The sequence below is a fragment of the Crotalus tigris genome, unplaced genomic scaffold (assembly GCF_016545835.1).
Source record: "Crotalus tigris isolate CLP2741 ecotype Arizona unplaced genomic scaffold, ASM1654583v1 scf7180000017668.6805642782:7212621, whole genome shotgun sequence".
In the NCBI taxonomy this organism is placed as follows: Eukaryota; Metazoa; Chordata; class Lepidosauria; order Squamata; family Viperidae; genus Crotalus; species Crotalus tigris.
Genome location: NW_024096554.1, coordinates 3,769,384 through 3,913,562, shown reverse-complemented (window position 1 = coordinate 3,913,562; position 144,179 = coordinate 3,769,384). Strand labels below are relative to the sequence as shown.

The following is a 144,179-nucleotide window of genomic DNA, read 5'->3' as shown; positions in this document are numbered from 1 at the left end:
ATCTTATGTTATTGAAATGGCTGGTTTATATTATTTTGTAAAAGTAAAAAGTTGAGGTTTGGAGTTGATACTCTATTGCACCAAAGGAAGTCGGAAGTCAATGGCATTTTTTTTCTTTTTTTCTCCCTTACCTCATTTCTCTACTCCCTTTTTCCTTCCCCATCTTTTCCGATATTTACTTTGTATTTTGATTGTATTGTATATTATAAACTAATAAAACTTTGTATATAAAAAAATAAAAGAAAAATAACACCCCCCCACAAACCATCGTATCACATAGCAAAACATTAGTGCTCACAGACAGATAACAGTATGTTATCAACAAGTAAATAATCTACTAACATCACTTGCAAAACAATATTCACCTACAAGCCTATCCCACCCAAGCTTATATAAAAAAGGCAGGATATGAGGATATTGTATATCAGGGGTCCCTAACCCCCGGGCATTGGACCTGTACTGGGCCACGGCATACCAGCAACCAGGCCACACAAACAAGCAAAGCCCCATCCGCAGGATGCAGGCAGCACACAAAATCACGCTGCCTCTGGTCCACAGAAAAACCTTTCTCCATGGAACCAGTCCCTGGTGCCCAAAAGGTTGGGGTCCACTGCCTTAGAGGAGCAAGTGCTCCAAACTGAGCTGTCTTTTGGTGTGCTGCACTGAAGGAAAATGCTAGAATTCAACCCATGCCAAAAATGATTTGCAATGTCTAGAGTCTAGACATTATCTGGGCAATCATCTCTAAAATACGTCATGCAATTTATGCAGATCAGCACCAAACCCTCTTGTGACGTTTCCAATTTTTCTAGTTACAAACATTATAGCTTTGTTATTAGGTGACAGTTATTCATTTTGTTCCCCACTACCATCTTATACTTAAGGAACCGAGTCTCGTATGGGGGGGCGCTATTCACTAAAATAAATACAATTAATGGCGCCTTGATCTTGAGGGGAAGAAATCTATATTACCCCGTGTATTTCAATCAGATGCCCAATGCAGAGGGAAAGAGGTGGCGCCCGCATTTTCTAAACAACCAAAACGGAGGTCTAAAACGGCTGAGATTCATCCCGTGACACACGGCAGGCCAGGGAAAAGAAAACAAGAATGCTCTGCAGCTCCAATTTCCAAGGTTTCTTTTAAAATGTTTGTCACCCTCTTTCCCACCACTGGGATGCTCCAAGGGTTCAAGAGCCCTTCCGAACAGGCGGCGCGCTCCGCTTCTGCCCACCCTTCGCCCCTCGCGGAAGCTTCACGTCCACGCCTTCCCAACATCCCGGCTGAGCGCAGCTTACGGGCAGGAGACTGGCGGGAAGGGAGGGGAAAGGAAGGGAAGGGGCTGCCCGCGCTTCTCGATTGTCTGGGTGTTGAACGCTTTTCTTCGCATGCAGCGCCGCAGAGGGGAGGGGAGACACGTGTGTTTGCGGTGTGCGCATTTCCAAGTCTCCTCAACGCGTGTCCGTCCTGTTGCGGAGGCGGGATCGCGCTTGACTCTGCTGGATGTTGCTTGACGACAAATCGGAGCCCCTAAGGGGACAAGCACGGTCCTCGTGCAGATTTATACACGTGTGTGTCCATGTGGGAAAATCAAGCCTTTTTTGTTTATGCTGTAGCCTGCGATGAAGGGGAGAGCCGCTTTTACCTCTTTGGGGAACGGGTGGAGAAGGTCAGCGGCCGTTTATCAAAAGCGTTTCCACATGGCCTGCTTTTTAAAAATAAATAAGAGGTCAGGCGGCAAGAAAAAGGAAAGCAAAAGAAAGCATCCACGTAAGCCACAATTTACATGGGTTTAATAGCGGCAATGAGCAATAACAAACAGTACATTTGCCCATGGACGTCTGTGCTGCAAAGGCTAAGGTTTTTCATGTTTCTTAATCTTTCCTGAGGCTTCCTGGAAAAACACAGACCTATAAGACCTTCCTCTAATCAGAAGCCAAGGATGGGGGGTAGGGGCATTGCCTCAAATTTAAGAAAGTAGTTACTTCCTTATATAATTATTAAGTTATAATTATTTTTTATTTTGCATAGGTGTTTTTGGAATTGTGGCATAGACCTCCCTAAACTTTAATGAAATCTAACTGATTCCCTCTAGGTAGGTTGGTATATAACAGTGATGGCAAACCTTTTAGAGACTGAGTGCCTAAAACCCACCCCCCACCCCTGTTCCTGCTCCACCGTGCTTGCTGGACCACCCACCGCCTCCATGACCCGCCACTGATCACCCAGGCAGCCCAGCAGCGCCATGGTGACCACGCCCTCCGCCTGTGCCCTGCAGTAGCATCTGCACGCGATAGGTTGTTATGGTTTGTCCCCACTGCCTGGCTACCATGTCCTTTGCTGTGCAGCATTATGTGGCCCATGCCCAGGGGCGACTCTCCTCTGGAGGGCTGCTGGTGAGGAGGGGGCTATGGGAGGAGGCGGGGCTGGGGTGATGGTGTGTGTGCCCACAGAGAGGGCTCTGAGTGCTGCCTCTGGCACGCCTGCCATAGGTTCGCCATGACTGGTATATAATATCCAGAAAAGTATTTGGGAATGTGCAAAAATTCTCCAAAAAGTGTAATTGTGGCTTTAGCATAAATAAATGTCTTAGGCTTAGGGCTAACATTTCTCAATGAATTACAGTATTTCAGAACCAGCAGTAGAATGATTACATGCCCTTTTCTGATTGTGGCATTATAATGTCACTGACATTGGTGATTTTGGGCAGGATAAGAAGGAACACAATAGTCCAGCTTTCTCCCATGTAATTCAGAAACAGAACAAAATGTTTTCTTTATATTGGCTTGCAGAGAAGCTGTCAAATTCACTGGACAGGAAATTATTTTTACCTCCTACCTACCCCCAGATCACAATGAAACTAAATTAATTTTTTCCCTGCTGCCACAGATCTTTCCTTCTTTTTTTTTTTTTCCAAAAGGGAGAACCTGTATTTATGTTTGAGCATGCACATAAACAGTATTATATGGCAGTTTTCTATAACATTCTATATTTGGGTAAAATGGGATAAAATACCTGGTAGTTCATCTGGTTGAGAGAACAAAGCTGTTGTCTTAACCTATATAAAAGAGACCATTACACATCTCTCTTACATGTACAGGTAATCCTCATCATAACAGCCCAAAATTTATGCTGCTAAATGAGAGAGTTAATTTTGCCACGTGGCCATTGAAATGCTGCAAAGAAGTGTGAAAAATTGTCATATGTCACTTTTTTCAGTGCCATTGTAACTTCATACAGTCACTAAACGAACTGTTGTAAATCAAGGACTACCTGTATTAGATTATATCTTTTTCTGCCAGCTCCACTAGGTCAATCAGCCCAAAAAATCAGCTTCACAGAAAAGCTAAAACTACTTCTGTTTAGATTGGCAGTAATAGAATCTTGCAAGTCTGATGGTGCTGTACTTCCCCTTCCTTCTTAATACAGGTAGTCCTTGTTCAGTGACCACTCATTCTGTGACCAAAGTTAGAAAGGCAGTGAATGAGATTTACCTCACAACTGCCACTGTCATAGTGTCTCTGCAGTTATGTGATTGCGCCTCTGGTGCTTGGTAACCAGCTCACAATTGTGACATCCTATAATCACATCATTGACATTTGTGACTTTCACTGCTGGCTTCTGACGAGTCAATTGGGAAATTGCCAATGGCAGTCATGTGACATTGTGCCTAATGGCCCTGCAGGATTCATCAACTGGAACTGCCAGAACTGCCATCATAAGTTGGCATGGGCACATAACATTGTGCTTTACATCCACATGGCTTAGCAATGAAGTTGATGGTCCCAATTACTGTTAACAAAAACTACCTATAGTTCAGTTAATTAGGGAGATGTCTGTCTGATTTGCTTCCAAATATTATCTGCCTCTTGTGGACTTAAAATATGTTTCACTCCACCACCACCAATCTGGCACCAGATCTTTCATACCTTTATCAAAATATTTTTCCTTACTCCCTCCCCTTCCTATCATGATGCCACTTCCTTTTAATTCTCAATGTTGGGCTTTTTTGGGTGGCAGGCCTGGAGTATTTAGAAACCGGTGCTTTATTTTTCAGTGACTGATATACAGTTACAGAGAAAGGAGACTTATCAAATTCTTAATATGCTGAGAAAAGCTCTGAATTTTACTCCACCAAACAGAGGATAAAATTAGACAAACCCCCCCCCCCCGTCCCACAGACACTCTCTCCCAGCATGCTTCAATTTTAAAAACCCATTTCTTGATTGCTAGTCATGTCACATGGAGTTGGTCCCTGGCTGACACTCAGCCACTTGAATCCTTAGAGGGAATTATAACAATAACTTTTCACAGAAGGTCCTCCTCCAATGTGCCTTGCTGTTTGTATTTTTCTGCCTGAGGAAAAATCAAGGGCTAAACAAATGCCTCCAGCAAAAGCAAAACATGCCATATCCTACACAAGCAGGTGATTTTGTTGATACAAAACACAGAATAGCAGAGTTGGAAGGGACCTTGGAGGTCCAACCCCTTGCTTAGGCAGGTAACTCTATACATCTCAGTCAAATGATTGTCCAATCTCGTCTTAAAAACGTCCGTGTTGGAGCATTCACAACTTCTGGAGGCACGTTGTAACACTGGTTAATTGTTCTAACTGTCAGGAAATTTCTTCTTAGTTCTAGGTTGTTTCTCTCCTTGATTAGTTTCCATCTGTTGCTTCTTGTCTTGCCTTGAGGTGCTTTGGGGAATAGCTTGACTCCCTCTTCTTTGTGGCAACCCCTCAGACATTGGAACACCGCTATCATGTCACCCCTAGAGCTTCTTTTCATATGGAGAGTGATTCATCCCTCATACCTGATGTGGAACACAGGACATCACAGCACATTAAAGATAAAGATGCGGTACCCAGCTTAAGGCTAGATATTGGAGAGGTGGAGGTATCATAAGAGCCTTCTAACTATTTAGTAAATTAATTCCTTGGGACAGAAATGTATCTGATCCAGCAGTCACCTGTACCATTTCCAAGTTGTCCAAGTTCTCTCTATAAAAAAAACAGTACATTAATTAACATAAAATTATTTCTACACAAATGCAAGTTGAACCAAACACAGCAGATGCAGCAGATAAAGCAGAAATGGCCTGTGGAAACTTGACATCCAGGTTTCTAGAGCTACCAGTTCTGGCTGCAAAAGTCTGGATAACAAGATGGCAGCCAAGATGGTAGATAGCAATAAAGAGCCCAGATCTTTTAGTCCTACTGCGATAGAGCCATCCACTTTTTGCCATTCAAACATTAAAACTTAATACTGTTTTCAAACATCATCTGATTCTTGCAAATGGATCAAACGTTGGAATCGTTTAGCAATATGCCTACTGCAAGAAATGGCTACTGAGGGGAATGCAGAATGGAAAATAAGGCCCTTGAGATATATAATATCTTCTGACTTAGTAGGGCCAGATGTCAAGATCACTTTACAGTTTCAATACATAAAGGGCAAATTCTTACGAATACTCTTAAGATGCTTCTAAACTCTGCCTTTTTTGGACAGATGCGCAATGCTGAAAGTCTTGCTGTTATTGCCAGCCCTCAAGGCATCCTGTTCTCTGAAGCCTGTTCCACTGCAATAGCTGGCTCTGCAAGGAAGTAAGTTATGGATCGTAACTCCCAAGTTTCCATGATCACACAGGTCTCTCCTGAATGAGATTGCTTCTTGTTTTTTGTTTTTTTTAAAATTTCAGAACAACTGACATGGAAATGTAGATGCCAAAACAAGACTCTGTATGCAGTAGATATTAATAGTTCTCTGCATTCTCAAAAGCAGTAATCTGTAAAACATAGAATTATAAGTAGTTTGAATTAAAAATACTCTTGTTTCTGAGAATCCAATATTTCAAATGTTGGGAAGTTGAACATATGTGTTATTTGCTATTACGAGTTCAGATTTTCTGCCCTATCTTAAGCTTAAACAATGTATTACAGTGGAAAGCTACCAGATTTTTCTTCTGATCACGGAATCTGCAGCTGGTTTATGATTGCTGCTGCCTTTCATGCACAAGTAAGTGCACGATAACAGTCTTCCCTAGTTGGCAGTTACAAACAGTTAATATTTAGCAAGGAATAGTCAGCATCCATATACAGTTATGATGCCCGGGATCCTTACAGAAGTATCTAGAAACATAGAAATAAACCACATTTATACACCATTCAAAGGAGGTAATTAAAAACCTAGGAAGGAAACAAAAAAATAGAATATATCCCTTCCAGCAGCCAACATTTAGATAAGCCAGGATCAACAGGCAGAAAACAATACCCAATCAAAGAAAGAAGGAAACTACCCCTACCAAAATTTCAGAGCAAACTACTGTATATAAACAGGCAGCGAACCCCACATTCACCTGCACTGATGATATTATTTAGTTAGGTCAGGGGTAGGCAACCCAAAACACTTAAAGAGCCACTTGGACCCGTTTCCCACCAAAAACAAAACACTGGGAGCCGCAAAACCATTTTGATATCTAAAATGAAGATAATACTGCATATATCCTTTTTTACCTTTATTATAGGTGTGTGTGTGTGTGTGTGTGTTTGTGTGTATGTATGTATGTGTGTGTGTGTGTATATATGTATATGTATGTATGTATACACACACACACACACACACAGGTAAAAAAAGGATATATGCAGTGTTATCTTCATTTTAGATGTCAAAAGGGTCTCTCTCTCTCTCCCTCTCTATCTGCCCTTGGTCTGCCATTCCTCTTCCCCCGCTCTCTTTCTTTCTCTCTCTCTCTTTCCTCTCTTTCTCTCTCCCCCTCTCTCTCTCTCTCTTTCTCTCTCTCTCTCTCTCTCTCTCTCTCCCCCCCTCCTATCTGCTGCTCACCTGACAAGCTTCAGGCTGTTGTCCAACAAGATCAGGGGTAGTCAACCTCGTCTCTTTTATGACTCATGGACTTCAACTCCCAGAATTCCTGAGTCAGCCTAGCTGGGCAAGCTAGCTCTCTCCTGCCCTTCCTGCTTCCTGCAGAGATGCAGCAAAGGGAAGAGTTCTGCCCATTAAGCTTTTCAGCTCCTCGGAGAACACTGTGAGTGCACTCTCTTTTTTTTATACACACACACACACACACATATAAAAAAACACACACAAAAACACACACACACAAAAACACAGAGAGAGAGAGAGAGAGAGAGAAGCAGGGAAGCGCAATTCCTCTCTCTGTCTCTGTCTCTCTCTGCAAAGGCAGAGGAGGCTGGGAGCCGCAGGGGAAGGCTCAAAGAGCCGCATGCGGCTCTGGAGCCGCAGGTTGCCGACCTGTGAGTTAGGTAATAAAATGTCTGCAAGCAAACAACCAAACTCAGACAGCACAGAAGGGACTAAATTGTTAATTCAAAATGATCGCTTTTTATAACACTTTAGCAGACAAGACTGTCAAAAAATAAAAGTCTTGAGAATTGTAACTTTTGAAGGGTGCTAAAAATCCTTTGCGAGAGACTCTCAATTTCTTTCAAGTTCCACATTTGAAACTGTCCTTTGGGACTTTTCTTCACTTATGGGGCAAACATGCCCAGGCAAATTCTTTTTTCTCCCCAAGTTCACATGATGCTGCCTTAATTTTGTCTCTTGGCAATAAGAGAGGCAAGCATAGGTTATCCTTAACTTTCTGGCTTTAAAGTTTATATATTTTCCTGGCTATCATGGTGCACAGGTAGCCTCTAGGTGTATTAAAGATTATTTGTCACTATTATCTTAGAGGGAAATCCAATGACTGGAAGTGACTGGAAACATGACAAAAAACAAAGAGCAGAAATTAGTAATGGAGTTGGCATATGGGGGATAGTTTTTCTGTCAATTCAAGGAGAGGAGAGGAGCATTTCAAATCAGTGGTGGGGAAAGTCCATAAATTGTCCTTTTGCTGGTCGGTTATTACAAAGCTGCAAAATAAGAGGTTTCTTATGGAATGAAACTTGTTCATTCATCACTTGATTTATATCATTTTTGTTCTGCTTGAGAGAGGCCTTGATCTAGATCCAGTTGTTTTATGGTTTTTTTTTAAATGGAAAAATCCATGTGAAAATATTTTAGAATGGAATGCAGAAGCACAAGGCCCAGATCATGTAGAATATGATGGATCAGTCTGTGACTACAACATCTATTTTTCTTTTTTGTGGGACTTTTTAATTATTTTTAACTTCCTGAATTCCTACATTGATTTATCTTTCCCTGCAGTGAATGTTTCTTGCCACACAGAAAAGCAGATTTCCTAAATGAAATCAGACCACGTTCTTAGCAGTTCACTAGGTAATATTTTCACATGAATTCCTGAGCCAGCCATGCTGAGGGGAAAGGGAGAGGTTTCCAAGCTGAGCCACGCTGGCTCAGGAATTCTGGGAGTTGAAGTCCACGAGTCATAAAAGAGCCAAGGTTGCCTACCCCTGGGTTAGACTCTCATGTACAAGAGTCTAATTAAAAAAAATTGAGTTGATTCTAAGATCTTGGCTAATCAAGGAATACATTTCTGCAAAAGCTGCTGCTATCATCTTGGTTCTCACTTGGCAAAGAACTAGCTGATTTTGGGATGGGCTTAGTTGATTCTTAAGTGTCAGGCCCTGAAGTGTGAGGGCATCAAGACTCCCCACTATAAGGCAAGGAACTTTAAGGCACTCTTTTACATTCATTAATTCCTTACTTGCTATGCTGTACTGTATGGCTGCCTTCTATCAATGAATCTCTGAAAAAGATTCGAAGATTGAAAACTGAAACAGGGTTAGTTACAAAGCTGAGAATAAAAGAACAGGCTAAAATAATGCTTTAATTGGTCCAGTATAGAAAAATCATATCTGGCAAAGTGAAACTGATTTGTGGCATAGCTAAAGACCATAAAAATTGCTTTAGGAGCAGTAAGATGGTGACATTAATTAAGCCAAATGCTTGATTTTATGCAGCTCTTCCTGAAAGGTTGCAATATATAATTCAATAGCTCTAGCATAAATGATGAAAAAAATATGCTACGGTTTTAAATGCGGAAACTTAGCAGCTCTCATAGCAGGTACCCAGCTTCTGGGTATCCAAACCCTATATCCTTGTATACAAGGATTGTGACCAGCAATTACGTTCTGAATCTTATATATAGGGCTGTTAGACCCATGCTGCAGATCTGTTACATAGGAATGAGAGTTTTTTTTTAAAAAAAAATCTCACTTTCCTGACACCTAGAGGTTGTCCGGATTTTGCAGCTGAGATTGACTGGATTTGTCAGATGTCTCAAGGAAGTATACAAGGAAAATTTAAAATTCAGTATAACAATAAAAGAAGAACCCAGGTATCAAAGAACAGCCCAGAGAGCTAGATCTTTGTGGTGTTCCTAAAGGACTACATTGTTGGAGTCATGCCGACCTTGGGAGTAATCTCATTCCAAACAATAGGAATAACAGAATAGATGCATTTCTAGACTCCCATAAGGGGAAAGCCTTTAACTGAGTAGGACTTGCAGTGTGCTGACCTTGTCAGATCTTATAGGATGACCAGAGACAATTGGAGAGAAGAAATCCTGCAAATAATCAGGCTTAAGGCACAAAAGGTATTAATGGTGACCATCAATACCTTGAACTGTACTTGGGAACCAACTGGTATCCAGTGCAGCTCATATGTAGAGGTGTCAAAACAGGCAAGATTAAGAGGCAGGAGTAGAAGAAGTCTCAGGAATCTCTTTGTTTTAGATATAGTAATGAAATCTTGAACGCCTGTCAGACTTTCTTTTCCATGCCCTCTTCTTTCCCAGGATTAAATAATATTTTTTTGAAACACCTAGCTTAACAGCTTGTTCATCCTTCCCCCATTTTCAGGGCCAGGTATACATTCCATCACATTCATTGACATATCAAAGTGCATCCATAACTTCTCATATTGTCACATTCTGAATTAGTTGTCACTCTCAAGTGGTCTTCCAAGTAGAGCCACATTGTAATAATCCAAACAACAGGTTACTAAGGCAGAGGAGCCAAGAAAATGTGCAACTGATGCCAGAGATGGGTCTGCCAACTGCTCTTCAAGCAGAAGTTGTAAATATAGGAAAAATTCCAAATTGTGCACCAGTTCTATCTGAGAAACTGCTCCATCCAAAACTAAACCTGAACAAACTGCTTGTTATCTGAACATCTGGTTGGTTTGTAGTTGCTTTATGATCATATTAGAATTTTATAAGATTTAGTCAATCATATTTGTGGTGATGTCACAGCTGTCTACTTAACCTTGCCATCCTTGAAGATTATCTGACTCCACTGAGATTATTCATCCGTGGCATAATCTAGTGGCTAATTCTTAGGAAAAGTGAAGCAGCACTCATTCATAATTGGCAAACCCAGCTTTCTATCCCAGAAGTGTTTATGGGGGGGGGGCGAGTTGTCATTGTTCAGTGCTGAGAAAGCTACTTTGGCAGGCAAGAGTAGTGTGTGTGTGTTTGTGTGTGTGTGTGTTTATCAAGCATTAATTTAATAATGGAAAATCTGGGAACCTGATGTACTCTTACGGGATCCATAGACTTTAACTAAGCTAGGATCCTGTTTTCAGTGAGCCTGAAAGTAATGCTGCCAGATGACTCTAAGTATATTCAAAAAAATCAGAAGTCTCATAGCACCATTTGCAAATGTTTTATGGTATAAATTTTTAAAAGCTACAGCTCCATATTTCAAAACAAAATGTATTAATTGGGAAAAGATACTACCAGATTCCTTTGGATTTTTTGCTGCTGTAGATTAACACAACTCTCCTCTTCCAATGTCTAAGTGTGTTCAGGGTCCCTTGCTAAAAATACTGTGGTTACAACCATCCAACTCCCTTTCCATGGCATCATGTATATGGTGAAAAGAACAATTCATTTTCATGTGTCTTTCATTTAAAGGTGCAGCCATCTAATTTCCTTATGTTGGAAAAAAGATGCAGATAAATATGAGTATGATTTGGGAGTGATTTGAGAGGGAAAAACCATTGTAGTGGTTAATGTGCTAGCCTAGAAACCAGGAGACTGTCAGTTCTAGGTCTCACTTAGGCATGAAAATCAGCTGGATGACTTTGGGCCAGTTACTGTCTCTCAGCCTAACCCATCTAACAGGATTGTTGTTGTGAGGGAAATTGCAGGAGTATTAGATATGTTTGCTACCTTGAGTTTACCATTTTTTATAAAAATTAATAATAATAATAATAATAATAACAACAACAACAACAATAGGCACTACTTTAACCTATCACATCTCTTTTACCCGGGCAGTTGGAAGCTGTGTGGAAAAACATCATCTGAAAAAAACTGCTGCCCAACACTCTGTGTGTGTGTGTGTGTGTGTGTGTGTGTGTATTTTCGTAGATTTTCACGGGTACAGGTATGCAGGTCTTGGCGTATTCGGGTCTTTTCCCGTGTAAGATTGAGAGTATCTTGGCGACTTTTCAACAAGGTCCCACTCATCATCTTCAGGCTGGGGACTTCAGCTTCGTGCTTGTGCGAGCAAAGTGTGATCAGAGCTGCTGTCTCTCTATAAATATTGGTGAGGGTGTGTGGAGTGCTAGCTTAGTTGCTGTAGGTGGGTTGGTTGGCTGTGTTGGAGTTATTGTTTGCGGATTGTTCAGCTGTTTTGTAACATCTTGAGTAGCTGGCTGTGTGCCCATTAGTCTTTTGTGTTGTAACAGCACAAACAGGTCATTACAAAAATCAGGTAACAGGTCATTACAAAAATCAGGAGTATGGATGAAGACGAACTCTACAAATACCTGGGCGTCCATCAAGCTGACAACATCCAGCACATTGGAAGTCAAGAAGTAGGTTGAAGTGAATACATCATGAGAGTGAAAAAGAACTTAAAGTCCAAACTCAGTGGTGGAAATACCATCAATGTAATTAACAGGTGTACAATTCCAGACATTAGATGTAGAGCTGAAATAGTGAATTTGGACTCAGCAAAACCAAAAGCCCTGAATAGGAAAACTAGAAAAATAATGACAGTGAAGCATACCCTTCATCTACACAATGAAGTTGACATACTCTATTTACCAAGGAGCAAGAAGGTGGCGTGGAGTGTTGCAAGTACATCACAAAGATGAAGAAGAAAAAAGGGCATCGGAAGAATATCTGAAAGTGAGTGAAAGTTAGTATACCATGAAAGCTAATTGAGTACTGGAGAGACCAAATTGGCCTACAAGAAAAAAGATTAGAAAATAGACATGCCAAGGAAAAGTATTACATGATTAGTACATTTTAAAAATAGCAAACAGAACAGATAATAACAAGATCTGACAATGGCAAAGAGCAAGAAATTTGAAGAAAGAAACAGAGGAGCTAATTCTGATTGCAGAAGACCAAGCCTTAATGCAGTAGTGGCAACCTATGGCACGAGTGCCAGAGGTGGCACTCGGAGCCCTCTCTGTGGGCACACATGCCATTGCCCCAGCCCCGCCTCTCCCCACTGCCCCCTCCACACCAGCAGCCCCTCCCAGTGGAGAGTCGCCCCCAGGCATGGCCCACCTGGAGCAGCGCAGCCAAGGACATGACAGCCGGGCAGTGGGGACAAGACTCCGCCCTTGTGCCCCATCGCAAACAGATGATGCTGCAGGGGCATGGGTGGAGGGCGTGGCCACCATGGCGTTGCTGGGCCGTCTGGGCGATCTGCGGTGGGCCATGGAGATGGTGGGTGGCCCTGCGGGTAGAGTGGGGGTGGAGCGGGGGCATGAGGTGGAGCAGGGGTGGAGTGGGGGCATTGTGGTACGGGGTGGGGCAGTTTTTGGGCACTCGGTCTCTAAAAGGTTCGCCATCACTGCCTTAATGCATTCAAAACCAGAATTGAGAAGACAGCAACAGAAAGCAAAAGCCACCTTTACAAAGACCATTTAGTTAGCTATTGCAAGATCACAGACTGACTATAAACAACAGCATGGCAAATGGTATCAATAATAGCGAATTGGAATATTACCATTTGCCTCCAAGCCAGAGCTGATGAGACCACAATTAGACAAAGTATTAGAAATTGCAAAAGGTAAAATATTTTGGGACTTTAGAATTGAAACAGACAAGCACCTGCCACAGACTTAACAATTGTTGATATCTAGATAAAGCTAGAGAGTGGATGTTGTAGTACAGGGGTGTCAAACTGGTGGCCCACAGGCTGGATACATCATGTGCAGACCACGCCCACCCCAGCTCCGTAAAGGCAAAAAATATTTTGATACATCATGATACATCACATGACACGATCGAGTTTGACACCTGTGTTGAAGTACCTGGAGACAGGAGAAGAGAAGAGAAAGAATGGGAGAAATCACAAAATATAAATAAAATGCAAACAGAAATAGAATGATTGTGGCAAAAGAAAGCAAAGATAGGACCAATAGAGATAGGTATCTTGGATGCAATTTCAAAACATCTTGAACACATTTGCAAAATCACTATCAGTCAATTGAAAACGGCAGCTTTACTTAGAACAGCTTACTTCCTCTGATGATATATTTTTACACCATCAAACAATATCTGCCAATCCCTAGTTTTTTTGGGAAGAACTCAGGAGGTGGATAAAAACACCAAATTGAGCCTTTAATATTTGGCTGACTATGCAACCACCCATAATAGAGAAGAAAAGCTTTGCCCTAATATTTCAATGAGGACTTGCCAGTGGAAGATTCTTCTCCAAAACATTCCCAGTTCAGATCTTGCCAGAACAAAGGGAAGTAAATCAGAAAAATACTGAAACCCTTTCAGTGGTTTATAGACATTTTTATATTGTCTTTGAAGATTTGTTTTCAGGTATACATAGTTACATTTTTCTACAAAATGCAGTTGCAACACCCTATCCAGAACATGAGGTCCAGGACTTTTTAGATCAAAAGGTCTTGGCTGGAGATGTTAAAAGCTGTGGTCTAATGCATATGGAGGATACCAGATTTGGGAAGACTGATTTAAGTCTTAAAAATAGCTACTTATTCTGCTGAAAAGTTTTAATCCATTTTAGTTATTTACCTTTTCCAGCATTGCTGGAGGGTGTGAACTGAACTGACTAATTTTATTTTGCTAGCTTTTATTCTTTTTGTAGGGAGATGGGTCTAAAATTACATGTCTTCTTCTGTCTCTTGTTCCTTTTATAAATAATGGAAATAAATCAGTACTGTAATGCATGCATGCACACAAGTTTAAATCTAGTTAAGTGCCTGATAATAGTACCTAAAACCCACACTTATACTACCACATGTGAATACTTCAATACTTTTATACCCAAAGCTCTTTCTATCTTACAATTTGTTTAATATAACTGAGCCCTATCCTAATTTTTGCACAACTTTCTTCCAAACATTCTAATTTTAATACAACCTTGCGGAAAGCAGGGCTTTTTCTTTTTAGCCTGGAGTAATGGATGCCAGCTGATTCCATTTACTAATGCTGTTCTCTGGCAGATTGTGATAAAATTCTTGGCATTGTTTCTTTAGAAATTAAATAGTACTTAAAGGCAAACCCAATGCCCACGTTGTGTGAACAGGTGCTAGGAAAGCTGCAACCTGCTTGTGGACATAATACAATTATACCAAGAACTGCTTTAATCCTGTGTTCTGACATTAAAAGCAGACCCAGCATTTTTAAAGCCATTGTTCCCTGCAGTGTGACCTATATTTGAGGACCTCTTTTTCAATTATAACTCTGTTATCAGCTTTGCCTGTTGTGTATCCTGCCCTTTTTGTGCAACTTTAGATGTTATTTCTTAGATACCTGTTTAGTGCACTGTTGTGCTAGTAGGCAAATCGCCCACCCACTTAGCAGCTTCATCTATTATTGATAACCAGTTGGGAACATCGTGGTTGTTTTGCATTTGAGATTGTTTTTTTTCCCCCAGTGTTTCCTTAAATATCCTTGACTGCACTAAGCTAACTTATCTCCTATAAATACAGACCAAGAAAAGATTCATGTTCTGAAATGTGTATATGTTCATGGATCAAACAGCTGTATGTTGCGCTCTCTATCATCACCAGGTCAAAAATAAAAGATCTTTTTAAATTGTTTGTGCTACTTTTTCCAGTGGATACCTTTTAAAACTTTGTAAAAGATTTTTAACCTTTTAAATGTTGTTTTTCCCCTAATCTTATTTTCTAAGTGTATAAAGTAGAGATGTTTCACAAAGGGAAAAGCATATCTGTTAACAAAACAGAGATACAGTATTAGAAAATTTAGAAAAAAACTCCTTTTCATAAACGTACCAATTTAATTTATTTAGGGTAAGAAAGCCTTCTATATCAGAGACAAAGTCAGAGATCTTCATTTAGTATAATTGTAGCACTCTGGCAAAAGAGCATCAATATACAGAGATAGGAAACTGAAGGATATGTTTAAGTCATCTTAACTTTACTTTGTTTTCAAGTACAATGTGACTGGATCATATTTTGGCCTGGTAACATTCCAAGTCACATTGTGGGAAAATAATGGATGGGTGTTGTTTTTTTCTTAACTTGTTTAATATAAGAGAACCAGTTTCATGTAAGTGGTTTAAACTTTAAAGGCACAGGATTACAGGCTGGTGCCTCTGAGCCAGTCATTCCTTCTCAGCCCTAGGAAGAAGGCATAGTAAATCACTTATGAAAGTATTGTCAAAAAATTGCAGGGACTTTCTAAGTCAGTGGTGGCGAACCTATGGCACATGTGCCAGAGGTGGCACTCAGAGCCCTCTCTGTGGGCACACGCGCCATGCCCCGGAGATGGCAACCGTCCCTCTTCAACCAGCCGCCCACTAAGTCGCCGAGGTCCCACATAGCCGGATGCATCCCAGCACCCATGCTCTTGCTGGCCTCTGTGTGCAGGGGCCAATGATGTCAGGCAGCAGCCGTCCCGGCCCCTGCCTCACCTTTCCCTGTGACAATGGCACCCCCGCCCTGCCTCACCTTGCCTCACCTCACCCTGCAGGACGAGCCTCCTGCCCACCGCACCACCTGCCAGAGACCCCCTGGATCTCCCCCAACCCTGCCCGGCCCCGACAGGTGTCCCTCCCCACAAGCAACATCAAGGTGATTATGCCCATCTTGGCCACTCCCACCCAATCTGCCATGACCACCACAGCCACCCCCACCCAGTGAGCCACGCCCACCTGGCACCCAGCAATAAATAAGTGGGTTTTGGGTTGCAGTTTGGGCATTCAGTCTCTAAAAGGTTCGCCATCACTGTTCTAAGTAGTCATTAGGAGTCAAAAATTATTTGAAAGCCCCCTCCCCTCATAAAGTTAGTATGAGCAACACCTAATAACTTTCATGTCATGCTGGTTTCATATCATTCAAACCTTCAAGAATTACTGGAGCAGCCAGTTAGGTCTAGTGGTTAAGGCACCAGGCTAGAAATTGGGAGACTGAGTTCTAGTCCAGTCTTGGCCAGGAAAGCCAGCTGAGTGACCTGGGCCCTGACATACACTTGCAGCCCTACTCACCTCACAGGGTTCCCCACCTCTTGTGAGGAAAATAGGAAGAGGAAAGTGGATATGTTCACTGCCTTGAGTTATTTGTAAAATAAATAAATCCATCCATCCAATTAAAGAGAAGTAACCATTCCTCATTAAGGATTTCTTTGAATCCTTTGAATCTTAGATGAAACTACCTCATCTGAGAGTAGATTAGATCAAGTTCAAGTTTAAACAGAAGCATCCACAGAATCCCTGTTATCATCAGAATGAGAAAGTGACATGACATAAGCTCCACCCCTTTTGTACCTGCCTGTGAGACAGTAATGGGAGGACACTGCTTTCTTCACCCTTCACCCCAGGGATCCTGCTGTTCGAGAGGGCCTTTTCTTCAGTGACCACACAGCTTATGGAAGAGAGATTCAGATCTTCTGTCTGTTTTCACTTAGCAATGGTTTTAAAATTATTCTGTTTAAAAGAGCTCTTGAATTAGGATGGAACTAAGTGTCTTTAACTGGATGTTCTGGTGTCCAAATTAATAAGTCATATATTTTTTAAATGAAAATCCTTTAACTGTATTTTTGCCCATTTTGTGATTATGGAGTTTGTGGTTCTTTAGTATTTTCAGATGCTGGATGGCACCATAGTAGCAAAAAAATTACAAGTCATAGAACAACTTTTTCAAGAGCTGTTATTTCTTCAATACTTTTCTCCCTCCCTCCAAAAAAGAACCATTTTGGTGAAAGAACTAAAGAAAGCTCTGAGTAAGAGTTCCCGAGGGATATTTTTCCCTTACATTAATTGTTGGTATTTACATTAATTACATATCTTCACCACACCCCTGTTTCTCCTTTCCTCTGGATTCGACTTGCTGATGGGAAGTATGTTTTCACTGATTATTTTTCACCCTCAATGTGTTTTTACTCTGCTGTTCCTTGTACATTTTATTATGTTGATTTAATATTGCTGTATGGTTTTTGCAGCCTTTTTTATAATCGTATTTTTTGCTTTATGTGCTTTTGCAGTTATTCTGCACAGACAGGCTTGCAATATTGTAGCTGAATAAATAAAAATTGCACTTCTGAGACCAAAGTAAGATAGTTTGTTTCTTGGACAAGTTCCAAGCATGCCGAGTTTCAAAATCTGTATTTGCCTCTATTATTTTTTTCTTCCATATTTTAGTATGAGAAGAACCTACTCAGAAATATCATTGAATTCTATGGGGTTTTTTTAACTAAGACACCTGAGTCATCTTCCTCCCTTCTTATGGTTTTGTAGCTTAACTGCTACAAATTGGATGATATCAAACTTATTTGTCTAGACTATTCCACAGTCTTACAAATCTTGAATTCAAAACAACTACAAGTAAGTTTGAATTTTGGAAGCTGTAGTCTTTTGATGCAGAACTTAATTCATTTACCAAAAAAAAAAAAAAGTTTAAAAACCCACCAGCCACATTTTATTTATAAAATTGGAGAAGGAGGAGAAAAGAGACAGTCTGTGGGCTTGAGAAGGGGGGGGGAAGTGAGCACAGATGGTGAAGAAAAAAAAATGATGAAAGTTAGATGGCTAATCAGGTAGATGGGTGATGGAAAGTGTTAAAAACAACAAGAGGAAAAACTTTGTGCAAGAAGACATGTACAGGGCTGTGATTTATATAACACATTTCTGGAAATAAAGCATTTAGGACTTTTTTTTTTCTTTTACTGACATGAAAATAGAGATAGTTGACTGCTTACAAGGCTTCCTTCACTTTTAAAAGAGATGGCACACATCTCCCTTCCCTGTGACAAATCCATGGTCCTACAAATTCTCTGTCATCTTGACTTTCACAAGCCAAGAAGGTGAAGGAGTTGGCTAGAGGGCACTGAGTTACTATACAAATCATAATGTCATCCTTGAAATGACGCAAGTCTCTTTAAACAGAGAGTGTAGAGAAGGCAGCACAAATGCAAGTCACTGGCTTGTAAGGTAAATTGTCTAAGCAAGACTCAAGGTTTGAATGTCAACTGGCAGAATAGGTGGATGTGTTTTAGCTGGGATGTAAAAGAAAATAAGAATATGATCAAAAGGGTGAAGGGGACCAGGATGAAAATAATAGGCAGCAATTGCCACACACACACTCCTCCCCCCCCCTTTACTCATCATAGCTTGCTGGAAGTGGGAGAACTTTTTTGCTTTTACACCATCATTCTCCAAAGGGGGGAAAAATTCCTTCTAATCTGACAACAATAATTTGCATTGTCTTTTTAATCCTGCTATGTGGATGACTGTCAAAAAACAAAAAACAAATCAGATACAGCCAATTCATGAACTAGCCAAATTCTTCTCAGTGGGATGATGGAATTAGAAAACCCAGATTTTCCACCCTAACCCATGCTATAAAAATTCATATTAAAATTAAAAGACTGAGAAAATTCCTTATTTTTGTCGACATGGTCAATTTAAGTCAAGCAAACCTTAGAAACCCTGGGGGGGGGGGCAATGGAAAACAATGTTAAAAAATGAAAATACCAGGCTTGGTAAGTAAGGAATTGACACAGTAAGAACTTTTTTGCTTACACTTAACCATGGCACAATATGTTCTTGGATCCTTATGATGTTGCTTTTCAGATACCCAAGGCAGCCTTTTCAGATACCCAAGGCAGGAAAGATATCAAATGATTGGCTAAAATCAACCTTTGTGACAATCCCCCAAAAAATAAATGCAAAGAAGTATACCGAATACAGAACAATAAGCTTAATGAGTCATGCCCTGAAAATATTCCTGAGAATAATTCACACAAGAATATACAACAAAATTGAAAAGAGTCTAGGTAACACACAATTTGGTTTCAGAAACAATCTTGGTACACAAGATGCGCTGTTCAGCATTCAGGTTCTTGTACAGCATTGTAGAGATGTCAATCACAGTGTTTACATGTGCTTTATTGATTTCGAAAAAGCTTTTGATAAAATAAGACACAGCAAACTATTAGAAATTCTGAAACAAGGGGGACTAGATGACAAAGACATCCAAATAATAAAGAGTCCTTATTGGCATCAGATAGCAAATGTGCGACTAGGTCAAAAATACTCAGCTGATGCAGAAATAAGAAGAGGGGTCAGACAGGGATGTATTCTGTCTCCACTGTTGTTCAATATCTACTCTGAGTCAATCTTCAACGAGGCACTGGAGAACATCGATGCTGGCATCAAAGTAAATGGTGTTTGGATCAACAACTTAAGATATGCTGACGATACAGTTCTGCTTGCCAGTAAGCATGAAGACCTTCCGCTCCTCATCAACAGTCACAGAAATATCTGAAAAATACGGCTTGAAGCTTAACACCTCAAAAACCAAGATCATGGTCATCAGCAAACAACCCGTTAACTTACTACCAATACCACTAGAAAAAGGTGAAAGGATCACACACCTTGGTTCCAATTTACATGAAAGCTGGGACATGACCATTGAAGTAAAGACAAGGATAGAAAAAGCTCGAGCAGCATTCTTCAAAACGAAAAAGGTCTTCTGCAATCACAACATAAGCCTAAGATTGAAAATCAGGCTTGTCAGATGTTATATTTTTTCTTTCCTGCTCTATGGAGTAGAGAGTTGGTCTCTGACAGAAGGCCACCTGAAGAGACTAGAAGCATTTGAAATGTGGATTTACAGGCGTCTGTTACGTATAAGCTGGGCTGACAAGATCAGAAATGAGGTGATAAGCCACCTGGGAAAGCCAAGGGAAATCATCAAAACAATTAAAAAACGAAAATTAGAATATTTCGGACATGTGATGCGACACCCAGAAAAATACGGCATACTCCATTTAATCCTCCAGGGAAAGATTGAAGGCAAACGAGGTCCAGGCAGAAGAAGAACATTGTGGCTTCAAAATCTAAGGGACTGGTTTGGACAAAGCTCAGCAGCACTTTTTCGTGCGGCTGCTGATAAAAACAGGATCGCCAACGTCCGATAACGGATATGGCACAAGAAGAAGAAGGCAGCCTTAAATTTTTCTTAGCTATACATCTGTGACAGTACGGTTTTCCCTTTTACAGGTTAATCATTGACTAATGATCACAGTTTGGACCAGAATTTCCAGTGCTAAGCAAGGCAGTTAAGGGAGTTCCAGGCCATTTTATGACCTTTTTTGCCATGATTGTTAACGGAATCACCGGAGTTAAGTAATTCATGTGGTTGTTAAGCAAATCTTGCTTTTCCCATTGACTTTGCTTGTCAAACGCCAGCTGGGAAGGTCACAAATGGTGATCACGTGACCCCAGGATGCTGCAATCATTGTAAATACATGCAGATTGGTGAGCCCTTGAATCTTGCTAATGTGACCATGGGGATGCTATGATGGTGATAAACGTAAGGAGCAACTGTAAATCACTTTTATCTGTGCCACTATAAACAGTTACTAAATGAAGATTATATTCCAGCACAGTTTTTGCCATGAATATATTCTGATGGACTCCACTTGCTTTTCTGTTGATGGCATGGTCAGGTGACCATCTGCGATGTAGGAGCAACCAAGTCACGGCACCATGAAGCAACAGAGAGCCACCCCTCTGGCTGTTGATTGCCTGTTGTTCAGGCTTTAATGCAGCATGGGTTTAGGGCTGTTTTGGAAGGACTTATTAACAGTAGAAATGGGGAGGGTTATTGCATTTCAGGAATAGGTAGGGAGATGTCCAGATCCTTGCTGTTCAGCATATAATTCTCACTTATTGCCAATTTCATATTAGTTGGCTCCTTTTCAGTGCATTCACAGCTAAAGCCAGCAGTGAATTTTGAGAGCTGACTAAGCCCATTGGTCTAACCATTTGCCAGACCCACCGCTTTCTCAATCCCAACCCTTGTGATGTTCAGTGGGGAGCAGTAATTTGGGATAACCCATTGATCTATTTCTTTAATAAATCTTTCACTCCATAAGTAAAAAACAAACCCCTTAGTGGCGATCTTGTACAAGCATGATGGCATTCAACATCATGGTGACATTCAAGGGAAACAGACATTGTAACAAATGTGAGTTCTTCTGAGTGTTCTTGTTTAGGAAGAAGAAATGGTGCTGGGAGTCAGATTCAAAGAGCATTTTCTTCTTAGAACTGCAGTTGATCTGTCTGGAAATGCAAGTATGATATAACTCTTGTTGTTTGTGATATGATTGCTTAAGATGAACATGATATTTTGTATATTTTCTAAGGCTTGCTGGCCTGTTTGTCATTACTAGCAACTAGGGAAAAGCAGAATAACAGTATTGGAATGAACCTTGGAAGTCTTCTAGTCCAGCCTCCTGCTCAAGCAGGAGACCCAATATGTGGTAGGGAATGTTGAACTTTTATCAGTTACTTGGTAACTGAAAAGGTAGTTCTGCTATCGTTGGGCCGAATGGTTTAGGTCCAGCATCAACACATCTTTATTGCATATCCGGATCCTAAAAACTTGAAAACTCATGGGACTCCATGATAAAACAGTGAAAATGGAACAATGAATGTTCAGCCAATAAATGATTGTGCCTCTGTCTTCTGTTTTCGGAATATATTACATGGTTCACCCTAGGGAACTCAGACATTAAATTTTCTGGGATCAGATCTAGAAGTAGAGCAGATTTGCTTCTGAAGCTGACAGCTACTGTTTCAGTGTTTCCCTTCAGCCTCAGTTACGGTCCATTTGACTGATTGAAAACAAAAGAGCACGCTCTAGCCTCATGTCTGTGAGTGAAATAATCCTTCTGCTCTATCAATTCACTGTGGTATGTGGAAGGAGATTGCTAAAGTAGAAATTAGAATTACAAATGAAGCTATAAAAATGTCTGTAAGCTATTTTTTTTAAAAAAAAAAAATCCCGATGTTAAATCCTGATTATAATTGCACAAGAGTAATGCTTTCCATCTAATGTTTTTCAGAAATATAGCTGTAGGCAAGAATCATTTGTCCACTTACATGTAGTTGGAATCTCCAAATTAAATCTTAATCATGGAGAGAAACTGTTTAAGGATTGGGATCCTAGTTTGCTCTTCTTGGAATTACTGTACCAATTTCAAAATAGCCTGTAGTAAAAGTATTTTATTATTTATTAAAAGTTTCCATATATTCTGAGGCATGACTGGAATTTGACCTTTGAGTTATTTCTTTTTCATTTTTCCCTCTTGCCAGTTAAATAAAACTCTAGTTCTTTCCTACTCCATTTACTAAGTTCTCCGTTCTTTCCTTTTCGAAAACAAAATGGTCAGTAAATTGAAAAGCGCACAGCATTATCCTCCCAACTGGCTTTCTACTGCTTCGGGTCCATCAAAGACCGTTGGGAGGGAATATGGAGCTACACTGTTAAAAGGAGTAGACAGGTACGGGAGTTAAAATTTCACTAAATTCTAAGGAGCCTATGATGGCATCCTCTGTTCTGCATGATCTCAGGAAAAATTTAGAAATGGAAGCAGGTGGCTGCATTGTCTGCATACCTGCCTACCCTAAAACACCTTTTTGACTTTGAATGCTGTATGACTCTATCATTTTAGTGACTCTATGAAGCAAATTCAAAATCTGAATCAAAGGCTGCTTTTTTCCACCCTCAAGGAAGCTGAAGTCATAGACATCACTGCTAATGATGTTCAGAAATCTCAGTGGTATAGGTCTGTTTCTACAATTGTCCTTTTGTAATACTGCCTGCTAATATCAGCTGGAGTTGGCATATGGTTGATCCCATCTGATAAACAATTCATCTTTAGGGACCCAGATGCCTCTACATCTGCTCTCTGATATAGCAATTCCCTCCACAATCTGAACATTCCCAATCCTGCTGTCCTTCAAGAGAGACTTAAAGATCCAGTCTTCCCATGCACTGAGCCAGGACGTTATATGAGCTGATCATTAAGAATGTAGTATTGGTAATTGATGTAGTCTCTTCCCACTGGCCTGGTCATTTTTATTCTTATTTTACCTGTTTATATTGTTTAACCTTGAAAATTACCAAGGGTTTTGTATCAGAGGGTGGTCACAAAAACTGAAATATAGTAGTAAGTAAAGAACAGTGAAAAGAATGACTAAAATTAGAAAGCCATGACACCAGAATACCAAGAAGAATCCTGTAATCATATATAAAGTGTTTAAAGACAGGAAGAAAAGTTAAATCAAGAGGTATAGGAGTAGATTAAGAGAAAAAGTAGGGAGGAGAAATCTCAGGAGTGACAGACCAGCTTTGGTTTAATGATTTCAGTCCAAAAAAAAACAGGAAATAAACTCTATGAGAGGAATTTTAAATAAACCTGACATCTTTTTTGAAAAGACCAGTTGAATAATTGGGAGTATGCAGATTGACAAGGAAAGAAAGTATTCTGCATAGCCTGATGGGATATTGATAAAGGCTTCCCATAAACTGCTTTGTTAATGGATGGTGGGCCAATCAAGAAAGAAAGAAAATTATTCTTGTTTCAGATGTTTTCCAGGTGCAACTTACTATCCAGAGGTAAGATGGGCAGACGGCATGCCATATGTAGCATTCCATGGATGTTCATAGCCCTCCTGTGACTTCCATTCTTGCTGACTACTCTTTCCAGATATTTCAAGTGCTGTCATAGCTGCTGGTTATGTGAAATTTCCAGTTTCTATAAGTCTCAAGATCATGGCAATATAGAAACTAGATCATTTGACACAAGTCTCTGAGTGGGCTGTGTGAAAAGAGGACAGAAATTTTCATGAAACTAGCACCTTCCCAAGACCCACCTACCACAGAGCCTTCTGAGAACAGAAGACAAAGTATCTGCTCTGACTTCTTCACTATGAAACCTCAATGGTCACCAGACCTTGTTGCAAACCAGCAATAGGTTGAATATAGCATATCAGGGTAGGAAGAGATTTTTAACTATGTGACCTATGTGTGCTTGGGGGAGGCAGACTTGGAGCTATTAAGAAAACTGGGCATGCTTTCCTGCCTCTTCAAGATCCTGAGGAAATATACTTTTTTCTGCCCTTTTAATATTTCCTTCTCTGAGGGGGGGCTGACTTCCCACAATTCCTTTGGGGAAATATAATATTCTACCCTTTTTAATATCCCCTCAAATATTTCCTTCTCTGGGCGGGGGTTGCTGACTTCCTACACTCCCATCTTTTTTGTGACTCAGCTGATGGTTTTCTTGTCTAGTCTGCAGCCCTTTCTCAAGGTTGTCCCCCCCATATCATTACATCCCCTGACTCCATTAAATATCACATGCAACTCTAGAGTGGTGGTCCCCAAACTTTATGGCTTTAAGGATTGGCAGGGGGGGAGAGGATGGTTCTGCGCAAGTGGTAGGTGAGCAGCTGGCACATGCAGCTCCATTTGTGCATGCAGCTAGCACGCTCACCTGCTGCTTGTGCAAATAGAGCTGCGCGCGTGTGCTTGCCTGCCACCTTCCATGGCCTTGTTTCCAATGGGCTGGGGCCCAGGTGGGCCACGGCCCAGGTGTTGGGGACTCCTGGTGTAGAGACAAAAAGATTGTCAGGACACAGAGATTCTCTAATCTTGTTTTTAGACCCATCCCATAATTTTTTGATGAGGATCCCTGGTGCTCTCTGAACTTGGTTGTCTTCTTGCAGATGTTTCATTATCCAAACTAGATAACATTATCAGTGCTAGTGAATTTTATAAAAATGATTTTTTTTCATAAATACAGTACATGCCTGTATGCTTTCTTCAAGCACTGTATCTTCCTGCTTTGATAAATCCTGAAATTTTTGGTTTGCTGTCTGTTCCCTTAGAGTAGAGCTGTTGATTTTCATTTTGCCAGATATAATTTAGTGAATGATCACTGATTAAGGTATTCATTAAATAAAGGATAGGAAACATCAAATCAGGGTCTCAGATGTTTAATGCAGATGTTCCACCTTACCTTCTCTTCCCTTCCTGTCTTTTCCATGGTGTAAAATGAAAAATCACCCTGAATTTCCTACAGTCAGTAGTAAGTATTAGTTGCCTATTTACCTTCTTAATATTCCTTGCTTGAAAAAGTCTATCTCTTGGTAAAATTATTTTCATCTCCAAAGTAGCTGAAACTTCTAAGAGATTTCCTATCCTTTTATTCTTGTTTGGGCCAGTCACTACAATTCAACATATTTTCTTTGGGTGGTGTGAAGATAATTTTTAATTCCATAGAAGAAGGTGGAATAAAAACATAATGCACATATTGCCTCCATTATGCCTGTATTTTTAAAATGTGGTACTCTACACTCCTGTCTCCGAGGAAGCAGATGAAATGGAAAATAAGGAGATTTGTAATGTTCACGTGAAGCTCTGGTGGCTCAGCTGGGCTATCTTTATTTCATCCTACGCTTGACTAAACTGGAGAGCCAGTAAAGTTAGATTGCTCTCTTGTCGCCTCATTTGCTCCTCTGATTATTCTCTCTGGAGCAACATCTAGTCTTTATAGAATGTGTTCCAAGATAGCTCTCCAGAGAAAGAAATACATTACTACCTGCTTCAGCAGATGTAGCAACTGTCCTGCGTAGCAAGATTTTATAGAGAGTGAGCTAAGCAAACAGAGGGCCGTCTGTTATTCATGGCTGAGGTGTAGGTTATCATTATGGTCCAATGCCATTCACCAACTGTTCTGTAAGTTGGACGGTGCTTTCTTTTCAAGTGAAAGAGTGGAAGTTCTGCCCCAACCTCCTTCAAGCACATGGCTTTCCAAACTTTCTACTTATGGGGAAAACCTTTTCATCGTCCAGGCAAAGACAGATATCTTATTTAAAGCTTAGTCACAGGTGAGTCTTCCTACCTGGCAAGCCCAGCATTGCAATGGGCACAGCAGAAGATAGACTGTCTTACTCCTCTCCCTATGAATTTGTTGGGGTGACCATCTGTTATTCATCCATTCTAGTAAAACCAAAAAGCCAACATAAACACTTACATGTTTGTAGTTTGGGAATTCAGATGGAGATGATGAGGATATATTTTAAAAAAGGATATATTTTTAAAAAGCATATCTCCCCAATCAGTATTTCCCACTTAGGGGAAAGTTTCACCTTCCGGAAACTTCAAAACTAGAAGGGCTCAGAGTGCATTCCAAAGTAAAAATGAAACTTCTTGTTCAGGAAATAATATTTCTAACTCTGCTACATGTCCAACTTCACGCTAGCTCCTTCCAAGAAATCTGCACATAGGCTTCTCAAGAACTTAAGTCACATTCCAGTTCTAGAAGGGCACTGGTCAAGTATGTGAAACTTCACCTGTGCAAGGGTATTTTTTTTTTATATTGAAAATTTTTATTTTTTAAAACATACAATCATTTATAAAAATACAATAAAATTTTAAAATAGAGAACCCCCCCCTTATCCTCCCTCCCACCCCCACCCCCCCTCCCTTCACTTCCCAGAGCAGAATACAGGGTTAAGAAAAAAAAAGAAAAAGAAAATTATAATAATTAAAAAAAAAGAAAAAAAAAGAGAAAGAAAAAAAATATCATAATTAACCTTTAACTCCATAACTTATAAAACAATTCTCTATAATATTTGATATTCATTCATAAAATAAATAAAACTTTTTAATTCCATATTTTTTCTGAATATAATCTATCCACCTTCCCCATACAGTAATATATCTTTCTTGTGTATGATCCTTTAAATAAGCAGAAATTTTTGCCATTTCTGCAAAACTAGATACTTTAAATATCCATTCTTCTAAAGTAGGCAAAGAATCTTTCTTCCAATATAGACCTACTAGTAACCTTGCTGCAGTTAATAAATTCAACATCAAAGTAGTTTCTTTTTCATTTAAGTCAACAAAAATACCAAGTAAAAATAGTTGAGGAGTAAACTTTATCTTCTTTCTAAAAATCTTTTGAATGTTCCACCAAATCATAATCCAAAAAGCCTTTACTTTTTTACAATTCCACCAAATATGAAAGTATGTCGCATCATTATTGCCACATCTCCAACATTTGGGCTGTATGTTGGAATACATACAAGATAATTTTTTAGGATCTAAATGCCATCTATAAAACATTTTATAAAAATTTTCTCTCAAATTTTGAGCTTGTGTAAATTTAACATTTCTTATCCAAATTATCTCCCATAAATCCAATGAGATCGGCTCCTGTATATTCTGAGCCCATTTAATCATACAATCTTTAACCAATTCTGTTTCCGAATCTAACTCTAATAAAACATTATATATTCTTTTTATATGAGCCGGACCTTGGTTTTTAATCTGAATAACCAATTGTCTATCTTCTAGTGTTATTCCCTCTTTCTTGTCTACAGTCCATCTATCCATTATTTGTAAATATTGAAACCATGACTGTAGAATATTTTGCTGCCTTAATACATCTAGGGATTTCAAATGCCAATTCGAACCAGAACAAATTAACAATTCTTTATATGAAATTTTATCAAAATTTGTCCCCTTAGAGGTTCCCTCAATTGCATGTCTGGGAATCCCCCAGATAGGTATTTTATAATTTAATCTATAATAATACTTCTTCCAAACACGAAGTAAGGCATTCCTCAAAATATGTGATTTAAAAGTCCGATCAACTTTCTTATTAAAAATTAAATATGCATGCCAACCATATATTAAATCCCAACCTTCCAAAAAAAGAATATCCATATTTGTTAAATTAAGCCAATCACTTAACCAAGTTAGGGCGGCTGCATCATAATATAATTTCAAATTGGGTGCCTTAAGTCCCCCTCTTTCTCGAGCATCCTGTAATATCTTAAATTTAACCCTTGGTTTCTTCCCGGCCCATATAAAATTATTGATACCCTTTTGCCATTCCTCCAAATTTGCCTCTTTTTTAAGAATAGGTATCATCTGAAACAAAAAAAGAAACTTTGGTAGAACATTCATTTTTACAGCTGAAATTCTCCCCAACAATGACAATTGCAATTTTTTCCAATCTATTAAATCCTTTTGGACTTTTGCCCATAGTGGTTCATAATTGTTCTTGTACAATTTTCCATTTGAAGCAGTTAGATATACTCCCAAGTATTTAACCTTTTTTACCATCTGAAAACCTGTGGCTTTAATCAAACTTTCCCTTTCTTTAACTGACATATTCTTAGATAATATCTTAGTCTTATAATTATTAACTTTAAAACCAGAAACATTCCCATACTGTGTTATAAGTTCTAATAAACCATCAATCGCCTGATTCGGCTGTTCCAAAATTAAAACCAAATCATCCGCAAATGCCCGCAATTTATACTCATTCTTCCTTATCTTTACACCCTTAACTAACTTCGATTCCCGAATCTGAATCAATAAAATTTCCAATGTTAAAACAAATAACAATGGGGATAATGGACATCCTTGTCTTGTCCCTTTTTGAATATTGAAATTCTCAGTCAATCCCCCATTTACAACAATTTGTGCAGATTGCTGCTGATATATAGCTTTAAGTGCATGTAAAAAATTATCCCCAAAATTCATTTTCTCTACCAAAGAAAATAAAAATTGCCAGTCCAATTGATCAAAAGCTTTTTCAGCGTCCAAAAAGATAAAAGCCACAGGAATCTGATTATTCTTATCCAAGTACTCAATTAAGTTAATAATTTGTCTAACATTATGTTTCATATATCTCCCTGTTATAAATCCTGCTTGATCACTATGAATCAAGTCTTTCATAACCTGCATTAATCTATTTGCCAAAATTTTTGTAAAGATCTTATAATCAACATTCAATAATGAAATTGGCCTATAATTCTTAGGCTCTGTAAGATCCTGATCTTCCTTCGGAATCAGTGATATAAAAGCTCTTTTCCAAGAAGGAGGAACTTGCATACCCAACAAAATACTATTAAAGAGTTCCTTTAGTGGCTCTATCATTTCTTCAGATAAAATCTTATAATACCTAGAAGTCAGTCCATCTGTTCCAGGAGACTTTCCAACCTTTAACTGCTTAATAGCTAAGCCAATTTCCTCCACAGTAATTAAACTATTCATCCCATTTTGTTGTTCCTCTGAAAGTCTAGGAAAATGTACTGATTGTAAATATTTATCTATATCCAAATCCCTTATATTATCACTTGAATATAATTTTGTGTAAAAGTCCAAAAAGCTTTTTTTAATCAAATCTTGCTGAAAAACCTCAGTACCTTTATATTTTACTTTCTCTATAATTCTAGCTTTCTGTTTCTTTCGTAACTGATAAGCCAACCACCTCCCAGGCTTATTCGCATTGCAAAAAGTATTATGTCTCATATACGACAGATTGGTAGCCACCTGATCTGCCATCAACATGTTAAATTGTTCCTTAAGCATCTTTATAGATACCTTTAAATTATTATCAGTAGGGTTAAGAACCAACTCTTGTTCTTTTGATTTGATCTCTTCTTCTATTTCTCTACGTCTTTGTGACCCTTTTTCCCTAAAAACTTTATTCAATTGAATCAAAATTCCCCTCATATATGCTTTACTAGCGTCCCACACCATAGACATCGATGTTCCCTTATTCATATTTATAGTAAAAAAGTCCTTTAAATGTTCTTTACACTTTTGTACGAACTCCTCCCGATTAAATAAGTTCTCATTCAATCTCCAGGATCTTCTATTCCCGTCTTCCGAATATAACTCCATCCACACCGGACTATGATCTGACAATGTTCTAGGAAAAATTTTCACCTTCCTCACTCTAGGGAGGAAGTCACTAGTAATCAAAAAAAAATCAATCCTTGAAAATGACTGGTGTCTATCAGAATAAAAGGTAAAGTCTCTATCACTTGTATTCCTTTCTCGCCAAATATCAATAAGCTCCAATTCTTCCTTCAAATCAAAGAAAGTCATAGGTAATTTAGTTTGAATAAAAGTTTTAGAGGAACTTCTTTTGTCTATAGTTGGGTCTAAAACCCCATTCCAGTCACCCATCAAAATTACCGATTTATAATCCAACTGAGATATCTTGCCATGCAGCAACTTATAAAATTGTTTCTGTTGTTGATTGGGAGCATATAGTCCAACAATAAGAACCTTTCGGCCTTGTAATAATAATTCCACAAAAAGATATCTTCCTTCAGAATCAGCCTCAATTAGTTTAGCTGAAAAAGTTTTCTTCACATAAATTACCACTCCCCCTTTTTTCCCAGGGGCTGGAGCAGTAAAATGTGTGCCCAGACGGGAATTCATCAAAAATTTAGAATCCTTTAAAGTTATATGAGTCTCCTGCAAACATATCAAATCATTATTATGTTGTTTCAAATAATGGAAAATCTTTCTTCGTTTCTGGGGCACGTTTAAGCCATTAACATTCCAGGTCAGGAACCTGACCATCTCCACCGGCCTGGAGCCTCTGGAGCATGGCCTGCAGATCTGCTGTCGAAGATCTTTTTGGTCTTGCCCCTCCCACAGGCTCTGTAACAACCAAACTTTCACCACTCTTCTGCAACTGCTCTTTTTCTTTACGTTTATGGGCAGCTCGTGTCATCCTTTGCTCTTTTATGTCAGAATTCGGTGCAGCTTGTTCCATAACCATCATTGATGAGGCTCCTGCCATAAGAGACTCTTCCGTCATCCTTATTTGTGGAGGTGGTGACAATCTTGCTTTTAAGATAGACTGATAAAAATCTCTTGCTTTGGAAACAGTAGTTAATCTGTGACGTATCCCTTCATAATTTACTATTATTCCTCTTGGAATCTCCCATCTGAACTGAATTTGACGATGTTTCAACTCATCAGACAAGAAAGTAAAATCTTTTCTGGCTCTTAAAATTTTTGGAGGTATCTCTTTTAAAATTATCACGTCTTGATCAGCAATTTGAAACTTTTGTTTGTAAAAAGCCTGTATAATTTCATTACGGATAGATCTTCTAGAAAAATAAATAACCACATCTCTTGGTAGATTTCTCTGTCTAGCAACCCGTGAATTAACTCTAAAAATTTTTTCTATCTCATTCTCAATTATTTCAGGCCGCCAACCAATATTAGGAGCAATATCTTTCACAATAAGCATCTTTAAGTCTTCCTGAGGGTTCTCCCTCAGGCCTCTGATACGCAATGCGTGTTCCATCTCCCTATATTGTGAAATGATTTGTTCATCCTGTGTAATTTCTATCTTGTTCTCTACCTCCTGCATTCTAAATTCCATCCTTGATGCATTTTCAGTAATCTTTTCCATCTGGTCATCAATCCTTTCTATGTGCAGGGCTAGGCCCTGAAAGGCCAGAAGGATATGGTCTCTTACTTGTTTATTCTTTTTCTCCAATAATTCTTCTGTATTAGCCCTCTCTGCAATTATAAGATCTTTTACCTCCTCCTTAATATCCAAGGCATGCTGTTTTAAAGCATCTTGTAAATCATTAAGAGAAATTGCAGGAGGAGGAGGAGAAGGTGGAGGTGATTTTGGTTTCTGAGATGCAGGCTGAGGCATTGGAGAAGAAATAGGAACCTTAGGGGCGGGAGGCAGACGTTTTGAAGCCATTTTCTTAAGTTCCAAGAAGAAAGATTCTTATTGAAAAAAAAGGGGGGGGGCACAGTTCTTTTAAGTGTTCTTAAAAAAAAGAGAAAAAAAAATAGAGAAAAAAAGAGGAAAGAATAAAAGCCAAATTCTTACTTCTGTATTTAAAGAGTTAATCTGTATCCAGGTTTTACTCTGTAATGCAAATCAGGCAAGAAAGACGATCGCCATTTTACTTTTCACTTTCCCTTTCTTCTAAAGGGAAAGTGAACAAAAGAAAAGGAAGAGGAAACTTGCTGAAGTTAAAGGCACCATCAAACTTAAGCACAGTCTCTCCTGGTCTGCTCCGTCTGCTTTCAAATACTCACAAGCAGCTGGAAAAAAAAGCAGATGTGGAAGCGGCAACTTGCTTCATCCCAAAAACTTCGGAATGAAGTCTCCCTGGAACGCGGAGTTGCTCAGGCTCCGAGGGAGCTCTACCCTCCGATCCCCAAAATAACAGGAATCCAGGGGAGCTCTTACCTCTACCTGAGAGCTCTCCTCCTCCCTTTTTCCCAGGGAGGAGATTCAAGCCGCGGGACAGCTGATTGTCAAAGTCCCGCGGCTTTTACACGCACCAGGAACGGGCGGCTTTGTAAAACACCGCCATTCGTCATCGCTGGAACCACCGGAAGGCACCTGTGCAAGGGTATTTTTAATACAACATGATAGACCAGTGAGTTTCACTTGAAGGGGAAAACTAGAAATGATAAATGCCTTCCAATAAAGTTTAATTTTACAAGGTTTCAAAACCTCTCAGGGTTTCAGAAGTAGAGATTCATAAATCATTTTAATGCATAGTTTGCTGATTCATGGCTTAATGCAGGGATTCTCAACCTTGGCAACTTTAAGACTTGTGGACTTCGACTCCCAGAATTCCTCAGCCAGTCCACAAGTCTTAAAGTTGCCAAGGCTGAGGACCCCTGGTTTAATGGTTACATTCTTAAGTGTCCTTTGCTGGCTGAGGAATTCTGGGAATTGAAGTCCACAAGTCTTAAAGTTGCCAAGGTTGAGGACCCCTGGCTTAATGAATAAATTCTTAAGTGCCTGGGTAGACATGTACAAGTAGATGGCATATAAAAATATTTGTAATAAATAAAATGTTAAGCCAAGGACTGTCATAGGTCAGGGGTACCAGAGAGATGTGACACCTGAAAAACATTAGTTGGTATCAGCCCCACTAGGTAGATTTGAACAAGAAATCAAAGTTAAAGTTACTTTTATTGAGGTTGGCTATAATAACTACCTCTTGCAATTCTGATTGTATTATCCATCTCCTTTTTCTCATACTCCAATGAATCAGGGAAGTGACTTTTATCAAATTTTATCTCATTGTTTTGGACTTATTAAATGATTCAGCCTCTTTTGCGTATGTCAGGGGTGTCAAACTGGCAGCCCGCAGGCTGGTTGCATCACACACAGGCCGCGCCCACCCTGGCTATGCAAAGGCAAAAAACATTGCAATACGTCACGTGATATGATCAAGTTTGACACCCGTGGCCTATGTAATGGTCCCTGAATAAGGAGAGTCATCTTTTTCTACTCTTTACAGTTAACCCCTCCCCCCAAATTAAATAACAATGTGGGCTGTCCAACAGGATTGCACAAAATGTTGAAGTTGAGATTATTGAGACCTTGTGTAATGTGATGACTTTGCAATATTTTCCATTTAAATTTTGTATTTGTATGTGTGTGTGCGCGTGTGTGCATTCTATCATACAAGACTATCTAATAGTTCAGGATGCCTGAAATGTTTCTCAATTCCTGCATGGCAGGTTTAAACCACGGTTTACAAATTACAGTGGCTGGATCCAGGCAATACACCAAGACAGAATCAAGCTAATTATATTGTGACTTAGCATGATATGTGATCCCATCAAGTCTAAAAAACACTATTCATATAACCTTCAATCAACCAGGCTTGCTCTCTATATAGCATCTATTCTCGGCTAAACTTAGCCCTGTTGCTTTCTGCTTTTAAGTTTGCTTCTCTTCCTTTAAAATTGCTTCTACTTTCAGTCTTCTACCCCACACTTCTCTAGAGAAATATAACATGCATAAAATAGAATTTGCTGACTCATTCTGGGAACCCAATCTTAGTCAAAGGAAAATATTCCCCTCCCCCATCTTTGCAATAAAAGTCAAATAACAATATTCCATTTTCATATTTACAAGACAATTCCACTGATGATGTCAAAGGGATCTTCAATCATATAAAGCATACATTGTATGAGCCATTGTACTGATATCTTAAGGATATTACTCATAAAATAAGCACAAAAATAGCAAGTAGGAAGACATTTCAGACAGCAGCTGTCCTCCCATCCTGTCTCTAACTTTAGTATAACTGCTTGTCAGTTTTGCAGTGAACAATTTGCTTGGTAATTTTGGAAATCAACAAATGCATGCAAGAGACTGGGAGACATTCTGGGGAAGATTGAGCTGCTTCCTCCTTCTCTTGAGAGCCCCATAGCTTTAGATGAATAAGAGGCACTTTTTTTGTGTGCTTTCTTCATGACGAGCGAAAACACTTTAATAAAAGTGTACTTTAACTCTTAGAAGGGATCTTGGGGGTCTTCTACTCCAAACTTCTGCTCAAGCAGGAAATCCTATACCAGGGGTAGGCAACCTTGGCTCTTTTATGACTCGTGGACTTCAACTCCCAGAATTCCTGAGCCAGCCATGCTCAATAAACCAGAAACCTGCCTTTCTATGTGGACCACAAATTAGGGGCTTCTTGTCTTCATAACAAGGTCCTACCTTTGCAACAGACTTGTAATTTCTGTTGGCTTATTTATAATGCTGCTCAAACAACCACTTTCATATTGTAGCCAGTAAGTCTTCCTATTTCCCCTCCCCTTAAACATGGGTTTCAGCAATGAAATAAAGCAGCATCTAGAACATTCTAGGCTATGTACAACTAATGCATTAAAAGTTGTTTTTCTCCAATCTGCACAGGCAGCATTTACCTTTGCTCTGTTAACAACAGATGAGGCACACTAACAGCACCACTGTTAATAAACGCATCAGTTTGCTCATTCTCATAGACTTTACGCAGGCTCACTCACTCACTCTCTGCATGGACATAAGTGCATTAATTGATGAATGCACTAACAAATTGAGTTAGCTGTCCAGGTGAGACAGGTGCTTTGGATAATCTGAGAACATAAGCAGTCCCATACTGGATCAGAACTCTTGTTCATCTGATGCATCAGTCACAGTGGCCAAACAACCACAGAAACAGATGGACCTTGGAGGCAATACACTGCCTTCAAAGCTAATAGCCACCGTTTCCCTTGAATTCCATTAATTGGTCCAACCCATTTTTTAAGCCAGCCAAACCTGAAAACGGCCAATGACCATCTTTCACTTTATTCCAGAATCCAGAAAAATCAAGATTGATAAAACTTTTTAGCCCTAAGAGCAACAAATCGTGTCATGTAAAGAGGTGCATATTGTAAGATCATGCACTCGCATAGAGCATGTATAGTGTGTATGCAGGCATAGCCATACATAGACCTTCCTATCTTCCTCCCCTAAAAAAAAGCTATATTATCCTACAGCCTGTTAAACTGCTAAGTGGTGGATGTCTAGAACTGTCATAAAAGTAATACTATTATATAATGAAATGAGCATAACAATTTAGCATTATATTGGTGTTGCATTATAATGGTTTAGCTTTACGGCCGTATAATGCCATATACCATGATAGGACTCTCTTCCCTAACAGAAGTTGCTTTAGTGTTAAAGTTATAATAACAAAATAATGTTACTATGATACAGCACATAACATGATGATAAAACATCTGTTCATCAGCTTTTTAATGTGCTGCAAAGTAGGGCTACCAAGCTGGGGAAAAATAATAGGTGTGAAAATTAAGTTAAGTGATTCTGCGCTTTGAATAATCAACAGTTCCCAAGTCAAGAAGAGCAGAGAAAATCAATTAACATGGGAAGGTGAGAGAAATGGAAGGAGGTGCTAGAATTAAAAGACCTCTACGTAGAAGAGGTGCAGTTACTTCCATGCAGATTGATTTTAAGAGATTCATCACAATATGCAATCAAGATTCTGTCATGTGTGTTGGGCAACCATAAGCGAAACAAAGAACTAGTGCACGGGTGTCAAACTTGCTGCGTCACGTGACGTGTCACAACGTATCGTAACTTTTTTCGCATTGCCATAGCGGGGGTGGGCGCGTCCTCCACATGATGCAGTTTGACACCACTGGTCTAGTGCTTAAATGGAGAATCTAGTGTGGCCTCCTGCAGTGTTGTTTAAATGTATCCACTTCCAGTTGGGTACCAATCAATGGCTAAAAAATTCTACCACAGTCTTCCAATAAACCTGACAATAATAACATGGCATAATCTGTCAAGTAGCTGACTGGTATATAGCTGGGAGTGGATAAAGATAAAGGGTGCCTGCAAGAGGCTACACTGGGTTCCTCATCTGTGAGAATGAGATTTGGAATCAGAAGCAGAGCATAAATGTTGCATCTGCTTGCATATTAGCAAATCAGGTTTGCTTATTAGCAGTAGCCTTTTCTAGAAAAACTTAACCTAGATATGGTCCTGCAGGCTTCAGATTCGGTTATTTTTTTTTTTATTGAAAAATTTTTAAAAGTTTTACAAATCAACCCTCACCCAATCCCTCCCAAACCCACCCCCCTCCCCCCTCCCCAAACTTCCCAGAACTGAATATAGGCTTATTTAAAATTTTAAAAAACCTTTTACAACTTATAAAATAATTAATAATAAAATATACATAACATGAACATTAAAAAAAGAAGTACTTAAAGAAGTACTTAAAAAAGAAATAAAAAAAGAAAGGAAAGAGAGAGAGAAAGAAAAAGAAGAAGAAAGAAAGATAAAAAATAAAAGAAAAAAGAAAAGAAGAAAAAAAACAAAAGACAGAAAAAGAAAAGAGAAAACAATCTATACAAACTATGAAAAAGCTAAATGATATTTTTCCATATCCAAATTATATTGTATAAAATTTATCCATTTTTCCCATATAACAAAAAATTTCTCTTGAGATTGCTCCTTTAAGAAAGCCGAAATCTTTGCCATTTCCGCCAAGTAAGAAACTTTATAAAACCACTCTTGTAAAGTAGGCAAAGATTCCTTCTTCCAATATTGTCCTACTAACAGCCTTGCGGCTGTAATCAAATTTAACATCAATATAACTTCCTTAGCATCACAATCAGTAACAATACCTAATAAAAATAATTGTGGGGTAAATTTAACCCTCCTTCTAAAGATTCTTTGAATATTCCACCATATCTTAATCCAAAAAGCTTTTATATTTTTACACGACCACAAGCAAATAATATAACCCCCAAATATTTTACCTTATCAACAACTTCAAAGTCTGTTAAGTTAACCAAGGTCTGTTTATCACGATTAATCATATTTTTAGGTAGTATTTTAGTCTTATTGTTATTGATTTTAAAACCCGAAACACACCCATATTGATGAATCAATTGTAATAATTTTACTACCGAATAAGTAGGTTGAGACAAAGTAACAACCAAGTCATCTGCAAAAGCTCTTAGCTTATATTCTTTTTTATTAATCTCTATTCCTTTTATTTCTTGAGACTCCCGAATTTTAATCAACAAAATTTCCAATGTTAAAACAAATAATAACGGAGATAATGGACATCCCTGTCTTGTACCTTTTTCAATTGTGAAAACCTCTGACAAACCCCCATTAACAATAAGTTGAGCAGTCTGTTTTTGATATATGTTAGATAAAGCTTGTAATATATTTTGTCCAAAGTTCATCTCCTTAATTAAAGATAACATAAACTACCAGTTCAATTGGTCAAAGGCTTTTTCAGCATCCAAAAATATCAGCCCTGCAGAGACTTGGTTGTTTTTATCTAAATATTCTAATAAATTAATAATTTGTCTAACATTATTTTTCATATATCTTCCAGTTATAAAACCCGATTGGTCCTTATGTATAAGCTGCTGCAAGACCCCCATAAACCTATTAGCTATAATTTTTGCAAAAATTTTATAATCCACATTTAAGAGAGATATGGGCCTATAATACTTGGGCAGTGTGAGATCTTGGTCCTCTTTTGGAATCAGAGATATAAAAGCATTGCGCCAAGATGGAGGAATCTCTAAACCTTGTAATATATTATTAAAAAGCTCACATAAAGGTTGAATCATCTCTTCTACTAGGGTTTTATAATAAATAGCTGTCAAACCATCCGTACCCGGTGCTTTGCCTAATTTTAATTGCTTAATAGCTGTCACAATTTCCTCATTGGTAATTAAACCATTAATCTCTTTTTTCTGATCTTCTGTTAATTTAGGAAGATTAGCTTTGCTTAGATAATTATTTATATCTGTAGTTTGTACGTTAGTACTCTTATATAACTTTTGATAATAATCTAAAAAGATTTCTTAATCAATTCTTTCTGATAAACCAATTTACCATTATAATTTATTTTATCTATAGTTCTCTGTCTCTGTTTCTTTCTTAACTGATAAGCCAGCCATCTCCCTGGTTTATTAGCATTACAAAATGTATTTTGCTTCATAAACATTAAATTAGTTGCAGCTTGGTCAGCCATCAACATATTAAATTGTGTTTTTAACAATTTTATAGCTCCTTTCACCTTTTCATCTAAAGGATTTGAAATTAAAAGCTTTTCTTTTAATTTAATCTCATCTTCCAATTCTTTACGTTTCTGAGTCTGCTTTCGTCTATGAAAGTTATTCATTTTTATCAAAATCCCACGCATAAAGGCTTTACTTGCATCCCATACCATTGACATTGATGTTCCCTTATACATGTTTAAAACAAAATAATCCTTTAAACATTTCTTTAATTTTTGAACATTTTTTTCTTGTTTAAATAAATTCTCATTCAACCTCCAGGATCTCCTCTCCTCTTTCTCAGCAACCAGTTCCATCCAAACTGGACTATGATCTGTCAATGACCTGGGAAAAATTTTTACATTCTTCACCCTGTTATATAAATCTGTTATAATCAGGAAGAAGTCAATCCTTGAGAAAGATTGGTGTCTATCTGAGAAGAAAGTAAAGTCTCTTTCCTCTTGATTACGTTCACGCCAATAGTCTCTCAATTCCCAATCTTCTTTCAAAACAAAAAAAGCTTTAGGTAATTTAGCCTGTTTGAAGAAAGTAGAAAAACCTTTTTTGTCCTTTTGTGTATCTAAAACACCATTCCAGTCTCCCATTAATATCACTGACCTATAATCCAACAGAGTTATTTTCTGATGTAACAATCTGTAAAATTGTTCCTGTTGCTGGTTTGGTGCGTACAATCCCACTATAAGTATTTTCTTACCATATAAGCCAAGTTCAATCATAACGTATCTTCCTTGAGGATCTGATTCTACCAGACAAGCTGGTAGGTTTTGCTTAACATAGATTACCACACCCCCTTTTTTCCCAGGGGCAGGAGATACAAAATGAGATCCCAGGCGAGCATTAGCTAAATATTTTTGGTCTTTAAGTAAAATATGAGTTTCCTGCAAACAAATAATATCATTATTATGTTGCTTTAAGTAATGAAAGATTTTCTTTCTCTTCTGGGGAAAATTAAGACCATTAACATTCCAGGTCAGGAACTTTGCCATCTCCCTCAACCAGGAGCCTGGAGAAGATTCCCTCAAGATCTGCTACTGAGGAATGTATTGCAGAGCTTTTGGGTCTTGCTCCTCCCACCGGCATCGAAACAATCTGATGAGAAGATTCTTTAGCTTCTTTCTTCTGTTGTTCCTTTTCCTTATGTTTGTGTGCTGCACGGGTCATTCTCTGTTCTTTAACCTCTGCTTGACGCATCCATTCCACCTGCCCAGCAGCCATCAAGCTTAGTCCTTCAGACTGCTGTTCCACCTCTTGGCCACTCAGGGCTCTCTAAGTCATGGATGAAGATGAGCCAGCTCCCAGGACCGTGTTGTAAAATTCTTTAGCTTTGGCAACCGTGTTAAGTCTATAACGTGTCCCCGCATGGCTCAAAGCAATACCCATAGGAATCTCCCATCTAAATGGCATCAATCTTGTTTTGAGTTCATTTGCTAAAAAACCAAAATCTTTTCTGCTTCTTAAAATTTTGGATGGGATTTCCTTTAAGATAATAATATCTTGGACAGCAATCTGGAATCTCTTGTTATAAAAAGCTTGTAAAATCTGATTGCGCAGAGACTTCTTAGCAAAGTAAATCACCACATCTCTTGGCAAATTCTTCTGTTTCGCAATCCAAGAGTTAACTCTGTAAATTTTTTCCACTTCTCCACGTAATTCCTCTTTATCTATATTCAAAACAACAGCTAAATCATTAATCACCATCTCCATCAAATCTTGATTCATATCTTCTTTAAGACCCCTAATTCTCAAGGCATATTCCATCTGTCTATACTGAAACATAAGAATATCATCTTGTGAAGTTTCCACCTTTTTTTCCATATCTTGAAATTTATACTCAAGAAAATCTACTTTTTCCGCGACTTCTTCCACTCTGGAGTCCAGCTTCACAACCACAGAAGCCAATCCAGATAAAGCTGAGACTATATCTTGCCTCAAAATAGTATTATTCTGTTCAAAAAGCTCTTTCATTTCTTTCTTCATTTCCTCCTTACTTTCAGACTTGCTCTGTTCCAAAAGTTGCTTCACTTCCTCCCTAAATTGAGACACAGCATTTTCCATTATATCTTTAATGTCTTGTGCAGACGAGCCTGATGGGGGAGGAGAAGGTGGAGATGTAGCCTTAGGTTGCTGCACGGGTGGTGTAACTTTAAGTTGTTGTTGAACAGTTGCAATAACAGGAGAAGAAATCATCTTAGAAACTATAGAAGCTGGTTGTCTCTTTGAAGCCATTTTTTTAAAATTAGTCCCTCTTTCTTTCTTCTTAAAAAAAATGCTTAAATCTTTACAAATAAGAAAAAACCAGGAAACATGCAATAAAAATAAGAACCTCCAAAGCACTTTAAAAGGAAAAAGAAAAGAAACTTAAAAGAGAAAAAGAAAGCAATGCTAAGCATACATTTCATTCAGTCCATCTTTTCTTTCCGGAGATAGAAAAAAAAAACTTTCAAAACGCCATTTTACTTTCACTCTCACTTTCCACCCGAAGAAAAAAATCAAAAAAGAAGAGTCAGCATAAGCTAAAAAAAGAATTAAGAAAAATAAATCTTTAACTCTAAGTAAAATCCTTTAAACAGTTCTGTCCGCTTTAAAAATCACTCACCAGCAAGCTTTAAATGCGGAGATGGTAGCGGCGTTTCGCTTTGCTTCCGAGGAAACAAAGACAGCTGAGAGGCGGAGAAGGCACGAACTCCGAGGGAGCACTCTTTCTACCCCCCCTAAAAAAAAATCCAGGGAAGGTTAAGAGGTTCTACCTCTATTCATGCAGTCTCTACCCCTTCCCTTCGCCCGGGAAGGGGATTTCGAACCGCGGGCCAGCTGATGAGCGCTGTGCTCCGCAGATCTGACACCATCTCAGGAGGACGGCTACAAAGTAGCCGCCATCACCGTCGCCTGACCACCGGAAGTTCCCAGATTCGGTTATTTTGATATGCCACAGAACTATCTGTAAGTCCTGCTGATAGTTCAAAATATCTTTACCAGAGTAGGGCATTTTATTCTGATAGCATTCAATCCACAGTGGCTCCAATTTTGTTATCTCACTCTAATCCTAAAAGTTTATTTTGGGCTACAATCCAAGCTTTTAAAGCCTTATTCTTATCTGAAAGTTATCTTAGTCTATTCAATTTTATCCACAATTATGATTATTTGGGAAGAATGCTCCAATGTTCTACTCCTGGTTGAAATGTGATCAATATGTACACAGGGCAAACTTCGGCTGAAGACACACAGGGCTTCTACATTTTCTGAATCAGTTTAGACAAAATATCTGCAGGCAGCCCTGATATACTTTTAGTCTGGGATAATTTACATCCTGATTTGTTTTCATTACTTATGCAGGATATTTTTTGCTCTAATATTTATTTTTATCTGATGCAGCTTTTTTGTGTGTGTGTTTCATTATTCCATTTATTGGTTTGGGGTCTAAACAGCTGAAAAGCAGCAGAAAAATAAGCTTTATTACTCAATAGTTTTTGATGTAATATTTTTATTTTGATTTAATGGAACTTTTATTTTTTATTTTTTCATTTCAGTATTCTACATACTGGTTTTGGGGGCTGAACACGGCTGAAAAGCAGCATAAAAATAAAAGCATTTGTCATCAGCCTTAGGTACAATAAGGAATTTTGCACAGGAATTCTGGACTTATCTAAATTATCTAACAATTATCTGTTTAGTTTGAAGTTGTATAGTTAAAATCATGGTCATTGACATTATGAGGTCAACTTAAATGTTGAGCTGGATCTTGCACCATTTTAACTCAGCAACAGAAATAATAAATACTCTATGTTTCATATAGGACTTTTATTTCAAATGTAAATTGTGAGGGCCAAAAGAAAAGAATAATGTATAGATGTTTATGTACCGTATTTTCCAGCGTATAAGATGACTTTCTAAAGCATGGAAATCGGCACCAAAGTCAGGGGTCGTCTTATACGGCAAGTCGTCTTATACACTGGAAATTACGGTAGTTTCCGGCTTATAAGATGACTTTCTAGGCATGGAAATCAGCACCGAAGTCGGGGGTTGTCTTATACGCCGAGTCGTCCTATACGCCGGAAAATACAGTAACTGAAAAGAATCCAGAGTTGTACCAGAACTGTTTCTTTATTTGCATTAGCCACTACACAACATTCCCCAGAAACTTCTATTTTCTGTTGTGCCCTCAAGTTATTGCCTTCATCTAATCTCTACTCCATGTCTGAAACAGCCTTAAATCATCCTTAGTTGCACTGGTGATAAGGTAGTGGGTTTCTCCTTATACTGAGACATATTTTGTTGCTGATATAATCTGATGCACTACACCACCATTTTATTTTGTTGGTACAGCAGTCAGCTGATCATTGGAAAGTGGGATCAGTTTGGTACCTTTTGACATGTCCAGCTGGTGCAGATACACTTGTTCTCAGGTCCATTTTGCTTTCACTGTTTTCAAGTCAGCCTTTTTTTCTCCATTTGTTACATCTCTGAACTATTCCCTGGTTAAAGACCCCAAACAGCTGCATGGTGAAACAAAAGATGGTGGAGCCATCTTTCTGTCTGTTGTTTTAATAATGTAACTTTTCCTATGCCTGTCAATTGCCCTTCAAGCTGCTTTTGAAAGTGATTTTAGCGCTTTTCTGAAATAGCTCCAAAGCTGTGTCCCAAAGGAGCCCAATTATTACTCATAGTTGAGCTCCCTTTGAATGCACTTGTTTAAATCCCACAGATATGTCCATCTGTCCAAAGTTCTTCTGTCCTTCTCTACCAATCTCAGCCTGTACAACATGCTTTCCATTTATGAACGGAATAACTCTTAGATGTTTACATCTTTTTGGATTCTGTTAGAAAGTCAGGCTTGTTTCTTCTTGGCTTTGGCTTGGTTCTGATTTCATGTAGTACATTCACAATAAGCATTAATTATTGTGATTTTAAATAGTTGCATGATTCATCTTTTTCTTTCAGTTACTTTTCAATCAATATTTTATTTTGGAGAAGGTTTTCTTTTAGTTTCAAATGTAAGTGTGTTGCATCATATTGCTAGGATTGCATACAGTATATGCCAAAAGCAATAGTATTAAGGTCACTTTCTCTTTTTGGTTTCACTACAGTCATGTCTCACATTATACTAATTGTCCTGGGTATATTGAATCTATACCTCTCCTGGTTGGTGAAAATTTTCAAGGAGAGCATGTGGATGGAATCATATAATCATAAACGTCTCCTTGAGTGAGGGGTGGTTCATCATCTCCAAAACAAACCATCATGGAATCCATGGAAAATTTTTGTCCAGGTTTTGAGTCTTCCTTTTTTAGGAAAGGTTATTAAGGTGATCAGCCTTCAGCTTCAGAGAACTCTGGAGAAAATACTTTTCCAGTTTGATTCAGACCATGACATGATACTGAGACAACTGTGGTCACATTTGTTAAACTGTGGTGAATTATGGGTGGGTATGATACATCCATCCTAGATCTCTTTGGTCTCTCAAAAGCCTTCAATACCAGCCATGATATTATTTTGGAATGGTTTAGCATTTGGGAATGGGAGAACTATTTTGTGATGGTTTACCTCCTTTTTCTAGGCCAGTGCTAACTGGTGCTTATGGGAGCCCACAGTCAAGCCCTAGGCCCCTGCTTTCAGTATTTACATGTAAGTGCTTGAAAACGTCATCCAGCATACAGGGCTAACTATCATCAATATGCTGATGATAGTTTTACATCTCTGTTTCTGGCTGTTCAAGTGAAGCTGTCAAGATTTTATAGTGCCCGGAGACTGCGGGGGTCTGAATGGGAAAGATCATGCAGCAATGTAATTTTATTTTTCTCTGAAGATTTGACCAGTTTTCTCACTAGGGATCTAGTCTCTGGATTAAATAGGTGGCCTAGGCCATTCATGTGCTTGTTTATAAACATCTTTCCAGCATCTTATCACCACTATGACATTCTAAAGAACAGAAAGCACTGAAACAATTGATCAGTTGCTAAGCAGGCAATTAGTGTTAAGACTCCAGAAGAATATTATAAAACACTCTCTAAAAATACCTCTAGAACTCAGCTAGACAGCTTATGGGCTGTAAGTAGCCCTTAGAAGTCTGTGATTACAGATCACAAATTATATCACCTTTGTATTATGTTTTCCCTTCCACAATCTTGAGACCACTGCTGTTATTTGTGTTCTCTATATTTCAGGAGCCAATTCTGCCAAACATTTCCCTCAGCCACTAATGAAATCTATTATAAGCAATTGGTCCATTGAGTTTAGATGACAGAGTATTTAGCAGATGATCACCAGCCATACTTAAGAGAGTCAAACACAGCAAGTTTCAGATCTTTTAGGCTCATACTCATGTCTTGCTTGCAACAGCATGAAGACCTTATTAACCTTACTATTTAGGGACATGTTCCCATGACATTCCTTATATATTATCTCTAGCTTGCTGCTTATAACCATGCTGGTGAAGATTTTTGGCTGCTTAAATCCTCTGTGGTCCATTAGGTTTTGGCTGTGAGACAGATCAGACATCTGGCTTACACAGTCTATTTCTGTTCTTGTAGGGGGAAGAGATGTTGACTTGAAAATATCACTCTTATGAAAGACAAATATAGGTTTTTCCAGAATATTGATATTCCTATACCCCCCAAAAGTCCAGGAGACAGAGGTAGACACGATAATTCCAGGCTTGGGACCAGCCAGTAAAACTTACACCTCACCATTGTGAGTGATCGTATCCATTTCTTTCTTCTGAACAAGCAATTACCGTCAACAACTGGCTTGGTTTTCTTGCAACTTTACTGTTCAAATTGTAGATGAAAGATCTGATCTAATATACAATAGTACTGTTGAAGAAAACCTTGTGTGTGGAGATTCAAATAATCACGCTTCTTGATCTGCAGTTTTTCCATATGCAAGAACATTGTTAATACTGTTTATTGTAATCAGATATATAATCAGAAGATTATGACATGTCTATTCCTACATGTTTTTCTAAATAAATACACAAGCTTAGTTATGAGTGTACAAATAATGTTTTCCATGTTCTCTCTTTAAATGTTTTGTACATAAAATAACAACCCAAAAATCAACATGGATGATATCCTGCAGTTTATCCTGTTTCTCAGGGGCACAGGCATGCACAGCAATATGTTCTTGCTGATGTGGCAGGAAAATCATGTATATTGAAGTAATATCACAAGTCTATACTAGGAATAAAGTAAACATACTGGCCATTTCCCATAAGTCATTTAACTGAAAAAGATCTCTTTATGTCAAGCTTGACTCCTAGTAATTACATTGACACATCCATGTAATTTTCCCTGTAATTGTGGTGAAATTCTTTGTCACTGTGTTAGTTCAGGTTGGATTTTATTGTTGTTCTGACTGCCCACTCTAATATATAGATTGATGCATTAGTGTATTATGAAATACACAAAAAGGAATCAAGTGAATCTCCAAGGAGTTAAGTTTGACCTCAGAGAGACCCAGCCTTGGATAAACCAACTACAGCCAGCCAGTCAGCCATGTTACACATGCAAGAATCGACATGGAACCAACAAAAGTAATGCCTTGCTGGTTCATACTTTGGCCCATCTAGTCCAGCAGCTGTTCTCACAGTGGCCTACCAACTGCAAAGGTAATCAACTACTCTCCCATAAATGGCCTTCAGAGGTAGTCACACCAACATCAAGGCTAATAGCCATTGATCTCCATGACTTCCATTAACTGGTCCAACCTTGTTTTGAAGCTGGTAGTAATGGTGTATTCTAATAGTGTATTCTAATATCTAAAAATTACATGCTGTGTAAAACCAAATCCTTTTATTTGTCTTGGTTCTTCCAGGATTCAATTTGAGTAACCTCTGGTTCTATTCTTTTGGGAAGGGGAAAGTAGCTCCTGCCTGTTCACTTTATCCACATCATGCAGTATTTATACTTATTTTATGGTTTCTTGAAAAGCCTGAGACAACAGGAATGACATACAAATTAAGAACCTTTCAAAACAGAGATTTCTAGAAACTGTGGGAACATCATGTGTATTCTCCACTGCCCTTGCTTTCATGTGACATTAGAATTTGGGGCATAGAAACCTTTAACTAATAAATGATAGATTGCTTTTGTTTAATATATTTAGACCAATAGAGCTTAGAAGAATGTTTTTTCCTGGGATTGTCCATTAGAGTTAAATTAAAGTAAGCATATATCTCTCCCTCTTTTACAGGGAATATTATTATGATAATTAATGGCCTGCATCCATTTCCTTGAATTTATTAATAGGGAAAGAAATTATTCATCACATGAGGCTGTACTGTTCACATGATATTTACAAGGGATAACTATTTTTCCATTAAAATAAAGTTCTAAATAATTTTTATTTCCAAGAAAAATAATTTCCTTGCACAAAAGCACCAAAATAATTATACTGCTTTCAGATGTTTCCTTTCATTATGTTTTAAAAAATACAATTTACTTTCCTGTAGTCTAAACCATGAGGTAAGCTTTCAGAGACCGAAAGAGAGGCAGAAGGCAGATAGAAAGCTCATCTAAGATTCTACTGTTTCTTCAGAAGAATATTATCAGCATAATGAAAAGTTCGTAGCAATCCTGAAAAAGTAATAATGCAAATCTTGGGATTTAGAAGTAAGACCATTAAAATGAATGATCCTTACTTTTGTTCAAGGGCTAGAAGACTGCAGCCCAAAGCACGCCACATGAAAGAAAAAATAATATTTATGAAACAGGCTTGCAACTACCAGAGTGACTGTTTACTAGTCTATGACCTTCGATAAGCTTTTGCAGTATTTTTCCATTCTGTACTATATGCTAAATGAGCGTCTGTTTTAAATCTTGCTTCGGAATGCTTTAAGCATTTGCGAAGTGAGGAGGTAAGGATAGTTGCAATACAACTCAGTATCTATCATGGGATCCTGGGAGTAATAATCCAGCATAAAAACCTATGAACGCCATAGATACTCTTCTCCTTTGCTAAATAAGCTCTTATTGTTTATAGGTGTTACATGACTAAAATCCAGAGATTTGATATCCCCACACAAACCCCCCTGCAAAAAATGCAACCTTGATTCCCTAAGAAATCTCCTAAATTATTCTTACTCTAATTTTAGAATGTCCCTACTAGGAAATCCATTTTCCTTCCATTACATTTGAGTCCTTCTGAATTATAACTACAAAGCTACAAAAGCACCATCATATTGCTCAGTTTTCTACTTTATGTTCTTCTTTATTAAAAAAAATCTATTGTTCTTATTACAGATGGGGAGACTGCATATCTGAATAAGCTTTCACTCCAGAAATAAATGCAAATAGAACGACTCCCAGCAGCCGTCTCCTGCTCCTCCTCCATCCATATTTGCAATTCCTTATCGTCATTTTGCTGGGTTACATTGCAGAGATTCTCAACTACAGAGAATGATACTGGATTCATTCTATGCATAAACTTATCAGACTGCATTGATTGAGTTCTTATTAAATGCTAAGCCAAAATTAAGCCTAACACAGAGTGGCTTAGCATTTTTGGGGCCTCCATCCAGTGTGATTATCAGGAAGAACGCCAGACAACAATGCTTTGAAATTGCCCCTGGCAGAAAAATAAAATTTCAGGAATGCTTCAGGAATGTGCTATATTTTCTCAGACAACATTGGCAGATTGGTTTTGATGGTGGCAGCTAGAAATCCAATTCATACATAGTAATTCACCTATATTTATTGCTTCTGCTTCATCCAGTCTGCCTCCTTCTATCTCCATTTTACCAGATATCCCAACATACGTCCTGTTAGTAGAAATAAGCTCAAGTGCCTCCCTGCAATCACATCCAGTACAAAGTCTGTCGTGAAATATTTATTCTCTGCAAAGCCTGACAACATGACACAGCAGATGTCTAAGTGAAGTCTATTTTAAGCTGCAAATCTCAAGTTATGAAATACAACATCTGCTGTATATACATAATTGGGCATGCTGCTGTAAGAGAAGAGAAATATGAGCTGTATGATGTCTAATATCTATCCGTTCACGCAAACAGAGCTTTAAGATAGGGCTTTTCATCAAAAGAGGGATATTTTCCCCGCAAAGCAGGTTCCCTAGAACTGGGTCAGAGCACCAACATCAGTTTGGTAATAATAAATAACAGCAATGGAAGGGGCGGGGGGGAACAGTGCCACTTCAACCCCCCAATGTGAATGAAAATAGGAGAATGAACATTTTCATCAGTCTGGGATGTTCTGCAACTTTGCCTCTTTCTGGTTGAAGCTCTTAAAGGAATAAGACTTCTGGGCTTCACATCCAGAAGTGCCCTTCCTTAGGGCAAAACAAAACAAAACTTATCATTTTTGTTCCAGAAATGTTACACCCAATTCGGTTTTTTGGAATAATCAAGTGAGGGAAGCTGCAGCCACATGTTCTTACTTATTAACAAAATAGTCTAGATCCAATCCCAACAGAATTTCCAGAAATTCCTATTTACAAAGCAAGTGTTACTCTAATACCCATCTGCCATTTAAAAAATCTAGCACCTTGGACAATTAGTCCAGTAACAGAACTAGCCATATGAATCAAGGTTGTTTGGTCCTTTCTGTGCAGGAAACAGATGTTTTGACCAGGAAGAAAGACTTTTGCCTCCTTAGTCTAAAATATGAAAAATATATTCAGAAATCCTTGCCAAGATCAGTCTTGCTATCAGGCAATGTGAAAGAGTTACTTTAAATTACACATTCTTTTCTCTAGTGTCCATTTGTACAATTTTCTAAAAAAAAAAAAAAAGTAATCTTCAAAATATTGATGGGAAGACATTGAATATCACATCCAGTTGTCATTAGTTCAGCATTTCTGTTTGATACAGGGGATAAAGTATATGGGGTATATACAGGGCTTTTTTTCTCATAGAATGCCCAGAATGGAGTTCCGGCACCTGTTTTGGATGGAACCTTGTAGGGTAGGCAAGGCGGGTTGTATGACGTGTGTGAGTTCCGGCACCTTTTTTTTTTTTTTTTTAGAAAAAAAGCACTGGGTATATGACCCCATATGACCCACCAGGTGCTGTTTCCAGCAATTGCAATTGAAAAGGATGCTCAGAAATCTGGAGGGCTATGAGCTTTTCTATCCCTAGTCTATAAATTGAAATTATGTGAACCTGAATTATTTGAACAGAAAAATTGGCAAGATCATTGTATGTTCATTCAAAATCGCATTTCCCAGTTCAGTCCCCACTGGATGTGTTTGGGCTTTGGGAAATACCAGAAGCTGCAACCTCAAAACAAACAGGTTGGAGATGTTAAATATAACTTTTTTCTCTCTTATATGCTTTCCTTCCAGCAACATTTCAGAGAGTAGTCCAATTTGAATATTGTTCTTAACCCTACTTTTACTTCAATTCATTGATTTGTCCAGATATAGTGTAATATGCTAGAAGCTTCTATCAGGGTTGGAATAAGGATTTTACTGCTATACATATGCATGGTCTTCAGTTAAAATATGGACATGCATACATAGAATGATGAAGATCCAAAGACAGCACTGGATTCATACTGTGAAATGTTTTATCCATGTACACAACTCAATTTCTCCATGCTTCTTCAATTTCTCCTCTCCTTCTATTGCTGCTGTAAGAAAATGAATTTAACATCACACATAGAAACTAGTGGCTAGTGTAGGAAGCTTGTGATGTCTAAGGAGGACACTCCTCCTCCTGATCCCTGCCCTAGCTGAGCCTCCTCTGGGTTTGAGACAACAGGTCTGTATAAATTTTGGACCTCAGGAACCTGGGGTAAGAGTCTTTTTCCATAAGGCTGTGAATTTTCCCTTGGGCTTGGTCGAAGCATGATGGTGATGGTTCTTCTAGATTCCTTCGTGTTGCCTCTCTTGTCTGGAAGTCTAGGTTTACCTAAGGAGAGAAAAACATGAAAATAATGTATATAAAATAATTATTTTCCTATTCCTTTCATTTGAATGTAGCAGTTTTGTCACATAGTCAGAAACAAGTATTTTCTTTTCATATGAAAAATGGATCTGATATCAGGCTTGCTGGCATATTAATGACATTACAGAATATTGACTACTTGTACTGCCAACTTCATGCCCGGTCTGTGTATGAAAATAATTATTAATCACAATTATTTCCTATCCTTCCCTTCCACCGTGAAACATAGTTGACTGTGAGCCAGTCATTATCTCAAAATCTAACATATTTCATAGGGCTGTGTAGATAAAAAGATATGCAGAGAAGGCAAGCATATATCCTTGGGATTTGTTTTCTTCAGATATTCAGAATAAAAATATGGTTTTAAAGACATTTTAGGTCTGATGCTACTTATTCAAAGATGATTGAGACATTATCAGAGTGATCATGGTTTCTTCAGCTGCCACAGTAATACCAAGGATCTCTAAGGATCCCTAGTTCTAAAGGTAATGCTGAATCCAAGAGGAGCACCCTCGGCTCCCAGACTCATCCCTGCCCAACTATCCATGCTTTGCATCTGCTCACCTCTCGTGGTGCTTGCACGTCAATAAATTCTTCAAAAATCCGGTGGGCCTTGGCAGCTAGTTTGGTAGTTGATCGTATCTTCTTGAATTCCTCGCACGCCAGCCAGAACTCCAGGTTTTCTTCACTGAATTCTGTCTTCAGAAAGGCACGAAATGCAGCCACTCCATCTGGCAAAAATATTTTAACATGGTTCAGAAATAAAGATGGGTGCTATTTTCTATTGTGGCATCCTTATGTCATGGCTCCGACAGATGAAACTCTTCAAAGAACTGCTAACATTGGATGTTGTTGCTTTGACACCTTGCATGAATCAATAATTGCAGAGTAAAACAATAGAAATTAGCAATTCAACATGATTCAGTCCACATTGCTAATAATTGGGAGCATGGACATATCCACACTTAGTGCTTAGTCCCTAAACTTCCTGCTTTTCCTATATGTACGTATGAGGGTGTTTTTTTTAAAAAAAACTAAGTCCAGTGCTGTACTTTTTCATCATTCTTCACATCAATTGAGGTATTAGGGCTGAGTCAGCTGAAATAGTATTCTGCTTCTTTGAGGTAGCACCCTTGGTGCTGCAACAAACTGAAGCCCATTGTCCAAAATGGTCCTTGCCCTTTCTGATGAGAGATCAAGATAATCCATACGCACATTATTTGTAAACATTAAAAATATTCATGGAAAAGCCAAGTATAGCGTTTGAGCATTCTGGAGAGAGAGAAACCTATCTGTGCTCTCTTGGATGAAAAGCATCTGGAAGAGGAAGTAGATCCTGTTGACTCTGACTTTTCTATTCTAGCTCACTGCAGGTTTCAGTGCTATATCAGGACATACATTTCCTTTCCAACCATTTCCACTGTTCCAGGCATAGGTCAGAACCCTTCCCACTATTGTTTTAAAATTGGAACTTCAACAAAGGCTTGACAGGGGTTTCACCTTGAAGGTTTCTGTTGAAGGTGCTTGATTAGGCCAACACTACCATTCAAGGGAATCCCACTAGTGAGTCACTTCCTCTTTATCCATAGAGAAAGTGAATAGCAACATATGTTTAATCAAATCTTCCATTCAGTCTGTAGCTAGAGAATCAAATCAGAAATGGTAGAATACAACCCACGCTACCACTTCAACATCCTGTTATGTCTTTCTGAGGAATGTATCGCACCAGAAAAACAAGCATGAGTATCTTACTGAAATAGGTTTTAAATGCTTACCATTTGAGAAGCATAATTGGATCAAAGATCAAAATAAGATGAAATGGAAATTATGGTTGAATGGAATATTGTACCTGGATTACCTCTGAATCCAAATGATTATTTATAAAGTATTTCTAATTCCCACTGTGTATAAAAACCTTTATTTCAATCCTTAACTGATGAGGGAGGGAGGGAGACATCCGTTGCTGGCTACAGATAGTGATGTTAGTGTCCTTACCTCTTTAGTGTTTGGTAACTGGTATTTTGAGCAATAGAGAAATAGGCCTTTAATAACAGTGTTTGCATTTCCTGTTCAGCAGGCTCTAAGAAATTCTGTCTCTCAAAATAGTACAGTCACTGGTTTTCTATTAAAATGAATTAGTTGTGATTCAGTTGAGTTCTCTCAGAGGTAATAAACTTATATTTGGGGTGTACAACTGTGGGTTATAAGTGGGGCTTCTGTAAATAACAAAACATATCCACCCAGAGAGTCTGATTGTTGCTGTTATTACACCGAAAAGGCAGCAAACCCTGTCATTCTTTACCTGAAATTACATAGATTTATCACTTCAGAAGCTGAAGTTGGCTTGTTTGTTGCTCAGTGCATTGTGCCAGGTCAGCCAATGTGCTTAGCCAATGATTCAATATATTCGGTGAAACCAGTACGTTCAATTATTAGCCATAATATTAGTTTTATTCGTCATTTTATGTATTCATTGAATTTATATCCCACCTTTTCTCTTTAAGTGCACCTTTTCTTTTTAGTTTTATCCTGTAATAACAGTTTTGTAAGATAGATTTGGGCTGAGTGAAAATAACTGGTTCAGACATTGAGTGAGCTCCATGATCAATGGGAACTTGTACCTTGAGCTTCCTGATCTAACTCACAAAACCATAGCCATCACTCTGGCCTGTTAGCTCAATATGTAAACACAGCCAGAAAGAATCAATCCTAAGTCTTCTTGAGGCACGTGGAATGAGTACCTCCAGTAAAAAAGGCCACTTCAGGCATTTACAAAATTGGTATGTTCTGGTTGGCTTAAGAGATTGTGCAATAGACCCATTTTTTCATCTTATCCTCTACAACAGTGGTTCTCAACCTTCCTAATGCCGCGACCCTTTAATACAGTTCCTCATGTTGTGGTGACCCCCAATCATGTGATCGTAAGTCGAGGACTACCTGTATTTCCCTGCAGGTTGGGGCAGGAGGAATGGCGGGGTTTGCTCGCTCTCACTCTCTTTCTCTCTCACTTTGTCTTTTTCTCTTTCTGGCACAGCACGCTCCGCCTCCTCTCCTGCGGCTGGAGTGCACGCCAGGCAGGCCAAGGGCGCATGCGGGCCATTGCCCAGCAACCGCCTCGGCCAAGGAGCACCGCACATGCTTATTTACTCCCCCTCGGCCTGCTTACCTGCCCTCGGCTGCGCCGCTCCATGCCATGGCGCTTCTGCGTCGTGATCAGTCACCTCAGCAGCAGCAGGAACCACAGCACCCGCCTCCTCGCCACCCTCCTGCCCCGCACCTCGCTCCATGCAGCCCACCCCTCCTCCTCCACCAGCACCCGGCCTCACCGCCCGACCCCGCCGGACCCCGGCCTCGGCGCCAGCATGGATGGACCCGCCGCCTGGAGATGGATAGAGGAGCAGTGTCTCAGTTCCTAAGACCATCAGAAATATTTGTTTTCTGATGGTCTTAGATGACTCCTGTGAAAGGGTCGTTCGACCCCCAAAGGGGTCACGACCCACAGGTTGAGAACCACTGCTCTACAACCACCCGAAGTCAATGGAGCAGACAGCCTCTTCTGTTAAATAAAGATTCTTCCTGGGAGTAATGACTCTGGAAAATCACTATCCTAAATCAAGAAGAAAGCTTTACAGATAAAAGTTCTCCACTTTAGGTGGCCACCCCATCTGTTTATGGAAAATGATGTGAAGGAAGTGGAGCTGGCATTCATCCCTGTTCTTCCTTAACACAAAGAAACTGCAAAGTAAAGCAAAAGAATCCTTTGTATTCAATCTTCTTTCAAACCTTGAGTGCATAAGACTTTTTTTTTTTGTCTTTCCTCTTTTAGAAGGCTCCTCTGTCTGATAATGAAGTTCCAGTGGGTTGAATTATGACTACAAATAGCGTTTGGGCTTAGCTTTGCCTACTTCTAAATATGATGTTATAATTAATGTGAAATAATGATTGTTTTGCTAGGCTCAGGAAAGTGGGAGGCATGCTTAGCAACTGCCAAATCAGTTCCCAAATCTCCACAATTTGGAATCTGTCAATGTGCAATTCTCTCTCACATGGTAAGATAATTCAGGCTTATCTACACTTTGTCACTAAAGCCCCCGCTCTTTATTGTTTTGAAATTTGAATAGTATTTTGAAATATGATTAGCAGTATTTTATCTCCATGAAAAATACTGAAAGTGGGTTTTTTGTTGAAATATGATTTATCTTATTTATTTCTATTCCACTATTATTATTTTTATAAATAACTGAAGGTGGCAAACATACCTAAAACTCCTTCATCCTCCTATTTTCTCCACAACAACATCCCTATAATGTGAATTGGACTGAGAGAGGGTGACTGGCCCAAAATTTTCCAGTCATGTTAAGGCAGAACTAGAACTCACAATCTCCTGGTTCCTAGCCTGGTGCCTTAACCACTAGGCATTCTTTTTGTGCATATCAGATTAAATACTGCTTCCCTGGGGATTGAAAATCGACTAATGCATGTAGTTTATTAGGCAATACAAGTACAGATAGTCCTTGACTTATGACCACAATTGAGCCCAAAATTTATGTTACTAAGCAAGACAATTGTTAAGTGAGTTTTGCCCCATTTTACGACCTTTCTTGCCACAGTTGTTAAGTCAGTCACTGCAGTCGTTATGTTAGTATCATGTTTGTTAAGTGAATCTGACTCCCCCATTGACTTTCCTCAGAAGGTCGCAAAAGGTGATCACATGAGCCCTGGGACATTTCAACCGTCATAAGTATGTGTCAGTTGCCAAGCATCTGAATTTTGATCACATGGAGATGCTGCAGTGGTCGTAAGTGTGAAAAACGGTCATAAGTCACTTTTTTCAATGCCTTTGTAACTTTGGTCACTAAACAAACTGTTGCAAGTCAAGGACTATCTGTAGCTACTTCCATGTTTCTAACATTCCAGATTCTGGCAATCACAGGAGAGAACATTTTGACTTTAATAAGGAACCAGGAATGCAGCAGTCTGATTTTTGCCCAGCATCATTAGTTTTTCTAATTGTCTTGGGATATTTTTTTAAAAAAGGATAATTTGGGCAGGAGACAAATGGGATTTTGAAATGCTCTACCAAATTTAGAGGCTGACAAATGGTGTGGCAATGCCTTTAAATTACTTTAGGGAAGAAGAAATTCTCCAATTATTTCACAAGGGAATTATCTGCCATGACACATGGTTATTTTTTAAAAAAATAAATAAACTCCCAGTGGGAGCAGTACTGTCACGTTTGCCCTTAAGATTTCATTGAACTCAGTGAATCCTGTGATGTTGTAAGTTTTTTTTTTGGGGGGGGGGGAATGTATAAAGGTCATTCATACACAATTCCTTTGCTACTTTTTCTCAACACCCCTGAAATTTTTCCTAAAGTTTTCTTCTCCTTTGAGATAATTTCTAATATATGTGAGTATATTTGTATGTGTGTATATACGTATGTATTTCATCAAACAGATTTAAAAGAAAAAAGAATTTTCTTTGCCTAGCATTGTGAGAAAGCATTGTAATTATGATTAATAAAAATAATCACTGCTATAATAATTAATGATTACAATTACAATATTTTCTCATAATGTTTTATGTATTGTCCCTTTTTTTTTCTGGTGCTCTGCTTTCCAGCATCCTTACATAACTTGGGGTTTCTGGCTGGGAGGCTTGCCAGCGGACGTGAGGAATTGAGCAAAGGCTGAAAAAAAGAGGGATACTTTCCCATGTTTGATAGACTGAAAAAAAAAAACTATCTTTGTTCCAGAAGGCAGCTTGGAGACGTCAGAGGGCAGAATAAGCAGCTGGAGATAGGAGACCCAATACAGACTTCCCATCCTTAGTTTATTCTGGGATTATGTAAAGAAAACATCTTAAGAAAAAGGAGCTTGACTCCTGGGAACCTGTTTCATTATTCTCTTTTTTCTTGCAGCTTTTGAAAGCTAGTCTTCTCTCTCTCTCTCTCTTTTTCCCTCCCAATTCCTAATCTTCTCCCTGCTGGGTCTTGTTCCTGCTCAGACTGCATATTTTGCATATATGCCTTCAACTAATTGAAAGAGGATTCTGTAGGATGGATTCTCATTAACATGCAAGAAGCCACCAAATATGTGAACAACCCGTTCTCTGTGGATGCTCCTTCTGGAAGACCGTTACGGGCCTAAGCAACAAAAAATTAGCTACCGGTTCTGCCGAAGTGGTGCGAACTGGCTGAATCCCACCACTGGATAGAAGCGTCACTCACAGCTCTTACGGTAGTACAAGGCAGTCCCTAAAAGGGAATTGCAATGTAAGAAATCCATCCTCAATCAGGGATACTTTCCTGATGATTTCAACATTCTCTCTCGGTTAGCATGAACTCCTGCAGCTCTGCTGCCCTCCTGAAACTGTCCTTTTGCCTAGCAATAGAAACAACACCTGATATACAGGATTTCCTGCCTTGTAGCTTCCAATTTCTATAAAAATCTTTGCTTTCCATTTATTTTCTTGTAAAAGAGGCACCCAATGATTGTTGCAATAAACATGGTTCCTTAGAATTATGCTCTGTACTTCTGAATTTTCTGTAATATTTACCTTCTTGAAATGTGCCAAATATTCCCTATCTTTTTTTTTTTTAAGCTGAGAAATGGTTTGGTGAATGTATAGGTATGATATTCTGCTTGATGAAGTTCTGTAACATCTATTTTGTGCTTTAACAATTACTTGTGCAGCTTGTTATCAATTCATTCAAAAAGGAAACATTCTTTTTAGTTGCCTGTCTTTCCCAAATGATCTCCTTCATTCCCATCTGTCTCCCGTGTATGTGCGAGGAATGGCAAGAATAAAGAAATTGATGGAATCTGTATGAATAGGATAAGTGAAGGAAGAGGAAATTATTTTCAAGAGACAAAAAATAACCTTTCTGCTAAAGTGACTTGTTGAGTAAGAAGCTGAAAATTTAAGAAAGCTGGAAATGGTTTAGGAGGACTCTCCTTCCTCAGGTTGTGCAGACATGTTTTTACTGCCCTGCTCTCTTGTCCTGTATTTCTAAATAGTTTATAATCTGCCTTATTAAAATACCAACTGCAGAAGTCTTTCATGAAAGATGGAAGCAGAAGATATCTACAACAAGAACAGCAACCCTTTCATAACAGCCTCAGCATTTTAGCTGGGGTGGGACCATTACCTGCCCCTAAAGCTCTCAGCAGAGATGACGATGGAAACTAATCAAGAAGAGAACTAACCTAGAACTAAGGAGAAATTACCTGTCAGTGAGAACAATTAATCAGTAGAATGACGTCTCCAGAAGCTGTGGGTGCTCCAAAGCTGGAGGTTTTTAAGACGAGATTGGACATCCATTTATCTGAAATGGTGTAGGGTTTCTGCTTGAGCAGGGGGTTTGCCTAGAAGACCTCCAAGGACCCTTCCAACTCTGTTATTCTGTTATGTAGACCAGAGTTTCTTAACCTTGTCAAACTGAAGATGTGTGGATCAACTACTATAATTATCCATCCAAGAATTTAAAGTCCACAAGTCTTCATGGTTGGTTGGTGAATTCTAGAGTTGAAGTGCACATGTCTTCAAATTGGCAAGTTGAGAAACACCGATATAGACTGTGCAGCTGTCACTCCTTTAGCAGATTAAAGTTGACATCTTCCCCCACATAAATACATATTTAAAGTAGCACACCTGATTCTGTCTCTGGGGTTGTGAGTTTCCTTGCCAGTCTAAATAGCAGTCAGTGAAAAAAAAGGAAGTTGCAAGGTGACTTTCAGGAAGAAACCCAGGCATTCCAGGAAGGAAAGGGCAATGGTGATACAATTAGAGCACACACTTCCGCAAAGTCCCTCACATGCTGAGGACAATTTTTGCAACCATGAACCTTTTCTATTCCCAAAGTATTTAGAACTCTGGAACTGTGTATGACTGAAACAGAGCAATGGATCACCTTGTTGCCCCTACTCCCATATACAAGAAGCTTATTTCTTTCTCTCCAGAATGCTAAGTGCACTTCACATTGGTCTTAATATTCCATGATTTGTCATTTCAAGTCATTTCCTTAGCTATTGGAGCTGAGCTAAAAGAAATGTATTTGAAGCTGCAAAGGCAAAGACAACTTAGCTGCTCATTCCTATTGGCCTGGTTTTGATTTAAAAATTAAGTCTCCTTCCCCCCCCCCCATCTGTAAAAGGAGCAAGACAATTGATTTTTTAAAATGGGCAATTTGGTCCTTTATCTACACTCAGAAATAAACCTTTAAATGTGATTTGGCGTTGTTAACTAACCAGTTATTTAAAATAAAAACAACAGCCAAAGCCCTGCAATTGGTATTTGACCCTATCTTTTTTAGAGTGTTTCTTTTTTTAATCCTGGCAACCACATACAAAAGTCTAAAAATTTTGGTTCAGAAGAACTGACGAGCTGCTAGGAATGTCCAACATTGCAAAGTTGAACAGGAAGGATGAGAAAAGGGGAAATCTCCCTGCAGCAAAGCCGGACAATTCCAACCAGGATTTTTCTCTATGTCAGTAAGTTGTCGTCAGGCTGTGGATTTCAGGATAGATTCCTCCTGCTATAACCCAGAAAAAACCTAGCTAGTCTTGAAGAAATGTAGCGTGAGCTATACTGCTATTTTGTCCTTATCCCAGCATCTTGTCGAAAGATATCTTCATTTGTTTGGCCAAATATATTCTCATCAACTGGACCAGGAAAACAAGTTTGCTCTGTCTCGCTGCCATTTCAGGCTCTCCTCTCTGCCTTTCTGGAAGCAATTTCCCTTCTGTTTTCCTCCGACTTTTGAGATTTAGCATCTAAAATAAGAGACTTCACATCAATGATATGACCACAGGGAATATAACAACTCACAGCAAAGGGGAATAGATTCACTGTGACAAATTCATCTCAATGTCTGAAATATCAAATGATAACTAGTGTATATGAAATGGTCTTTATTAATCAACTGCTGCAGATAGAGCTTTGTTATTATTTCAAACCTAATAATCTTTACTCATGCTGTGCTTAGCAAAGAGAAGGGACTTCAAGGAACAGACCAGCAATTTTCTCTGGAATTGCTATTCTTTGTGCACTCATATTTTACAGAGTAACCATACCATAAGTATATTTTGCTGTTCCCGCATACTTTTTCAGATTTTTAAAAAATAATAAAATATAATTATAGCAATAACCTGCTTAATGTGTTGCACAAAACTTTTGAAGCTTTTAAAGATCTGTGACCTTTAATTAAAATTGTTCTATTTATGAATGTAACCCATTTCCTGTTGAGCACAGGTAGACAGTACAGAACAGCTAATTAGGTGTCAATGTAATCACCAGGAATCAAACTTGATTTTATCATTTTAAAAAAGTTATTAATAGCTTCAACATCTATTTCTGTTCCCACATAGAAAATGGGCTTTGTTACTGATTTCTATTTGTCATTACTGTTTGTTCATGCAATTGCTTAGATCAAAATAGTATTCCTTTATAAAAAAGAAGAGAAATCATCAATCCTGCTTCCTGTAGGAAGACAAATTGTCATTTTAATAACATCCAGAAATACTGTCCATTAATTAGAGCAAACATGTCAATAATCCCCATCTATGCTCAACAGGGAACACTAAGCAGGCTGAACTTGGTAGTAGAGTTTTTTTAATTAACATAACTTGAGAACTTTTACTGAGTGTGATCTACATATGAGTAAACGCTGTAGCAGGATATTGTCCAGGGCTGAATTATACAAAACTATTGTACCTGTGGAAACCAGTTTGATATAATGCCAAGCCAAAAACCAGGAGATCATATGTTCTGGTTGCACATTAGACATGAAGCCAGTTAGATGACTTGGACCAGTTATTCTCTCTCAGCCTTTGGAAGAAGAAGGAAACCACTCTCAAAAATCTTGCCAAGAAAACTGTATGGGCTGACTCAAAGGCAGACACAAAATAGTTCATGAGTGGAAGCTTTCTTTATTCCATTCCCAGTTAACTGAGGAAAAGCTGAGGCATTGTTAACATAAACTGGAAGAGAAACAACCCAAATGTTGTTTTCCTGAACTGTCATTGGCAGTTTATCAAAGACATCAAATGGTAAAGAAGTAATGTTTGAAATGTAGTCCGAGGGAGTTGTTCCTATTTAGAGGAAGTCTAATGTTGCAATTTTAATAATAGAAATACTAGCATAGGAAATGCTGGTTCAGCTTTCAGTTTTGTCTGACCTCTTGTGTTCAAGAAGGATTTTCTATTTAATGTGCAGGCACTCATTTTTTCAACTGGTTTTTGGAACACAAACATTTGCCAAACAGGTGCAAAACTATTCCAGAGCTTGGTAAAAATCACAAGAAATTGTCTCTCGCTGGAGTTTTTCCCTCCAAGTTGCAAACTGAGTTATATTTTAAATTTAACAGGACTATTTTTATTCAGTTCAACCTAATGGGATTTATGTGTGCGTGTACATATACATATACATTATTTATAGTTAGAAAGAAATGATGTAAAAGGCCTTGGACTTGCCTGTCCATGTGTTTCTCCAACAGCAGGATGACTCCAAAAACTTAATAGAACAAGATCAAATGTGATGCTGAGAGACACACCAGCAGCAAGTGTGGAGATCAGGGTAGATCAGTTTGGAAGCTGCTGCCTCTTCTTGATTTCAAGAAAAGAGTAAACCAAGAGAAGATGGTAGGGTAAAAAAAGTAATAGAGAGAAGCGCTCCTCGTCTCTTATTTTACTTCAGTCTTCTCCCCAAATGACATGTTCAAGTGGACTTAAGCAAAATAATTGACAAAAGGAGAGAGAGGTATCCAAGGTAAGTAAAAAGATGGTTAGCTAGCACCTAGTTACATTGAATGTATTTAAGTCTTTAAGATTAGACAAAATTATATAGAAGAGTCTTCAAGGAGATTGCAGGTGACATATGTGATATTTTAGGAAACATGGAGAAACAGGTGTATGGTGGTAGGCAGTGTAATAAGACTGAAGAAAGGCAAACTGAAAACTTGGCTATTCTTCTGGCCTTGGGACAGAGTTGCAGCCCTGAGGTTTGTTTATTGTTATTTACAGCATGATCTTGATGGCATTTAAGCTGCCTAGAATGATCTGAAATCGCATGGCCTCTAAAATGAATGAATGAAGCAATCAATGTTATTCCCATCAAAAGGGAAAAATGAGGCTCCAAATAACTACCATCTAGTCATCTTACACCTGGTAATGATCTGGAACAAATTATTAAGCAGTTTGTGAGTATTTAGAAAATAATGCACTGCTTAGCAGGAGGCTGAAAGTAAGTCATCCTAAATCATCCCAATTTTCCTTTTTGATAAAGTTACAAATTTAATTGATCATGGGAATGTGATGGTTATAGATTCCCTTGGTTTCAACAAGCTGTTGAATGAAATGTCCATAAGATGACAAAATCTGGGCTTGATTGTGATATCATTTGATGGTTATAGGACTGGTAGCACAATCATACCCAAAGAATATATTGCATATCAGTAAATGGAAAGAAGTATGGAGTGGTATAGGACAACTCTGTGTTTTTTAACAAAATATTTATAAATGACAGGACAGGAATGAGGATCTGGTTATCAAGCTCACAATTGACCCCAAGGTCATAAAAGTAATAGTAAACAGAGAGGAAAGTAACAAGATTCAGACATATTTTGACAAGCTAAGAACCCTGAGCAAAATCCAGTAAGATGAATTCCAATAGAGACAAGCATAAAGTCCTTCATTTGGATAGAAAAAAATCAAAGAGAGATTTATAGAATGACATGAACCACAGTGGGTCACAATACATGTGAAAAGGATCTCATACTGGGTCAACAATACATGTGAAAAAGATCTGACCGTCTTGGTATATCACATGCTGAACATGAGCCAACATTATGATGAGCTGCAAAAAAACTTAAATGCAATTTTGAGTCTCAGCAACAGAAATACAATGTTAGGATCAAGACAAAGTATTGATGTTTTATATCCTGCATTGGCCAGACCACATTTAGAATATTGTATCCAATTCTGGGAACTGCATTTTAGCAAGGACATTGATAAACATGATCAGAGGAGGATAACCAGGATTATAAGGGGGACTGAAAGAAAAAGGCAATTTGATCAAGCTAGAAAGTGGGAGACCTTGAATTCTAGTCCTACCTTAGCCATAAAACCAACCTTGGGCCAATCACTCTGTCTCAGCTCAACTCACCCCACAGAGGTGGTTGTTGTAGGGAAAATAGGAGGAGAAAAACATAGGGGATACATTTGCTGCCTTATTTGTAAAAATAATAAAGGCAGGATACAAATAAAAAATAAAATAAATACTGCTATGACATTACTAGTGATGTATAGTAACTCCTTCCTTTAATTTTTTATGGACACTATTTTTTGCAAGTTTTTAAGGCGGGCTGTTTCCCAATAGTTCAATCCTTATGACAATGCTTAGGTCACGGGTCGGCAACCCGCGGCTCCGGAGCCGCATGCGGCTCTTTGAGCCACCTCCTGCGGCTCCGGAGCCTTCTCCGCCATTTTCATAGAGAGAGAGACAGACAGAGACAGAGAGGCACTTGTGCTTCCCTTCTCTCTATCTCTCTCTCTCTCACACACATGCAGATTTGCCCCTTGCTCCCAATTGGCCCTGCAGCCGGATGCCCTGCCCCCTGGTGGCCAGGAAGGGCCTTTCCGGGGCTGGCCCAGTCCGAGGTGCATGTGGCCAGAGAGCCGCGCGGGGAAGCCCCAGGATCGATGCTGGGAGTGGCCCAGCAGAGCCTCCGTTGAAAGGGCCAGCCCTCCCGCAAGCTGCGGCCCTAGTGGGCCAAGCAGGAGCAGACCCGGAGAGGGAGGGTGAGTGGGGAGGAGGGAGGGGGCTTACCTGCACCAGGCGGAGGGGCAGCCGAGCCGGCCTCGTGTCTCCCTGGGCTGGGCAGCAGGCCTGGCGGGGCCAGCGGCCGGCAGGGGCATTGGTTCCTGCCCTTCCCCGGGCCAGGCGGTAGGCCCAGCGGGGGCAGCAGCCGGCGGGGGCATCGGTTCCTGCCCCTCCCCGGGCCGCTGAGCCAGCCTCGCGTCTTCCCGGGCTGGGCGGCAGTGGCGGCCGGCAGAGGCATTGGTTTTTGGCCGTCCCCGGGCCGCTGAGCTGACCTCGCATCTTCCCGAGCTGGGCGGCAGGGGCATTGGTTTGTAGCCGTCCCCGGGGCGCTGAGCCTGCCTCGCGCCTCCCCGGGCTAGGCGGCAGTGGCGGCCGGCAGGGGCATTGGTTTTTGGCCGTCCCCGGGGCGCTGAGCCAGCCTCGCATCTTCCCGGGCCGTGCGGCAGGCGGCGGGGGCATTGGTTTGTAGCCGTCCCCGGGCCGCTGAGCCGGCCTCGTGTCTCCCCGGGCGGCAGATGGCGGGGATATTGGTTTCTGGCCGTCCCCGGGGCGCTGAGCCTGCCTCGCGCCTCCCCGGGCTGGGCGGCAGTGGTAGCCGGCAGGGGCATTGGTTTTTGGCCGTCCCCAGGGCGCTGAGCCAGCCTCGCATCTTCCCCGGCCGTGCGGCAGGCGGCGGGGGCATTGGTTTGTAGCCATCCCCAGGCCGCTGAGCAAGCCTCGCATCTTCCCGGGCTGGGCGGCAGTGGCGGCCGGCAGGGGCATTGGGTTTTGGCCGTCCCCGGGCCACTGAGCCAGCCTTGCATCTTCCCGGGCCGTGCGGCAGGCGGCGGGGGCATTGGTTTGTAGCCGTCCCCGGGCCGCTGAGCCAGCCTTGTTTTTTCCCGGGCCAGGCAGCAAGTGGCGGGGACATTTGTTTGTAGCCGTCCCCGGGGCGCTGAGCCTGCCTCGCGTCTCCCCGGGCTGGGCGGCAGTGGCGGCCGGCAGGGGCATTGGATTTTGGCCGTCCCCGGGGCGCTGAGCCTGCCTCGCGTCTCCCCGGGCTGGGCGGCAGTGCGGCCGACAGGGGCATTGGGTTTTGGCCGTCCCCGGGGCGCTGAGCCTGCCTTGTGTTTCCCCAGGCCAGGCAGCAAGCCCGGCGGGCAGTGGGGGCATCGGTTCCTGCTCGTCCCCGGGCCGCTGAGCCGGTCAAATCAACGGACGTGGAGGTACTGCAGCTGGCTTTTTGATTCGCCGCAGACCTCCATTGACTTCCATGGGGATTCTTGGCAATGAATGGGGCTGATTGAAATCGCTTCAAGAAGCAAGCTGCAGAGACACAGAGAGCTGCAAATGATCTCCACAGGAGATGCAGCAAGGGCAGGAGACGAGAAAGAGTCCGCTATGTCTGTGCACAAGCCCCGAAAGCTTTCTTCCTCTCCCTGCCTTTCTTGCTGGCCCTCTGATGTAAGCATCTGCTGGGTTTCCTCAACCTCCCCCCCCATTTTATTTTAATCCCACCATCGCCTCCCTCTTTCGCAAAGTTGACATTCCTAGGACTCGTAGCTCGCTTCGCTCCTGGAGTCACTTGGCAAAGTTTGAAGGAGAGGCTGCCTGCTCCCACCTCCCACGGAGCAGAACTGCTGCTTCCTCACCTCCCAGCGAAAGAACCCCAGAGAGCTGGAAGGCGTCCTTTCTCCCACTTTCCGCTTCCCATCCTCCCTTTTCCAAGCACCCCTCCCAGAGCAAACCAGAAGCCTCAACTCCAGCCTCCTGCAGCAGGCTGAGATAGGCGAGCCCGAGCGACCGTCTTCTGCTGCCTCAGAACATTCACTGCAGCAGCTCTTTCTCTCCGTCGGCTTCCTCCTCCGCTCCCTGGGAACCTTCGCGCCAAAAGGCAGCAAGAAGAAAGTCCCAGAGAGGGAGAGCGCGGGGTGAGGGGAGAGCAGTCTTTTCCGAAGGGAAGAGAAGCCAGGACTGCAGAGCCGTTCATACCAGAGCTGGATGGGGGGCAGGGCAGGCGCACGTTTCGCCTTAAGCTCCTCTCTTCAATCAAGCCCTGTGTTCTGTGCGCATGCGCGTGCGCGCGCGTGTGCGCGCGCACATTTTGCGGCTCCCAGGATTTATTTTTTGTGAGGGAAATGGATCCAAGTGGCTCTTTCACTGTTGCAGGTTGCTGACCCCTGGCTTAGGTGAAATAAAAGACAGAATCAGTAACAAGAAACTGACAAGAAACTGAATCAGAAGATTGATTCTCTAATTCAGTTGTTATCAGCCCAAATAGAGGTTCTTAGGAAGTGAGCTCTCCCTATTTGATCATATGAAATCCTTTAAATCTGATAAGGCTTCCTCCACTTCTGCAGTGATGCCCCTCTTATCAAAAAATAAAATTTACTTATGGGTTAAGCATTCCTTCCAGCCAACTCTCCTCCATTTTCCAGCTTCATAGAAATTGATCTTCTCAACTGCTTCTGGAGTAATAATGGGCTTGCTAAAAGGGAATAAACTGGGATTTGATCAAAGAAATTATGGATGCTCCTTCCCCCTCCCCAGACCTGTAGTCTGTGACATTGTTTAACCTGTTGCAATCAGGTGTCCATCTGAGAATACTTCTGAACTCGCTTTACAAGTGTGCAGCTGCACCCAGCACTGTTAAATTGGTAATCCAGCTGCCTCTATCCCCAATAAACTCAGTTCTGGCTATAATAACACATGCCTTGGTTACAGATCACAATATAATAACATATGCCTTAGTTACAACTAGATGAGAATAATTCAGCATGTTCTTGTAGACAGTAAGGAGGATGACCTTGATATGCAAAAGCTGTTGCGTAGGCAAAAGGTGCTAAAAAATTTTTAAGTCCACAATGTCCAGATAACATTTGGAAGCAGCTCAAACAGACACCTCCCTATTCCACATAAGAAGGAAGGGGAAGTGCAGCACAATGAGGCTTGCAAGATTCACATCAGCCCAATCAAGTAGACCAGACAATGAAATCAACTCCACAGGTATGCTAAAACTACTTTATTGACAGTGGCTACAATAACAGAATCTTGCAAACCTTATTGTGTTACACTTCCTCCTTATATTTCTGTGAATTAGAGAGTTATCTATCTGAGTTGCTTTCAAATGTTTTCTGGTTTTCAATATACTTTGCAAGAATGCATGGTTTAGTCAAATTGATATGAGCACAACCTGACCACTTTTCCTACACAAAATCTTCTAAACTTTTCATATGTGCAGTGACAAAGTATATCTATCATTTATTCAGATAATTGACATGCCATTATTCCGCTTTCTCACAAAATTAGTCAAAGCAATTTATAATAGCTAAAAAGCATAAAAACCATAATCAATTATTAAGACTATTTTCAACAAGCTTAAAGCAATCATAAAAGTAAAGCAGGCAGCTAATTAGTATATATATCCTTCATGTTACTAATTGGCTGTTATGATTATTTTAAGCTTGTTAAAAATATGTACAAGTCTCTGCAGTTTTCTTGACAAGATTTTTGGAAGCAGTTTGCCATTGCCTGCTTTCTAGGTCTGAGAGAAATGGCTGGCTCAAAATCAGCCTGCTGAGTTTGTGCTTAAGGTGAAACTAGATTTCAGATTTCTTGGTGCCTTAACTACTATACCAAACATTAAGCAAATGCAGAATCAAATATTTCTTTAAAAGAAATAAGTTAACAATCTAACTACGGTTAGCTAAAATGTGTGGCAGGTTCATAATTACAGCCATGTGTATAGTATCAGCAAAAATCTTGATATCAACAGAAATATGTGAGCGTACCAAAATAGTATTTTCATGACTACCACTGGGATAAATAGATTGGTTATAAATGACACAAAGCAAGTTGATTATATGGCTTCACAGATTCAAATAAAATTATATGGAAAATTGCAGATTGTAGGTTTTTCTTGGTGAACGTAAATTATATTGTGCACCATCCGAAATAAGTAGCTTTTCATGCTAAACAATGCCGTGGACGGAAATCTGCAGCCTATCTTACAGATCTGAATGCCCAATTTCCACTCATTTTAATTAACTTATTAGACACCTTTAAAAAAATCCCAAAGCTAAGATGGGAATATAAAGAGGGAACAAGACTCATGATGTGAGGGAACGTTCCTCTCTCGCCAATAATTAGAACATGTGGGGTTACTGTTGAAAAATAGCATCTGTCTCTTTTAGGTCTCCAATGTTATTTTCAGCAAAAATTGTTACATTACATGCCATTATGTTGTAAAGTTTCCCAAAGCTTGACAGGAGAAAGAAGGGTTGATAAAAACTCATAAGAGGTTTTGTTTATTATGTCTGATCAAATAAGAGGATAACATCTCAAAGAAAGGTTTATAGTATAAATGGGTTGGGGTCAGTATAGATAGTATAGATAGATTGTGGCTAGAATTCATGCTTGCATCCTTTAAATACAGCTGGAAATTAATATATTATCTCTTCACTTTGGTGGAATAAAGAGTGAGCTGCCACAGGGAAGGTGAGACTGGAGCTCTGTTATTCCTAGCTTCAGATTGGTTCCCCTTCCAAAACAACTCAGCGACAAATCAGTCAGCTCAGCTGTCAAAGAAAGATGAGTGTGGCAAAAAAGGAGCACCCTCTTGGTTTAGTGACAAAAAGTGCTGGTTTATACTGAGGACACCCAAGTTCCAGTGCACCTTCAGCCATGGAAACTCACCAAATAATTTTGGGAGAATCACTCTCTCAGCACAGAAAAATTCCATGGTAGCCAACTAGAGCATCCCCCCAAAAGTTGGAAATGCATTCCATAAAGGGACTCAAATCAACTGTCCACCTGCCCATCCATCGGCAAGATAACTCTCCCCAAAGTTAAGAGAACAAAACTAAATGTGAAGTTGGTTGAAATGCCAACAAAAGGAAGATCAAATTTGAAAATGGAAGGTTGGGAATTGCAAAGAGAAGAAATCCATTTTTAAAAATCCCCAATGAGATCCCTCCTCCTCCTTCCTAAATGGATCACTTGCACGTGCTATAATTAAGAGTTTGGAAAGAATTCTAGAAGCAGCATTCTGCTTCCTTTATCTCGTTCATGTAAAAACTAGGGCTAAGGAAATGCACATAACACATAATATATAAATATGGTTTCCCTATCTCTTATCTTTTAATTCCCAATTTGGAATTTCTATCACTGTATTATAGCTATAATGGCTGTAAACTTGGGGGGGGGATCACTATGGCTGATAGGAGCTGGAATCCAGAAACAGTTGGAAGGAAATTGGCCACCTCTGCTTAAAAAAAAAAAAATCTGAAATACATTTTGTCACTTGAGAATAATAGCAACTGAAGTTGTAAAAAAAAAAAGTCACATTTATTTCCTCCTGGACTTGTCATAATCAATTTAAAATTCACCCATGTAAAGAAAATCCCCATGGTATTCAATCCACCACAGATTTTAAGAGAACTAAATCCCTCTCCTGCTGCATGTATAATTATACAATAACTCTTTATTAATAAACTATAGGCACATTTTAAAGCATGAGGGCAAATAATTCAATATAAAGGACAGGCTTTTCTACTTACATTTATGAGTCAGGAGGACATCAAAAGAATCTGCCCACCTGGTAGCTTCTTCTGTGGATAATCTTCTATGGGGAAAAAGGGAAAGTCAAGAGCTACGACAATTGCCCAAAAATAATTTATTAAAATTCTATAAATCTGAGGTGGCCATATTCTGTACCTGAAATAGTTTGGACAATATTACAGATCAGTTAATAACTTATTCTTTTGTATCAGAAATGGGCAGAAGATAAACACACAATACAGTCACAAAGTTCTAGACCCCCAATTGTTGAACAACAAGAGATCCTATCATGCCCAACTTTCAATAAATTATGTTGCTCAAACAAAGAAACTGGGAGGAGAGGAACCAGGAGTGGATTTTGTGGTGAATTAATTTTGATCTCAGTTCTGAATAAATTCTTGAACTAAACATGGTTTGTTAGGCCGCCTATCCATGAGAAACTTTTAATGTCTTTGCAGGATCACTCAGCTACTCTTGAAATAAGTCTCACTATTGTTGTTTTGGCACAACAGAGGTTGAAGAGAGAAAATAGGCTTAGAAGCATTCAGTCTCTAATAGTAAGGATTATCAAGACTGTATTATTTCATTTGGGTTTAAGTGGGTCATCTTAAAGCTCTTGTAAAATAAAAATTTGCAACAATGAAATTGCCCATCTTTGTTCTACATTATCTCTTATACAAGAACTGAAGCTTGTTGAATTCCAAAAGAGATTTATGAAGGAGAAAGAGACAAGATACATACCAATATCTCACGCTAGCACTTTACTTATCATGAATCCAACTACTCTTTTCCAAAGCCTCTATGTTCATCCACCACCTCTTGGGTCATCCTTTCAAAGATATTTCCTTACCAAGTTCCTCAATGTTTTCAACATTGACAGAACATCTAATGCATCGAAAAGGTGGGATACATTCAAAGATGTATCTGCCTTGAAAATAGACCATGTTTAATTGTATAACTCAGTCAAATATTACCACAGGAAATGTTTTGTGACAGTGGTTCTCAACCTATGGTCCATTAACCTCTAGGGGGAAGTGATGTTATCACAGGGGGTCCACGAAGGCTTGAAGAAAAGTTATGATTTAAATCTTAAGTTTTGGTGGTCCGTGGCCGTGGTCTGTGGCCACAAAAGGTATCTAAAGGGGGTCCACAGTGGAAAAAAAGGTTGAGAAACACTATTTTATGACATTTTATATGGCATATGTTTTATAAAATTTGCCAAATTTCAATTCCATGGGAATCATGAGTGCTGAATTTTGGATGCATTCTGTAAGTTAACCCATTTAAAGTATAAAGCTATATTTGCTATTAAATTGTTTATCAGAATGTCCATATCATTCCCCTTGTGGATATCAGGAGTGTGTGGAAGGGGGGGACAATGATGACACATGCATTATGACAGTATGCAAATAACTCCTATCAATGCACGTACTTAATTGTAGTGCTCGCATGAGAGCATTCCTACACACATCTCATCATTTTGATACTATTTTTCCTCTATAGTCCTTCTTGCCAGTTATTGCAATTCTCCCTATCTTGGTAAATTTCCAATTGTCTTCTTGAAAATGGTATATAGGAAGCCATGCTTGCTATGGTCAGTGGAAATCGGTAAATATTTTTTATTCTCATTCCTTAAATCATTAAGTATTCATCTTTTTAAAGATTCCTCCTGTGTCTCCTGAAAATGGTCAATCAGTAGGTCCTTGGCAAAGGGAAAAAAAAATGGAGAAAGGGATCCCTGCCTGAAAGCAAAGGCCCCAACTTACTTCAAAGCTCGAGTTGGTTTATCCGGAAGGATGGCTGTGAAGTCGCTGCATGAGTCTGACTTGTGAGACAGACAGCCCAGGCGAGTCCTCATCCCTCTGTTTCTGCAGTCGGTCATACACGATAGGGGAGCAAATGGGAGAGAAGGAAAAGGGATAACAATTAACATTAGTGCATAAGAACACAAGAAGGATCTGTGCTTCATCAGTCACTGGTTCCATTTATCTCTGTATTCTCTGTTAAATACTGGCTGGCCAGATGCTTTCTAAAAGCCCACAGGAAGAGCAACGAAGTCATTTTGTATTGTTCATTTACTTGAAAGTGGTAAACAATTCCAAAAGAGCATCTTTGCCTACATCAGCCTCACAGAAACTTAGGATCTTCAGGGACTTCAGTTGTATAATACATTAAGCTGCAAAGCTGATACGTTTTACATGTGCTTCACAAAATCATGTTTACAGTGGCTTTTACTTTAAGCCCTAAAACCTCATCCCTAATGCTTGCTCCAGGTTATTGTTTTTTTATACTATTGCTATAATTAAAAAAACCCTCATCTATTTGACCTCTTTATTGTGTATCTTTATAACTGCTTTAAATCTCTGTGGCATTGTTGAAGTAAGAGATAGAGAGATGCATGCACGTGTATATTTTTAACTAATCAACCAACCAACCAACTAAACAGAAATTCCATTTAAATACTAGCTTTATTTAAAGTGTTAACTTTCAAAAGGCACCACCTCTTGTCTCCTGGCAACAAATTCCATACATTAGTCACCGAGAAAAAAAAGGTTTTCTTTTGTCTCTTCTAATTTATTTTACTGCCAATCAATTTCACTGAGATATTTGCTGCAGGAATGGGCTAAAACAGGTCTTAAAAACAATTTTAGGAAGATAGCCTTATAAGTAGGAAGATATATTTGATGCTGTCTTTTCCTTCTGAGAATATATGGAATATATGGAAAGCCAACCCAGGCACCAATCAGAGCTACTTAGGTTCAGTAAGCTGACTATGTTATATAACTTTGACTTGTCTCATTGTATTTATAATAAAACTGATACATCACTCATTAAAGGTAAAGGTTTCTCCTGCCCAGTCATGTCCAACTCTAGGGGTCAGTGCTCATTTCCATTTCTTATCTGAGAGAGCCAGCATTATCTGAGGACATTTCCATGGTCATGTGGCCAGCATGACTATAAGCCAAGGTGCATGGAATGCTGTTACCTTCCCACTGAAGTGGTACCTATTTATCTATTTGCATTTGCATTCTTTCAAACTGCTAGGTCACGGGTCGGCAACCCGCGGCTCCGGAGCCGCATGCGGCTCTTTGAGCCACCTCCTGCGGCTCCGGAGCCTTCTCCGCCATTTTCATAGAGAGAGAGACAGACAGAGACAGAGAGGCACTTGTGCTTCCCTTCTATCTCTCTCTCTCTCACACACATGCAGATTTGCCCCTTGCTCCCGATTGGCCCTGCAGCCAGATGCCCTGCCCCCTGGTGGCCAGGAAGGGCCTTTCCGGGGCTGGCCCAGTCCGAGGTGCATGTGGCCAGAGAGCCGCGCGGGGAAGCCCCAGGATCGATGCTGGGAGCGGCCCAGCAGAGCCTCCGTTGAAAGGGCCAGCCCTCCCGCAAGCTGCGGCCCTAGTGGGCCAAGCAGGAGCAGACCCGGAGATGGAGGGTGAGTGGGGAGGAGGGAGGGGGCTTACCTGCACCAGGCGGAGGGGCAGCCGAGCCGGCCTCGTGTCTCCCTGGGCTGGGCAGCAGGCCTGGCGGGGCCAGCGGCCGGCAGGGGCATTGGTTCCTGCCCTTCCCCAGGCCAGGCGGTAGGCCCAGCGGGGGCAGCAGCCGGCGGGGGCATCGGTTCCTGCCCCTCCCCGGGCCGCTGAGCCAGCCTCGCGTCGTCCCGGGCTGGGCGGCAGTGGCGGCCGGCAGAGGCATTGGTTTTTGGCCGTCCCCGGGCCGCTGAGCTGACTTCGCATCTTCCCGAGCTGGGCGGCAGGGGCATTGGTTTGTAGCCGTCCCCGGGCCGCTGAGCCGGCCTCGTGTCTCCCCGGGCGGCAGATGGCGGGGATATTGGTTTCTGGCCGTCCCCGGGGCGCTGAGCCTGCCTCGCGCCTCCCCGGGCTGGGCGGCAGTGGCGGCCGGCAGGGGCATGGGTTTTTGGCCGTCCCCAGGGCGCTGAGCCAGCCTCGCATCTTCCCGGGCCGTGCGGCAGGCGGCGGGGGCATTGGTTTGTAGCCGTCCCCGGGCCGCTGAGCCGGCCTCGTGTCTCCCCGGGCGGCAGATGGCGGGGATATTGGTTTCTGGCCGTCCCCGGGGCGCTGAGCCTGCCTCGCGCCTCCCCGGGCTGGGCGGCAGTGGTAGCCGGCAGGGGCATTGGTTTTTGGCCGTCCCCAGGGCGCTGAGCCAGCCTCGCATCTTCCCCGGCCGTGCGGCAGGCGGCGGGGGCATTGGTTTGTAGCCATCCCCAGGCCGCTGAGCAAGCCTCGCATCTTCCCGGGCTGGGCGGCAGTGGCGGCCGGCAGGGGCATTGGGTTTTGGCCGTCCCCGGGCCACTGAGCCAGCCTGGCATCTTCCCGGGCCGTGCGGCAGGCGGCGGGGGCATTGGTTTGTAGCCGTCCCCGGGCCGCTGAGCCAGCCTTGTTTTTTCCCGGGCCAGGCAGCAAGTGGCGGGGACATTTGTTTGTAGCCGTCCCCGGGGCGCTGAGCCTGCCTCGCGTCTCCCCGGGCTGGGCGGCAGTGGCGGCCGGCAGGGGCATTGGATTTTGGCCGTCCCCGGGGCGCTGAGCCTGCCTCGCGTCTCCCCGGGCTGGGCGGCAGTGGCGGCCGGCAGGGGCATTGGGTTTTGGCCGTCCCCGGGCCACTGAGCCAGCCTTGCATCTTCCCGGGCCGTGCGGCAGGCGGCAGGGGCATTGGTTTGTAGCTGTCCCCGGGCCGCTGAGCCAGCCTTGTTTTTTCCTGGGCCAGGCAGCAAGTGGCGGGGACATTTGTTTGTAGCCGTCCCCGGGGCGCTGAGCCTGCCTCGTGTCTCCCCGGGCTGGGCGGCAGTGGCGGCCGGCAGGGGCATTGGATTTTGGCCGTCCCCGGGGCGCTGAGCCTGCCTCGCGTCTCCCCGGGCTGGGCGGCAGTGCGGCCGACAGGGGCATTGGGTTTTGGCCGTCCCCGGGGCGCTAAGCCTGCCTTGTGTTTCCCCAGGCCAGGCAGCAAGCCCGGCGGGCAGTGGGGGCATCGGTTCCTGCTCGTCCCCGGGCCGCTGAGCCGGTCAAATCAACGGACGTGGAGGTACTGCAGCTGGCTTTTTGATTCGCCGCAGACCTCCATTGACTTCCATGGGGATTCTTGGCAATGAATGGGGCTGATTGAAATCGCTTCAAGAAGCAAGCTGCAGAGACACAGAGAGCTGCAAATGATCTCCACAGGAGATGCAGCAAGGGCAGGAGACGAGAAAGAGTCCGCTATGTCTGTGCACAAGCCCCGAAAGCTTTCTTCCTCTCCCTGCCTTTCTTGCTGGCCCTCTGATGTAAGCATCTGCTGGGTTTCCTCAACCTCCCCCCCCCCGTTTTATTTTAATCCCACCATCGCCTCCCTCTTTCGCAAAGTTGACATTCCTAGGACTCGTAGCTCGCTTCGCTCCTGGAGTCACTTGGCAAAGTTTGAAGGAGAGGCTGCCTGCTCCCACCTCCCACGGAGCAGAACTGCTGCTTCCTCACCTCCCAGCGAAAGAACCCCAGAGAGCTGGAAGGCGTCCTTTCTCCCACTTTCCGCTTCCCATCCTCCCTTTTCCAAGCACCCCTCCCAGAGCAAACCAGAAGCCTCAACTCCAGCCTCCTGCAGCAGGCTGAGATAGGCGAGCCCGAGCGACCGTCTTCTGCTGCCTCAGAACATTCACTGCAGCAGCTCGTTCTCTCCGTCGGCTTCCTCCTCCGCTCCCTGGGAACCTTCGCGCCAAAAGGCAGCAAGAAGAAAGTCCCAGAGAGGGAGAGCGCGGGGTGAGGGGAGAGCAGTCTTTTCCGAAGGGAAGAGAAGCCAGGACTGCAGAGCCCGTTCATACCAGAGCTGGATGGGGGGCAGGGCAGGCGCACGTTTTGCCTTAAGCTCCTCTCTTCAATCAAGCCCTGTGTTCTGTGCGCATGCGCGTGCGCGCGCGTGTGCGCGCGCACATTTTGCGGCTCCCAGGATTTTTTTTTTGTGAGGGAAATGGATCCAAGTGGCTCTTTCACTGTTGCAGGTTGCTGACCCCTGTGCTAGGTTATCAGGAGCTGGAGCAAGTAACAGGAACTCACTCCATCATGCAGTGTTCAGATCTCGAACCCAGACTATCAGCTTTCCAGCTGACAAGCTCAGTGTCTTTAACTGCTGACTCATCACTCGTTGGGGCACTGAAAAACCTTCAGTGGGTTAAGAAATAGGCTACTGAGGAACTAACTAAAACGAAATAAATTATAGCGATTTCTACATGCTGATGAGAGCAGAAAGTTCCTTCTTATTGTAGGGACTCTTTCAACTTTTCTAATTCTTGAATTGACCAGTAGAAAAGAAGAAAGGCTTGTTCTTAGCAGCTTCTCAGAGCAGATGGAATAGACCTAAACTATAGCAAGATACATTTCAGCTGAATGACAGGAACACTTTCTAAAGTAAGAATATTGGAGAATAGAATTTGACAATCAAATAAATAAAGCTAGGCATCATCTATTAGAGATGATCTGCCTCTGTTTATATCTCAGATTTCTTGGCCTAAAAAGACCCCTCCAAGCTACTATCACATTTTTCTAAGAAATAAATTGAAGACTAGGGGAAGTCAAGTCTACTTGCAAATCTTACTTCTCCCTGTGTTTGTGTGCATTTTACATGTGTGCATACACCTCTCTGGACTGTTGCCTGCAGGAAATAGAACCCTAATTCTATTACTTCCAATAGTTTTTCTTAAAGGAAGCATTGAAGGAGAGGGAAGGGAAGTATGCCTTGTACTGCACATTGTAAAGGATGCAAAGCATTAAAGAAAACTGGATACAGGTGTTAAGTCTTCTCAGTAATGGCGAATGATGAAGACACATCTTACAAGGAACTTCTCTTTATTTCGTTTCCAGCCAAAGCTCCAACAACGAGCAGAGGCACGCAGGCCTCCTTTTATACGCCCAGGCTCAGGACACAACACCCCTCCCCCCTAGATTGAATCATTTCTGACATCTTCAACATTCTTCTTTGGGAAGAGTGTCCTACAGCCTCACAGTCAGCATGGAAAGAATACCCGAGGTTGATTCCCTCCAAAAGCTTCTCCCCCATTGTTTTGGTGATATATACATATATACCCGAAATCATAAATAAAACAAAATAACAACGTTAATCAATGACTTTAAGAGCATTACCCCTGGAACTGGACAGCAACTTCCAAAATCTGAAAGATATTTGGGCGGGCACTTGGCCCTTTGCGACCTCCTCGGCCCGGGAGAGTTTGCTTGGTTCCCTTTCTCGTCCACCAGGCTGGGTGAGCCAAGATGTTGCTGCCCACTTGTCACAGGTGAACTTGGTGCTGTTGCCTGACCCACCTGTTCACCTGCCAGTCTCAGCAGGTCAGGACTTTGCTGCCCCACATACCTTGTTGTCCTGCCCATCTTCTGGCTGACTGGACCCTCTTAGCCCAAGCCAGCATCCCTTGGAGGGGTGTTATTCCCCAGGTCCACAAGGGACCTTTCTTGGGAGCACTGTCCCTCGAACCCAAGGCCAGCAGATGGGGATTCCGGGGTAGCTACGGGGCCCCAGTACCCGGTGGACCCCAAGTTCATGCCTGAGGTGCCAGAGTCAGGCGTAGCCTCTCTGTTTGCCCCCTTTCCAAAGGACTTCCTTCTGGGAGCAACTGCAGAATTTGGCCAGTCCCCTTGCTGTGTCGCCAGTTCTCTTGTAGGTTGTGAGTTGTGTGGATACCCCCGGTCAGTCTCCCTGTCTGTTGTGTATGAATAATGTGGATACCCTCAGTGTGACTCCCTGGCTGGAGTAAGTGTGAGTGTGAGGCATGACCCTCTACCCCATGAATTCCTGTTCCGAGCACTTGCAGAACCTTGTGATGGGGAACCGATGGCCTCATCAACGGCCAGTGAAGGCTGCTGATATTGATCCCCAGAATGCATATTATAACCATCCTTCCCCCCCCCCCCAGAGCAGAGCCAGGAGTGGAAGGGTAAGAGTCCAGCCTCGCATGCAGCTGATCTATGTGCCGCCAAAGAATGCAGCCGTCTTCCAAGGTCACCTCATAGGACAAAGGACCAGAGACCTTGCAGACCACAGCTGGTATCCAGAGATGACCAGGCCTGTAGTTCCGAGTCCAGACCAGAGCACTCATTTGCATCTAAGGGCACTCGGTGCCCTTAGATGCGACACCTGAGATGCCATCCGGTCAGGGTACAGTCTGTCTAACTTAGTGATGAGCCGGCGACCCCAGCGAAGTTCAGCAAGGCTCTTCCCTGTGGCTGTGCAAGGTGTGGTGTGATGTGCAAGAAGAAAGTCTGCTAACAACTTAATGGGATTACTACCCTACTACCCCTTTAAAGGCATCCCTTGAAAGGGACAACTCGTGCCTCTTTTGCCAGTAACTTTGGAACTCAGTATCTGGGCACGTGTCAGGCCATCCTGACAACACCCATGTCAGCACGCGTGTAAGCGTGTGATCAGTGGCAGTTTCTGCAGCCACATCCTTAGCATTGAGGGGAGATTCAGGCAGCTCTTGAATGGACAGAATATTAATGGCTGGAGCAGAATCAGGCTCCAAATTTGGCAGGGGTAATCTACTCAGGCCATCTGCATGACCCATTTCCTTTCCAGGTTTGTGAATCAACGTGTAGTCATATGCTGACAGGAAAATGGAGCAACGCAGCATATGAGGAGACAGGATATGTGGAGTTTGTTTGGTAGTGGTAAACAACCCCAACAAGGGCTTATGGTCAGTGTAGACCATGAAGTGGTGGCCGTATATGAAATCATGAAACTTCTTAATGCCAGCCACAATAGCCAATGCTTCCCTGTCAATTTGAGCGTAATTATGCTCTGCAGAAGACAGGGTCCTGGAATAATAGGCCACAGGGACCTGTATCACATCAGCCTTCAGGTGGCTAAGTACAGCTCCCACCCCATATGGAGATGCATCGCAGGCAATGCAAACAGGTAGCTGTTCATTGAAGTGAGCTAGCACTGCATTAGAAGTAAGCAAGGCTTTAACCTCATTGAAACTTTTTTCATGGACTTTGGTCCACTGCCAACAGGCTTGTTTGTCTAAGAGCCTGTACAAGGGCTCAGCTATTGCCGCTTTATGTGGCAGAAATGCATGGTAAAAGTTTAATAGCCCCCAAAAGGCTTGTAACTCACCCTTAGACTTAGGGCTTGGGGCCTGCTGAATAGCTTTCAATTTAGCTTCCGAAGGGTGAATGCCTTGAGCGTCTATCCTGAATCCCAAGAAGTCAGTAGAATTGACTCCTATCTTACACTTGTCCTTCTTCAACTTAAGGCCTGCTCTTCTAAAATGAAGCAAGACAGCCCTTAATCTCTCTGCCAAGTTTTGAGATGATTCCCCACTAATGAGGACATGATCAAAATATGGGCAGACTCCAGGAATACCTCGCAATGTGTTCTCCATGACACTTTGGAATATGCCAGGGGCTACATTCACCCCAAATTGCAATCTCTTTACTTTGAAAGCTCCTCTATGGGTTACAATTGTCTGAGCTTCAGCAGCTGCCTCATCAACCGGCAACTATTGATAGGCCTGTGCCAGGTCAAGCTTCGCAAAAATGCACCCCCCCCTCTTGAGGGAAGCCAGGATGTGGCTTACTATAGGTACTGGATAAGCGTGCTGCTGCAGTACCTTGTTTAGTGTGCACTTGTAGTCTGCACATATACGTATGTCCCCATTAGCTGTTAGAGGCGTTACTATGGGGGTTTCCCATGGACTAGAATCTACAGGTTCTAAGATGCTCTGCTGGAGCAATTTGTCCAGTTCAGCATCAATCTTGCCCTTGAGGGCAAAAGATACCCTCCTAGGCTTGACCCTAATGGGCATTATGTTTGGGTCTAATCGTAATGAAACTCGAGGCCCCTTGTAGGATCCAAGCTCAGAGCTAAACAATCTGTAAATTCCTTGCAGACTTCCGCCAGGCTCCACGTTTGCAAATTGTGCAGCCCTGTAACCTGGATTCCCAGAGCCTCGAACCAATCGAGTCCTATAAGACTCATGCGTTCATCCCCAACAACCAACACATCTAAGGGACCTTCAAAATCTTTGTACTGTACCTTAAGGATGGCCTTCCCCTTAACACACACCTTAGAATTCTGAAAGTCTGTGAGTATTACATTGGATGGCCTGAGTTTAACTCGAAGGCCACTGCTGCTACAAATTTTCCTGAATGTGTTGAGGGAAATAATGGAGAGAGCAGACCCAGTGTCCAACTCCTTACTTTAAGGGACAGTTTCTTCTTTAGGGGTTTATGTGTGCCTGTCCTTAAAACACTTCTGCGCATTGCACAGATACCCACCCTATTTTGGCTGGGGACCCTGGTACCTTTCAGATGCAATTCTTCACGCAATTTTGCCTTCTGACGACCCAAACAGACAGATGCGATGTGGCCTTGTCTGCCGCACGCTCTTCAAATGGCAGAACAGAACCTGCAGTCAGCTTGTTTGTGGTGTCCTCCGCCCCCAAAGTATTGAAGAGCTGTTGGGGCCTTCTCTGTGCGTTCCTTCTGTCTCCTTCCGGCTGCCTGGTGAAGCTTATCCACCTCTTCTTCAGGATCTTCCTCCGAATCTTCTTGCACGTTCTCCTGGTGGACGGGGACTGTCTCTGGAGAGCTTCTGGTGGGACGCAGACTCTTTACTGCCCCGCCTGCTGCTTCCTCTGCTGTAACCTCTCGCAGAGCATCTTGGAAAAAGACATCTTCCTTAGTGAAGATTTTCTGCTGTAAGTCTCTGTTCCTTAACCTGCATACAAAACAATCGCGCAGCCTTTCTTCCAAGTCTTTAAACTCACACGGTCTGGCTGCTCGCCTCAAGTTCACAATAAAGTCCTTAGCAGATTCACCCGCCCTCTGGTCCCTTTGTTCAAATGTGTGCCTCCAAGCAGTGATGGACAACTTAGGCTGGAAATGCTCTTTTAAAAGTTTCTTTAAGTCAGTATACGTTACTGACTCCAGGGAAGCAGGGGCCACCAGATTTTCAGCAATCTCAAAGGCTTCCTGTCCACAGACAACAACAGGGTTGCAGCCTTCAATCCATCTTCTCTGATCTGGTTTACCCTGAAGTAATTCTCCACCCTCGCAACATAGAATTCCCATCTCTCCGGGTGTGAGACATCGAACTCAGATAAACAGCCGACCTTCGCCATCCTAAATCTGCACTTCACCACTCGCTTCTCTTAGGGAAGGGGTCTTTCAGCCGAACTCACCCTCCAGCGATGCTGTACTGGCAGGCTGGAACGCTGATTTTGATGCCGTCTTCCCTCTTCAGGACTTCTTGTGGTAAATCTTTACAGCTTCCTCCTGTTTAGCTTGTAAAGTATCCCATCCTTGTTGCCTTCAAACAATGGCGAATGATGAAGACACATATTACAAGGAACTTCTCTTTATTTCGTTTCCAGCCAAAACTCCAACAATGAGCAGAGGCATGCAGGCCTCCTTTTATACGCCCAGATCCCCGGACACAATGGCGGCAACAACAGACGCTTTTCCCGCCTTGTGCATGCATGCAAGGCTGGCACCACTCAGTCTGGTCCCGGGCAGCTTCTGCAAAGCCCGGGACCATTGCAACGTCCCGAGCCTGCATTTGCAGGCTCAGGACACAACAACAGGGAAAACCAGTTGCTGCCTATTCTGATGGTTCAAAAAGATGTATAGCTTTTATTAGCTTTGCGCTAATAAAAAAAATTCTATTTACCAGTTAAGCCCTGCTCTATCATGTGGGTTCGAACTCTCATTTTTAAAGACCAATGTGGGAGAGGAAATGTTTTATCTGGCATCTATAAAGTCTAAAACAAAAGTTATGTTTCAGACTGGCATTATGAGGGCTGCAAAATCCTAGTAATCCTGGACCATGGATCCAAAGCAGCTAGATTATGGAAGCCAAGAGATTTATGTAATCATGACTTTAAAAATCATGACTTAAAAATAAGGTCAGAATAATTTGAGATTGAATATATGTCCCTCCACTTTCCCCAAGGTTTCTAGAGAAACACTAGAAAGAATAAGTTATAGCTCAAGCGAAAGCACAGAGACCTACTTTGTATCTCTATTTTAAGTCATAACCAATTAAAATTTTATCAATGTTCTTTTAAATTATTTAATTATTTTAAAAACTTTAATATGGCTCTTTTTACACCTGGGGATCACTCTTGGAGCAGATGGAGTGCCAAAAGCTCTACAAACTAAATTAATTTTTCATTTTCAACACCATCTCCCTCAGTTTTGAGAAATGAATCAACCTTAGAAATAACTCTAAGCAACCCCATAGAGCAAGATAAGGTTGAAAAGTTTGAGTTTTCTTTCCATTTTCCCCATTTTCATGCTCACCATGCTTATAAAGCTGAATGGGTATGAACCTTCTTATTGAGGTTGAAAGACTGGGTAATAAATGTCCTAGTTTAATTAATGTGACCCAGCCACAGTTCAAGTAGAGAGGAAAGTGAGAAGAGGCCATATGGCTTGGTTCCACTTCTCTCATAAGATCCTCAGCCTTTTGCCTTCACAATAATTGGCTAAATCAAACTAGGTAAGCCAATGCAAACGTGGAGGGCAAGAAGGGGGTCATCTCCATTTCTCTCCATGACACTGAATAACAAAATATATACTGGTTAAAGAAGCATAAATCTTTGCATCTGCCCCTTCTTTTGTGCTCCAGAATAACTGGGTAAGGGTTGCTTGAAAGAGGTCACAATGCAGGGAAACCCAGAGGGGATTTAACACATATATGCACACGTACATATAGACAAACCTCAATTTTTCCTCCTCTTATAGACAGTAATAAAAATATATAGAAAAAAACCTTTTGGACAGGGGTAGGGAAACTATGACAACAAAAATAGTGGTCAAGTGAGCTCGGTTGTTTGGTTAGCTATAATGATTCAGTTGCAAGTGGATGAGCGTAGCTTCGCAGAACCTATCCTGGCTTTCTCTCCACTGTGCTGGACAAAGAAGAGGAAATTCATATAGGCTACTTTTCTAGGAAACTAGGGTTTTTGTTGTTGAGGAATTATCATACATTTTTCAATGATCCTCTCAAAAAGACCTTGAAAACTACAGCCCCAAACTCTATCAGTTCTGAAAGGTCCCAGATCTCTACAGATATTTATCTCCTCCTCTTGACCTTTTCCTAACCTCAAAGGATTTTTTTTCCTGTTAATTTCATTCTGAAGCAGCCTACAAGAGCTTTGTATCACTGCACAGTTAAATATAAAATGACATTTCTCAATGCCATATGGGAAGCTTCTGCAGAAAGCTTTGGCACTGTCTCTGAGATAATTTCACTTGTGCCCACATTTCCCTTCTGTTATCAGCATTCTTGGCTAGTTTCTATTTATTGAATATTTTAATGTAATTTTAGAGCAAATCTAAATGTTGCTGAATAAACTAATTATCTGGCTGGAGCCATGCAGCCCGCTCCACGGCATTTAGTTCCTTCAAAACAATAGAAATAGCTTTAGCATTATTTCCAGCACTTGGACCTGTACTTTGTCAAATAAGTAGCTAGTAGCCAAATAAATGTACAGAGCAGTCAGATCCTTTAGTTTAAAGAATTTCAAAATGATAACTATTTCTTCTCCAGTCATGAAAGCTTATTGTTAGGATTGTTGTGCAATTTCACAGTGATTTAGCTGGTTTTCCATCCAATAATATTCATACAACAATAAATTTAGATTTAAATATATTTGCATATCATCAGGTGATCACTCTTTGTAATACTGGAACATTTATGATTTAAAAATTGAAAGAAAAAGCTATTATGTCAATTTCATATCACCAAAATGGCTTCATAAAACAGGAACAAGCAAATGTTTAACTCAAAGGAACATCAGTTAAAATCCATTTCCACCCAGCTTTAGTCTATCCAGGTGTTAGCTTTTAAGAATTCAACTCCCTGCATTGTCTGCAGATAGATGACAAGTCTGTTCTTTTCTTGCTGGCAAAAAGTATCCCTCAAACTAATACAAGCATTGGCTTAATTGCACCTCAAGTAACAAATAACAGAATCAGAAGAACCATCCCAAGCACATTATATTGTATTTACCAGCCCAAAAGATGGATAAATTCTAATTCGGTTGTTATCACAGTATGATCTGTGCATTTAGCAAAAAAAGCATATGTGTCAATTAATTATATACATATCTGCCTTTTCTTTAATAAGTTCATGAGCCCCCAATTTCTGCTTAAAGAACTTTATGAGGCAGGCTAATCTGAATGAGTGAATCAGGTTTTGAACCCGAGTTTTCTTAGTCCTATTTTGGCATAGTGATGGCCCAAGCAGGGCATACCCTTTATACAAAGAACTGCATAATGCCCTAGTCTAAAGAAGTCACCAAAGGACAAGGTTACACTAAAGCCGGCAAGTCAGAAAAACAAATGCTGTGTGACTCTTATGGAAAAGTACCTAATACAGATTTATTCAAATCCTTGGGTAGGCCTGAATTTGATGCCTTCAATATAAAGTTCTCCACCCACCACTTTTTGTAGGTAAAATACTGGGAAAAGCTCACAATCACTTATTTAAAGCAGATGACATGCAGTACTGCAGTGCTGGTTAAATTCCTTTGGGGTCAGAGCAAGGAACTGAAGGAGGCAATGATAATGTGTAGAGAGATGCAGCAAAGCTGTAGGGTGCCTCCTTGGATGGTTATAATGTCCAAGACAGAGAAGCAGGAGCTCAAAATGTGACAAGTGGAAAAGGAAAAGAACAGTTGGGGGACAGAGACAGTGTTCCCATCAATCTACAACTTCATTCCAAAAGCAGATGATGGTTGAGCTGACCCTACTTGAGAAGTTTTGTTATGTAGTGAAATACCACATCACAGAGATGTCCAAGCTCAAGTTTGTCTTCTTGATGTGCTAATATTCCATTATATTTACAGAAACAATTCTTCCACCTGCAGTTTAAAAATGTACTGCTCTGCTGTTTTCCCAGCCTATGAGAGCTTTATCCTTTTCCTTTTCTCTCTGGGGATAGACCAGAGTTGAACACAGAGGGGGAAAAAATAGAAAAACATGATTTTTGGAAGTTGACCTTTGAAGTATCATGTCAAATTCCATGAATGTGGAACTTGTGAAAATGAGTGAAAATTGGGTAATTACGCTTGAGAAAAGTAAAAAAAAAATAGTCTGGATAGGTGTTTTTCTTAACTATTACTGTTGTGTCAACAGCAGTTTTACTATATTGTGTTCATACGATTCATTTGTAAGGATGGGCATCAATATATATTCCAGAATTCAAAACCCCAGGGCAGAAAGACTACTGTGGCTTTTGATTATGTAAAATAATGAACCTCGTCCAGTGATAAATGTTCCACAAGTGGAATTCAGTAATATGGTGGGACACAATTCGGTTATCAAAATTTGAAGTATCTTTAAAATTATTGTAAACAAAAAAAAAACCCTGCAGATTTGTTGTTCTTGTTGGAACAGTATGTGATCTGAAACTGCAGAAGCTCATGATGTCTCCATGGTCATGGTAAGATCATGCCCTGATTTCAATGGAATTCTCTAATGCCATTATCCACTGCACAGATGCTGGATGCATTAGCTAGTCTGCCTCCAGTGTCCGATGGACCTAGATGAAAGAGCTGGGGCTTTCCCTGTTGGTCTGCTGTGTGGCCTATCCAAGCCTTGGTTGCTACCTGGAGTAAGAGTGCAACTGAGGCATTGAATCACATCCATGCAACCTCACCCCTCTTGAGGAGCCTGTCACGCCCCATGATTCACACAGGAGTAGAAGTCTCAATACTTCTCAATCCTTATTGTGTTCATAGATTGCTGCCCTACAACCCTCTTTTGGATGAAACAAGCCCTCTTGCTGGGCATGCAGAGGAATTTGCTCAGCATTTATTGGACAACTTGCTTGGATTTGCTTATAGTTGGATGCCAACTTTATTGCAGGTCCAGAGGACATGCCTGGGAAGGAGTTTTGCCCAATTACCCGGGAACAGTGTGAACCTGTTGGATATGAGAAAGAGGACAGGGCCCTTAGGATGTGAGTTCATTCACCTCCTCTTTTGATCTATGTCCCTCCTGGCCTGCTAAAGTGACCAGGGGTGTTATGTGAGTGGGCCTAATAGTGGTTAATGAGAGGATTGTTCCTCTACCTCTTAAAATGCCTTGGTTTTCCCTTTTACAAGAAACTATCACCGGAACTGATCATACTGGGCAATATTCATCCAATATTTAACCTCTCCTTTTGAGGAAGGTGATTGAGAAGGTGGTTGTTAAGCAAGTTCAGAGAACTGTGGAATAAGTGGATTATTTGGATCCTTTTCAGTAAAGATTCAGACCCAACAGCATTAGTTGCACTTTTGGATGATCTCTGGTGTGGTTAGTTGGTGGGTTCGGCATCCATCTTTACCCTACTTGATCTCTCTATAGCTTTCAGTACTATCAATCATGGAATCTTCCTGGATTAGCTCAGAGGATTAAGAGTGGGCAGCTCATAGTATGCTGGTCCACCTCCTTTCTCTCGGTCGATTCTAGTCAGTGATGATTGGAGAAAAGTCCCATCTTTGGCCCCTACTATATGGTGTGCTATAGAGTTTGATGCTCTCTCTCTCCTATTTAACATTCACATGAGACCACTGGGTGACGCCTTGGGGTGAGGTATCAGCCGATGATACCCAATTGTATATCTCTGCCCCTGGTGAATTAAACGATGTCATGAATGTCTTATCCCTGTGCCTGGAGGCTTTAAGAGTCTCTCTCTGTGCCTTGTGGTTTGTATATTTTTAATTTTTAATAATGATTGTTAATATTTTTATAATGATTGTTTTTATGTATTTGTTGCACACTGCCCAAAGTAATTTGTTGTGAGATGGGTAGCCATATACATTTGATGACTAAGTAACAACAAATTTTTGTAAACATGTTGGGACATTTTTTTTAAAATGTTGACCCAAAGTCAACATTTTTTTTACCTTGTTGACCCAAAGTCTTTGAGCAGTTGCTGAAATTTAAGATACAAAATATTGACAATTATTGGTTTAAAAAGAGTGGCAAAACTGCAAAGCAATTCTTAACTCAGTAAATACACTTTTCCATTGGAAGTAACCACAGAATTCCATTGTAGTTGTTCACAGGATTGCTCCCAGCAGAAGATGCTATTTTTGCCTTTTTTCTGTCACTAAGCTACAGGAGATACTTTACAAGAGAGCAAAACTATTAAATGGAAGAGGAAGTCTCAAAGGTCAAACTGATTTAAGGAGGGCAAGCTATTGTTTCTTTACATCAAGTTTGAGGGTCTTCTAAAGAAGCTAAGGAAAAGCTGGCATTGAAACCAACCTGTCAAAGAGAGAATAGGGGGAAAGGGGTTGCATGTGGCCTTAAAGTATTTTTGCCTCTTAAATTATTTCAAGTATTCACACGCAGATTTTTCAAGCAAGGAGTAAAGCTGAGCATGTATAGAGACCACAAGGCAATATATTGAGTGTGAACGTTGACAAAGACATTTGTCAAAAGTCATTAAGAGCAAAAGAAATGCAATTGCTGAAATAATAACCTAGAAGTAAACTGATGAGAGTCACAAAAGAAGGAAAGATAGAGGCCTCAGACTTCCATTATTCCCTCTTTTGCAAATATCCTCATTGTCTGTAAAAACATCCAGCTGATCCTAAAGTAGAAATAACTCCCTGGCAAAGAAGGAGGCACTTCAGTGGGGCATTTGCAGAGCTACACAGGCAGGTGGGAAAAGTTTACTCCTATCCACACCTGCTTAATTTCTCCTTCAAGACTCTCTTCAACGACTTTTTGTAATGCAATGGAGCCTATTTCAGGTTTCTCAATGCTATTGAGAAGGATCGCACACCCTTGCTCAGCCTGAGAGATTTGATGCATGAATATCAATTGCTCACATTCTCTGCAATGGAAAAGATAGCTAGAGAATTTCACATATCCAGTCTGGAGGAAGCTGGACTACAAACTGACTGGTTTGGTCCCGAAGGTCTTACCTCCATGTCTCTCTTTAGTTCTCCCCCAGCAAGTCCACCCTAAAGACATTTTCAGAAATCATGGGCGTTCTGTCACTGGAGGTTTTTAAGAAGAGACTCCAGGGGTGGAGAACCTTGGCTCTTTTATGACTTGTGGACTTCAACTCCCAGAATTCCTGAGCCAGAATGGATGGCTCAGGAATTCTGGGAGTTGAAGTCCACAAGTCATAAAAGAGCCAAGGTTCTCCACCCCTGGGATATTCACTTATCTGAAATGGTATAGGTTCTCCTGCCTGAGCAGGGGGCTGGACTAGAAAACCTCCAACGTCCCTTCCAGCTCTATTCTATTCTAAATTTTGTGGCCTACAGCAAGAGAGACTCTTCCTCCTTCCTGTTCTATGTACAAAATGCAACTGAATCTTACTTCAACATTAGCGTCCTCCTCTATGTCCAAGAACAATTTAACAAACATAGGACAAACTGCAAAGCATACCCAGTTCTATGTTTCAAGACTGCCATGTCAATCCCTGCCTCTTGGGCAACATTCACTACTTCAAATAGTCATCTCATTTTGCCCAATATGAAGCTGGCCCCTGACCCAAGAGGCCTCACACTAACAACCTGGTTTTTCTTAAGAAGTTAAAGGTAAGTCAGGTGGGGATGGAATCATCAACCAGAGATATAGGCAGATCCTTTTATATTTTATAATGTTGAATAATGCTTGACATCAAATCATATCTCTCCAAAATGTAAATGCAGTTCCAAGTGCAGAACTCTTGCTTTTCTTACGTATAAGAAGAACCAAGAAATAATGTATTGGTTTGTTTTTCAAAAAAAGAAAAAGAAAAACCAAGTTAAGAATGGAGTTAATGTTGCAGACAGGAATGACAGACTGAAATTCTGGGGGGGGGGTGGGGTGGAAATGGAAGAGCATTGCAGACATTTTTTAAAGGTGAATAAATAGTATCTCTCCACTGCAGTCCCTAGCTGAGGGCCAGTAATAAAAAAAGGGAGATACAGAGACAAATTAAGATAAAAGAAATCCCTGGCTTAAATCTCGCCTTGGGTTCAAAACCACCAGCAACCTTAGACAAGCTATGCTTCCTGTAAAAGCAATGTAAGCATCTAGTTTTGGCCTGTCTTTGAGGGTCAGCTTGCTGGGGATTATTGACACAGCACATGTGAAGGGCTTCAAAATGGCACAGTTATTACTGGTGAGTTGTTGGGAATGGAACAATCTATTTGTCTTGTTAGTTGCATCCAATTTATAGTGGATGCAGTTACTCTGTATTTTTAGCATCTCTCTGCTAGAACGATCCCATAATCTGCCTCCTTTGCTGCTCCAAGAGAAAAACAAAGGTTAAAAAAGATGGGCAGCAGAGAACTAATGAGATGGGGTTTCAAGGCATTCAAAAAAAAATCTAAAGTGGGTTCCCAGTGGTTAATTCCAACATCCATTAAAAATCCGATTAAATTAAAACACACACGCACACACAGAGAAGCTCAGTCCATCTAACCTAATGAGAGAGAGCACTGCTGGCCAGCAAATGGGTTTCTTTAAATCCCCCATCCCAACTCTCTGGCTTGGCTTTGGCTGAAATCAATCCCTGCAATTTCTGAAGTCCCTTTGAAAGCCTTCATTAACATAAACCCAGCTCCCCACCTTAACCATTTGGAGCATCTAATGCTGCTTCCTGGATTCCACAGCCAGTGAAAAAAACTGGCTTGACTTCTCTGCCTTGTCTCCTCTGCCTTGTGCTCCAAATGCCTGACCAAGAATTTGACCTTTCCTGTCACTCTGGTTTTGGATTTGGAGGTTGGCAGGGGGGGAGGGAGAGAGACAACCTCGTTCTTCTCTCTGCAGGATCAGCTTGCAAACATTTCAAACTTTTGCTGAGGTGTCATTTGGGTCTCATTTCACTAAGTGGGGGACGGGAGGGGGAACTCTTCTGATGCTTCATACCATCCATATTAATTTCCATTCATCTTTTTCTCTGCCAAACTGTGCCCTATTTGCCAGGGTTCAGGTGAATAATCTCCACATTTTGTATTATTCCCCCCCCCTTTCTTTCTCTCTCCAGCTCCTCCTGGATTCGAGAAGGATTTTAATCTTTTTCTGATTTCTCAGGTACTGCAGGAATATGCTAAAACCTGGATGAAATCTCTTTCTGCTCCATATAGCTCATTCCGTCACCATTCATAAAACAACGAGGACAATGGAAGAGGTCACTTCAACTTTGCTTGGGCGATGGTCAGCGTGGTTCCACCCCTCTAACCTGTCCTTTCCTCAACAGAAGCACTGGCTTTCCTCACTGTAGTAAACAGAATAGGTGCAGCGAGACACCTTTCCAGTGGATTCCAGGTGATGATTTTGAGGACAGAGGAATGAAAAGGGGAGTGAGAGGTTGCTGGTAATTTTCCCATAGAACAAGATCAAGTTGTTATCATTTAGTCACCTATTAAATCCAGTGGGAATTACTCTGTGCAGAAAGAAGCATGAAGAATAAAATGATGTAACAAACACTCCTGCTTAAAAAAAAAATAAAGATAGGAGAACCTATCAAAGACTGATACATAGGGAGAGCAAACAATTCAATAGGGATCAGCATCTCAGACACACAAATAAACAGACGAAGAAGAAAAGATACTCACTGCCTTTGACCTGTCCTGCTCCGGAGATCTTTGTCAAGCGTGTGATCAGACAGGCTCTAGGAAGAGAATAGAGCGATCTCTTAAGCAGGGGCAAAAGCCACACAGAGAGAGACAGACACACCTCCCAATTTCCCCCCCCCCCAGTATTCCCCCTGAGCAATAGCTCAGCTGAAAGCTCTGATCATCCCGTCTGCATATCACATTCACAAAACCCTAAAGCAATCTAACTGAGCAGGCTTGAGGTCCGGCACTGCAGAGCCGGCTCACATGTTTCCTGGGTGGGATTTGAGAAGTGTCCACCTGATCAGAGCTTTTGGAAGCATCTTCTTTCATCTTGCTCTTTTCTTCTCCACCTGATAGCAAATCTGTTTGGATTCTGCTAAATGAAGGCTTTGGTCGGAGTATTCACCAAATGCCTGGCAAACATTTGCAGACTGAAGCTGATTCAGACTGAAGTTCTCCTCTCCCAGAAGCATTCCGTGCAATTGTTATCCCAGTCATTAGAATAAAGCATCTTCTTGCAGTGTTTAATGTAAATCCTTGATGGGTTTAGGGTGAGATGGGAGATCCATGGAGATTCTAGGCTGGAGCCAAGCAGAGAAGAATAACATCACTGAGCTTACTTAAACAGCACCAATGCCAGGAAAGTCAAATTGCATCTATTAAATCACAGAGAAGGTTTCTTATTGGGTACCGCTATGTGATAAATGTATAGCCAATTCTTTATAAAAGATAGTCAAATAAAGAGAAATGTGTGAATTCCTCCCCACTTCAGCTTGGTGTTATCTCACATTTCCTTATGCTTCCTCTCACCTGAATATCATCAGCCCAGATCTCCTGCCAGCTTAGGTGCACCTATTTCTCTTCCATGTATGTATGTATGTATGTATGTATGTATTTATTTATTTATTTATCGAGAACTGGAAATAATTTTGATGGTGAGTCTTTGCAGTAAGGGAATTTCCCAAGATTTAGCCTTTTTACAAGGGTTTTCAGTTGGCTATACTCACCCTGCCTACAGTTTGCTTGGTTATTCATTATTTATTTCTGCAATTTATATTAACTCGGTTCTGAGCAGGCTCTGAATATTTAAAATAATGCAAAAGTTAAACACACCATTCATTCATTCTATCCAAGCAATTTCCAGATTTTCTTTCCATTCATTCTATTGGCAGCTGAATTGCTCCTTTTTATATAGAACTTGTACTTTTTCTTCTTGCAGTTGTTCTACTTTCTTTCTTCTTCTGTCACCTTCATTTTTCCATATCTTTTGTATCCTTCACTAATTGCCTCCATTTTTCATAAATGAAATCAAATCAGTCAATTAGATTAATATTAATTAAATTTCCTGGCATATTTATAGAATCATGCTTTAATTGTGTATTCAGTATGTACATTTTTAATGATTAATATTCTTGTTCATTTTGGAGACTCTGGATGTCCCAATTTCCTTTTTTGCACTCTCTCAGCTCATTCCCATCCATCTACTCATGTCACCTGCAGATCTCTGGTTCATCATCACCGCTCACTGGTGCATAGAATGAAACTGTCTCCAGTCTATGGATTACTACTTTCATATGTACCCACAACAAACTAAATGACACTAATTATTCTGTTCTGATATACATTTCTAGTCCTTTCATTTTTTATTGAACCAGAACTTCCACTCCTCTACATGTATTCATCAACCCAATTCCATAATATCAGAGCATCTTCAGTAATGTTTTTATACCCTTCTTTTTTTTATTTCACAATCCATTAATCTTGCTTGCTTGTTTGCTTCCTTTCCCTTTCCCTTTTGCTCTTTGCCATTTACCTCTCTATCATTCCATGTCACAATCCTCCATGTGGATTCATCCATTCATCATTGCTTTGGTCAAGTGAGCCTGTCCCATTATACTCAAGCACACTCATGCTACATCTAAGCAACGTAAGTAACCTAGGAACCCAAACAGAAGTTAAATCAAACCAAGGAAGAAGTGATGGGATTTTGATGGATGAAAAAAGCTAAAAAAAAAAAAAAAGTGCCACACATATCATTGTTATCTAACAAGTTGGGATAATTCAGAACACTCAGTTTCACCCATTGAACTCCCAAGGGGGTGGGGGGAGAGCTAGGCTGGTTTGGTGCAAGCCTGCTACGGTAGTTATCAGTGCCATGTTAGGCTGCTACTTTGCTCTAATGCAGTCAGTGTAAGCCTGTCCCAACTGGACAGCCAGCATAAGCTTTCTGTCCTTTTGGCCCTAGGAGCTTGGCCACCCCTTAGAGCAGGGGTCTCCAATCTCCGGTCCATGGACCAGTACTCGGCTGCAGCATGCCAGCAACCAGACTGTGCAAAAAAGCGAAGCCCCATCCGTGGGATGCAGGCAACACGCCAAACCACACCCCCTCCGGTCCGCAGAAAAACCTTTCTCCATGGAACTGGTTCCTGGTGCCCAAAAGATTGGGGGCCACTGCCCTAGAGGAGCAAGTGTGACAGAGATATCACCACCACCCTATGATAAGTTGGCACCAAAATTTATCCAGTGTGGCTTACCAAAGGAAGATCCATCCAGCAGCTAGCTATTCTCCTGGGTAGCCATTTGGTCCTGTACTGCTATGTAAACTTAATGACCTATTAAGTCAATAAACAATACTCAATCTGGAAACTAATGCAGCATTCAACCCTTACTTCACACCATAGTTTCTTTTCCATTTCTTCTCAGGCTAGAATGACACATGTTCTTATTGCTTTCCCATCCCCTGCCCACAATACCACAAAGCTTCCCTTTCCTCAACTTTGAATTACAAATAAGAACATTGCTCCTTTGTTCCTATCAAGCTGAACTATCAGTTCTTCCTTACTGTAGAGCTTCTGAAGCCTACAGAGGAAGTAGAAAGAAAAGAATAATCTGTTCTGTGTTAGTTTAATTATTGCAGCCTCAGAACAATCAAAGAAAAACAAAAGGATGGAGATGTTATGTTATTTCAGCCCTTTGCTAACTCAGTTAAGGTGATAGAGGTAATACATTTATGTAACTACTAACTGAGCACCAACATGGTGGTGGTGGTAGTGGTGGTGGTGGTGGTGGTGATGGTGATGATGATGATCAGTGCTTTTTTTCTAAAAAAAAAAAAAAAAGGTGCCAGAACTCACACATGTCATACAACCCACCTTGCCTACCCTACAAAAAAGGTGCCGGAACTCCGTTCTGGGCGTTCTATGAGAAAAAAAGCCCTGCTGCTGCTGCTGCTGATGATGATGATATTATCCATTTAGTCATGTCTGACTCTTGGTGATTCTATAGGTCAGATCTCTCCACATCTTCCAATCTTGCACTATTTCTTTTGAGTTTTTTTATGCTCTGTCCGGTGTCAACTTTGATGGTGTGAGCACCAAAGTGGTGTTCTGCAGTTCTGATTGCCACAATATTGCTGTGGCCAGAACTTCTTGGAAAAAAAACAGACAGAATACTGATTGTTGGGCATGCCTTTATCCATCTGAAATGTCCAGCTGTGCTGTGACCCTACCCCATACTGATCACCTGCCTTCACCTCCAACATAATGGCAAACTTAACAAATTTGGCACACCTCACAGCTGTCCCTAGATGCTGACAGCCCGAGCCAGAAAGCACTACTTTAATAATAACCAAAGACAATTTTAGGATGTTACATACATACATGAAGGCTATATCATGGAGACACAGCAAAACAAAAACAAAAAAGATGTCCTAGGACATGCTTGTGCTATGAATAGATATAAGAGGAAAATTTTCAGTCTGTATTCTTCCTTGTTTGCTGCATTGCTTACCCAAAATATCACAACTTGCCCAGATCAAATCTTTACAAGTGACAGCATTGTACCTAATCACAAATGGAGTTATATGGGTATCAGAATCTCAGAATCGCTTTGATAGGGAAGGTAGAGGGCTGTTCTCTGTCGTGACTATTGAGCATTGGCTAGAGAAGTAACCCAAAAAGAGGTCATTAAAAAAAATCATCCTACCATCCCTGGATTATAGAGTGCTTTTAAAAACTGCAGGCTTTGTCAACCACATGTCATTCTTAGAATATAGCTTTGTCTTTGCAGGTTAGGAATAGGAAAGAAATTTGCTTATGGATTAGTCTTTAGGAAATTAGTTTGTTCCAAAAACATATGGCTGTCATCCTGATTTCACTTTGACCTTGATACCCATGTTTTCCCAAAAATAAGATCAGGTCTTATATTAATTTTTGCTCCAAAAGACGCATTAGGGCTTATTTTATGGTTAGGTCTTATTTTCAGGGAAATACAGTACTAAATGTGTCCGTCTGGCTCGGGCTTATTTTGGGGTAGGGCTTATATTACAAGCAGGGCTTTTTTTGTCATAGAACGCCCAGAACTGAACTGGCACCTTTTTTGGATGGAACCTTGTAGGGTAGGCAAGACGGGTTGTATGACATGTGTGAGTTCGGCGCCTTTTTTTTTTTTTTTTACAAAAAAAGCACTGATTACAAGCATCCTAAAAATCATGCTAGGGCTTATTTTCTGGTTAGGTCTTATTTTCAGGGGAACACAGTAGCTAACAATGTTCTGAGAAGGCTATTTCAATAAACTCTTTTTGGGCTCTATGTGACAAAGGTCACCAAAGGGCAAAAACTCACCAGTTATTTTGTCTTCTTCCAATTATGTTGCCCAGTGAAGCTCGTGGATTTTGAGTATTGTGCCCATGGGAGTTGCGCTGAACATCGCAACTGACGTTAAAGCCACCAAAAGGCTCCTCTTGGCTTCTAATCTTATGCATTCTCAGATATCTTGCTCAGCTTCCACAGACAGCCAAGGCAGGATCTTAAATCCGGGCTTCTTCATTCTACCCCAGAACCAGGTAGTGGAAACGTACAGACAGATAACACTGAAATGCAAACAATTGTCTTCTTCCCCCAGGACTCTGTTTACAGTAATACATTCCATTTGGATGACAGCTCTTTGGAAGTGCCCATTTGAGGAGAGTGGCAAGACTCTTATGGAGATAAATGTACTAACTCTGTGTGGGGAGAAAAGAGAGTGTGAACAGAATGGAAAAGCTCAAGTGAAAAGACTGGGATAGATGTCGAGCTGTTCAGCTTAATATTGGCCTCTCCCTGCAGTGTTCAGCTTCTTGTTATTGCTGCTGCTGCTGCTGTCAATTTATCAATGCCACTAGAAGGGAGGGGTGTGTGATGGGAGAAGCTGGTTGTGGGATATCTCCTTTTAAAATACATGGAAGTTGTATAGCAAAATAAATCTTAAACCTACAAACTCTATTCCACCCCCTGCCCCGACTAAAAGACACACACAGGATTATAAGATAATGTACTATTGCTAGCAGGGTTGTCTGAAAGACAAAAAAAATCAAAAGATAAAACTATTCCAACCTATTCTCTCCCCCCCACACACACACACACTGTTGTTTTGTTTGATTGATTGACATTTATGGTTTACCGCCAACAATTTTCACAATGGATCTTTCCTAAATCACGGGCATCTGATTGCTTTCCTCTGTGTGCTCTTACCTAGAAATGTCACATTAGAATTTCATCAGATAGGACTAGTGCTGGTTGAACTTCGTGAGAAATGAAATTATAACACAAAGAAAGCAAGAAGTTGAGAAAAAACTCCTTAAGTAACAATAAAACTAGTGAACTTTTTCCATGAATACGTTTTTGATTCTCATCCAAGAAGCTTCTTCAGTTTTGAAGAGTTAAGGAAAAACAAAGTCCAGTTGTCTTTTGAAAAAGCACCTTTGGAACAATCATGACCTGGATTACTGAGAATCTCCATTTAGTAAGCTATTTCTTCCTGGCTGATTTTAAATTATATGTGTTTCTACGCTTCCTTTAAAGGTAATGCCCAAGGGTATAAATAGTTTTGGAGTTGTTAAAGTAAAACATACATTTACTTTGAACACCTTTGCAATGAATCTTGCATAATTAATATATCATTATTATACTGGGGGATATAATACCTGGATCAATATAACACAGGGGGAAGGGAGGGTGCAATGACAGTAGCTTCCCAATGGCCAACTAAATATAATGATTGAAGGGGATTTTAAATCCAGAACTCTCCATTTATGTATCTTTTTCTGTGAGACATTTCTAGGTATTTCTATTGACCAGACTTAGTTGCTCACTTGCCTTCTCTTCTCAGACTTAAATTTCTTGCTAATGTCCATTCAGGGATCGAAGAGTACATGGTAACAGCAAATAATATGCTTTAAAATCCTGCACATATTGTCTTCTGCATTGTACATCAGCTGCGTCTATCCTATGCAGCGGTCTTCTCCAATTTGATGTTTTTTAGTTGCTAGGTAGTGAAAAATGGAATTGTAGTAAAACATATTTGGAATATATAAGTTGGTAAAAACTTATAAAAATATTAAGATGTGATTATCGTTTGATCACGTGATATTCATTTCCATTTCTGAATATGCAGTTAAGTATAAGCCTTCAGTAACCATAACTGCTGGAATATAATTTGACAAGTGACATGTCCGAAATAATTTTGAGGCATTGATATGAATGCCTAATGGTTTGCTGGCAGTTTTCCCTTTGCTTTGATTTTAATACCTAGCAGCACCTCTGACCTAAACCATTAACTGGTATGTGCAAAAAAACATATACAGTACATTGATATTAAAAGGTAGAATGGCCTTTATTGCTTACTGTTGGAAAAGAGGACATCTACTAAATGTACAAGCTATTTATTTGTGTATCTGTTTAAAAGTATGTCTAAACTTTAAAAAAAATACCAAAAGAATAGGACAGCTCAAATCAAGAGTATGATAAAATATTTTTAAAATATCCTTCATGAAATATTAAATACTGTAAAACATATTGAAACCACTGAAACAGTTTTAAAAACTAATTTGAAAGGACAGGCTTTGATACCATTTCTGAAAACAGTGAATGATAGGACTTCCAAAGTGGTATTTTATGGGTTGGGAACAACACAGGAGAAAGCTGTTTTATGTTTCCTCTTCAAATGGATCCTTAGAGACAGCAGTATCCTCTTAATAATTCAACATGTTCATAGCAAGGCTAATAGTTCTATAGATAACTATAATAATAATAATAATCCCCCAGTGAGGCACTACCTTGACGTGGTTGTGGGGCTTGTGTACTCTGAGGAAGATGAGAGCTATGCCAGAGGTTCAACCATACTGGACAGGTCTCATCAGGAGTCAGACAAAGAGTGTCTCTCCCATAAAAAATATGGTGAGACGTAAATTGCAGAATGCCATACCGGCTCGGACGTCGCCCGGGTTAACAAGGTCCGCGCTAGATATTGGAGTTCCTGGATATCTGGTGAAAAATGGGTTACAGGACTCAGGACTGTTGGCTGAGCAACCAGGGCCAGCAGCTGCAGAACTACTGGAAGAAAAGGTGTTTACCCGTCGCAGATACACAGTGATGGAAAACAAAGAAATAATGATCTGTTACTACAGATCAAGTCCAACAAGAAGAGGATATCTAAAACGAATGCACCAGTTCTGGAAAGAACAACATCCAGAATCAGAAATAACAGAACAGAGACTAGCAGATCAACGCCGATTTATAACACGAAATAAAATATTCACAGAAACAGAATTGGACGAACTGCAAAGGTTTACCCAGGGCAAAGAAATCAAAGCCTTACCAGAAGTAATTCAGAATGTAGAGGCAAACCAGGGGGAGTTGGCAGTGAAGGAATCCAGCAGAGATATACAACTGTTCTCATTTGGAAACCAGGCACCTCTTCCTCAGGAAGAACAAAACCCTCTAACTAAAGAAATAAAAGAATTGAAACAAAGAATAACTGAGCATCTAGAACAGCACAAAAACAACAGAATAAGGCTGCCTGCATTGAAGCTTGTTCCAAAGAAACAGCTAGCACAAGCATTAAAAGATGCAAATACTGCAATATCAAGTATAAGCACCAATTCACTGCAAGAAACAAACCAACTAATGTACAGCACAGCTGCAGTTATAACAGAATACCTGGGATGCAAAATCAACAAAAAGAAAAACAAACAAACAGTGCACCAGAAAAATGGAAGGTTAGACTAGAAAATAAGATCAGCAAGTTAAGATCACATGCAAGCAAGCTAGAACAGATGAAAGAAAAGAAGCTGAAGAACAAGAAGACCAAAGAATACCTAATCAAGAAATACCACTTAGAAACAAGGAAGATCAAGGAAGCACTGGAAATAATAAAGCAACAAATAACAGCTATAGCCAGGAAAATCAGTAGATATGAAGCTCGAATTGCAAACTATAGGCAGAACCTCCAATTTCAATCCAATCAGAAACGTTTCTACCAATCCATCAATGGAGAAACTGCAAGGAATCAGTCAGTACCTGACAAGGAAGAAACAGTGCAGTTCTGGAAGCAGATATGGGATAACCCAAAGAAATACAACAAGGATGCGGCTTGGTTAAAAGAGGTGGATGCAAATAAAACAGAAGTTGAAATGAAAGAACTAGTAATAACAACAAAAATGGTAGAAAAAAGAGCAAAGAAAATCAAAAATTGGTCAGCACCAGGTGAAGATGAACTGCATGGGTTTTGGTTGAAACATCTAACTGTTATACACCCACTCATTGCCAAACAGTTCAACAATATACTACAAGGAGGAGAAATTGAAAAGTGGCTAACAACTGGGAAAACCTACCTAATAATGAAAAATCCAGCAAAAGGGGCAACACCAGGTAACTACAGGCCAATTACCTGCTTACCAACAACTTTCAAATTACTAACTGGTGTAGTAGCTGATGCAGTGCAACAGCATCTAGTTGAAAACAATCTCTTTCCACCTGAGCAGAAAGGAAACCGCCCCAATAGCAGAGGAACAAAAGATCAACTCCTAATAGACAAAATGATCTTGGAAAACTGCAAGAGAAGGAAGACCAACCTGAATGTGGCATGGATTGACTACAAAAAGGCATTTGACTCTCTGCCACATGATTGGATAATCAAGTGCCTAGAAATAACAGGAGTCAGTAGAAACATCAGAAAATTTGTGCAAAGATCGATGGCACAATGGAAGACACAGTTGCAGATCAATGGTGAGAGCTGGGAGAGGTTAATATCAAGAGAGGAATATTTCAAGGAGATTCATTATCACCATTACTATTTGTTATTGCACTGTTTCCTCTGTCAACAATACTGAATAACTCAGGACATGGCTATCAAACATCAAAAACATCTGCCAGACTATCCCACCTCCTTTATATGGATGATCTGAAGCTGTATGGAAAAACATCATCTGAATTAGAATCGCTGCTCAACACTGTCCGTATATATAGCCAAGATATTGTAATGGAGTTTGGCTTGGACAAATGTGCCACACTTACTATCAAACAAGGAAAAATAATGAAAACTGAAGGAATCAAGATGCCCCACGAAAATAACATTAAGAGTCTGGATGAGGAAGAGTACTACAAATACTTGGGTATCCTTCAAGCTGACAACATCAAGCACACTGAAGTCAAGAAAAAGATTAGAGGTGAATACATCAAGAGAGTGAAGAAGATCTTAAAATCCAAACTCAATGGAGGAAATACCATAAAGGCAATCAACACCTGGGCAATCCCAGTCATTAGGTACACAGCTGGAATAGTGGACTGGACTCAAGCAGAACTAAAAGCAATGGATAGGCAGACCAGAAAAATAATGACAATGAATCATGCCCTTCATCCACGCAGTGACATTGATAGACTTTATCTACCAAGGCAAATAGGTGGGCGTGGAATGCTACAAGTATATCAGATGGTTGAAGAAGAAAAAATGGCTTTGGAAGAATATCTGAAGAACAATGATGAAGATGCACTGAAATTAGTATATCAGGAAGGCTTACTAACTACTGGAGAGACCAAACTGGCCTACAAGAAAGACCAAATGAAGAACAGAATAGAGGCATGGGAAGACAAAGCACTACATGGCCAATACATGAAAAAAATAGCTGGGAAAGCAGATAATAATAAAACCTGGCAATGGCTAAGAGCAGGAAAATTGAAGAAAGAGACCGAGGGACTAATTCTGGCTGCACAAGACCAAGCCTTAAGGACAAATGCATACAAAGTCAAAATTGAGAAGACAGCAACAGACAGTAAGTGCCGCCTATGCAAAGAAGCTGAAGAAACAGTGGACCACTTGGTAAGCTGTTGCAAGAAGATTGCACAAACTGATTACAAGCAGCGGCATGACAAAGTAGCAACAATGGTGCATTGGAAGATCTGCAAAAAATATCATTTGCCTGTAAGCAAAAACTGGTGGGATCATAAAATAGAGAAAGTCATAGAAAATGATAAAATTAAACTGCTCTGGGACTTCAGAATTCAAACAGACAAGCACCTGCAACATAACACCCCAGACTTAACAATTGTCGATAAGAAAGACAAAAAAGTCTGGATAGTGGATGTGGCAGTGCCTGGAGACAGCAGAATAGACAAGAAAGAACTGGAGAAGATAACAAAATACAAAGACCTACAAATAGAAATAGAAAGACTGTGGCAAAAGCAAGCAAGGGTAGTACCAATAGTCATAGGCTCCTTGGGTGCAATCCCAAAACAACTGGAGCACCACTTGAACACCATTGGCATTGACAAATTCGCTATTAGTCAATTGCAAAAGGCGGCCTTATTAGGAACTGCTTCCATCCTGCGACGATATCTGTAATACCATCAAACATCCACATCTGCCTATCCCAGGTCCTGGGTAAGGACTCGATAGGTAGACAAAATGCCAAATCCAGTCTGAACATCTGGCTGACTGTTCGATGATCGATAATAATAATAATAGTAGTAGTAAAGTTGGAAGGAACCTTGGAGGTCATCTAGTCCAACCCCCTGCTCGGGCAGGAAACCCTACACCATTTCGGACAAATGGCTGTCCAGTCTCTTCTTAAAAACTTCCAGTTTTTAGATGGGCAACATTCTCTTGGATTAAGGCTACTATTCATTTCCCCTAACTATTTGGGGGAGAGCTATAGGATGTCTTTGTGATGTTACCAGAATGGATGGAGCTGCACTTTTCTCAGCCTTTTGGGAGGAAAGGGGGAAAGAATCAGCTCTCATGTCCATCTTTAAAACTTCCCTAGACTTTTCATGGTAGCTTCAAATTGTCCAACTGAAATTCAGTGGCAGAATTACCAAATTTCAGTTACCATGATTTTAATTGGTTTTAGGATTTTTTTTTTTTAAGAAAGGCAGAAGCCTTGCATACCCATTCCCACCATGTTTTTAAAAAATGAAACAAAACATGGAACGAACAAAAAGTGTATGAAAGTGGTAGCAAGAAGCTTTGTAAGAATCTAAAGCCATGAAGATGTATAGTAAATGTTTCAGTTGTGTTTCCTCTTTGTATTTTGTTTCATGACTTTTATTTGTTTGGATTATGATTTCTTATGCATTTTCAGCATTCTGCATACTCTCAAATGAAACTATACAAGGGGTATGTATATCTGCAAATAAAAAAACAATTAAAGAAAACTCAGATTTCCCCCAAATCTGGATATTCTCCTCCCCCCCCCCCAAGGTTTACTGATAACTTGAGGAACCATCTCAAGGATGCATGTTGTGGAATTCCCAGCTGACAGGGTCTAGGACAGGGGTAGGCAACCTTGGCTCTTTTATGACTCGTGGACTTCAACTCCCAGAATTCCATGCTGGCTCAGGAATTCTGAGAGTTGAAGTCCACGAGTCATAAAAGAGCCAAGGTTGCCTACCCCTGGTCTAGGAGAAGATCCTTCTATGCTGTGCCTCCTGCTCTTTGGAATATCTTATTCGCTGATGTGAGATTGGCTTCCAGCTTCTGACTTTCCAAAAGAGCTTGAAGACCTGGCTCTGCCAGTTGGCTTGGGACCCCAATGGAGGAGTGCCCTCCGTAGGTAGTTGATGGACTACCTGATCCTCCCTCCCTCCCTGTACATTCTGCACCCATTCCCCCCATTCTTTTAATCATAATCTGTATTTTTATTGTATTTAAACATATATGTATATGTTTATGGTTTCAATGTTGTAAGCCACCCAGAATCTCCTCATGGATAGGTGGCAAACAAATTTAATAATAAAATAAAATAAAAATGTAAAATAATAAAATAAAATAAATAATCTTATGTGGGAGCCACAGGTGGCCAAAAGGTTTCCTAGTCCTAGCCATTCAGATATTTTAGAGCCTGGTTGTACCTAATTATACCTGCCAAAGTTCCACAATATTTCAAGTTCCTTCTCTTAATATCTATGAGAAGAAGGAAAATAAAAAGTAATGTAGGAAAAGCCATCTATGACATTCTATCCCAAAAGAGACATGTATCATATAGTCATCTATCCTTTCAGTATGAACCATTTTCCCTAGACTTTTCCATTTTCTATTGGCTTTTACTGATAAATTGTTGTTTTTCTCTTTAACCTGTTGTTAAATCAGTACAGCGATTTAAAAATATTCTGTTATAGCTGCCTGGAAAATTCATAACTTTATAAGATATTGTAAATGTAAATTAAATTAAAGTGTAAATTTTAAAACTGAATCTATAGATTAACTCCATATTCTCTTATACCTATAAGTAATGTCTTGTTTTCTTTTTTCTTTTTGTCACTTGAAACTGATTTCAGCTATTCACTGAACATTGGCAACAGAAAAAACATTGATGCAATCCTGATACTTTGTTTCATAGAACTTATAGAACTGAACATAGAGACATCCTATATTTACATAGATCTATTATTTATCTCTATCACATTGCTTTACATTTGTTTATTGGACATACTACAGTGTATGTACTGGCCATCTTTATCCAAGTTAATTTTAATGTGTGGTTGTTGCTTTTTTTGCTGATTTGTTTTAAGAGCAGGATCACCAAACACAAGAAAAAAATTAGATTTCATCACCTCAGGTCCCAAACACCAAGAAGGGCACAAAAAGTTGCTTTTAAGCAGTTTGCTTTATTGTTCCTCACCTATAAACAGAAATCTTGCCAAACTACTGTAAAGCAGACCATTAAACATATATTCTGAGAACTTCTAGAGAGCAGCATCTTAAATCTCTTCATTCCACAGAAATATCTAAACTTCTCCGTCTCTTGGTCCTCTAAAATCTAGCCCCTCCCTTCTGGGAATCCAGATTACATTTCATCACACATCTCTATTTTACATACTTTGGTCTATGAATTACTAAGCAACAAAGAAAAATTCAACAGGTAAAACTTTTCCAATGATACAAAACAAAGAGACAGAAAAAGCTCCTGTTACTGATCTCATTTACGTTTACATTTACATACTCAGCCAAAGCCTTGGAAACAAAGTTTTGCAACCTATCTGTGAGGTAGCTACAGTATGAGATCAGCAGACCATGGTCTATTTAGGCTAATCTGTCCTTATAATTGACTTTAGGCGGATGCACAGCTAGTAATACTTTTAAAAGAAACAATCTGTCCAATCCTTTAGCAATACCCTGCAGTCATCCTTGTACTTTCTTTGTACTATCAATGTATTTTTCACTATACTTTGGTAAATTTCCACTGATTCTACAGGCCATTCACCTTTCATTCCATTTTTTCTTTTTTTCCCAAGGAAAAAAGATACAAAATTCATGAAAATGTTAGAGCAGTAATTTTATTTTAAGAAAGCAGGGGGGGGGACAATTAAACAAAAGTATTAAAATACAAAAATAACAATAATTAAATACACAGGGCAATAAGACAAGTAAAAATATAAGGTAAGTAAAAAAGGAAAGGGAATAAAGGAATTAAATACACAGAGGGAACAGGAAGGGAAAATTACCAAGTGAGGATTCTCTCTCTTATATATGCAGAGAAAATTGAAATGATAAGGCAGGATAACATATTCATTGTGCCTTTTTATTACAGTTTTTCAGTGTTTCCAGCACACTGAATTCCTGCCCAAGGAATATATCATCTCCGATTCATTTCAAGTATAAGATGGTTGGGGGAAAGGAGAGGAAGTGGGACACATTGGAAACACTGGATTATGATGATATCCTTAGGGGAAGTTAAATTGGCATTCCCTTTCTGTGTGCTGGTTGGTTTTAAGTTCACAAAAAAATAGAGAGTAAATGGAGAAAAAAACTTTAGGTTGATCCAGATTTCTGGATTCTGAATCTGTTTTTATGCAGGGTGGGAGGAGGCTTGTTAATTCACTTACTTAGAACATTGACCACATAGGGAGAGGCAGTCCAGATCCTGTTGATTCCTAAACTTGCAGACCTCCAAATAAACTGGACACCATGGCCATTCAGAATACAAAATAACAGAGTTGGAAGGGATCTTGGAGGTCCTCTTGTCCAGTCCTCTTCTCAAGCAGGAGACCCTATATCAGGGGTAGGCAACCTTGGCTCTTTTATGACTCGTGGACTTCAACTCCCAGAATTCCTGAGGAATTCTGGGAGTTGAAGTCCACAAGTCATAAAAGAGCCAAGGTTGCCTACCCCTGCCCTATACCATTCTGTTCTGTTCTGTTGTTCTGTTTCATTCCATTCCATTCCATTTAAGCTGTTGATATGTTTTCTATATTTTAAGCAGTTTGAACATCTCATTCAATTATCACTATGGTCACTAAATGAAATCACTTTTTTTTTTTAATTTAAAGCATATGTTAACATTGTCTTGAAATACATTACCCAATATAGACTAGATCAGTTCTTCCTCTTATGTACAGAAATATAATAGATCTATTATGGTCATATGTTTAGACATCTTATTGGTGATGGTTAAATGCCTTGCTCTTGGAATATCGCCTAAAAGAGTGATGACATAATTTAATTTTGCAGCTAGAATATATATTATATATTATTATATTGTAATATACTTCCTAGTTGGTGGGATGCAGACAATTGAATGTTGACTTGCAAGGTAATTTGCACTGAGCAAATTTGGAATAAAACTAGATTTGGATGCCTTGAGTGGTGTTGCTTTTACTGTTAACAGAGAAGGCTTCATGTGACCCAAATACAATGAAGGATAATCTTAGTCTCAACCACTGGCTAACTAAAAGCATTATGTGAAAGACACATTCAATTAAAGACTTGATAGATAGCAGAGATCAATATCTCTGGGCCTATCTGATGATAACCATGCTTTATGATAAATGGTGAGTTGAAATTGTAACGTGTAAAAAACTTTGAACTGTACATTAAATGAAATAAATAAAAATAGACACATGCTTCTACTATTATGCTTTTACACCACTGCTTCAGTTGATTCAAAGAGATTCCCGAGTGACACTGTACAAATACACAATAATCAATTATCAGAAACTATCATTAGATCAAAAACAATTCAGCAATTGTAATCAAAAAACCAAGATGTCATAGGCATCAAACAACAAAAAAATCATCACAATTCAGATGCCCTCATATCTGTCTCCAAGTACACATTAAAAAAGCATGTTTTTAAAAAAATCCTAAATCTTAAAAAGGAGAATTTATATATTTTAGTTTTTTATCCTGTCTTTATTTTTTTTATTTTATTTTATTATACTTATTTTTATAAGTACCTCAAGGCATATCTAATACTCTTTTGTTCTCCTATTTTCCCTACAACAACTATCCTGGGAGGTGGGTTGGGAGGGAGACTGACTGGCACAAAACCACCCTGTTGGCTTTCATGTCTAAGGTAGAACTGCAACTCACAATCTCCTGGTTTCTAGCCTGATGCCTTAATCCATAGACCAAACTGGCTCTAAAAATGTGCTTCTTCTTTCTATATGAGGGGACTACTTGCAGAGAATGCTTGGTTCCAAGTCCCCTCTTGTGGCATTTTGGCAGGGTAGGGACTCTCAGCACTCAGTCAATCAACCATAATTGATCTGGAAGGGACCGTGGAGGTCTTCTAGTCCAACCCCTTGCTCAAGCAGGAGACTCTATACAATTTGGGGAGAGTGGCTGTTCAGTCTCTTCTTAAAAACCTCCAGTGATGAAGCACCCACAACTGTTCCACTGGTTAATTGTTCTCACTGTTAGGAAGTTTTTCCTTAATTTCCAGATTGCTCCTTTTCTTGATTAGTTTCCATCCATTGTTTCTTTTTAAAAAAAATATATTAGTTTTTTACAAAAATAATCTTTAGTGCTTAGTGAACAATGTGTTGCCTGGATTCATATATTTAAAAACAATCAATAATAATTAATTTCTATAATTGATCAATATGTTAATTTATAATATATATCCTTGATCCTCTCTTCTTCCAGTAATATTCTCCTTTTGTCTACATTAAACAAATATAATTCTTAATACTTTCAATATATACAGAGTTGGGTATAAACATTTTTCTAGTATTTGACAATAACGTCAACATATTACATCTTTTCTAATCACCTTATGTTTCAATTGTATTTATAGAATTCATCTCTCTCTCCTTCTCAAGGAGAGAAGCAACCTAGATCTAAGGAGAAACTTCCTGACAGTTAGAACAATTAACCAGTGGAACACCTGCCTCCAGAAGTGGTGAATGCTCCAACACTGGAAGTTTTTAAGAAGAGACTGGACAGCCATTTGTCTGAAATGGTATAGGGTTTCCTGCCTGAGCAGGGGGTTGCACTAGATGACCTCCAAGGTCCCTTCCAACTTATTATTATTATTATTATTATTATTATTATTATTATTATTAACACAGTATCAATTATGGAGGGGAAAACAACTCACCAAATGCTCCCCTAAAAGCACGGTGGGGCAGGTCTACTGGACTCTTATCCCTTCATCTGCAATCAGTAGGAATATTTTTGGGAGTGGGGGAGTTTTCAAAGTACCAAAATGATCTGTGCCATATTCAGAACTTAGCAACTTTGTATCCTTCACTAATTCAGTCAAACGTACATCATAAAGCAATACAATCAATCATCTTTTAGAGTTAAAGTCATTCCTTTATCTCACGTATGTGTAAGACATATGCCATGGATTCAAAGCAAAATCTTCTAAACTGATAGGAGACAACTTTCTCTCATTCTTGGGCCTCTGAATCTTAATCACTTTTCTGTGCTCTATTTCCTTAGTTCCACCCATCCATTCCTAACATCTATAAGAACCCCTACCCCACATACTTTCATTTAGTAAGTTGTACTGTCTGATTTTCCTTTATCACCATTTATATAGTGTAACTTGCAACTGTCACCAGTCTGAAGATTCCTACCATCATGCATGCCCACCAATGCCTTACAACATCAGTTCATAATTTTGGCATGTATATGATTCCTTTTATTAGAATTAAATGGTCACCTTCACTACTCGGTGTAGAGTCATTAATTCTATAAGCTCAAACCACTTTCATTTATCTGCGTCCTTCTTCTTTTTCTTAGTTCCATAGCTACGTATTGGTTGATGACTTATGGTGGAGCTTAGATGAGGGGAGTGTGACTCTACTGGTAAATTTTTCAGCAGACTTCAATATCACTGACCATGATATAATTTGGGACCCCAATGGAGACTGGGAATTAGAGGCATTATTCTTTGGCAGCTTAGTTCCTGTCTACCTACCCAGAGCATTCCTGTAGAGAGTGGTAGAAGTTGCACAAGGAAGTGCAGAAAAGAGCAACTAGGATTATTAAAAGCCTGGAGACTAAAACATAAAGAATGACTTGGGTATGGCTGGTCTAGAGAAAAGAAAGACTAGGAGGGACATGATAATAGTATTCCAGTATTTGAGGGGCTGCCACAAACAAGAGGGGGTCAATTTATTTTCCAAAGCACCAGAAGGCAAGACAAGAAACAAGGGATGGAAACTTCTGATTTTGCATGGTAGCGCACAACTGAGGGATTGCAGAGCTCCACACCCCACGGCTAGTTTCACCCTGCCAGGGGACTCTAAAAGGGTCTAAAGTCATCCCAGAGAGGTGATGAAGAAAGAGGGATGCCCCGATGTTCGCAGAATGATGGCGGTTATCCTGCTTAATCCAGGGGAAGCCCTCTAACCTGACAGGAGAAAGGCTGGCCACACCTCGGTGACCAGCCCAAGCTACGTGCAGCCGAAATCCAAAGGCACCAGCCAGAACAACGGTGAACAGTGTGCTTGAAACTATGTGAGGAATTCAATCTTCTCTCTCCTATTTTGTATCTGATTTCTTGGAAAAGATTCCCAAGGAGCAAAAATCCTCCCAAAGTGAGAAGGGAAGGGACTACACCTGCAACCTCCCATAGACGGAAGCAGCGAATTAAACTCTTATGGGGAACAGAAATATATTGAAATGAGGTTAAAAATACTACAGTCTGGATAAATTTGAAAACTAAGAAAACTGTTAAAATTCCATACCTGAAAAAGTATTGATGAAATTATATATATATAAAATAACTCTTTGCTTTAAAGCTGAAAAATGAACAGCTACTGACACCTAGTGGAGGATTAGAGAAAACTATAGCTGCATTGACTCAGAATTTGGCAAGATGCCCAGAAATAGCAAAAAACATCTGGGAACAAAGCATTAGGTTATCTACTATAGAGTAAAACTATATATGTTTAGAAACTACTGATCTTCTGGCATTATAGACACACTGAGCTGCATTTTTAAGTTTAAGAACTGTTTGCAGAGAAAGAAACACCTTGGCCTTTGGTTAATCTTCTAAAGGGGAAGTTACTGGAAAGTTTTCGGGTGGTTAAACACTTTGGACTGAAATCTTGGCTGGCTGATAATCATAAGACTCCTGAAAAGAAGAACTGTTAAAAATACTGTTTTCAGTAGTGCTTTGATAATTGGAAACATGTTGGATTACAAAAACCATATATAAAGATGAGAACTACACAAGATTGATTGTTTGGATTTTAAGATGGGCTGATTTGATAAAGCTAATTAAAGAGACTATGGTACCGGTGAAAAACTTAGAGGAGGGAGAAAAAATGGATGTTGTATATTTATCTAAAAGTGACAGAAACCTACACCTAACACCTCCTCCTGAAGACCCCAGCATGGAACATCAGAGATCTGCAGGAACAATAACTCAAGACAAAGCAAATACATTCCAGGAGAAAATATATGCAATGCTGTGACAGATTCAAATGATAATTGTCTTAAATCATGATGAGATTAAAAATAACTTTGATAACATAAATGAACATATCTCTAACCTAAACTCACAATTAAATGCTCAAAAAATGACGATAAAGAATGAATAAATAAATCAGACAATAGATTACAAATCAGAGGAAAATGATTTAAATATGGAAGCTACAAATGAAGAGAACTAAAAACTTAATACAAACAAAAGAAAATCCGCAAAATTTTGCTACAACAAAGGAAATACAAAAGATGTTTTATCTTCTAGGACTTCAAAATAAACTTGAGGACAAAAAAGAAGATTTAATAAAATTGATTAAAGAGCTGTCAGGAGAATCATTAAAGCATGGGAGACAAAAATTGAATATTCTACTTAATTTGTCTTTTTTATCCCCAACATATCTACAAAAATACAACCTGGCAAGCTAAACCTACTGATTTGGAAAGCAACCTGGCAAAAGAAGATTAGAATTAAATTTAAGAGATGTGATTCAACTTACCAGATGGAATACTATATGACTAAACACCTGTTTGAAAACAGGTAAAAATATAAAGTTTGGATATAAAGAGGCCCTATATTAAGATTGCTAGATGGTGTACTATATGATTAAATACTTGTTTGAACATGGTTAAAAGAATAGACAAAGCTTGGACATAAAGAGGCCCTATAGTAAAAGGGATAAGATATATAAGTAGTATAATACTTTTATAACATATGAAATGTAAAAATATTGAGATGGCATATTTGAATGAAAAATTTGGATATTTAAAGATAATGAGTTTTGAGAAAATTATGACTGATAAGTGGTTTTAATACTGAGGGGAAATTAAGCTTAAATAAGAATCTTGAAAACAGGACATATAATGACTTAAAAAGATAATTAATAATAATAATAAAGTTGGAAGGGACCTTGGAGGTCATCTAGTCCAACCCCCTGCTCAGGCAGGAAACCCTATACCATTTCAGACAAATGGCTATCCAGTCTCTTCTTAAAAACTTCCAGTGTTGGAGCATTCACCGCTTCTGGAGGCAGATTTTTCCACTGGTTAATTGTTCTAACTGTCAGGTTAGAAGAGTACCCATATTTGTGGGTAGCAACAGAGACTGACCCCATTGCAAAGTCACAGTAAAATATACCGTGAAGGCAGTGCTTTTAATTCTCAAAGATCGGAGGAAACCACAAATAGCATGGATATATGGATCGTCCCAGAGTCAAGAAAGAATAGTTGAAGGAATATAGCTTTTATATTAAATGGAGTTCTACAAGAAAACTGCATTCATTCTCTCTATTGTTTAATAACATCAACAGAATGAATGAAAAAAATCCAACAGAAATACATGAAGAAAGAGTGGGATCCAGAGGAAATGGGAGACCAAGAAAATAATGATTGAATGGAATTGATAAAATCTGCAAGAAGAGAGAGATGAGAAGATTAAAGAACAAAAGATGATACATGGAATTGCATACTATATGGATGTCATGGAAGCAAGGATAGTTCACAAGGACTGAAAGGTACAGAGAGGTAAAGTGAATTGTGTTGCTTAAAGTACTTTTTTCTCTCTTCTTACACATTCTTTGTCTTTGTACAGTCTAGTGTTTTTTGTCAACAGTATACTGTAGTTGCTGGCATGATCAGAGGTTGGAATCTGTCGAGCTCCTATTGAGCTCTTTAGGGTTTGGTACTTCCCTTCCAGTCACTGGCACTGGCCCCCAAGGTCATTTGGATTTGAACCTCTGAAGAGACCAGATACCTGAGGCAGCTGCTCAGGAAAGCTTTCCAAAGCATTTAGACGTTCTCATGCAGGATCCTTATGCATATGGATTTAGAGCAGGGGTGCCCCACCTTGGCAACTTTAAAACCTGCCTGGCTGGAGAATTCTGGGAGCTGAAGTCCAAAAGTCTTAAATTGGACACTCCTGGTTTAGAGAATTCTTTGTAAAGAGGCTAGTCTAATATTTTTAAACATGGGTTTAGAGTTCATTTGAAAAAATGTTAGACCTGTTTTCAAAATGGAACTAATACTCCCTTGAGAGAGAGTTATTTCTATACTGCAGTGAAGATCTATTTATACTAGGAAACAAAGCAGAATTCTGCCAGCTATGTGTTGCTGGTTCTGTCATCAATTAATGCATTGCAGTTGTTCACTGATTTCACTGAAAATATATGCCTGGTTATCCTCTAGGGAAAACAATACCATGTTGCTTAGTCCTATGCCATTTTGGCTACTTCTGGATGCTGCCAGCCATGGCTTCTCATTATTAGAATTGGCATCCCATGAAGCAGTCTGTCACCTCTTATCAATCACCTCCTCCTGCTTCCTCCTACAGCCCTCCTACCTGTCAGCTGGATTATTTTTGACTGAGGGTTTAGGGCTCTTACATCTTTTGTAATGCTTGATGGAAAGAGACTATGAATAAATGTGTCATTTTGACCATTGTCCCAAGGAAAGAATAAAGGCATTGTGAGTCAAAGCTACCAGAACTGAGTTACAAAAATCTGATGGTTATCTGTAGAAAAATGGCAAAGAAACTGATTCTAATTCCTTACTGCCATATAATGGTTGTCTGGGTTTTTGTAGCACATATTTGGCAGTCTTCTGAGTGCTGTTGGATATTTCTAAAGTACAGGTCCCAACCCTCTCAGCCAACATGAGGAATGTTGTGAGTTATAATTCAGCAATATTTGAAAGCCACAGATTCCCCACCACTAGTTTGATCAAAGTCAACCTTCCAAATCTGTCATTCCCAAGATATTTTACTTTATAGCTTCTAAGCTATGATGACTAATGGAAGCAATAGTAATAGTAGTTACATTCCAATATTTCTAAAGAGTAGATAAGGCCAGCCTTAAGTATGTGAGATATTTGGCTGCATTAAATGTCCTTTTGGAACTTCCCCCTCCTCTCCATCTAAGTCACCATACCTATTCCTTGCAGCCCAACTTTTTAAATCTTTCTCCAGGAGTGAGAATTCCAGTTTGTCAGCTTCTTTTAAGTGTGAATAAATAAAGTTAGAATAAATTGATTCAGGACAGGATTTTTTTTAAGGAAGTTCATGACGCTTATGTCAGTGTGAAAAGTCACAGCAAAAAATAAAATATCACGAAGAGGCAAAATATGTGCTGTTTGAAGGAGAGAGGTTTATTTTAGTTCCTGCTGGGTTTGTTGTGTTATACAAAACAATGTTATGAATATTTTGCTGCGCTATGTGATTGTATGAAGTTTTGCTATCTGGACCTGCAGCCACAATTGGGACCAGAAAATCTGTTGCTAAGCAAAGCAGTCGTTAAGTAAGTTGTGCTCTATTTTACAAACGTTTTTGCTACAGTTGTTAAGTGAATCAATGCAGTTAACTGAATCACATGGTTGTTAAGCAATCTAGTTTCCCTTATTGGCTTTTCTTGTCGAAAACCAACCGGGAAAGTCGCAAATGATGATCCCATGTTCCCAGGATGCTGCAACTGCCATAAATACATGCCAGTTGCCAAGATCCCAAATTCTGATCATGTGACTGTGGATGCTGAAATGGTCATAAGTGCAAGGACTGGTTGTAAGTCTCTTTTTTCAGTGCCATTGAAACTTCAAACAATCCCTAAATGAATGGTTGTACGTCAAGGGCTATTTGTATATAAAAAGCAAATTTATAGGCATAATGAAATTTCAGAAGTAAAACTTACATATCAGAATGTTAGTAAAGTGTGTTAGCATTTCAGAACCCTAAAATGTCTATGAAATGTCTATGAAATATTTCCTGGATTAGAATCACAGCACAAGCCTCAAGTCTGGTTTTTTTTTTAATAATGAAAACTGTGCCTAATAGGTCCACTTTTATTTTAAAGAGGAAAGGTAGCATTGTGGGGCCACACAGTTCTAAGACATAGGAAGATAAAAGTGCAAAGAACAGCAGATATTGCTTTCTCTTATCTACAATCCTTTCCTCTTCTTTGCTTATTTTATTTGGGCAGTGGAAACCATGCAGATCAAATACAATATTTTTTTTTATTGAATTTTTAAAATTTTACAAAAACAAAACAACCCATCCCCAAACCTCTCCAACCCTCCCATTCCCTCCCCCAACCTTCCCAGAGCTGAACATAGGCTTAATTGAAATTTCTCAAAAAGTCTTAAAGAAAGATATAAACCATGAGTAAATCTAAATATTAAATACATTAATTAAACAAATTATAAGATAATTAACAATAATATATATATATTTAAAAAAACATAAATACCAAAAGAATAATACTTGAGAGGAAAAAGAATAAAGAAAAGGAAAAAAGAAAAAGATAAAAGAAAGTATAATAAAAATAAAAAATAAAAATAAAAAAGGAGTAAAATCTATAAGATGTTTTAAATTTTAAATATAAGTTATTGAAAAACTAAATAATATTTTTTAATATCCAACTTACATTGTATAAAATCTATCCATTTTTTCAATACCGCAAAATACTTCTCTTGCGATTGATCCTTCAAGAAAGCCGAAATGTTTGCCATTTCCGCCAAATAAGAAACTTTAAAAAACCACTCTTGCAAAGTAGGCAAAGATTCCTTCTTCCAACATTGCCCTACTAACAGCCTTGCGGCTGTAATTAAATTTAACATCAATGTAGTTTCTTTAATATCACAATCAGTAACAATACCTAACAAAAACAATTGTGGGGTAAATTTTACCCTCCTTCTAAAAATTCTTTGAATATTCCACCATATCTTAATCCAAAAGGCTTTTATATTTTTACACAACCACCAAATATGATAGTAAGTAGCATCCAAACAACCACATCTCCAACATTTGGGCTGTAAGTCAGGATACATACGAGACATTTTTTGTGGATCAAGGTGCCATCTATAAAACATTTTATAAAAATTCTCCCTTAAGTTCTGGGCTTGTGTAAATTTGACATTCCTCACCCAAATAATTTCCCAGGTATCTAGTAGAACTGGTTCACCAAAATTTTGTGCCCATTTAATCATGCATTCTTTAATTAATTCTGCCTCTGAGTCCAATTCTACTAGCACCCCATAAATTCTCTTAATATCAGTTCGTCTTTGATCTTTTACTTGTTTAAAAAAATTTTCATCTTCTCTAAGTAAACCCACATTACGATCTAACTTCCATCTATCCACTATTTGTCTATACTGAAACCATGAGTATATAATATTTTCTTGTGCTAGATCTTCCAAAGATTTTAACTGCCAATTTTTACCATCCCATCTAAGTAATTGTGCGTAAGAAACACCATCCATCTTGACTCCTCTCCTTATCCCCTCTATCGCATGCCAAGGTATAGCCCATAATGGGATTTTAAAATCACTTCTATAATGTTTCTTCCAAACCCGAAATAAAGAAATCCTTATAATATGAGATTTAAAAACCATATCTACTTTTTTATTAAAAATTAAATAGGCATGCCATCCAAAAAGTAAATCCCAACCCTCCAAGAGGAGTATTTCTACATTTGTTAAATTAACCCAATCACTAATTAATGTTAAGACCACCGCATCATAGTACAATTTCAAATTCGGTACCTTGAGTCCGCCTCTCTCACGAATATCTTGTATTATTTTAAGCTTTACTCTTGGTTTTTTCCCCGCCCAAATAAATTTATTGATACCTTTCTGCCATTCATTTAAATTAATCTCATTCTTTAAGATAGGTATCATTTGAAATAAAAAAAGGAACTTTGGCAGAACATTCATTTTGATCACCGCAATTCTTCCCAAAAGAGATAATTGCAATTTCTCCCAATTTTTCAAATCTCTTTGTATCCTGACCCACAACCTTTCATAATTATTTTTATACAATTTTACATTAGAAACAGATAAAGTAACCCCCAAATATTTTACCTTATCAACAACCTCAAAATCTGTCAACTTAACCAAAGTCTGCTTATCCAAATTGGTCATATTTTTGGGTAATATTTTAGTCTTGTTGTTATTAATTTTAAAACCCGAAACCCGTCCATATTGGTATATCAATTGTAATAACTCTACTACAGAATAAGTAGGTTGGGACAGGGTAACCACCAAGTCATCTGCGAAAGCTCTTAATTTATATTCTTTTTTATTAACTTCTATTCCTTTTATTTCCTGTGATTCTCGAATTTTAATCAGCAATATTTCCAAAGTTAAAACAAACAGCAATGGTGACAATGGATATCCCTGTCTAGTCCCCTTTTCTATTGTAAAAACCTCTGATAAACCCCCATTAACAATAAGTTGTGCCGTTTGTTTTTGATAAATAACACCAAGAGCTTGTGAAATTTTTTCTCCAAAATTCATTTTCTCAATCAATCTTAACATAAATTGCCAGTTCAGTTGATCAAAAGCTTTTTCAGCATCTAGAAATATCAATCCTGCAGAAACTTGATTATTTTTATCTAAATATTCTAATAAATTAATAATTTGTCTGACATTATTCTTCATGTACCTTCCAGTTATGAAACCCGTTTGATCTTTGTGTATAACCTGATGCAAAACCCTCATAAGCCTATTAGCTAAGATTTTTGCAAAAATCTTATAATCTACATTTAAAAGAGATATAGGTCTATAATTCTTTGGTAAAGTAAGATCTTGATCTTCTTTTGGGATTAAAGATATAAAAGCTCTGCCCCATGATGGGGGAATCTCTAAACCCTGTAGTATATTGTTAAAAAGCTCTCTTAAAGGTTGAATCATCTCTTGTACCAAAGTTTTATAATAAATAGATGTCAGACCATCCGTTCCCGGTGCTTTACCTAATTTTAATTCTTTAATCACTATCTCAATTTCCTCACTAGTAATTAAGCCATTAATTTCTTGTTTATTTCTTTTTTTTTTATTGAAAATTTTTATTTTTTAAAACATACAATCATTTATAAAAATACAATAAAATTTTAAAATAGAGAACCCCCCCTTACCCTCCCTCCCACCCCCACCCCCCCTCCCTTCACTTCCCAGAGCAGAATACAGGGTTAAAAAAAAAAGAAAATTATAATAATTAAGAAAAAAGAAAAAAAAGAGAGAAAGAAAAAAAAATATCATAATTAACCTTTAACTCCATAACCTATAAAACAATTCTCTATAATATTTGATATTCATTCATAAAATAAATAAAACTTTTTAATTCCATACTTTTTCTGAATATAATCTATCCACCTTCCCCATACAGTAATATATCTTTCTTGTGTATGATCCTTTAAATAAGCAGAAATTTTTGCCATTTCTGCAAAACTAGATACTTTAAATATCCATTCTTCTAAAGTAGGCAAAGAATCTTTCTTCCAATATAAACCTACTAGTAACCTTGCTGCAGTTAATAAATTCAACATCAAAGTAGTTTCTTTTTCATTTAAGTCAACAAAAATACCAAGTAAAAATAGTTGAGGAGTAAACTTTATCTTTTTTCTAAAAATCTTTTGAATGTTCCACCAAATCATAATCCAAAAAGCCTTTACTTTTTTACAATTCCACCAAATATGAAAGTATGTCGCATCATTATTGCCACATCTCCAACATTTGGGCTGTATGTTGGAATACATACAAGATAATTTTTTAGGATCTAAATGCCATCTATAAAACATTTTATAAAAATTTTCTCTCAAATTTTGAGCTTGTGTAAATTTAACATTTCTTATCCAAATTATCTCCCATAAATCCAATGAGATCGGCTCCTGTATATTCTGAGCCCATTTAATCATACAATCTTTAACCAATTCTGTTTCCGAATCTAACTCTAATAAAACATTATATATTCTTTTTATATGAGCCGGACCTTGGTTTTTAATCTGAATAACCAATTGTCTATCTTCTAGTGTTATTCCCTCTTTCTTGTCTACAGTCCATCTATCCATTATTTGTAAATATTGAAACCATGACTGTAGAATATTTTGCTGCCTTAATACATCTAGGGATTTCAAATGCCAATTCGAACCAGAACAAATTAACAATTCTTTATATGAAATTTTATCAAAATTTGTCCCCTTAGAGGTTCCCTCAATTGCATGTCTGGGAATCCCCCAGATAGGTATTTTATAATTTAATCTATAATAATACTTCTTCCAAACACGAAGTAAGGCATTCCTCAAAATATGTGATTTAAAAGTCCGATCAACTTTCTTATTAAAAATTAAATATGCATGCCAACCATATATTAAATCCCAACCTTCCAAAAAAAGAATATCCATATTTTTTAAATTAAGCCAATCACTTAACCAAGTTAGGGCGGCTGCATCATAATATAATTTCAAATTAGGTGCCTTAAGTCCCCCTCTTTCTCGAGCATCCTGTAATATCTTAAATTTAACCCTTGGTTTCTTCCCGGCCCATATAAAATTATTGATACCCTTTTGCCATTCCTCCAAATTTGCCTCTTTTTTAAGAATAGGTATCATCTGAAACAAAAAAAGAAACTTTGGTAGAACATTCATTTTTACAGCTGAAATTCTCCCCAACAATGACAATTGCAATTTTTTCCAATCTATTAAATCCTTTTGGACTTTTGCCCATAGTGGTTCGTAATTGTTCTTATACAATTTTCCATTTGAAGCAGTTAGATATACTCCCAAGTATTTAACCTTTTTTACCATCTGAAAACCTGTGGCTTTAATCAAACTTTCCCTTTCTTTAACTGACATATTCTTAGATAATATCTTAGTCTTATAATTATTAACTTTAAAACCAGAAACATTCCCATACTGTGTTATAAGTTCTAATAAACCATCAATCGCCTGATTCGGCTGTTCCAAAATTAAAACCAAATCATCCGCAAATGCCCGCAATTTATACTCATTCTTCCTTATCTTTACACCCTTAATTAACTTCGATTCCCGAATCTGAATCAATAAAATTTCCAATGTTAAAACAAATAACAATGGGGATAATGGACATCCTTGTCTTGTCCCTTTTTGAATATTAAAATTCTCAGTCAATCCCCCATTTACAACAATTTGTGCAGATTGCTGCTGATATATAGCTTTAAGTGCATGTAAAAAATTATCCCCAAAATTCATTTTCTCTACCAAAGAAAATAAAAATTGCCAGTCCAATTGATCAAAAGCTTTTTCAGCGTCCAAAAAGATAAAAGCCACAGGAATCTGATTATTCTTATCCAAGTACTCAATTAAGTTAATAATTTGTCTAACATTATGTTTCATATATCTCCCTGTTATAAATCCTGCTTGATCACTATGAATCAAGTCTTTCATAACCTGCATTAATCTATTTGCCAAAATTTTTGTAAAGATCTTATAATCAACATTCAATAATGAAATTGGCCTATAATTCTTAGGCTCTGTAAGATCCTGATCTTCCTTCGGAATCAGTGATATAAAGGCTCTTTTCCAAGAAGGAGGAACTTGCATACCCAACAAAATACTATTAAAGAGTTCCTTTAATGGCTCTATCATTTCTTCAGATAAGATCTTATAATACCTAGAAGTCAGTCCATCTGTTCCAGGAGACTTTCCAACCTTTAACTGCTTAATAGCTAAACCAATTTCCTCCACAGTAATTAAACTATTCATCCCATTTTGTTGTTCCTCTGAAAGTCTAGGAAAATGTACTGATTGTAAATATTTATCTATATCCAAACCACTTATATTATCACTTGAATATAATTTTGTGTAAAAGTCCCAAAAGCTTTTTCTAATCAAATCTTGCTGAAAAACCTCAGTACCTTTATATTTTACTTTCTCTACAATTCTAGCTTTCTGTTTCTTTCGTAACTGATAAGCCAACCACCTCCCAGGCTTATTCGCATTGCAAAAAGTATTATGTCTCATGTACGACAGATTGGTAGCCACCTGATCTGCCATCAACATGTTAAATTGTTCCTTAAGCATCTTTATAGATACCTTTAAATTATTATCAGTAGGGTTAAGAACCAACTCTTGTTCTTTTGATTTGATCTCTTCTTCTATTTCTCTACGTCTTTGTGACCCTTTTTCCCTAAAAACTTTATTCAATTGAATCAAAATTCCCCTCATATATGCTTTACTAGCGTCCCACACCATAGACATCGATGTTCCCTTATTCATATTTATAGTAAAAAAGTCCTTTAAATGTTCTTTACACTTTTGTACGAACTCCTCCCGATTAAATAAGTTCTCATTCAATCTCCAGGATCTTCTATTCCCGTCTTCCGAATATAACTCCATCCACACCGGACTATGATCTGACAATGTTCTAGGAAAAATTTTCACCTTCCTCACTCTAGGGAGGAAGTCACTAGTAATCAAAAAAAAAATCAATCCTTGAAAATGACTGGTGTCTATCAGAATAAAAGGTAAAGTCTCTATCACTTGTATTCCTTTCTCGCCAAATATCAATAAGCTCCAGTTCTTCCTTCAAATCAAAGAAAGTCATAGGTAGTTTAGTTTGAATAAAAGTTTTAGAGGAACTTCTTTTGTCTATAGTTGGGTCTAAAACCCCATTCCAGTCACCCATCAAAATTACCGATTTATAATCCAACTGAGATATCTTGCCATGCAGCAACTTATAAAATTGTTTCTGTTGTTGATTGGGAGCATATAGTCCAACAATAAGAACCTTTCGGCCTTGTAATAATAATTCCACAAAAATATATCTTCCTTCAGAATCAGTCTCAATTAGTTTAGCTGAAAAAGTTTTCTTCACACAAATTACCACTCCCCCTTTTTTCCCAGGGGCTGGAGCAGTAAAATGTGTGCCCAGACGGGAATTCATCAAGAATTTAGAATCCTTTAAAGTTATATGAGTCTCCTGCAAACATATCAAATCATTATTATGTTGTTTCAAATAATGGAAAATCTTTCTTCGTTTGTGGGGCACGTTTAAGCCATTAACATTCCAGGTCAGGAACCTGATCATCTCCACCGGCCTGGAGCCTCTGGAGCATGGCCTGCAGATCTGCTGTCGAAGATCTTTTTGGTCTTGCCCCTCCCATAGGCTCTGTAACAACCAAACTTTCACCACTCTTCTGCAACTGCTCTTTTTCTTTACGTTTATGGGCAGCTCGTGTCATCCTTTGCTCTTTTATGTCAGAATTCGGTGCAGCTTGTTCCATAACCATCATTGATGAGGCTCCTGCCATAAGAGACTCTTCCGTCATCCTTATTTGTGGAGGTGGTGACAATCTTGCTTTTAAGATAGACTGATAAAAATCTCTTGCTTTGGAAACAGTAGTTAATCTGTGACGTATCCCTTCATAATTTACTATTTGTCAGAATCCAATTATATTTCATCTTTAAATTATCAAATATAGAAACTCCCAATTCTGCCTTCTCTGGATTCTGCCATAAGAGGGAGAGAAGGGGAAGAACAAAGGGGCTTTATGGCCCTCACTTCCTTCTTTACACTTCAAAGAGCTGAATGCTGAATGTGTGTTTATTGTAACCTCGAAGCGTTAACATACCAAAGGAGGGAAGTTGCCTTTCATGTAGTTATCTGAAGTCTCCATCCAGACGGAAGAAAGAAGAAAGGGAGTGGAATTGTGATACTTGAAACTATCACTGGAAGGGGGGTTGATTGGGTGGGACTACTGGGGAACCCCTTAAAACCTTGAATGGGAGAGCTTGGACCCCAAGTCCTGTCTAGCATGCCTGCAACCATTTTCTCTTAATAAAGGATTCCTGTTGGAAGAATTATTCCAAGAGTTCTGTCTTCTTAAGATGCAAAGTGGGGTGGGTCCTTACATTAGACAGGACTTGCAAAATTAATCCACCTGGAAGGGAGACCCTTGCCGGGGGATTTTGCAAAAATTTACCATGTCAGACAATGGAGCAAGAGAGGGGAAAACTCCCTGGAAAGAGAGCCGCTGACCCAGCTGGAACCTTGCCATATGTTGGGATCCGAGAGGCCAGATTCCTCAGGAGAAGAAGTGGTGGAGACACAGGACCACAAGCCTCGCTGGTCGATGGGCGTTGGAAAGAAAAGTGAGTGGGGAAAGGAATCAAGAAAGGTGACCCTGAGACGGGGGACCAAGCAACCAGAATGGAAGCAGGAGATGGAGAAATCCCTGCACGCAAGTGAAGAGGGAGGAAGCTGGGCACCGTACTCAGACTGGATCCTAGAGAAAGCTATTGACCTGATGAAGAGAACTCTCAGCTTCCTAGGAGAGGAGAATACTGAGCCCTACGGCCGCCCCAGTTCCTGGAGCCGCAAAGGGAGAGACACCGAGGGGGACATGGAACCTGCAACCCCAGGGACATCTACTGATCCAGGAGCCCCCACCCCCTACCGGACCACAGATGGCAATCTGGACGGAAGACACTACCACCCACAACAGAGACACCGATCCATTCCAAGACGTCCACCGTTGGAAGTGAAATTCAAAGGGGAGCCAACACGCTTGGGGTTTTTCCTAACCCAAGTCCTCAGCTACATGGAGGAATATGGGCAGGATATTCCCAGCGACAAAGCCCGCATCCGGATTGTGCAATCTGCCCTGGATGGACCAGCTGCGGATTGGGTAGTGAACTTGCATGACTCCAATGCCCCAGAACTCAGTAACTTCAACCGTTTCATGTCCTCTTTGAGAAGACGATTTGAAGACCCCCTGGCTGATCGCAAAGCCCGTGAAAGAATAACAACGATGAGGCAGGGCAAACGCCCAGTGGCTGAGTATACACAAGAATTCCGGGCCATTGCCAGCAAACTGAATTGGCCAGAAGACATCCTCCTTGGCCGTTTCAAAGACGGACTAAACTATGATCTATATGATGCTTGCCTGCCCCGAGGGGACCCACATCGACTTGAGGAATGGTACGTCTTGGCAGAGGAAGCAGAGATCGACATATTGAAGAGGCACCGCCGAGGAAAACAATGGAGCCGCCCCCCGCCTGAGCTGACACACCAACCGGTGAAATCATCGGATACAGCCAAGAAGCAAATGGGGTGTTTCAAGTGCGGAAGAGAAGGGCATCGAGCTGTAGAATGCCGCTCAAAGGCCCCCCAGCACAACCCAGACAGATCCCCAATCAACAAAACCGGAAAGTATTCAGCTAAGCCAAAAGAAACAGCCATGAGAATGATGGAAATTGCAGAAACCCCCACCTCTGCACACCAAGGGGAAAGAACTCCAGCCTACACCACAGGGCCAGTGGATGCCTCAGATAACAGCTCGGAGGGCGAACCCCTGGTAAGTGGATGCATCACACCCATCTTCAAAACAGTGACTATATTAATCCCCCCCATGCCCGAAGCTGTGAAGGTGAAAGCCTTAATAGACTCTGGCTGCACCCGCTGCCTCATTAGCCCAACACTAGTGGGGAATCTGGGCATCCCATCCAGGAGACTGGAACAACCAATCTCATTTGGCCAGCTAGATGGATCCATAGCAGGGGGGGTGCCAGCTACCCTAGCCACTCTGCCAATACACCTCTCCCTGGGCAACCATGAAGAGGACTTAACGTTTGTGGTGACCCCAGGTATGGAATGCCCAATGATTCTAGGGATGGAATGGTTGAAAAAATGGAACCCCTGGGTAAATTGGAGGACGACAGAAATCAAATTCCCGAAGGGGGACCCTATGGACTTAAAACCCCAAGGGAGGCTACCAGAATCAAGAATAGAAAAAGCATCCATAGGAGAGGAAAAAAGATTAACAGAAATACCAGAGGAATATAGGGACCTTGCTGAAGTCTTCAGTGAGGAGAGGGCGAATGAGCTTCCCCCCCACCGACCCACAGACTGTACCATTGAATTCAAGCCTGGGGCAAAACTCCCGAAGCCCAGATTATACTCCATGAGCCCAAAGGAGAAGGAGGAAATGGAAAGATTTATAAAAAAAAACCTGGAGAGAGGTTTCATTGAACCAGCTAAGCCTAAAGTGGCTGCCCCGGTCCTTTTTAGAGAGAAGAAGGATGGCTCTTTACGTTTATGCGTGGATTATAGGGCCCTGAACACAATCAGTGAAAGCAACCTATACCCGCTGCCCCTCATGAAAGACATGCTGTCACACCTATCGAAAGGGAAAATTTTTTCTAAACTAGACTTAAGGGAAGCTTACTATCACGTGAGAATCAAGGAAGGGGACGAATGGAAGACTGCATTTAACTGCCCCATGGGGTGCTATCAATTCAAAGTCTTGCCATTTGGATTACAAGGGGGCCCTGCAGTCTTTATGCAATTAATCAATGACGTTCTAAGGGAGCACCTGTTTAAGGGGGTCCTTGTTTACTTGGACGACATTCTTATCTTTACCGAAACAAAAGAAGAACACGTCAAACTTGTCAGAGCGGTTTTAAAGAAGCTGCGAGCCGCTCACCTATATGCCAAACTCTCAAAATGCGAATTCCACCAGGAAAGGATAGACTACCTAGGCTATCGCATATCCCCACAGGGCATTGAAATGGACCCAGAGAAGGTCAGAGCAGTATTAGAATGGGCACCACCCCGCACAAGAAAGCAACTACAAAGTTTCCTGGGCTTTGCAAATTTTTACCGCCAATTCATCCCCTCATTTGCACAGATAGCCTTGCCCCTCACTAACTTACTAAAAACGAAGGGAACATCCTCAGTAAAACCTAGCCAGCCACTAACATGGACAATGGAGTGCCAAGCAGCGTTTGAGAGACTAAAGAGACTTTTTTCTGCCGAACCAGTACTAAGGCACCCAGACATGGACAAACCCTTCATAATACAGGCAGATGCAAGTGATGTGGCAGTGGGGGCTGTGCTATTACAAGAAAATGATGATGCAGTATTGCAACCCTGTGCATATACATCCAAGAAACTCACGGAAACAGAACAGCGCTGGCCCGTATGGGAGAAGGAGGCTTATGGGATACGTTGGGCATTACTCACATGGCGACAGTTCCTGGAAGGCAACAAAATCCCCTTCCAGGTGTGGACTGATCACAAAAATTTGGAAGCCCTGAAAACTTCCAGGAAACTCAATCCCAAACAAGCCCGCTGGTCCCAGCATTTTCACCAATTCCAATTTAAGCTCAAACATTTACCAGGAAGAAAGAACTTCCTGGCAGATGCACTATCTCGCATGCCCCAATATAACAGCGCACGAACCACAGACTCTAGACCAATAATGGCAGAGTCACAACTGGCAGCACCAGTAACCACAAGAACCCAAGCCAAATTAAAACCACAACTGGACAGCCAAACTGGAATTGAATTCAGAAAAAGTTTGGAAACAGATGATTTGTTCCAGAAAAACAAAAATGTGTGCACAATGAAAGACGGGTTGCCTTGGATAGGGGAAAAGTTATATATACCAACAACTCAAAGAGTAACTTTCATGCACCTTTGCCATGACACAAAATCAGCAGGGCATTTTGGATTTGTAAAAACTTTACATTTAATTAAATGGCAATTTTGGTGGCCATCCATGAAAAAGGACATTGAAAGTTATATAGCCAGTTGTCCAAAATGTGCCACGGCAAAGAGGTTGCAAGGGAAAGTGCCAGGACTATTGCAAACAGTGGCAAGTCCCTCAGCCCCCTGGAGAGAAATAGCCATGGATTTTATAGTGGAATTGCCAGAAAGCAATGGGAATACTGTGGTCTGGACGGTCACGGACTTGTTTTCCAAACAGGTGCACTTTATCCCTTGCCAAAAGATTCCCACTGCAAAAGCCTTAGCAAAACTTTTCATCCAACACATTTACAGATTGCATGGGGCACCCCAACGCATCATCTCTGACAGGGGGGTGCAATTTACGTCTGCATTTTGGAAGGAATTTTTATCCCTCTTAGGAACCACTCAGGGACTGACATCTAGCCACCACCCTCAAGGAAATGGGGGGCTGAAAAAATGAACTCAGTACTTAAGCAATATTTAAGATGTTTTCTTAGTTTCCAGCAGACCGAGTGGGCGGACTTACTCCCCTTTGCAGAAGTTGCCTACAATAATGAAGTCCACTCCAGCACAGGTTACACTCCTTTTCAAATAGCCACCGGTCAAAGCTTCAACCCCATGCCAGAATTAACCCCAAACGAACCAACGATCCCCTCGATGAAAGAATGGATGGAAAAATTACAAAACACCTGGCCAATAGTCAGAAAAGCACTAGATGAAGCTAGGCAGGCTTACAAAACACAAGCCGATAAAAAAAGGGTTGAGCCTACACCATTCCTGATAGGAGAAATGGTGTACTTATCTACAAAATACCTAAAGTCCCTACAGCCCTGTAAAAAACTTGGACCAAAATATATAGGACCTTTTCCAATTAAAAGAATCATAAATCCAGTAACAGTAGAATTAGAATTACCCAAAAATCCTCAGGCAAATACACCCAATTTTTCATTGCAGCTTGCTGAAAAGAGAGCATCAGTCACATCTACGGCCAAAAATCCCCCCACCACCACCTCCAACTCATGGTGGAGGGTGAACAACACTTCGAAATAAAGGAAGTCCTTGACTCTAGGAGATATCATGGGGCAACTCAGTACCTAGTTGCCTGGAAACACCTCCCTCCCTCACAAAATGAGTGGGTCCATAAACGTCATGTCAGAGCCCCGAAGCTATTGAAGAAGTTTCACACAGAGTATCCTAACAAGCCTGACTAAATTTTATACTTGTGTTTTCTTTCAGGTGGATCTCTCTTATTGTTAAGAGGGGCCGGATGTCAGAATCCAATTATATTTCATCTTTAAATTATCAAATATAGAAACTCCCAATTCTGCCTTCTCTGGATTCTGCCATAAGAGGGAGAGAAGGGGAGAACAAAGGGGCTTTATGGCCCTCACTTCCTTCTTTACACTTCAAAGAGCTGAATGCTGAATGTGTGTTTATTGTAACCTCGAAGCGTTAACATACCAAAGGAGGGAAGTTGCCTTTCATGTAGTTATCTGAAGTCTCCATCCAGACGGAAGAAAGAAGAAAGGGAGTGGAATTGTGATACTTGAAACTATCACTGGAAGGGGGGTTGATTGGGTGGGACTACTGGGGAACCCCTTAAAACCTTGAATGGAGAGCTTGGACCCCAAGTCCTGTCTAGCATGCCTGCAACCATTTTCTCTTAATAAAGGATTCCTGTTGGAAGAATTATTCCAAGAGTTCTGTCTTCTTAAGATGCAAAGTGGGGTGGGTCCTTACACTATTATTCCTCTTGGAATCTCCCATCTGAACTGAATTTGACGATGTTTCAACTCATCAGACAAGAAAGTAAAATCTTTTCTGGCTCTTAAAATTTTTGGAGGTATCTCTTTTAAAATTATCACATCTTGATCAGCAATTTGAAACTTTTGCTTGTAAAAAGCCTGTATAATTTCATTACGGATAGATCTTCTAGAAAAATAAATAACCACATCTCTTGGTAGATTTCTCTGTCTAGCAACCTGTGAATTAACTCTCAAAAATTTTTCTATCTCATTCTCAATTATTTCAGGCTGCCAGCCAATATTAGGAGCAATATCTTTCACAATAAGCATCTTTAAGTCTTCCTGAGGGTTATCCCTCAGGCCTCTGATACGCAATGCGTGTTCCATCTCCCTATATTGTGAAATGATTTGTTCATCCTGTGTAATTTCTATCTTGTTCTCTACCTCCTGCATTCTAAATTCCATCCTTGATGCATTTTCAGTAATCTTTTCCATCTGGTCATCAATCCTTTCTATGTGCAGGGCTAAGCCCTGAAAGGCCAGAAGGATATGGTCTCTTACTTGTTTGTTCTTTTTCTCCAATAATTCTTCTGTATTAGCCCTCTCTGCAATTATAAGATCTTTTACCTCCTCCTTAATATCCAAGGCATGCTGTTTTAAAGCATCTTGTAAATCATTAAGAGAAATTGCAGGAGGAGGAGGAGAAGGTGGAGGTGATTTTGGTTTCTGAGATGCAGGCTGAGGCATTGGAGAAGAAATAGGAACCTTAGGGGCGGGAGGCAGACGTTTTGAAGCCATTTTCTTAAGTTCCAAGAAGAAAGATTCTTATTGAAAAAAAAAGGGGGCACAGTTCTTTTAAGTGTTCTTAAAAAAAAGAGAAAAAAAAATAGAGAAAAAAAGAGGAAAGAATAAAAGCCAAATTCTTACTTCTGTATTTAAAGAGTTAATCTGTATCCAGGTTTTACTCTGTAATGCAAATCAGGCAAGAAAGACGATCGCCATTTTACTTTTCACTTTCCCTTTCTTCTAAAGGGAAAGTGAACAAAAGAAAAGGAAGAGGAAACTTGCTGAAGTTAAAGGCACCATCAAACTTGAGCACAGTCTCTCCTGGTCTGCTCCGTCTGCTTTCAAATACTCACAAGCAGCTGGAAAAAAAAAGCAGATGTGGAAGCGGCAACTTGCTTCATCCCAAAAGCTTCGGAATGAAGTCTCCCTGGAACGCGGAGTTGCTCAGGCTCCGAGGGAGCTCTACCCTCCGATCCCCAAAATAACAGGGATCCAGGGGAGCTCTTACCTCTACCTGAGAGCTCTCCTCCTCCCTTTTTCCCAGGGAGGAGATTCAAGCCGCGGGACAGCTGATTGTCAAAGTCCCGCGGCTTTTACACGCACCAGGAACAGGCGGCTTTGTAAAACGCCGCCATTCGTCATCGCTGGAACCACCGGAAGTGTTTCTGATCTTCTGTTAATTTAGGGAAGTTGGCTTCATTTAAATAATTATCTATATCTAAAACCTGTATTTTAGTACTCTTATATAATTTTTGATAATAATCTAAAAAAGATTTCTTAATCAAATCCTTATGATATACCAATTTACCATTATAATTTATTTTATCTATAATTCTCTGTCTCTGTTTCTTTCTTAATTGATAAGCCAACCATCTCCCTGGTTTATTAGCATTACAAAATGTATTTTGTTTCATATACAGTAAGTTAGTTGCAGTTTGATCAGCCATCAACATATTAAATTGTGTTTTAAGCAATTTTATAGATTCTTTAACCTTTTCATCTGTAGGATTTGAAATCAAAATTTTTTCTTTTGATTTAATCTCATCTTCCAATTCCTTACATTTCTGAATCTGCTTTTGTCTATGAGCATTATTCATTTGTATCAAAATCCCACGCATGAAGGCTTTACCTGCATCCCATACCATTGACATTGAAGTTCCCTTATGCATATTTAAAACAAAATAATCCTTTAAGTGCTCCTTTAATTTTTGAACATTCTTTTCTTGTCTAAATAGATTTTCATTCATCCTCCATGATCTCCTCTCCTCTCTTTCATCAACCAACTCCATCCAAACTGGACTATGATCCGTCAATGTCCTAGGAAAAATTTTAACATTCTTTACCCTAAAATATAAGTCCGTTGTAATAAAAAAAAGTCAATTCTTGAGAAGGATTGGTGTCTATCTGAAAAGAAAGTAAAGTCTCTCTCCTCCTGATTGCGTTCACGCCAGTAGTCTCATAGCTCCAAGTCCTCTTTCAAATCAAAAAAAGCTTTGGGTAATTTAGCCTGTTTAAAAGAAATAGAAGATCTTTTCTTGTCTCTTTGTGTATCTAACACACCATTCCAGTCGCCCATTAATATCACGGATCTATAATCCAACAAAATTAATTTCTGATGTAACAATCTGTAAAATTGTTCCTGTTGTTGGTTTGGTGCGTAGAGTCCCACTATAAGTATTTTCTTACCATATAAGCCAACTTCAATCATAACATATCTCCCTTGAAGATCAGATTCTACCAAACAGGCTGATAAGTTTTGCTTTAACATAAATAACTACGCCCCCTTTTTTCCCAGGAGCAAAAGATACAAAGTGAGATCCCAAACGAGCATTGACTAAATATTTTTGATCTTTAGCTATAATATGTGTTTCCTGAAAACAAATAATATCATTATTATGTTGCTTTAAATAATGAAAAATTTTCTTTCTCTTCTGAGGGGAATTAAGGCCATTAGCATTCCAAGTCAGGAGCTTTACCATCTCCCTTTACCAGAAGCCTGGAGAAGACTGCTTGAAGATCTGCCATTGAAGAATGTGCTGCAGAACTCTTGGGTCTTGCTCCTCCCACCGGCAACGAAGCACTTTCTTGAAGAGATTCTTTGACTTCTTTCCTCTGTTGTTCCTTTTCCTTGCGTCTATGCGCTGCACGGGTCATTCTTTGCTCTTTAATCTCTGCTTGTCACGACCACTCCGACTGTAACTCTCCAACCACCATCACGCCTGGTCCTTCAGACTGCTGTTCCACCTCTTTACCATCCAGAACTTTCTGCATCATAGATGATGATGAGCCTGCTCCCAGGACCGAACTGTAAAACTCCTTTGCTTTAGTGACTGTATTAAGTCTATAACGAGTCCCCGCATGGCTCAAAACAATACCCATCGGAATCTCCCATCTGAATGGCATCATTCTTTTTTTAAGTTCATTAGCTAAAAAAGCAAAATCTTTTCTCTTTCTTAGAATTTTAGATGGGATCTCCTTTAAAATAATGACATCTTGAGCAGCAATCTGAAACCTCTTGTTATAGAAAGCTTGTATAATTTCATTACGCAGAGATCTCTTTGCAAAATAAATCACCACATCTCTTGGTAAGTTTTTCTGTTTTGCGATCCAAGAGTTAACTCTGTATACTTTTTCCACTTCTCTAAGTATTCCCTCTTTCTCCCTCTTCAAAATAAGAGCAAAGTCATTCACCACAATCTCTATCAAATCTTGATGCATATCCTCTTTCAGACCTCTGATTCTTAAAGCATATTCCATCTCCCTATACTGAGACATAACAATGTCATCTTGTGAAATTTCCATCTTTTTTTCCATGCCTTCAAACTTATCTTCCAGAATGTCAACCTTATCTTCAACCTCTTCGACCCTAGAGTCAAGCTTCTCAACCACAGAAGCAAGTCCTGATAGAGCCATAACTATATCTTGCCTCAAAATAGTATTATTCTGCTCTAACAGGTTCTTCACTTCCCCTCTAATTTCAGTTTTATTCTGATCTAGAAGCTCCTTCATTTCCCCTCTGATTTGAGTTATAGCATTTCCCATTATATCTTTCATATCTTGTACAGATATTACTGGCAGAGGAGGAGAAGATGGTGGTGTAGCTTTAGGTTGTTGTACCGGTAAAATCGCAGGAGAAGAAGCCACCTTAGGAACTGTAGAAGCTGCTTGCCTCTTTGAAGCCATTTTTAAAAAAGAATTCTTATTTCCTCTTTCTTCCTTCTTAAAAAAACAATAAAAAAAATCCTCAAAGAATAAAAAACAAAGGAGAGTTTAAAAGATATTTCAAAAACACAAAACCACCTTCAGAAAAAGAGGGAAAGTTTAAAAAGTTTAAAAAGAAAAAGCTATATAGTCCATAACGTTCCGTTTGACTCACTTTTTTTTTTCCTCGGAAAAAAAAAAACTTTCAAATCGCCATTTTACTTTCACTCTCCACACAAGCAAAAAACAAAAAAAAAGATCAGCCTAAACTAAAAAGCAAATAAAACTCAATAGATCCAATCCTTTATCCAGCTCTGTCCGCTTTTTTAAAAAAAAATCACTCACCCGGTAGCGGCGTTTCACTTTGTTCCCAGAGGAAACAAAGACAGCTGGGAGGTGGAGGCAACCCGAACTCCGAGGGAGCTCTCTTTCCACCCCCCAAAAAAATCCCTGGGGGGGTTTGAGATGCTCTATCTCTATTCGGGTGGTTCTCTTCCCCCTCCCTTCGCCCGGGAGGGGGATTTCGAGCCGCGGGACAGCTGGTGACTGCTGTGCTCCGCGGTTCTCACGCTGTCCCAGGAGGACGGCTACAATGTAGCCGCCATCATCGACGCTAACCACCAGAAGTCCAAATACAATATTTTTAATGGTGCCTTAAACCAGGAGTCCCCAACCCCTGGGTTATGGATCAACACCAGTCCGTGGCCTTCCAGGAACCGGGCTGAACAAGCAAGCAATGGCCCATCCACACACATGCAGGATTCAGGCAATGCACAAAACCATGCCCACCCCCACCCCCAAGTCTGTGGAAAAACCGCCCTCCACAGAACCAGTCCTTGGTGCTCAAAAGTTTGGGGTCTGCTACTTTAAATAATTCAATAGAATTACTGAACTTAACTGTTAAATTACAATAAAATTGCTTTCAGTTTCTGCCTAAAAGAGAAGATCTAGTGAATCTCAACTAAGATTATTTCACATCTATGGAACTAGTGCAGAAAATGCTTTGCCTTTCTTACTGAGCCAGCAAATGCCCAACAGCAAAAAAATCGAAGAAACTTCTTTGAAATATTTGAGCAAACATATATGAAAATAGACAGCCCTGAAAAATGTTGGAGATCTCTGAATAGAGCCGTCCTAGTGATTAGTATGGGTCTCTGAGTTTGCAAGATATTTTACTATTTTTCAATTTAATAGGTGACAAGCAAATACTTTAACACACCCTTATTAAATCAGGTATTCTTTGATGTGTAGACTTCAAATCCCAAAATATTTTAGTCAGAATAGCCATTTTTGAGCATTGTGGAAGTTGAAATCCATATATCTGGAGGGTAGATAGATTGGGGACTTGTGACCCACCAGGAACCAGGCCACACAAGCGAGTGAAGCCCCACCTGTGCATGTGCAGAATCCAAGCAGAGCACAAAATCACAACTCCCCAAGTCTTCAGAAAAAACGCCCTCCATGAAACTGTTCCCTGGTACCCAAAAGGTTGGGGGGCGCTGACTTAGAACCACGAAGAAGATATACTGTTATTTTATATATACAAAGAATCCAATATCCATAGCCCCTCTTTTTGCTGGAGTTTTTTTTTTTTAAAGAGCAGATCCAGAGAAGGTGGGGAAAGAATTGGATAACTAAGTCCTAAATTTAAGGTGCTTTGTTTCTCTGCGCAAATTTAGAAATGGTGTATATGTCAGACTTGGAGCATACCTCAAAGGTCTAGATGAGGATTCTCTTTCTTTCAGAAATCTTGTGATCTACAATAAGCATTTGGATCTCTCTCTTTTTCCCTCCCTTCTGCAAACTGAACTATATATAGCAGACCAGTGTTACCTTGTGACATAGGAATATTCCATTTATTTTTTAAAATTTTTATTTTTAATCAAACTACTGTTTTTTCCCTAATCTAAATGGCTCTATCACTAATCTATTTCTATATCAATGTTGCATTTGGAAGATATGGAATGTTTGATTGGTGAAGATAACAGAACTTGCAGAAATGGCAAAATTTACATGTCTGATTAAGAAGAAGACTATAACTGCATTCATCAATTCATTAAAACTGATTTCTTTCTCCTTCTGTTCAATCATTTCTGATCCCCAGAGACCCCTTGGACAAATCTCTGACAAGGTTTTTGAGCTTCCTTCTTAGGGGCTAAGAGAGAGTGAGTGGCCCAAGATCACTCAACTGGCTTTATGTCCAAGGCAGGACTAGAACTCACGGTTTCCCAGTTTCTAGCCAGATGTCTTTACCGTTACATCAAATTAGCTCTAGGTGATCAATATGGGAGGGAGAGGGAGATCCATAAATGTTGCTCAACATTTGTGAAACTGAATTGGCAAAATATAAGCAAATTCTTGAACATACTAGTCAACTTTAAAATACTTTTTATATAAAGTAGAATATCTTGTTTCATATAATAAATGATTGCAGTTACAATAAATGTCTTCTTGGAAAATTTCCTTAAATAATATATCTTCTTTTTGGAACTGCTTTCCGAACAAAATGCTATCTCATTACAGATCCTATGAAGACAATGCCCTTGGCTTTACAGTTTTTCCTGGCTCTTTCCTCTTGAGGATAACTTACTCTAAGTTTTTTTCTCCACGATTTTTTCACCTCAAAGAATTATAGTAAAAATCTGACTGAGTGTGTCAAGACTTGCAGTCTCTCACTTTTCCAAAACTCTTGAGAAATGTTCTTATAGGCTTTAAAAGTGGTTCTTTGAGAATTAAGGCTTCAAAGAAATACGGTTAAAAAACTGTTGGTATGGCCTGCTTCGAAGGAAATAAATAAAAAGTGATTACTTATGTGCTGAATGCAAATAGGAATGATATTTTCTGGCAAAAAAGACTCTAATAATATATGCTTCTCTGTAAAAGAATGTTCTTTGATTGCCATTTCTGAAATTTTATTAAATCATTATTAAGACCAAATGTTCTGGCAGTGGTAACCTTAGCCCTACAATCTGATTTTGCCCAATTTGGAATCAATATATCTACCATATTTTTTTTGTCTTTTTTTTTAACCAATAGGCCATCAACATTTTTTAAAAAAGACAAAAGAGGTCATAGATTAACATACCATTCCCACAGGCTGATTTATATGTATGTATGCAATTAGAAACTTTAAACAAATGCATTTTCTTCACTGTAATGGCAAAAGTGATGACCTACAAGTCTCTATACTTTGTGTCCTACAACTATTGAAAGACAATTTTGACTCCCCTGCTCTCTCTCTCTCCTCAGGGTAAACTGAATTTCAAAACAACTTTTAAAAAGGACAATGTCTCGACTTACAGTGAGGTGAGGCAAGCTAATGCCATGTTTTCTCTGCTCTTTGCAGATTGTGAGAATATTTCAGATGAAAAGGCAACTGGATGTGAGATCAACACTGCTGAAATTCTTTCTAGAAGAAAGAGAGATCTGGAGAGTGCCCACATGTACTTCTGGCAGCTGATTTTTGTGAGCAGGCAGCAGAAGCTGCTGTTTTTGCAGCCATTTTATTAATTTTCTATTTTTACAAACAAGTGCTTAATAAGCAACGTGTTGAATGGGTCCATTAGTAATTCCGTGGTACATATAAGCTTCTTCAAACTAAATCCAATATTACATCATCCAATGCCTCCTCTCTTCTTCCCAGCTGATCATCTTTGTGATCAGCTGCGGTTCATGGATTCCATCATGCTCTGCCCCATAAGTGAATTCTTTAGGGCAGGGGTGTCAAACTTGCAACGTCACGTGACATGTCGCGACATATCGCGACTTTTTTGCCATTGCCGGCAATGGAGTGGGTGCAGTTTCGCTATGATGCATTCGGCCCATGGGCTGGCAGTTTGACATCCCTGATTTAGGGACTCAAGACTTGACCAAATTTCAACTTCAATCACTTTGAACTTGTTGTTGTTTTGGTACTGCCTCTTTAAGATTGAAAAACCCTCAGAACCACAAGCCTACAAGTTACTGGGTGACTTTCTCTTCAATCTATTTAAAAGAAAGAAAACTCTGTCTGTTCAGCTTTGTAAGATTTTTAAATTTTTTTTTGGGGGGGACACTTTTACCATTATACAGTGAATGAGGGACTTTAAACTTTAGAGTTGTTTGTAAACAACTTAAATGCTAAAGCTTTGTGGAACTGATTTAAAGAAAGATTTTGAAACTAATTAGAATGAACCTCTTGTGTGAGGAAAATCTGTATTGTTTACATTTCAGTTGCAAAACAAGACTTTGAAAGCATTAGATTTATTAAGACACGTGATGGTTACTTTAAAGCAGGGGTCAGCAACCTGCAACAGTGAAAGAGCCACTTGGATCCATTTCCCTCACAAAAAAAAAATCCTGGGAGCCGCAAAATGTGCGCGCGCACACGCGCGCGCACGCGCATGCGCACAGAACACAGGGCTTGATTGAAGAGAGGAGCTTAAGGCAAAACGTGCGCCTGCCCTGCCCCCCATCCAGCTCGGGTATGAACGGGCTCTGCAGTCCTGGCTTCTCTTCCCTTCGGAAAAGACTGCTCTCCCCTCACCCCGCGCTCTCCCTCTCTGGGACTTTCTTCTTGCTGCCTTTTGGCGCGAAGGTTCCCAGGGAGCGGAGGAGGAAGCCGACGGAGAGAAAGAGCTGCTGCAGTGAATGTTCTGAGGCAGCAGAAGACTGTCGCTCGGGCTCGCCTATCTCAGCCTGCTGCAGGAGGCTGGAGTTGAGGCTTCTGGTTTGCTCTGGGAGGGGTGCTTGGAAAAGGGAGGATGGGAAGCGGAAAGGGGGAGAAAGGACGCCTTCCAGCTCTCTGGGGTTCTTTCGCTGGGAGGTGAGGAAGCAGCAGTTCTGCTCCGTGGGAGGTGGGAGCAGGCAGCCTCTCCTTCAAACTTTGCCACGTGACTCCAGGAGCGAAGCGAGCTACGAGTCCTAGGAATGTCAACTTTGCGAAAGAGGGAGGCGATGGTGGGATTAAAATAAAACGGGGGGGGGAGGTTGAGGAAACCCAGCAGATGCTTACATCAGAGGGCCAGCAAGAAAGGCAGGGAGAGGAAGAAAGCTTTCGGGGCTTGTGCACAGACATAGCGGACTCTTTCTCGTCTCCTGCCCTTGCTGCATCTCCTGTGGAGATCATTTGCAGCTCTCTGTGTCTCTGCAGCTTGCTTCTTGAAGCGATTTCAATCAGCCCCATTCATTGCCAAGAATCCCCATGGAAGTCAATGGAGGTCTGCGGCGAATCAAAAAGCCAGCTGCAGTACCTCCACGTCCGTTGATTTGACCGGCTCAGCGGCCCGGGGACGAGCAGGAACCGATGCCCCCACTGCCCGCCGGGCTTGCTGCCTGGCCTGGGGAAACACAAGGCAGGCTTAGCGCCCCGGGGACGGCCAAAACCCAATGCCCCTGTCGGCCGCACTGCCGCCCAGCCCGGGGAGACGCGAGGCAGGCTCAGCGCCCCGGGGACGGCCAAAATCCAATGCCCCTGCCGGCCGCCACTGCCGCCCAGCCCGGGGAGACACGAGGCAGGCTCAGCGCCCCGGGGACGGCTACAAACAAATGTCCCCGCCACTTGCTGCCTGGCCCAGGAAAAAACAAGGCTGGCTCAGCGGCCCGGGGACAGCTACAAACCAATGCCCCTGCCGCCTGCCGCACGGCCCGGGAAGATGCAAGGCTGGCTCAGTGGCCCGGGGACGGCCAAAACCCAATGCCCCTGCCGGCCGCCACTGCCGCCCAGCCCGGGGAGACGCGAGGCAGGCTCAGCGCCCCGGGGACGGCCAAAATCCAATGCCCCTGCCGGCCGCCACTGCCGCCCAGCCCGGGGAGACGCGAGGCAGGCTCAGCGCCCCGGGGACGGCTACAAACAAATGTCCCCGCCACTTGCTGCCTGGCCCGGGAAAAAACAAGGCTGGCTCAGCGGCCCGGGGACGGCTACAAACCAATGCCCCCGCTGCCTGCCGCACGGCCCGGGAAGATGCAAGGCTGGCTCAGTGGCCCGGGGACGGCCAAAACCCAATGCCCCTGCCGGCCGCCACTGCCGCCCAGCCCGGGAAGATGCGAGGCTTGCTCAGCGGCCTGGGGATGGCTACAACCAATGCCCCCGCCGCCTGCCGCACGGCCGGGGAAGATGCGAGGCTGGCTCAGCGCCCTGGGGACGGCCAAAAACCAATGCCCCTGCCGGCTACCACTGCCGCCCAGCCCGGGGAGGCGCGAGGCAGGCTCAGCGCCCCGGGGACGGCCAGAAACCAATATCCCCGCCATCTGCCGCCCGGGGAGACACGAGGCCGGCTCAGCGGCCCGGGGACGGCTACAAACCAATGCCCCCGCCGCCTGCCGCACGGCCCGGGAAGATGCGAGGCTGGCTCAGCGCCCCGGGGACGGCCAAAAACCCATGCCCCTGCCGGCCGCCACTGCCGCCCAGCCCGGGGAGGCGCGAGGCAGGCTCAGCGCCCCGGGAACGGCCAGAAACCAATATCCCCGCCGTCTGCCGCCCGGGGAGACACGAGGCCGGCTCAGCGGTCCGGGGACGGCTACAAACCAATGCCCCTGCCGCCCAGCTCGGGAAGATGCGAAGTCAGCTCAGCGGCCCGGGGACGGCCAAAAACCAATGCCTCTGCCGGCCGCCACTGCCGCCCAGCCCGGGAAGACGCGAGGCTGGCTCAGCGGCCCGGGGAGGGGCAGGAACCGATGCCCCCGCCGGCTGCTGCCCCCGCTGGGCCTACCGCCTGGCCCGGGGAAGGGCAGGAACCAATGCCCCTGCCGGCCGCTGGCCCCGCCAGGCCTGCTGCCCAGCCCAGGGAGACACGAGGCCGGCTCGGCTGCCCCTCCGCCTGGTGCAGGTAAGCCCCCTCCCTCCTCCCCACTCACCCTCCATCTCCGGGTCTGCTCCTGCTTGGCCCACTAGGGCCGCAGCTTGCGGGAGGGCTGGCCCTTTCAACGGAGGCTCTGCTGGGCCGCTCCCAGCATCGATCCTGGGGCTTCCCCGCGCGGCTCTCTGGCCACATGCACCTCGGACTGGGCCAGCCCCGGAAAGGCCCTTCCTGGCCACCAGGGGGCAGGGCATCTGGCTGCAGGGCCAATCGGGAGCAAGGGGCAAATCTGCATGTGTGTGAGAGAGAGAGAGATAGAGAGAAGGGAAGCACAAGTGCCTCTCTGTCTCTGTCTGTCTCTCTCTCTATGAAAATGGCGGAGAAGGCTCCGGAGCCGCAGGAGGTGGCTCAAAGAGCCGCATGCGGCTCCGGAGCCGCGGGTTGCCGACCCGTGCTTTAAAGGAAACCTTTGATCTCTGTGTTTTTAGCTGTTTCATCTTTTAAATTCTTTACTGAACTAAAAGTTGTGCCCAAAGATGAACAAACTTGTTTGAAGATAACCAAAATCAGTTCTAAGGTGGAATTAAAAATTACAATTTACATGAAAAAGAGGAAATACTGGATCTACAAATGGAATTGAATGATTGCTTGAAAATCAAGAAGGAAGTACAAATAATGTACCGAAAGAGTGATGTAGAATATCCTTTTAAATTGAAATATAAGAATGTATTGGAGTTACTTCATGACAATTTACAAATGGACTTGGATAAAAACTTCAAAAGAGACAAAAATGTTAGAAGAAGAGAGAAGTTACATTTTTATCTATGGGATTTAAGGATGACTGGGAAGAAAAAGGAAAATCTTTAGTGATGTTATTGGTTATCTGGATTGGATAGCTTTGCTTTTAGAAATGTTCAATTATATAAAGGATTAGTTTGTAATATTTGTTATCATTTTTAGATATCTAACTAAGGGGTTATTACTTCTGATGATGCTTAATAGATTTCAATTTTATTATGTAATATTTAATTATTAAGAGAGAGAGATGGGGGATTTAGACTAAATGGAAAGGAGAATTATATACATGGCATAAATTATATTTATGCCATTAGGTATTTTTATTAATTTTTACTGGATCTTTGCTGTTCACTAAGGAGAGCTGAAGGTAGAGATGATTTGATAGAAAATGAGATCAGATATGGAATTAAGATATCTGGTGATTATTTAAAAGAAAGTGATAAATCGTTAGTGTTGGATATATTTGCTGGGGTCAAAGGGGAAAGTTTATTTTTCTTACTATTTTGGGGGGAGAGGTGTTCCTTTTCTTTTTTTCTTTTTTCCCCCCTATACTTTGTATATATGTGTATATATACATACACATACATACATACATACAGTGTGTCTATATACAGGAGAGAGAGAGAGAGAGAGAGAGAGAGAGAGAGAGAGAGAGAGAGAGAGAGAGAGAGAGAGAGAGAGAGAGAGAGAGAGAGAGAGAGAGAGAGAGTCATATAGAATGCTTTTTTAAAAAAAACCCTTTTGGGACAGTTGTTATATGATCTGAAGTTGTAGAACATTACTGTCAGTCTTCTGGTGTTGTCAAAATATTCCATTAGCCTTAGAATTATTTGGCTTCCACTGTAGCAGGGAGGATCAGGAGCCTGATGGATCCAGTTGTGTTTCAGAGGGAATTTGGGGGCTCTCCCTGAAACTGTTTATAGTTTATCACTGCATAGAATGAGATGGCAATGGTAATCTGGCATAAGATCATGCCAATGTGGATTCCCTGTGTGCACAGACCCCAGAGGGACTCCTGGAGGAACTCCAAAAGAGACGCTCAGAGCATGTCAACTCAGTTTTAGGATCCTCCTGGTTTCACAGTTCAGTTTGAAGAGCAGATGACAGTCATGGCCTGAAAAGATAATTAGGAGACTGGAGCCTAAAACATATGAAGAATGGCTACAGGAACTGAATATGTCTAGTTTAATGAAAAGAAGGACTATGGGTGACATGATACCAGGGTTCCAATATCTAATGGGCTGCCACAAAGAAGAAGGGGTCAACCTATATTCCAAAGTACCTGAAGGCAGAACAAGAAGCAATCGATGGAAACTAATCAAGGAGGGGACTAGCCTAGAACTAAGGAAAAATTTCCTGGCAGAACAATTAATCAGTGAAACAACTTGCCTCCAGAAGTTGTTGGTGATCCAACACTGGAGATTTTTAAGAAGGGAGGACAACCATTTGTCTAAAATGGTATAGGGTTTGCTGCCTGAGCATGGGGTTAGACTAGAAGGCCTCCACGTTCCCTTCCACCTCTGTTAGTCTGTTAAGGCAGAAATCTAGCTCGTGCACCAGTTGATCAGGATCTCATGATGTTTCAAAAGCATCTGAAGGCAGGACAAGAAACAATGGATGGAAACTAATCAAGGAAACAAGCAGCCTAGAACTAAGGAGAAATCTGTTAATGGTGAGAACAATTAACCGGTGGAATGCCTTGCTTTCAGAAGTTGTGGGTGCCCCATTGCTGGAGACTTTTAAGAAGAGACTGGACAGCCACTTGTCTGAAATGGTATAGGGCTGGGGTAGGCAACCTTGGCTCTTTTATGATTCGTGGACTTCACCTCCCAGAATTCCTGAGCCAGCATGGATGGCTCAGGAATTCTGGGAGTTGAAGTCCACGAGTCATAAAAGAGCCAAAGTTGCCTACCCCTGGTATAGGGTATATAACTCGAGCAGGGGATTGGACTAGAAGACCTCCAAGGTTCCTTCCAACTTTGTTGTTCTATGTTCTATCTCTCATGCTTGGGCACCTCCCACTTGGACTATACAACTCATTTTATATGGGGCTACCCCCAAAGACAATTCAGCAGCTGCCGCTGGGTCAGAATGCAGTGCTATATGCAGTTTCAGGAATATAATGTGATGTTCACAAGCTACAATGGTTTTCCCACTAGGTTTCTGTACGAAAGCCCTGCTACTTTTGCATCTGTGTTGTGACATTGCCCACATGTCCAAAAAGGCAGCACCTGCAACACAACAAAGCAGTACTGTTTTGTCGGTTTGACAAAAAAGCAGGACCCTGCAGATACAGCAAAACAGGATTCTACATTTTAAAACAAATAATAATAATAATAATAATAAAAGAAAAAATAATGAAAATAAAAATATCTCAGTCCTTTGTGTTTCCCTGCTGTATCTCTCCATATTTTAATTAGAACCAATCTGTTTAGTAGACTGCATAGCACATATATAAAACTTTCTGCATTATTATCCATTCTTTCTGCACTTTATTCTTTGCCCCATTGATTTTTCTCCATTTCGCCCGGTAACGATATATTTATCAATGTCTTAAAGTATAATTACTTGAAGCAGGGCTGTTTGGCGTGGGAAGGGGGAAGGGAACATGACAAATACTTGATGGCAGCAACAACTGTGCAAAGTCCCACCCTCTCCTTGCAGCTTCCACTGAGTTGAAGGTGAGACTGTTTGGGCAAAAAGATATGGTGACCAACCATCCTCCTTTAGGGAGGACAGTCCTCCTTTTTTAAGTTCTGTCCTCCCTCAAAAAGTGTCCTCCTACATGTCCTCCTTTTCGATATTTGAAGACTAATCTACAGGGCTTTTTTTTCTCATAGAACGCTCAGAACGGCGTTCCAGCACCTTTTTTGATGGTTTTTTTTCAACTTTTGCATCAGCTGTGCTACTCCCCCTATTGGCTTTCGAAAGCCAATAGGAATTGCTGCTGAGTGCGCCAAAACACCCGGCCAGCAAACTTTGCACATGTAAGTTGTCTGCAGCAAAGGCGAATTGGCAGGAACTTTGCACCCTTCCCTGCTACCCAACTACACCATCTCCTAGTTAGTCTGGAGCGGCGATGCCACGGTAACTTTCTCTTGATCTTCGGCCCTGCTAGGGCAGTAATGGCTGCAGGCGCAAGAGGCAGGGGCAGCGGGACTGCTGTGGGCGGGGGGGGTGAGGGGCGGTGGTGGCCGGTTGCCCCCCGTGCTGTGGGAGCTGTAGGGTCTGCTCTACACAGGGCTGTGCAGGGTGGGCGGCGGTGCTGGCGGGGCGGCTGCAGGTGGAGTGTGTTGATGGCAGGCTGCCCCCCGGGGCCGGAGCTGGCGCAGCTGGTGCTTTGGGAGCTGCGGGGCCCACTCTGCGGGGGCGCGGCATGTAAGCATAATTACAATATAAAATGTTATTGTTACAAATGTTTTTATTATGCATTTATCATATTATAGTGTATTCTGTATTATTGTTGCAATGAATAAAATGTTTCTTTTATTTATGATATTTTTTCTTCAATTTACTTGTGCTCCTTTTCATTGTAAAAAAGTTGGTCACCTTAAAAAAGAGTAGTTCATTTCTAGCATAGTTGCATAAAATACAGGAAAGGGGAGATGGGGAATAGGTTTTGTGTGTCTTTCATCACATTTATGTGTCCTAGAACTTTGGATTTTGAATGAGAATTAGCCAATGGCAGGACAAGACTGAAATATTCTGTTTTTTATCCTTCTTTAAACTTGATAGGTTCTGGCAGTGTTTTTTTATACATGAAATTTTGTTACAAAAATCAATTAGTGGGATTTGTTTATGCTGCAGTTAAGATATGAGGAGTTGTCTGAGAACAGTTCATTGCTGAAAGCATTAGCCACAATTTAGGAGCGCAGTCTTATCCTTAATCTTGGGTTGTTGAGTTTTGAACTTCTGAGTTTGCTTCTCTTTCTACAGACATTTCCTTATCCAGCTAGGTAACATCATCAGTGCATGGAGCAGGGGAGTTTGTTATTCATATGTGGTTGGTTGTCTTCCTTGATTGGGATATTATTTCTTCTTTGATTGCCTTTGTGCACTAATGATGTTCTCTGGCCTGCTAATGATATATCCGCAGGAAGGGAAGCAAGCTCAGAGAACACTAAGAATCCAACACTTCAAAGCTAAGTTACATATTTTTTATTATGATCTCAAAATGCTGATATATTGACTCTTTGCTGCTCTTGGGTTTTGCTGCTCTTGGGTTTCATTCTTCAGAGTCTTGAATAGGACAATGGATAGGTCATGCAACATGCAGGAACATAAACAACCCAACACATTTATCTTATTCCAGTTTCCTCTTTAAAACCAGCATTTCACATCTCCCTCTGGCTATTAAAAAACCTTAGGGGAAATTGGACTGAAGAACTGTATTTTTTCCTGTTCTTAGTCCCTAGTTAGAATATAGAGCTGAACATTAAACTCTTCTTGTTGGAAAAAGGAGAGGAAACATGGCAGGGCTGGAAAGAATGTCTAAGAGGTGAGGGGACGAGAGTGATGGGCCTGTCAGTTTCCCTCCTTTTTGCAGCCCCCAGATCTTGCCTCTAAATTTGATTAGTAAAGTCCAAATTTGGTAGCATGTTGTTTCAGGACTTTTTGTGGGGAGAAAAAAAGACATATTCAATTTTCTCCCATCCTTGAAAAAAAAAAAGGCCCAAAATTTAGGCCCAAAATTTGGCTCATGGCAACATGTCTCTGTTTTGCCCTTTGCATCTCCCCAAAGGCATTTTAAAAGGATTTCCAGCTGCAAAAGGTTTGTTTGTCCCTTTTAGTGGATACACATAATCTTTCTGCATTTTTGTGGCATGCGGATAGATATTTTTTTTTCCATTTGGTCTTTGTCTTTTGTCATGTTTCTTCGTTCTTTGCCTGTGAGTCACTGATCAAAGGTAGGTAGTGAGCCATTTCCTCAAGCCAGTTTTCAGTTCCTCTCCAGTGTTATGGTGCTATCAGAAATGTAGTTACCTGGCAACAGCAGTGCTTATTTTTATTACAAATATCACCCCTACATCCCAGCATCAGAGTAAAAAGGCCTATTAATAGCAGAGTGTGCCAAAAGAGCCTTATCAAAAGTAAAACAGGTTTTGGATCCTTTTGCCATTTCCTGGACTCTTTTAGAAACCCAGAGTTGAAGGGAAGGGAGAGAGGAATCATAGCTGTCTTATAAACCAAGGGCTTAGCAGAGTTGTGTGCTTAAAAGAAATGATTTTACAAGCCTTGCTGTAAAGAAGGGACAACATTATTTGTTCCCTCAGAAGAGGACACCGCGTTCTACAAAAGTTGAGAGTTGACAGCTAAGAAGCAGCTGCTGAGGAAGCCCATTTCAAATTTCAGTTCACCGGACACAAGTTCAGTAGATGGAATTAAGTAAATATTTTTTCTTTCAGTTTCACACATCCATCATCCCATCTCATTTCTTGCAATGAAAAGAAAATATTTCCCCCCATGTAATCAAATGGCTGTTTGGGCTACTACTTAGAACATTTAAAATGCGCTTCAATATTTAAGCACAAAAAAATTAAAGGTGGCTTGTCAAAGTTATGTCAAAGCTGAAATCACGTTATAAACCCAGAATCCACATTTTATTTATTTACTTGCAGAGTTTAAAGACTCTTCAATCAGTCAACCCTGAGCAATGTAAATTATTTCAAAAGCTATGCTAATCTTGCTCATCAATATTGCTTTTTTTTTACTGAGTTTACAAATCTATGTACATTCATCTGGAACTAAATCCAAATGAACTCAATAGAATGTGCTTCTGAGTACTATATACAGGATCATTTAATTAATTTGATGAGTACTAACTGAAAGCTATCTAATTACACACTCTTGTTGTAACAGATGCTTTTTAAACATATTTTCTATTTATATTCCAGAATATTTTAATATAAAATATTGTAGAATATTTAAGCAACCTCAAAGCCTTCTTTTTAACAGCCATCCTCCCTGGTTCATTTTTCACTGATTATTCTATTCAGACCTTTTTTCCCTCCCTAAACCTGCCTTAATATAAATCATGAGAAAGTTTTACTGTTGATTCACACCACCAATTTGCTGTTTTGGCTCTCTCTAAAATTCCATATTAAGAAATTTCCATGTTGCTGTTTGGGATTATGGAGTATCTACTGTCCAGCTGGGAAGAAAAGAGCTTTTTCTAGTGCCAGGAGAGCAAGAGGCAGTCCCATAGCTTAGCATTTATCTTTCCAAAACCTTTGACAAAAAACTTTATTCCAGTGGTTCTCAACCTGTGGGTCGGGACCCCATTTGGAGTCGAACGACCATTTCATGGGGGTCGCCACACAACGCAGTCTGCCATTTTTTTCCCCTTTTCCTTAGCTGTGCTACTACCTTTTATTCTATTGGCTTTTGAAAGCCAATAGAATAGACTCTCTTGAATAGAGTCTAATTCTATTGGCTTTCAAAAGCCAATAGGAAATGTCCAGGCTGTCTCTGCCCTGCTGAGCCCGCCAAAAGTCCCATTCTGCAAACTGTACTGCACCAGTTGAGTAATCCTCAACTTACGACCGGTTGAGTAGTCCTCGACTTACAACCAGTTGGGGGTCGGGGCATTAAAAAGGTTGAGAACCACTGCTTTATTCAGCTTTACTTCTGAAATCTGAAAGCATTAAGAACTTGCAGGAGCCAATAAATGCTCACCTTGTAGATCGATAAAAGAAGGCAAAAAAATGGCATCCAACTAAGCTACAAAGTTCCTGGAGCAACAAAAATCCTTCAGATCCATTCCTCTTAACAAAGAAACAAACTGCATTGCTGATATTTCCCAATCCTCATTCTAGTTTGTGCACTAAGCCATTATTTGTTTTCTGCAAAAACAACAGCAATGATATATAATGGAAAAAAAAATCATACTGATTGAAATACTGTTGAAATCTTGGGAACTCTTAAGAGTTCTGAGCCAATCTGCGTGGGTGAAAATGCCTGTGTGGGAGGCATTAAAATAGGATTAGAAATTTGCCTCCAAGGTAATTCAAAAGGGAAAGAAAATGTTTTTTTTAAAGGAAGTCTACATTTTACTATTGTTTTTCTTTGAAATTTGTTATAATATCACTATTGTGATTGAGAGGGCATGCTCTGTACCTCTCAAGCTCTTTTGACAGATTACCATCATTAATTTTATTATAGAGCTTTGAGCCTAGTAAAGTCTTTTTATTTGACAAAAGACAAGTTTATCATACTGACCAGTGCTTGACGTAGATGTCCTGAGAATATCGTTCACCCAAAAATAGACTGCCTGCTAAATGGCTTTTGAAAGCTGGCAGCTACTAGGTATTTTAGGGACAGAAACTGGAAGCAATATCATACCTTTATGCATGTGCTTGAATTGAGAAAATTATACCATAATCAACTGGAAAAGAAAATATCTAATTTTCAAAGGTGTCTGAAAGGCCCTAGAG

At 40.4% G+C, this 144,179-nt stretch overlaps 1 protein-coding gene across 4 annotated transcripts; it reads right to left on the bottom strand.

Moving 5' to 3' along the window:
• Positions 1-45,248: 45,248 nt before the first annotated feature.
• RGS8 (regulator of G protein signaling 8) lies at positions 45,249-93,841 on the bottom strand. 4 transcript variants are annotated; one of them, XM_039337113.1, is made up of 6 exons: positions 93,824-93,841; positions 89,199-89,254; positions 70,402-70,503; positions 68,635-68,699; positions 50,843-51,009; positions 45,249-50,242 (listed from the first exon to the last, which is right to left on the bottom strand). In XM_039337113.1, exons 3-6 carry the CDS (start codon positions 70,491-70,493, stop codon positions 50,060-50,062), a joined length of 507 nt encoding a protein of 168 aa, XP_039193047.1. In that variant the 5' UTR covers positions 70,494-70,503; positions 89,199-89,254; positions 93,824-93,841; the 3' UTR covers positions 45,249-50,059. The 4 variants fall into 4 exon arrangements, with proteins under 4 accessions (XP_039193047.1, XP_039193045.1, XP_039193044.1 ...); XM_039337111.1 differs by lacking the exon at positions 93,824-93,841 and adding an exon at positions 91,015-91,165; XM_039337110.1 differs by lacking the exon at positions 93,824-93,841 and adding an exon at positions 89,499-89,659 and having other exon boundaries at positions 70,402-70,531.
• Positions 93,842-144,179: the final 50,338 nt, after the last annotated feature.

Excerpts from the sequence above, each read along its gene's own strand:
- RGS8 (XM_039337110.1), bottom strand. The coding sequence starts at position 89,521 with ATGCTTCCAAAAGCTCTGATCAG. Across the intron at positions 89,255-89,498 it reads CTTCCAAAAGCTCTGATCAG|AGCCTGTCTGATCACACGCT; the intron begins GTGGACACTTCT and ends TTCTCTTCCTAG. Across the intron at positions 50,243-50,842 it reads ACGTGCAAGCACCACGAGAG|GTAAACCTAGACTTCCAGAC; the intron begins GTGAGCAGATGC and ends TTCTCTCCTTAG.